At 36.2% G+C, this 144,179-nt stretch overlaps 2 protein-coding genes across 5 annotated transcripts; one reads left to right on the top strand and one right to left on the bottom strand.

Annotated features, from left to right (window-relative positions):
• Nucleotides 1–39,640: 39,640 nt before the first annotated feature.
• On the bottom strand, nt 39,641–94,395 carry FBXO8 (F-box protein 8). 2 transcript variants are annotated; one of them, XM_082726941.1, is made up of 8 exons: nt 94,107–94,368; nt 72,401–72,737; nt 69,309–69,435; nt 67,158–67,230; nt 66,115–66,233; nt 50,023–50,141; nt 48,750–48,946; nt 39,641–47,304 (listed from the first exon to the last, which is right to left on the bottom strand). In XM_082726941.1, exons 2-8 carry the CDS (start codon nt 72,727–72,729, stop codon nt 47,117–47,119), a joined length of 1,152 nt encoding a protein of 383 aa, XP_082583067.1. In that variant the 5' UTR covers nt 72,730–72,737; nt 94,107–94,368; the 3' UTR covers nt 39,641–47,116. The 2 variants fall into 2 exon arrangements, with proteins under 2 accessions (XP_082583067.1, XP_082583066.1); XM_082726940.1 differs by lacking the exons at nt 66,115–66,233; nt 67,158–67,230 and having other exon boundaries at nt 94,107–94,395.
• A 172-nt stretch (nt 94,396–94,567) lies between these two features.
• CEP44 (centrosomal protein 44) lies at nt 94,568–118,211 on the top strand. Of its 3 annotated transcripts, XM_082726938.1 has the most exons (13): nt 94,609–94,938; nt 96,162–96,271; nt 97,160–97,191; nt 101,987–102,125; nt 104,944–105,091; nt 106,215–106,361; nt 106,703–106,825; nt 109,867–110,037; nt 111,031–111,237; nt 112,078–112,153; nt 116,809–116,933; nt 117,187–117,224; nt 117,996–118,211. In XM_082726938.1, exons 4-13 carry the CDS (start codon nt 102,037–102,039, stop codon nt 118,036–118,038), a joined length of 1,167 nt encoding a protein of 388 aa, XP_082583064.1. In that variant the 5' UTR covers nt 94,609–94,938; nt 96,162–96,271; nt 97,160–97,191; nt 101,987–102,036; the 3' UTR covers nt 118,039–118,211. The 3 variants fall into 3 exon arrangements, with proteins under 3 accessions (XP_082583065.1, XP_082583063.1, XP_082583064.1); XM_082726939.1 differs by lacking the exon at nt 96,162–96,271 and having other exon boundaries at nt 94,568–94,938; XM_082726937.1 differs by lacking the exons at nt 96,162–96,271; nt 97,160–97,191 and having other exon boundaries at nt 94,589–94,938.
• The last annotated feature ends 25,968 nt before the right edge of the window (nt 118,212–144,179 follow it).

Genomic DNA, 144,179 nt, shown 5'->3' with positions numbered 1-144,179 from the left:
TCTCCAGGATCTCTTTCCAAGAAAGAGAAGTGTCATGTGGAAAGATCCTTCTCTGTAATCTGAGGGCTTCCTTCTACCGTGAAAGGTCATTTACGATCATCCTGGTGATGCAACTTACCATTTTATGGAAAAAGAAGGAAGTTAATGCCTGGCTTCTATACAATGAATATAGTTCTGAGGGGTCCATGTGGTTTCCCTGGAAAGGAAGTGTCGCTTGCAATTGTTAAAAGTCTCCAAGAGGGGTCTACATGCATGGCACAGGATGAGAGTGCCTCCAGGTCAGCCTTGCACCATGGAGGGCATGTAGATAAAGTGACAGGGAAAGACAGAAGTTGGAATGAAGACCTGAAAAATGTGATGTTGGAAGAAGCTTTGTGGCTATCTGGAGTTGAATCATTCTCCTTTATTCATAAAAAACATAGTGAATAAAACATTACTAAAGAATACCTGACCAAGTAGTAGGAAACTTGAATTAGAAGGCTAGCCTTCCTCCTGACTCTTGTGTAAATAGAGTAAAATCAGCTGGAATTTTCTGTTCTCAATCTTGTCTACAACATCAAGGGTTTAGACCAAGACCTTTCTGCCTTTGTGATTCCATGTTGATCTATACCTCCTGCATGGCGGAGTAAATCTTGTACTTGAGAATCTAGACTCTAAAATCACTCACTAGGAAAAATGGCCAATTCCCACGGCTGCCACCCCATCAAGGGCTATCATCCCACACTGATTTGTTATTTCTCATACTACTTACATCAATCTGAAAAAATATTTTATTTTTTTATTATTTCCCTCAGTAGAGGATAGACTTCATGGGGGCAGAAATTTTGTGTCTATTTCCCTTGCACATTTCTAGCACTGACAATAGTACCACACAGATAGTAGGCTCAAATATGTTGAATATTAGCTTAATTACGAAAATATTTGATATGTCCGCTTTTCTCCTGTGATGCATGCCTACCTACTTAGAATCCATTTTCAAGTCAAGTAGTTTCTAAGAACATTTCTTACTTGTGACTTAAATATCATCCATATCCTGATTTAGAGGCATGTTGCTAAGACAATGCCATTTTAATCACGTTTCTCACGAAGGGAAAAAAGAATAAAATAAATTAGTCAACCTGGTGATTCACAGACCTGTACCCCTGGGGATAAAAATATATGTTTATAAAAAATCAAAAATCAAAAAATAAATAAATAAATTAGTTGTATGATTTTACTGCTCTCATTACTTCAAACTATTTTTAAAGCCTCTTTTTAAAAAAACAAGTTGTATTTACTTGCAGGAAGGAGAGGAGCAGAGGGAGAGACTGTCAAGCAGACTCCCTGCTGAGCGTGAAGCCCAACTCAGGACTCAGTCTCACCACCCTGAGATCATAACCTGAGCAGAAATCAAGAGTCTGATGCTTAACCTACTGAGTTACCCAGGAGACCCTTGAACTTTTTTTTTTTTTTTAATTTGCTATCTTAAAAAAATATATATCTGTTTAAAATGAGTTGACAGGAGGTGGAAAACCAGGTTGAATATCCTTGGTAATGTAGTGAAATAATATATTATTTCTTGGGATGATTAAGATAGTGAATAAGGAATTGTTTTAGCCATCTATTTATATTCACATTTTTCTTCCTCAGGGAAATACCAGTTTATTGATTTTGATAATTAATCTGAATTAACAGATGTCTTCTTCATTAGTTGTAACAACATTACTCATTTTTTAAAATATTTCCTCAGCTGTTTAATATGGTAAGTGGACTAGATTTTTTATTTTTTTATTTTTTTTTAAGATTTTATTTATTTATTTGACAGAGGGAGATCATAGTAGACAGAGAGGCAGGTTCCCTGCTGAGCAGAGGCCAATGCGGGACTCGATCCCAGGACCCTGAGATCATGACCTGAGCTGAAGGCAGCGGCTTAACCCACTGAGCCACCCAGGCACCCCTGGACTAGATTTTTTAAACTGTCCAATATCATGGCCAACAAAACTAAATAGAAGTATACAAACAAAAATAAAAATTGGGGTAGACACTAGAGTTTGTAGTCAAGCATGTAAGTTCTGAACTGTACTATTTGAATCCAGTTTTGACACTCACTCATGATCTTAGACGAGTTATTTAACTGCTAGGAACTTTACTTTTACATTATGTAAAAACTGGGTTAATGGTAGTACCAACCAGTTGGACTGTTAAAAGCTAAAAGAGATAACAGTTGGAAAGAATTTATCACAGTATCTGGCAGGCAGTAAATTTTCACTAAATCTTTGCTATTATTACCATTTTAAACCTCATTGGCTAAACATCTTTATCAAAGTATCTTCTTAAGTCTTTAATTAATATCCCACATGGGTCTACCAAGAATCTACTAAGCTAGCAATATCAGCGTCATAAATATTCACTATGTTACTGATATAGCCTATCTTAGGGTCATTCCCTGAAACAGAGCCCAGGCAAAAGCAGATGTGCTAACGCTTTATTGAGGAATGTTATCCAGAAACATAGGCATGAGGGAAGAAGGGTGAGAGATCAAATACAAGTAAGGCTGGACAGAGTTTCCTGATGAACTGGTTGCTCATTTTCACAAGATATCTTTAGTGTGCATTTATGAAGCTACTTAATCTCTAAACAGGCTTCTTATGATGGAGGAAGAGAGTAGAATGTATCTACCAGTGCTTTCATTGTTTGAAACTTGCCCCAAGGGCATTATTAACACTTGGAGCTTGCACATGCATGGGCTCCTCATGGAAACCTTAGTATCTTGCTTCTCAGATAGGGAAGCCACAGAGCTAGAGCAAGAGGTGTTCAGTGAGGAGGATGAACTGATGTTTTAGGGGCGTGCCCCTCAAGAACATGAGGAAACAGGGAACTCCTAAGCCTATAGGAACAGTAAGCCTATAGAAGCAGGGATGTCTTTCATCAGACCTCAAGGCAAGTGCATGGAATTGGAGTGGTGCATAAACTGACTCTGATTCATGCTCTAGCTCAGAGTTAAGGGAAATAGGACAGAATTCCAAGACAAATCAAATCATATCTCTTTCTCTTCTAAATTAGCTGCGCCTGGGGTATATCAAGTGTCTCTGAATATCTAAAACACTCACAAACAAACTCTATATGAGCATCTCATTAGATTGTAAGAAATCTGGTACCATAATTGATCTTCAGTTTTTTCAAATGCAATTTCATTCTCTGGCAAGTAAATGAGCAAAAAACTCAAACATGAACCAAAAATAAATAAATAAATAAATAACCAAAACAATAACAGTGCAGTTAAAAAACATGCTACACATGAAAAAAGAACCTCATCAATTGTTTAAAAGCTATGCTAAACATTGCTAATATTAAATAATTCATAGATAAAAGTTTATTTAAGGTTCCTGTACAAATTAATATTGGACATATAGTTTATTGAGATGCTATGACCTCAAGATGAAAACCAGAACTATTTGGGGGTACATGACATAACTAAAAATTATTTCCTTTATCTCAAAGAAAATGTAAAATAATGGGAAATCTTTTGAAAAGTATTCTGGTTAACTTTGAATGGAAAAATAATTTGGGGAGAAAAATATGAAGATTTTTAGAAGATGATGGTTAGTCCGGAGGGATTCTGCCTTAATCTGTTAAATCAGTAGATAAGGTGTCACTATAGTAAGGTAAGTTTGATATAAAATGGACAAAAATCACATCAGTTTTAGAAATGAGAAAGACTTGGAGCACCTGGATGGCTCAGTTGTTAAGCATCTAGGCTCAGGTCATGGTCCCAGGGTCCTGGGATCCAGCCCCGCATTGGGGTCCCTGCTGAGTGGGAAGCTTGCTTCTCCCTCTTCCTCTCCCCCTGCTTCTCTTCCCTCTCTCACTGTGTCTCTCTCTGTCAAATAAATAAAGAAAATCTTTAAAAGGAAAAATTTTTTTAAATTAAAAATAAAAGGACATTCAAAAGACATAAAGGGATAGTGGTAGGCTAGGTCGTTTTGGGTAGTTCTCTCTTATGTATTAGAAAAACTGGACTAAAACATCATCTTTAAGGCTTTGGGAGATAACATGTTAGTAAGAATTTGCTAGTTTGAGATTTTGAGGTACAAAAGAGAACCAGAAAAGTGTGCCCAGCTTTGTAACCACTTTTCACTTTTTTTTTTTTCTTAATTTTAAAGAGGAAGAATGGGAGAGTGAGTGGTGGCTTTATAGAGAGAACAGAAATAGTCCAGAGTTTTCCAATAGGAGTTCCGAGTTCAGTCCCTTATCTTCTGTTAGAACTCTGGATATCACACATTTAGATGACAACGGTGAAGGACAAGGATAAGAATGAAATGTAGGGCGCCTGGGTGGCTCAGTGGGTTGGGCCTCTCCCTTCGGCTCGGATCATGGTCTCGAGGTCCTGGATTCGAGACCAGCTTCGGGCTCTCTGCTTGGTGAGGGGAGCCTGCTTCCCCCTCTCTCTGCCTCTCTGCCTACTCGTGATCTCTCTCTGTCAAATAAATAAATAGAATCTTAAAAAAAAAAAAAAAAGAATGAAGTGTATTACACAGCCCTCACCAGAACTATAGTTCAGCTTAAAATCATCTCAATACATGAAGCTGGATTAAGATGATCCCCAATCTAGCTAATGCTCCCACACACAGAAAAGTAATACTACTGAAAAATAGCAAAAACAAAAAATAGAGGGGTGCCTGGGTGGCTCAGTGGGTTAAGCCTCTGCCTTTCGGCTCAGGTCATGATCCTGGTGTCCTGGGATTGAGCCCCGTATCAGGCTCCCTGCTCTGTGGGAAGCCTGCTTCTCCCTCTCCCACTCCCCCTGCTTATATTCCCTCTCTAACTATGTCTCTCTCTGTCAAATAAATAAAATCTTTAAAAACAAAACAAAAAATACAAACAGGAACTCCAATTTGGAGTTAACACTGTTCAAGGACATAAAAGATAAAAGTTTAAACTTTAGCAAAGAACTGAAATCTATTTCTTAAAATAAAAATTTCAGAACAATCAAAAAACTAATTATCAAAATTAAAATCTCAATGAACAGGTCTTGCAATGAATTAAAAACAATTGAAAAGAGAACTAGCGAACAGATAAGGTCAGAAGAAAAGTCTCAACATGAAGCATGTTGAGACCAAAGAATGCAAAATACAGGAAAGAAAACAAGAATTATACAAAGATATAATATAAAGCCTAATATCAGGATGCTTGGGTGGTCCAGTCAGTGAGCGTCTGACTTGATTTCTGCTCAGGTCATGATCTCAGGGTTGTGAGACTGAGCCCTACCTCTGGGCTCTGCACTGAGCATGGAGCCTGCATAAGATTCTGTCTCTCCCTCGCCATCTGTCCCTTTCCCCTTCCCCCACACTGCTCACACATGCACACCTTCTCTCTCTCTCAAAAAAAAAAAAAATTAAAAAAAAAAGGAAAGAAAAAGCCTAACGTAAATATAATGGAGATCCCAAAAGAACAGAAAGAGAATGGACTAGCAGTTATGTTTAAAGAGAAAATGAATAAGGGCCTAAGGGTGACTGGTCAGAACAGTCGGTTAAGTGTCCGACTACTGGTTTCAGCTCAAGTTGTGATCTCAGGTTCCTAAGATCAAATCCCATGCCAAGTTCCACTTAGGGAATCTGCTTAAGAGTCTCTTCTCTTCTGCCCCTCCTCCACCAGCAGTGCATGCTCTCTCTCTCTCTCAAATAAATAAATAAATCTTAAAAAAAAATAAAGAGAAAATGGTTGAGAATGAAACCAAATTGATGGGAAAAAAATAAATTCAAGCCACGTACCCAAGAAGACATACAAAGCTCAAGTAGAAAAGGCTAAAAAGGAAAAAAAAAAAAAAAGAAAAGGCTAAAAAGAATCCACACCTGCTCACATTATGACTACACTGATAATGTTGAAGAACCATGCTGAAAACCAATTCAAAGAGAAAATCAACAACAATTAACAGAAGAAAGAACATAATACCTTCGTACAGACGTTAGACTGACATCTGTCTTCTCAAAACAAACAACATAAAGAAAAATTAAAACAAAACCCAAAAAAGATCCAGAAAGCTATTTTTAAAGCTCTACTGGAAGTATTTGAATAAAATAATGATTTAAGTTAGAATTTTATGCATAGCAAAAATATCCTCCAAGAACAAAGATGAAATTAAGATATTTTTTCAGAGCAACAAAAACAGAAAATTCACCTCCAGCAGACCTGAATCTAAAATATTTTGGGGGCTGAATAAAATTGATCCCTAAGGGAACTCAGAAATTTAAGAAATAGTAAAAAGTAAAGATAAATATGTGGGTGAATCTGAATAAATAAACTGATAAAAAACTTCAACAGTGAAGGTCTTTATGATGTCGCTATCCAAGGACTGAAACGTAAAGGTATAAATCAATTTCAAATGCACCTCCAGGCTAGCAAGCCACAATTATGAGTTCAGCTTTCGCACTTCAGAGCTCTGCTGTATAACATGGTAGCCACTAGCCACATGTGGCTATTGAGCACCGGAAATGGCTAGTCTAAATTGAGGAACGTTGTAAATATGAAGGACACATTGGATTTAAGAAACTTAATTTTTATAAAAATATATAAATATTTTAGTACTTTCTATTGATTAAGTACCAGAACAATATTATGGATGTATTGGGTGAAGTAATATCTTGTTAAAATTAATTTCATCTTTTTTATACTTGTTCTAATGTAGCTATTAAACTATTACAAATTTAAAAATTACATATAGGGATCTCATTCTGTTTTTACGGGACAGTGCGCCCTTAGAGCATGAATTCTATTACCTCAAAATGGACAGTTCCATGTTTGATATCCCCTCTGAAATCACTGAATCACTGGCATCATATATTTTATTAACAGCAGAAACAATAGTAATTCGCCAACACTATGTCTTCTTCTCTTTAAGATTGTTTCTTAAATGTATCGCTTTGAGAGTTATATCTATCCTTCAGACAAAAGTCCTTTAAAAACTAGATTTTTTTTTAAACTAGATTTTTTTAAGGACTTTTTTAAAGGACTTTTACTTTTTAAGGATATAGTTGGATATTAAAATGCAGATTTTCAATGGTAGGAGCAGCCTCTCACTCCACACGTTTTCACCATGGAATCACCTTCCTGAAAAAAGCTCATCGGATCTACACAAGTGGAAGCTCAAGTACCTTTGGAATTATAAAACATTCAATTACTTAACAAGGAAAGCAGTTACTTTGTAGAGATGAGTTCATGTTTGTTATTTATTACTGTATCTCAGTAAATATTTCAAGGTTTTGACCATGCAAACAGCACTGCAAATAGCACACGGGAAATGAAATGACCCACGAAGACCAGCCCATAAATTGTGATTGTGAATGTCCACCCACAGACATACACGATGATACCCCAGAGCACAGAGAGACACCAGGCAGAAAGCATGACGTGCATGTACATGGGTGTATATACTATGCATATGCCGAATTCTCCCCTCTTGAGCTCAAAGGGAAATTTACTGTGCTCTTCCTCCAGAATATTCCATAACCAGATATTTGGAAGATAAAATTTGTTCTGTGACATTACCTTTTATCTTCATTCCAGTTCCTGTTACCTTGGGGGTCAGTGTGCCTGAGATAGGGAAATAATGCTGTAGAAAATTTACCAGCTCTTTAGTGAGAACAAAGTCATGCCAGACTTCTTTCTCCTACCAAACAAGAAGCCAAGAATAGGACCCAGCTGGTACATCACCACCTAAACCTGGCACAGGAAGACGTTGAGCGGGGCATAAACACTTGAGAAAGTGTTTTTAACGTGTCCACAAATTAACCCTTTGAAGGATTCCAGTGTCATTTCTTCACACTATCAGCCTTAGTATTTATGCTTCTATTCTGTGTTTTAAGGTCATTCACAACCTCACTCACGCCAGCCAGCCCAGCTTCATCTCATGTTACTCTCACGCGTGCCCTTTGCACTCCAGAAAGACCAACTTTCTTATATTTTCCTGAGCATGCCGTTTTCTTTCACACTTACACTTCTTCCCACATGCTTTCATTTCTATCTTGAGTGTTCTTCCTCACTTCCTCTAGTGGCTTAAATCTATTTATTCTTTATAACTAAGCTCAGTGAATCTTCACCTCATAAAAAATGATTTTTGAAATCCATTTTAAAACATTTTTAGACTAGTCTGTGAAAAACATGGGAAAATAATGTAACTTAATCTAGAGCAATTTCAAGGATTTCATTAACAATTACTCACATGTAATGGTTTGTGTAAAAACTTAGACTATACACACACCCATGTCTGTGAAGAGATATATAGACTTTTGTAACTGCCATCTGAAGAGGATATGAAGAATTCTATATTTTTGGTACACATGAATGTATGCACATAGAGTATTTATGTTAACCAAAAAGAAAATGTTGCCACTATATTTGCAATGTTTTGGAAGCAAAATCATCTTTTAATAGTATGGAGATACGTGTACTGGCATTTTGTTGTTAGAATCTTTCCTCACCAAAATGACTAAAAAATGTTAGCTTATGATGAAAAAATAAGCTACACGATATGCAAAGGGATATCAAATTAAAATTTCAACTTTAGTCAAGACAACAAAAACATGTTTCTCTTCAAATTTAATTTCCATGAGAAACTATTCTAAATTAAAACCTTCCAGTGCAGTGTCCTTCCATTTTTTTGCATTTTTACTACCTAGAGATCAAACAGTTTGACACAGCAAAAATTCTGGTAAGTTAGGAAGAAATGCTGATTGGTTTGTTGGCTGGTGGCCGGGGGAATGTTATGACCGAGTAATTATGTGTTCTGGACAGATGCATTAACCAGGCTTGGGGCTGGAGCCACTGGATATTATTTTAGTCATAAGGCTAGAGGAACTGAATCATTTTCAAAGCATTGGCTGGCTGACATTGCCTTACTGATGCCTGTTCCAATGACTCTTTGGCAGTAACTTCCAACGCTGCACTTATGACATGGTAAACAAAAACTACATTAAAGGTTTGCTTTTTAATCATGAAGGAGTTCAACATTTCCACTAAGCTCTCTTGCTATTCATCAAGTCACATCGAAGGCTATTGCAGATTTTCATAGTCCTGTCTTCCGACGGGTGAATGTAGCAACGTAACAGGCAGAGAGAAAGGCTTGATTTTTTTTACAGCGATGAAAAGACACATGATCAAAACTCACAATGATAATACATTTTTATAATTCCTCTTAACTAATAAATAAACTGAAAGTGGACAGTGACTCTTCCCTTTTACCAAGGACTTATTTCAACTCACAAAATTCCATGCTTTGTAAAGTATGCCTGTTTAATGATCAGATAAAATACACATAATAATAAAATAACACAGTCAACACGGTGGTTTTGGCTTCCAGGAAGACAGTGAGTCCCATAATAATCAACTAGTTATCTTCAGGTAACTTTTCCTTTTGTGCCATTTGGACCTGAAGTTTTACTTTGACATCCGGTACTAATCATAATTTAATAATAATTTAATTGGAAACATGCTTTGTTATTGCAAATATTTTTATAGTGGTTATTAAAAAGCTTAAATAATCACTTTAATATGGCTTAAAATAAAAGCATCTTTATTCTTGTAATGCTTCTGAATTATGAGACATTATGAGTGTATAGTGCCATTTCTCTCAAATATAGCACTTTAAAGTTAAATGCAAATAATAAAGTCAAGCTTCAGGACATTTGGAAGACTTGAATAGCTTTTTCATAATAGCAAAGGATTGATTTTGATGACTACCAAAGTAGGTGATGGAAAGCTATGAAATTTCTAAGAAAAATAGTTAACGAGATGATTATAAATTAGTAACAAAATACATGAATATGATCATTAAAATCATTACAACTGCCTTACTATTTTTATTAATAAAGCTCACTATTTAAAAAAAATTTTTAAAAGAATTTTTAATGAGCTCTAAATGCTATTTGCTTGTAGTAAACAGTTATCAAAAGTCTGAAGGGTTCAGCTAATTGGAAGGCACTTAATGAACTTGTTAGGAAAAATGTGGAAAAACTACCTCCTAGACCATCAAGCAGCTCCTAAAACAATAGAAACTGACACTTCATGCAATGTCAAAGAAGTAATTTACTGAGAGAAAACCTTAAAATACATCTGAAAAGCAAAAGCCTAATAAATGAGACCACAATGATATAAATGATGGGAAATGTCTTTCCCAGACAATGGGAAATGGAGAAACAGGAAAACATCAGGGAAAAGGATGCAGAGCAAAAATACCAGTTTAATCGTCTCCAGTCAAACTTGTATCATGTTTTAAGAAATAGTTGTTTAGGATCACACAATACAGGCTATATTGAAATTTAATATGTTAAGAATCTAAATAGATCAAAATATTGAAATACATAATAAAATATTATAATACTATATTATAATTATACTGTAATGATATATATTATCCCATTAGCATTTAATGCATAAACTATAATTAACAGAAAGCTTTGACAGGGAAAGAATGTGCTGTATTTCAGCACTGAAGACACACTGTAAAAACCTCTCATTTTAAATTTCTCTTTTTTCCTTTGCACTTGGGACTCAGATATTTTCATAAAATAATTTTTTTACTTTAATCATTTTAATAAACTTACTTTGCTCTAGATCGTTACAAATTCCTAGTAGTGTTCCCTAGTGGAACGAATTTATTGCCATTTACACCAATGGTTAAATGGCTGGAATACAAATTAGTGCTAGTTCATCCTATGTGGTGTATTTAATTTCTTTCTGAAAAGAAGTTACAATAGTTGATAGTGGTGTTGAGGTTGTAAAATTAAAATATCTAATGCAACATCTGCCAATAACATATTTACAAAATATCAGAAATAATTTTTGCCTAAATAAATGGATTTGTTTTTGTTTGCAAATGCTAGCATTCAGTATCCATTGCACTCCTTTATCTACCCTCATGTGCTGTTTTCATTCAGCATTTATTTGAAGATATGTCAGTTACATTAATTCCCTGTTTAAACGTAAGAAACTCTAGGACTCATTTTCCCCAAATGTTTTCATAAGATGCTTTTTCACTTTTGAAAACTCTATTCAATCAGATGTTCCTCTTGCTGAAGTACCAAAAAAAAAAAGGTGGAAGGGAAAAGACTGAAAAAAAATCTTTGAATGAGCAAAGAGTAATATCGAAAGGTATTTTGTTCCTATAAGGTGTAACATTAAATACAGATCAGTGTACAATATTTTCCCTGATGGACCTAATGAGAATACACTTCAAGCAAGCTTAAAAACAAGAGTACAAACAAAAGAATGCATGTTAATGTGAAATGATCCTCCACTAATGATTTTCTTTAAAAAAAAAAAAAACTTTCTATAAAGCCTAAACAAGGCAGAAAAGACACACAGACACACATCTGTCATATGTTTGCTGCTTTATAGTTACTGCTTTAAGAAAGGATGTGAGTTATGAAGTGAGTCCTTTTGTAAACATTCTAATAAAGTCTGGGTAAGATATACAAGACATCAGAGCCCTTTAAGCTGCTGCTCTCTAAATAATACTAAAGAATTATGAGAGTCTCCAAGTTCCTTGTATAAATTGCTACGCCAGCTCAAAACGCTAGGCTGCTTTACCATTTTGTAAGTCCTTTTCGGAAAATCTCTTGTTACTCTTCCACTTTGCAGAGAGGTGAGAACACAGCAGTGAGGAATCTATATTCTGTAAGATGCCTTTTGGTGGAAGGAGCCAGTACATTCAATGGACGAGTCCTGATTTTGTTTTTCCTCCTCAAACTTCAAATCATCAGCTCCATGAGGGTACCAAGAATGGCATGAATATGAGCACATTCTAAGCACATATTCCTAAGAAAGACATAGGTGAAGGGGACGCAGGAAAGGCAATTCACCTCTAATCACTTTGTCAACTGTTATCTTAAAAAGTAAAATGAAGACGGTAGATAAAAGCATAGAACAAGGAGTAGAATGTCTCCTCTTGTTCTCCCCTGTCTTTTCTCCTAAATATTTTTTAATCCAATCATTTAAATATTTTGTGATTAATTTCCACAAAGACTGTTTAAATAACTTAAATTCCTTACTGTCTTCAGACTAGCATTGTTTGACCCTACTTCTAGTGATCTCCTGACTTTTAATAGATTATTTTCATTATTCCATTCTAAACTGAAAGCAACTCCTGAAAAGGGAAATGCTAAAAATCATAGAAATCTATGCCACTGGTTAAAAAATATATATATTTTTTACTTGGTTCCTAAAGATACTTAAATATAAGGAAAGTGTTACTATCCTGAGAAAGTCTGCAGCTAAAGTAAAAAAATAAACCTAACTCAGATTAACAAGTTGCTGTCAGAGTACTGATTGTTACCAAGCTTTAACTGTTTAATGACTATTTGCAGTGTTACCAGTTGGAAGCAACAAAGAAATACAAACAAAATGACAGAAAAAATAAATTAAAATCCAAAAACTAACAGTATAGATTACGTGTATTGGCTCATGTAGAATGTGGAACTATTACCAACTTCTTAAGACTCTCTGACTAGTGTTTACTATTATCTCCTAAGGATTTATGTCCCTTGAATTTATGGTTAAATTTAGTCTGTGAATCTAACATCAAGAATTTATTTTATTTTCTACAGTACGAATCACCTAAGGACAATAGTAGCAGCTGCAAAATCAGATGTGAAAAGAAGAAAAATAGAGCAAAGTGTTTGAGATAATAGAAGTTAAAAAGATATTTTAATTCTTCCTTGCCTCTCTGCTAACGACACCCAGCAACCCTGGGACTCTCACCGTCTTTAACTGATGCTCTGCAATATTTATGCATGCATGACAACAAAATATGTTTCAATAAAAATATATTTGAACTAGCGGAGCAAAATTGCTTGAAGCTTTTGATCTGTCTCATAGCTCACATCTCTGAAAGTCTTTTCCTTTCAACAGTTACATTCAAAAAGTCAAAGATATACAGCTGACGATTCAAGCTGAATGACACCACGATAAACTATGGTTTCTCCTGAAGATAAAATACATCATAAATCGGTGCAACACTTACCTCATTTTAAATATTACTGTCTCCTTTTATCAGGTAACACTAGATGACCTCCCCTTACCTCCCTTCTTCCCATATTTTACATGGGATTTTAATTCTATACAATGATCACAACCAGAATTTTTTTTAATTAAAATAGGATATATGGCTTTAAAGGCTTAGGTTATCTGATAGATTTGATTTAAGAAAAATAATGAGGACAGACTGACTTCTGATGCCCTGTAAAACGTGGCAATAGTGGAATTATATTTATTTTTAAGTTGCAATAACTTTTGATATTTAGCTGCAGTTTATCACATGATATAAAATGGTAGGCAACATGGTTTTATAAAAATGGAAAGGCATTCATAACCAAATGGCAGAGAGATATTTTCCAGGGAGTGTATGACAACATAATATGTAGCTTTTACTCATTAAAATATCTATGCACGAACTAGGGCGGCCCCATCAACACTATTTCCAGTAAACTGCTTGATTTACATCGCCCGGTCTCTAGCCAGAAGTTATCCTTTCTCTGGATACTTAAATCTGGATTACACTCCCCAAACAATTAAATGCGTTAAATGTGCTAGTATAAATCCTGATTACCATCTGCACAGCTTTGGAGGCTTAGCCTTCATCTTCCCTGGCCTGTTGAGAGGCAGGCTTTCTTCTTTGGCTGAAGTAAAGAGGAAGAAGGGGTGCGCTGGTCAGGGGAGAAGATGTGAGGGAAGCGTCCCAGGGCAGCAGGCGGCTGGTCACCTGGCCTCCTGTCTGTCCTTTTCCTTTGAGGGCTGCCCCAGAGTTGACGCTCGTGAGGCCCCTCCAGAGACATCCGTCTTGTCTATCACTGGGGAGCATCCGTCACCAAGGCTTTTTCCCATTTCACAGTTGCCTTTCTCAGAAACTGGGGCTGGAAATAGAAACCTGTGGACTCAGCCCCCTGACTCTGGCCCCCAAATTACTCCGAATTCTGAGTTCTCACCCTTCCAAGGTCCCGTTGCCACCATACTGTGACAGTTACATCGTGAAAATTTGGGGAGGTTCCCAAGCCAGCCGAAAATCTCTTTATGGGCTCAATTCATCTTTTTCAAAAATTACTCCTTTTTACTATAACTGGTCTGCCTACTCTGTGAGAAGTTAACAGGTATAAATAAATAATGGAACCTTTTTCAGATAATATGAGACAAATAAAAGGCCTTTTATACAATTGTATTGGTTTTAAAAGTCCCCACTTAGGACATGTTCTGTGAGGGTTTTCAATTAGTGGTAAAAAAGATTTGGGCGGACATATATCAAACCATTTCACCACCCCGGGCTCTGTGGAAGTACGCCTTCCATTCGCCAGACCACTGCCTTGAGTTGCCATGGGGTTAACAGCGCAGCCTAGAACCTTGAAACAGAATGAACCCAGCTCATCTCAGCATACTCCCACAATGGTGATTCCAAACCCATATTCTTGAAGCTCTAGCTATACTCGAAGGGTGAAGTAACCAAGCTTAAATACTGCCTTTCTTCCTCCCAACCTCTAAACAGCATTCCCTCTATATTACAGTTTTCTTTTCTTTATTCTTGCTGAAAAAAAAAAAAAAAAAAGTCCTTCTTTCACAGGTAAACTTCTCCACCTGGGGTTCATTCTCTCTCCTCTCAACTCCCTAAGGACTTTGCCTCATCAATGACCTGTTCCTCTCCTCATCATGGACTCTTTCCAATCTGCCTTCAAAGACACCTGGATCCAGTTGGGAAAAAAAAAAAAAAAAAACACTTCATGTGTCTCTACCACCTTCTTCAGCTATTTTCCCATTTCTATCCTTCTTTTCATGCTGTAAACTTCCACAGCACTCAGTCCTCTCCTTCTGTGGCACATAAGCCACTCACCTTAATTCCCTGTTTCATGTCTATATTCACAAGGGATTTATAAAATCCATAAAGACAGAGATTAAGTCATCTTGCTCCACACTGTATCCTCACTGCCTAATACTTTTGCTAGCACGTAGTAAATATTCAAACAATACTGATTATACTGGATTATTTAATTTTAATAAATGCTTCCTTTTTTTTCTTACCACTTTCACCATTACTCCTACCCCTCTACTCTCATGAAAATGTACACTCATCGAAGATATATGGTCTATACTTTCTCAATAACTACTTACAAATCAGTAAATAAAATAACTTTTCCTCAGTCCTCATTCTTTTTTTTTTTAAGATTTTATTTATTTATTTGACAGACAGAGATTACAAGTAGGCAGAGAGGCAGGCAGAGAGAGAGAGGGAAGCAGGCTCCCTGCCGAGCAGAGAGCCCCATGCGGAGCTCGATCCCAGGTCCCTGGGATCATGACTTTCGAAGAAGGCAGAGGCTTTAATCCACTGAGCCACCCAGGCGCCCCCCTCAGTCCTCATTCTTAAGAATCAGATGCTGATGAGGATAAGTTCTTTGGGGACCCTCTCTTTCTCTCCTATCTCTTCACACTCCAATCATTGTGACCTTTTCTCAGTCTCTTTGCTCTGACCTTTACAAACTAACCCCAACATCTACACCCCAGCCTCCTTGCCTGGAAGATTATATTAGACTCTGATATCTTCCATCTCAATTAATATGAAACATTAATCAGAGACCAATTTATCCTGTTCAAAAATTTCCAAAGCTTCTTGCTGTTTATTAAGTCTAAGCTCCTTATCTTGGCATTCAAGGACCTTCATAATCTTCCCCTTAATCTCTTGCCATAGTCTTCCTGATCTACTTACTAAGACCACAAGAGTCTTGTATCTTCTTCCTGAGGGCTTCTGCCTAATGGAATCCTTCCTCCTCATTTCAGTCTATTCAAATATTATCACCTATTAATACGCGGGCCAGATTACTATGTCTTCATTAAGGCGCAACAAAAATTTCCAAGTATAGTGGTGTCCACTTGAACCCTTATTTCAGAAACTGACTGTGAGATAATTTATTTTCTTTTATTTTGTTAGTTTGGGTACAGTTTTATGATACATTCTTGGTGTTCAAAAAGCAAGGGGTGCAAAAAGCACATTAAAAAAAAATACGTCTCTCTCTCAACCCTTTCCTTCAACCAGCTAGGTTCCCTCTTGAAAGCAACCACTGTTATCAGCTTCTCATGTATCCTTCTAGAGATATTTTATTAGAAGCAAATAAAATTTACTGCCTTTTAATTTGTTTAGCATTTTGTACCAAGTAAATATGTAGCTATTTATCTCCTTTATAGTTATTTAACATCTTAAATACTTACATATTATCTTCCCACTTATGGAGACTGTGTGCCTTGGCTCCCTTATAGAATTGTCTGTCACACAAACATTCCTTGATTGATTGTGCAATTCTTTCTTTCAAGTTGGGGATAGACTATTCAATGGTAAGACTGAATCTCCATTACCTTCCTCCTCAATTAAAAAGGATAAAAAAGTAAGAAGTGGGTCTTTTCAAACACTTCCTCCCCATACACAGCCATTAAAGGAAAATTAAAGCATGACTAATCACGTATGCAGATGTGCATTGTTTTACTGCAATAGTTTAATGTGTTCCAGACACAAGCACATATTACCATATTTCCTTTGGTTCTGATACATCTGCTGATACAAGATTAACAGAATCACTGATTTGTAATGGATGATTCTGTTTCTTTTTTGAAATCTCCCATTCCTGCAGCTTTCCAAGTTCACTGAAGGCACGTTTGCCCTCATATTTTTGTTTCATCATTGTATCCACCCCATTTCATGTTGCTCATATTAGAAACGACAAGAGAGCCCACCCACCTTGTTACTGCTTTCTAAATGCCCTACAGCTCCTATTCTTTTCAACACATACACCAAACTGTGAAAAAATAAAGCCCCCAAATACTTTTTATTAGTAAAAAGCTATAAAATGATACCTAGGGGTCAAGCCCTGGCATCAGAGTAAGTTTCATTCATAACTAAACACTACACCCAGCACTACTAATTTAAAGCATTACCCAGTACATAATAAAATACATATTTCTTTTTTTTTTTTTTTTTTTGACAGAGAGAGATTACAAGTAGGCAGAGAGAGAGAGAGAGAGAGGAGGAAGCAGGCTCCCTGCTGAGCAGAGAGCCTGATGCGGAACTCGATCCCAGGACCCTGAGATCATGACCTGAGCCGAAGGCAGCGGCTTAATCCACTGAGCCACCCAGGCGCCCAATAAAATACATATTTCTAATCAAATGGATGACTGGGTCAATAGAGAACCAGAACAGATAAGCCAGAACCCTTTGAAATCCATTAAAGGGTCTTAACTGTCAAACTGGCTGGATTAAAGTAACTAGCAGGTGCCAAATGTCTCCTGTAGTTCACACTCTACAAAAAAGAACCTTAATGTGTGCTCCACACATATTCCTTCAATTGGCATATTTCTGACTAATCTTGTACTTAAATCAATGCTCAAGGTTTAAATATTAATTATAAAGGTCCAATTTTTCTCAGGAAATAGTATCTGGAACCAATAAGTAAAATTCTAGTTTTAAAAAGTTTATCTAAATTATTTTATCCATAAGAGCAGTGAAGTTTTTTAAAAATTTGCATTGCTGTCCTCAGATATCTATGGAAAATACTAGTATTTTAGGTTTAAGAATTTTAGTAACTCATTAAATCATCAGAATTGCAATAGAATTCTGGTGTATGCTACTTTTCTCAATGGCATATTTCCTTCCCCACAAAACATACACATACAAAGTTATCATAAGCTCACTTTTGTTTCTATGGCCCTCTCACCTAGAAGAGTCTCGTTAAGTATAAAATTTGTAGCAAGTTACAAAATCTTCAAGAGTGAGTGAGATTAAGTGGGATTCAATAATTCCGATTCATCACAAAGAGGGATTTTATTCTTTATTCTTAATATTGAAAAATTTTGTTTCGGGTTTTATTTCAGACTGTGGGTATATATCATCATCAATGGCTTGAAAATTTACCAGCTAAAAAATTAAATAAAATTTAACAGTTAAGCCTACTGCTCAAGTAAAATGGGAAGACACTGTTAAGGTAGGTTGGAAGCACTTAGTTTTGATAGGCATGATATATAGCTAGGGAAGTAGGTGTACCCAAATAATTACGCTGCCTTTCAAAAAGTGGCCTATTTATAGGTGGGCTAGCCAATGAGACTGAGGTAGGAGTTGTCAAATTTCCTGGAAGTAATTAAAGAAGCAGAGATTCTTTCCTTTTACTGACTGTTTCTGGATTACATAGAGATTATGAGGAAAGACAAGAAAAGTGACAGAGCAGCCTGAACAGCCCGTCAAACTCTTTACTACAAAAATTGTTTTTCTCCATGAATAAACTTCCTTATTAACAAACACTTATTGTTTTCATTCTGTGCTGTGTGATGGCACTTTTGCACACAGAAATATTTGATTTCTACATTTTAGCCAAAACCCAAGGATGTGTATTCCCCAACGGAGTTGTTCCCTGTTTCACTAGCATTTTGTAATCCTCTCCAACCCCAACTCCTCTGGTTGGTTGCCATCTGGCATTGTGCCTTTGATTTTATGAATAAGGTCCCCAATTGTTTCTGCAGCTGTTATCAGTACAGTCTGACCTGTTGCGAATGGGGATAACAGAGAAAAATATCTCCACAACTTTCACAGCGTTTCACTCCTGTGGCTCTCTTCCCAGACCTTGCCTTGTGATTTTCTCATGTATGTTCCTCAACCCAGATGGTGACATTATGAGACCCTTGGTTCAAGGAGATATAAAGTGGACCCTTTCCAGTAATCATTGCTTATAAATACACTTATGAATCTATGTATGAATATGGGATCTATTAATTCTGCACACAATACATACATGTATGTGATGGTCCTCACTCATGGTCACTGATACTTCTTCTGATACAATCACTCTCCACTTCCAACTGGCTATTTCTTCTGTCTACAGTGATGTCTACATCTTCCATATTGGCCTCATGCAAAACAATGATTTTCAAACTTGACTTCCAAGAAGTGAAAGAGATAGAGGTGCTGGCTTCCTACTAGCCTAATTTTTAGGTTACAAGTTCGTCACCATCCTAGCCACCAAGGCAGTTCTTTTTAAATTTCTTTTTTTTTTTAAGATTTTATTTATTTATTTATTTGACAGAGAGAGAGAGAGATATCACAAGTAGGCAGAGAGGTAGGCAGAGAAAGAGGGGGAAGCAGGCTCCCTGCTGAGCAGAAAGCCCAATGCGGGGCTCGATCCCAGGACCCTGAGATCATGACCTGAGCCGAAGGCAGAGACCCAACCCACTGAGCCACCCAGGCGCCCTTCTTTTTAAATTTCCTTCACGTATTGGACTACCAAGTAAAATTCGTTTTGGAAAAGGGGATTTGCTATGAATTTAGAGAGTAACAATTCACTCACTACTAGACCTGACTCCAGGCCAGCAGAACCAAAGATAGATAAGAGACTATTATAGTTGAAAGGGCGTTTATTAGCAACCTCCTCCAAATATCTCTCCTTATGACAAAGCCCACTAGACTGTCCACTTCTGGTCCCACCAGAATTGAAAACATCAATTTTAGAAGAACTGTAGTAGACTGGGCAGGAGAGAACATTAAGCCATCCATTAGCACTTCCATATGAATAAGTTTATCTACCAGCTCTTGGGACCTAATGGGGCCTGGAGAAAACCTAGTACGTTTTGGTGGGGGAGGGGACAGAAGAATGTTACCTAAGTCACCACTTAGGGAACTGTAAGTTACCCTGTGGCTGGAGAGTGGAGAGGACAAGAAGTAAAGGAATGGAATCCTGAGCAACAGAGGTCAGGGAACCCAGGCTCTCAGAGTTGAGGCTCTTGAGTCAAGAGTGTGGAGGGCCTAATGTCTAGTAAAAAGTGGGGGGCAGTTCTCACTTGAACCTCCCCTTGGTCAGCAGAGCTCCTACCTTCAGATCAGCAGAAATTTTCTTTTCTTTTCTATTTTAAAGATTTTATTTATTTGAGAAAGAGCGAGGGAGAGAAAAGGGGCAGGGTGAAGGGCAGAGGGAGAAGCAGACTCCCTGCTGAGCAGGGAGACTGAGAGGGTGGCTTGATCCTGGACTCCCAGAGCATGAACTGAGCTGAAGGCAGATGCTTAACCGAATGAACCTCCCAGGCACCCTGAAATTTTCTTTTCTGATATGAGTGCTTTACTCTTCTGATCATGTCAACGATAAGTATTTTTCTTTTAACTGAATTTTACTCTAAAAGGCTTCTGTCATCACTGATACAGATAATAATACCTAACATATATTCATCCTGAGTTATGTTTCTTTCACAAAACGTGTCCATTCTTCCCCAAATTCAGGTAAGAAAGCCATCAAATCTGCTCACAAAATTCTTTATACACATTAACATTTTGTGCCCCTATTTTTGCATTGGAAGTTGCTGATAAAGACTCTTCTAGGGTAGAAAAGTAAAATGTAATGGCATAAGCTCTCTGACTGTATTCTCCCTTCCTGTGGCAAGGTATAGGCAGAATATTTATTTATTTTCCACAATTTGTAAAGCTAAGGGAGAAAAAAAGCCTACCGGGTCTAGTTTTTTACATTACATTAAAGTGATAAGTAAAATGGAATTATAGCTATGACTCACTTGGTGCAAATTATTATTCCACATCTTCAGGCCTGCACTGGAGGAAATTGCCTTAAAACATACCTGTATACACACAGCAACTTTGCGCTTCTGAATAGAGGGTGATTCTTGGTTAACTCTAAAGCCAAGTTTGCAGGCAGCTTAACTTTACAATGGGAGAAGGCAACAAGACTGTCTATGAGAAATACTGTGTAAGGTTTCCGTACCTGTCAATTTCAGGAGCAAAAGGACGGGTGGCAGAGAACATGAATGAAACGAAACCGGAACTCTGGCAAGGGTTTTCTTACCGATCGTCCCCACATTTGTACATGAAAATTTCAGAGGCACACAGTGACAATGCAACCTAATCCCTTTACAGTTAAAGGGGGGCTTTCCCAGGCATTTTCCCCTCTGCAGGCTGTGATGCTTGAACAGGCTCGCGCACCCACCCAAAAGCCGTCTAGGATTCTATCTGATTCTATCTGATTCTATCTGAGGCTGAAGAATAAGGCTCCCTCCGGACCCCCACGGTCTTCAGGCGCCACCTCTCTGGGAAAGGCCCCCTGGACGGGAGGTCCGAAGTCTGTAGGAAGTTCGCGCAGTGTCTTTACGGTACCCGGCGTGGTCCAGACACGAGGAACAGCTGTGCCTTCCCGCAGGTAAGAGCCTTTGTTTTGCACAGTCTACTGTCTGTCAGAAAAAGTCCCACGGAAATGCAAACACCTTTGTAAAGGTCTCAGCGCTACCTAGCATGCAGACATCAATGCCTTGCTGATTTATCCATTCCTTTGATGATCAAATAAAATTAAGCCCGGCTCCCCCGCCCTTTGATGTGCGGCTCCATCCAGGCTCTCAGGGCTATCTGAGCCTAGTGGAGGGGGTGGGGTGGGGGGCGTCCGCGATGACTCGCTCACTCGCCGCTTCCTAGTCCCCGCGCCTCTGCGAAGGTTCGATGGTCGCTGGTCGCGGCAGGCTTTTCCTGCGCGTTCTGTTCCTTGATCTAAAGCTCTATTTACGCAAATTACCTCTTCCTTTCATTAAGTAACCAGGCTTTATTTTCTTTTCTCTATATCAACATGCACACATTCAGTGCTAGAGAACCAGGCAACGTTTTTTGTTATTTATTTTTTATCTCTGATGAGGCAGATTCAAATCAAACAGCAAAGTCAGAGAAAATAATCAAGCAGGTCGCGGTGCGCTTTTTGCCTTTTCTTTTTTTTCTTTCTCTCTCTCGCCTTTTTTTTTTTTTTTTTTTTTTTTTTTGGTATTCGAGTTTTTCTTCGGGGAGAGTTTTTTAATTCTCTGCTTCATCGGTGGGGTAATTAAATCAATATTCTTGCGCGCAGTGCGAAGGCAGGAGGCCAAGCCAAACCTCTCAGGCCCTGAAAGCTTCCTTGTCCTGGCATTAAAAGGGCAACTTTCCTCCCCACGGAAAAGGAGGTTTTTAGCTAAGAAAGAGCAAGGGGCTAAAAGACCTTCCAGCAAAATCGGTTGCTGTCTGCAGAAACCTGGCCAGTTCTGGCGGCCAATGAGAAGCTGCTAATTCTTCCCGGGGCAACACCTCTGTGCCCTGAGGGCAGGAAGAGAATGAGATCCCAGGTGGGTAGAGGATCCAAACTCAGAGGCTGATGAAGGAAGAAAATCCCCTCTCTCACTGAGGAACCTGGTCTGCTTTTGTTTTGAAGTTGGCCTGGGGTCACTGAAGATTCATGGGACCAAGATTCCTTAGGGGACACTAAAATTATTGAATTGTTGACTTCATTTCTTGAATAATGGCCAACACGAGTTGAGAGTGGCCTGGAGTACCCCTCTCATCAACACATTGCACAGGGAAATGGCTCTGTTGAGGGGAAAGAGGTGGAAAGTGTTATCTGCTATCCAGTGGGTCAGGTACATTGTAGAAAGACTGGAAAGGCAGTGTGACTAAAACACACATAAAACAAACAAACAAACAAACCTTTAGGTGACAAAAAGAGGGGTTTCAACGGCTGGGACTGTGCCTCATGCTTTTATTTAAAACCACATTCTCTTGGGTCCAGCCCAAAGTGAGTTCTAATGTAAACCTAATCTTCCCTGCTTGAGTGGCAGCTCCAGGAAAGGTTTTTGTTGTTGTTGTTGTTGTTGTTTTTTAAATTGCTGTGTCCCCATTGCCTAGACCAGTAGGCATTCAGTAACTACTTGTTAATTGAATGATAGACTATTAGAAGTCCACCCCGCCGGCACACGCCTACACACACCACCACCACCACCACCAAGGAACAAAGGGATTTGTAAACCAAGACTAGTGAAAGAACTGCCCACCCAGGAGAATAAATTCTGACTCAACAACATCTCCACCTTCTCTTTATAATAAAGAGAAGCAAAATCACACGTGGGATGCGGAGGACAGTGAGTGGCTCTAAGGCTCCTTCCTTGGGTTCTTAGAAGAGATCCTGCGAAGGGAGGGGGCGCTCAGACGGAAGGCGACATAAACATTAGCTTTGTAAAATTGGATTTATAAACGCAGAACTGCAGAACTTTCAAACTACTGTCTAAGTAAAAGAAATCTATTCATTCAAAATACAGCTGATAAATGGGTTTTGGAAACGGCTCTCGCGCAGGAATTGTTGAACTTGGACCTTCCGGTTGAGACCCATTGGGCTTCTCTCCTCGGGATGCTTAGGGAAAGGGAGTGCCCCGTGAACATCAGCGTTCTCTGGGTCACTCACAGACCAAACTCGACAGTTGGCTCTCTCGCCGCAACCCAGCAGGAGATGCCCGAGTTTGGTGCTGGGACCCCGCCCCCCCCCATCGTCATCACACCCCCTGCCCTGGCTACTGACGGAGACCATGTGCAGCTGCCATAATGTGTATAAAAGAATCTCTGCCAGACGTTGGTTTCCTCTGTTCTTGGAATGCTTTCGGCAGATCCTCCACGTTTGCCAGGTCTCTTGGGAGGATAAACATGCATTTTCTTTATTTCAGACTAGATTCCGAAGTGTTAACTAGACTGTGAACTTCCTACTACCTTTGGTCCTCCCAGCCGCGAGTTCGTCCTTTTCAGCCGTCGGGGAGCAGGAGCGTGCGCTCTGGCAAACGTCCGCCTTTCCCGCGGTCCGCGGGCCCATCTTCCTTCAGAACCAGGGCGGTTCAAACTCCCGCCAGGCTGCCTGACACTGGAGGCTGAGCTGGACACATGAAGCGCCGCCACGGACACCAGCTTTGGGAGGGCCGGGTCCTTGGGGGCGCGCTCATGTCGCGGGGCGTCCAGGTTTCCAGACCCCGGTCTCGCTTTTTTAGAGCCAACAAAAGCGACCAAAGCATCCCTTCATTGGATTTCATCCCTTGCACCGGTGGGGAGAAGAGAGGGGGAAGTAGGGCCCGAGCGGAGGGTGGGGAGATTGGGGGAGAGGAGTTGGAAAATGAGAAAACGCGGTCTGCTGACTTTGGGATATTCGCCTTCGATATGAATCTGGAGAGAAGTTGGGTGGTTTCGGTCCCGCAACTCAGAACTCACTGGATCAAATTGATCCTGGAGCTAGTTACGGGTGTTAAACTGGTACGCGGGTGGTGCACTTCATTAGGCAAGAAATGGATTAGTTGTTTATTATCTATAAACATTCCAACCACAGCAACCAATCATAAAACCGCGGAAGGGCCTATAAAGTCAAGCGGCAGCGAAGCCTCCATGTGGGCAGTGAGGGTTTAGCAATTGTTCTCGGTGGTAAAGGGTCGGTTAGAGAAGGAGAGAAAGAAGAAGAGGGTGAGAGTCAACCATAAAGCGATTTGTCGAGGAAATAATTTCCCAGATTGAGAATCAGGCTCTCTCCAAGTTTAACGGGGGTGGGGGGACACTGGGCTGCCTTGGAAGCGATGATGAGAGAAAGGAAGAAATGAGGAGTAGAGGGGGCAAGAGTGGGCCATTAGTGAGGTTGATGCCAGCAATAAAAGCCATTGATTAAGTGGGGACAGCAATTTAGTCTTTGGTTCTTGGTGAAATACTTAATCACCAGCCATGAAAGCAGCCTAATAATATTTTATGGAGGGAAAACAAGTTAAAACTGACATATTTCTAGCAAGAATTCACTTTTGAGTATGGGTGAAGTGCTTTTTAAATTCTTGTTTGGGATAAAACATTTTCTAACAGGACTTAGTCTCAAACAGTTAAATACTATTTTAAAACACGATGTCTGGTTGTCGTTGTTAACCAAATAGCTATTTTATTTCTTTAGGTATTTCTTAAAACAAGGCCTAAACTCTCATTGTTTCTTTGATATTTTAATATATTAGCAACAATAATCCAATATTTATACTGGCTGCCAAATAGCCAATTAAATACTGTTGTCAATTTGATTCAGAACCTATTCTGTTTAGAAATCAAATTTTTGGTTAATATATTCCTTTGAAAACTTTTTAGGAATAAGTTTTAGAAGAATAAGTTTCATTCCTAAAACTTATTTTAGGAATAAATTTTAGAGTTTTAAGGACACATACACACATCAAAGGTTTCCTATTTCTCAGATTATAAAAACATTTTTATGGAAGTATAACAATCCCCAAAGGGACACAAGTCATAAGTAACAAGCTTGGAAAATATACATATTTTTAAATACTTCTCATGTAACTACCTAAACAAAAAGGGGGGAGGGGAATTACCAGTACCTCAGAGGTCCCCTTCATTTAAAAATAAATCAATTTATCAGATTTTTATTTGGAGTATGTTGTTTTTAAATTGTTGCTTATCAAATGGTCAGATTTCTTTTCAGTTCCAGTATTGTGGATTTTTTTTTTTTCTGGGGATTATCTTCTGGAAAATAAAAATAAAATTCTTCAAGCTTTCCTGTATTGAGGAGAGAGCAAAAACAGGCTCTAAATTCATTTTCCCCCCTCTGGCAACAGGCACCCCTTCCCCCAGCTTTTCTTATTCCACGCTGAGAGACATAACAAACAAACGATTACATGTTGAAAAACACATCTGAAAACAGAAAGGTCACGTTACTACCGAGTCCTGGGGAACATTAATCTGGTGTTTGGAAAACAGTTGACAGTTGAAGGCTGAGGTTTCTCTCTTTCTACTCTTGCACTGGGAGGCAGAGAGGCAGGGAAGAGAGAATTTGACTGAAAAGAACAAGGAAGAGACCACTACCTTCGTGGCCTCTTCAGAAATAAATGCTTTGGGTACTCTCAACATTCTAACAGAGATTTTAAAAAAATAAACAAATAAAGGAAACTTGACAAAGAATTCGAAATGACTCGTGTTCTCCATTACTCAAAGCGTGGAGGTGTGTGTGTGTGTGTGTGTGTGTGTGTGTGTTTTCCTAAAATAATTAATGTGAATAGTGAGAAATAATCACGATAAAGTCAGGCCCTGAACGCCTGAGGGTACCGTTGGCTGGACGAAAACCAGTCCCTTTTCAAATTGCTAGGAGAAGGTGAAAGTTGATTGCCTGCCCACTTGCCTCACTACAGGATTTCTCTAAGCCCAAGCCCACCCTCCTCGACCCTCCTCGCCCCTAGTCCTCTGGCTGTGCGCGGAATTCCTTCCCAGACAGAGATGGGTGCCGGTAACACTTTGCCCAGAGGCCCAAGAGACGGGGAGGTGCCCTGGGTGTCTAACACCCAGATATCTGTCTGAGTTGCCTGACAGTCCATTTGTCTGTATTTGTGAGTAGAGTAAGAAAAGATCTCAAGTACATTCCTGGGACAAGAACTGGACACATCGCACTGAAAATAAGGCTGATAATTTGCCATGACAGTAAATAGTGAATCCTTCTTTAAGAGCATCCTTAGATCTGTCATCTCTAAAACAATGAATTGGAGAGGCGGAATGGTGGAGGAGGTCAGGCAGGAGAGCGGGAATCAAGAGATTTTGGATCAAGCCGCAGTTTTATGACAGCTTCGTGTGTCTTTGAGACCGTGACTTTAACCTCGCCCAAAATGAGACCTGACGATGTGCTCTTGCGTGCTCTGATTGTGGAACGAAAATCAGGCCATCGCGAGCAGACGCGATCTATTGCTAGAACCTTCTCCCCCAGCGTCTTTGGCGTGTCTGTGTGAAGAGCCTATTTGAAGAGCCAAGGCGACAAGGTTGGAAAGATTTGGGGTAAATACTCCGGGTCCGGAAATTTCGTGCGGAGCCCCCTGCAGTTAACCTGCCTCGGGCCAGAGTAGCCAGGGCATGCGGGAACGCTCTGCACCCTCTATCCGGGCTGACAGTGATTTATGCGCTGGTGACACAAGTCGGCCGTAAACCTGAATCGTTAGACTGTATTTGGGAGCTGCGGCAGAGTTAACACAAGACTGCTCTGCCCAGGGGAAGGATCCTTCAACCTACACACCTTTCCCTAACCTCTCCACCCGGTGCTCTACAGCTCCGGGGCGAAGAGATTGCAGTTTTTCCTGCTGGTAGGATTCAATTTCAAACCCCTCGGTTAACTCAAAGTATATGCATTCTTTGACCTGTCTGGCCCGTGGGCCTCTAGGGACTCTAGGCCGGAGGCTGGTAGGGGGTCCTGGAGGCCGCGCGCCCGCAGAGCTCCTGCGCAGGCGGCTGAGAAGCCACCACGCGTCCAAGTCCAAGTCCCGCACGCGGTCGGTGGGAACAAACGCCCTAGAGTCCAACGTGCATTTTTTGATAGCGGGGTTGGGAGACGGGCCGCTTGCCTTGGGAAAGAGTTATCCTTGGTCATTTATTTTAAGATGTGAACTTCTCCAGAACCCACCAGCGACTGCGCCTAAAGCCCCCAGCGCCAGGCAAGCGGCCAAACTGCGCTCTCGAAGGAGAGAAACTGGTTCCATCCGGTTACAAATAGATTTTTTTTTTTTTTTAAAGCAATCAGATCCCAAAGCCCTTCTCTCGCCCTTCAGTTTTCCGCAGGCCGTCTCCCCGAAGCTTGAGCCACTCAAACAGACGCCTCCGCTGGGCAGGCCTCCGGAAAGGCCACGAGAACACTAACATGGACAGTGACCGCTGACTTGATCTTTCCAGGTTCCTTCCCCTTTGTTTCTCGGTTCAAAAATTCATTTCATAACTCTTTCCAAACAAAAACAACTAAGGAAGATGCTACAGAATTAAACTGGCACCAGTGTTCTGGATTTTCCTTTGGAGACGGCCACGGGGGTACTCTCCCTCCCCCACTGCAGTTCGCGCTACTCCTTCCAACTTTCTGATTGTCTTGGTTCCGGAAGGCTACGCTGACCTGGCCTTGAAACGGATTGGGACGGAACAGGTTTCTGTCATGCCCTTTAGTGTTAAGGGCCCGAACCCCATCTCCACCCCCACACCCACCATGGGAGCAGCACGGGAAAAGCTGCCAGACTCTGGGCACCAGGCCCTGCAGTAGGAAGACCGTGAGATAAGGGAGGCTGTAAGTGCTCCTCGGAGATAAGGTCCCAGAATCCTGGAAGAATTTAGCCCCGCTTCCCCTCCCTACTTGCCTCTTGTTTCCACCGCCCGGTTCCCGCCCACTTCTCCTACCCCCACCCCCCTGCAGGTAGAACCAGGGGCTGGGAGAGGTAGTTGCCCAAGACATGCATCTCCCCAACTCCCACCACCAAAATCTTCTAAGGCCACACAATCCACTTAGGTCTGGTGGAAGTCAATTAAGAGGCTAAGAAAATCTATCAACGGTTCAGCGAAAAAAAAAAAAAAAAAAAAAAAAAAAAAAAAAAGATCTAAAGGCGACAACCGATTTTTTATTCCATTTGGAATCTCCGGTGGTACATGTAAGATGCAGGAAAAGATTGGGTATGGTTTGTGCTAGTCACACGCCAACACACCGTTAAAGGGAAAGGAAAAAGGAACTGAAAGTTTTTAGAAGGACACATATAATATTTAAGGTAACTATGTACAAAACGCTCACATAATTTTTATGGGTTATATGAATAGTTACAATGAAATTAAATTTGCAATTTAATAAAATTTATTTCAGTCGTTTGCACAGATTTCCTATATCGACGACGCTTGGTTATAAAACTTTATTTTGCAGGAAAATTGCTTCCCTATCAAATTATAACACCATGAGAGCAAATAGTATATTGGACTTTTAAATATATCCGGCTATTTTGAAATGAAATGTTTTAACTGCCTGGCACATACACAAATCACTAAAAACTTGGTTATATTTTAGAAATTATTATAATACATTCTCCTCAATGAAATCAGAATTTACCCCACATAAACCAAGAAATAACAACTAACTCTTCAGGTTAAGCAAACTCCTCTTCTTATTCCTAGAGATAGATTGGCAAGTAACAAAGGAGTATTTGTCAGAAAACACTAAAAATCAAGATTAAAATGCTATATAATCTTCCTTGTAAAACATAATTTTCATACATTCCATATACGGCCATATGAAACTGTCACTTGTAAATTTTACACTTTTATGAAATATAATTTACTTGTGTTATATTTATTTTGCAGCAGAAAGGATGCCTTATTTTTTAGTCTAAGCTAATATTGTAATATCACTTCTGTTGGTTTACTTTTACTTTTAAAAGCTTCCCTCCCAAAAGAGGAATGCTTTTGTTGAAAGAGCAAATTTTATGAAAACATAAAATCTAAAGATCGATTATTTGAAAGTACTTTAAAAACTCCAGAGATTATATTTGTCGAGTTATCTCTTCTCTCTGTCTCTCTCTTTCATAATTTACAAGTGTGAATAATTGACCTTCACTATCTTTTCCCTTGACCTTTCCGGGTTCCTCCTTATTTGTTTCTCAACCCAGCAGGTCAAAAATTCATTTTATAACTATCTCCAAACAAAAAACACACAACTAAGAAATGTTACATTTAGTTGGGAATCCTGCACATTAGGCAAGAAAATTAATTCTGAAACCCCTACTTATTTTAAAAATGTTACACATCATCCCTGTGAGTAAACTAAAAGTAAAATTTCATTTCAGTCACAATGACAGAGCAAATATACATGGTACTATATTGTTGATGTTAAAAGGCAAAACCTCTCAGCCTGTGAAAATCACCTACCTGCCTTCTCTTGATGTTTACAAAAATGTCCATTGAATTCTTTGAACAGGCTGTCTGTACAATCTGTGTTTGCACTAGCTTTTATTATAAATGTTAATATTGAAATCCTAGAGGTAGCTTTATTCCAATTAAGGAGAGCTTGTGAGCAGCACAACCCTAAAAAGAAAAGACATCTTTCCTATATACTCACACCCTAAACCTCCTATCCCCAGTGTAGCAGGAATAATCCTTTTATTCCATTAAAATGGTCACTAACCTTATAACGATGAAAGAATGTTTTAGTCTTTTACCTGCAGGAGGCTTTTCAATGTAACAGGAACTGAAATAGGGCCCTGGCCATGTTGTCTGTTACAGTCCCGGGCTCTGTACTGTTTTGCCTTGGTGAAGGCTGAAGTAACGATGTCTGACTATTGCCTCCTGAGACTCCTATGAAAATAAGATAGATAGCTGGTTCAAATACATGCTATAGATCTTGACCTGGGATATAGCTGAGAAAAAGCAAACGATTTCACATACACTAAAAAAATTAAAATGTTATTCTAAACTTTTTCTTGTGTGTGTTATTTTGTATGTGCATATGAATGTTATACTCAGTTATACAGATATGTAAAAAATGATTATACTTATAAAAATGTTACTTAAGCCTTTTTTTTTTTTTCTCAGAAGAGCAAAAATACCTTAGGAAGCAATTGCATTGTAACTTCCATTTTCAAAGTCTTTGAAACTTGAGTATTTTAATTCATAAGTTCTATTTTATCATTTCAAAAAAATTGTGCTTTATCAGAGCTGTTATTCTAACATGTCTTCTGTACTAGGCTATGTATGTGAGGTTACATTTCCTATTGACTGGGTCAAAGTAAAGTTATTGCTTTGGAATAATATTTATTTGAATGTGTGTGCATATTTGTTTAAAACTATAAGCCCTTGAGAGAGTTTTAATTCTATGCAATATAAATGAGTTTTACATAAGGAATATAGAATTTCAGCCAAAAAAAAGATTTGTAACCTATTATTGTGTTAGGATATTATCAATCTAAGATTAGCTTGATTTGAAAAAAAATGATTAAGGTCTTTTAATGAACTACTAACATACTGCCATATGTTATGTGTATACATATTTTGCTGTTTTAGAATGGAATATAATCCTTCTGAGAAAAAAATATGAGGTAGATTACTTAATGAATTTTTTCCTGCCCAAATTTTAAGATGCTAAAACATAGGGGTATGTTTTACTCTTTAAAATATTTCCAAAAGAGGGGTGCCTGGGTGGCTCAGTGAGTTAAGCCTCTGCCTTTGGCTCAGGTCATGATCCCAGGATCCTGGGATCAAGCTCAGGCTCTCTGCTGGGTGGGGGGCCTGCTTCTCCCTCTCTCTCTGCCTGCCTATGTACTCTTTTTGAGTAGACAGCTAGAAGGGCTTCATAATTTGGGGCAGCAGAAAAATGGAATAGCAAACATCACAGCCCAAAGCAAGAAGAAAGCCAGCCATGGTTTTTAGACAAATAAGAAAGGGCATTTTCCAGCTAGATTTAATTTTATCTGGAGCTGCTGGGGTGAAAGAGAAGTAGGTTCTCAGCATCTAAATTAAACTATCTGGATTCAGTGATGACACTTCCTGTTCCTAATGAGCTATGTAGATATATCTCTAACCCAGCAACATAGAACCCACCATTTACTTTGGAAATTTGGAACTTTCCATTTAGTTAGGAAACACTTTTAGCCAATATCACACTGTAAATGTACGTTCAATTACATTCTCCATAAGGATAGTCTTTAATGAAGTTACCTCCAATTATTTATTGACCATCCATCAAGTACCAGGCACTATTCTTGGAGCACCAATGAACAAAACAAGCAAAATCCTAGCCCAAGGTATCTGGGCAATTCTTTCTGAAGAGTTTGGGTATCAATAGTTGGGGCGGGGGCGGGGGTGGGGGGGTAAATCCTGTAGTTTTCACGTTGTCCACTAGATGGCAAAATGTGCAAAACTGACCACTAGGACTAAAATTCGGTACAAAGAAGAGCCTATTTCTATGAAACTTTCCACCATATTTTGCTTCAAATGTCTCTTTTTGAGCATTACAGCTAACAGCTAATGGTAAGAATACATTTTGTTTTCAGTTTACATAGCATTCCAATGCCGGCTACATTCCACAGAAGTCTGTCTACAAGATCCCCTAGCTTATTTTAAGAAATTTTGCTTTTCTCTTTTGCATATTTCTCTTATTCTCGGATGTGTGGATTATAGGAAGATACCCAAGGGTCTGAAAAACTTGGTTTGCATAAGGTCCCACAATGCCTAGGATCAATTTTATTCAAATTGTACAGAGATAAATTTAGGTATCACACAGCGATTTCAAATTTAGGGAGTTATCGTCCAAAACATTAACATATTGGAATAACATCCATGTTAATAAGTAGTCAAACACATATGCCAATATATACATACATGCAATCATGCATGTTTTGTTTTCAGAGACCCCTTAAATGAGACTCACACTTACCATGAAGAAACAAAATAATTTCATTTAATCAAATCTCTTCTTTAGGATAAATTAAGATATTATTCCCAAGTGAAATTGGAATTTTATTCATCTTTATATCTCCTAAGGAGATAAAAATAATTTTCTTATTAGAAAAAATGGTTTATACACCATGAAAAATACTTCTAGTGTTGTTTAAACATAAAGTTGGAGGTTTTCCTCTGCTTTTTTACTATATGAAGTCAGGGTCTTTGTTTCCAGATGAATGTTCTTTAAATATGAAAGTTGGATGTTAAAGTATTTGCCTATATGAAGATGCTCTCTCCAACACACAAGGAAAGTCTCTGTGTTCTTTTCCTTTTTAAATTTTATTTATTTATTTATTTATTTGACAGACAGAGAGAGAGAGATCACAAGTAGACAGAGAGAGGGGAAGCAGGCTCCCTGCTCAGCAGGGAGCCTGATGCAGGACTCGATCCCAGGACCAGATCTAAGCAGACGCTTAACAGATTGAGACATCCACGGCCCCACAATGTATTTTTAATATAATTTTAATTGTAAGAGAATTTCTCTGTATGAACATAGAAGGGGACACTTCCGAGTGGTTCAGGTATGTAAAGTGCTCCAAACTGAAGATGGCAGCTAGTTATCCCTACTGACAGTGACACAAGAAAAAGCCTCAAAGTTAAGCACAGAGAGACTTGAACTTACATTAGAAAGAGGTGGAAAACTTTTACAGAAATTAGAGTTATGAGTAATGGCCTGGATTATAATGGGAGCTCATGGAATCTCCTTCTCTTCAAGTCTTTACCAGTAGAATTTTCTATCAATAATCTGAGTTCGATTTTATTTTTAAAAATTTTTTTTTTATTGGTCTCTACCTCTATTCCTTCTCCCTTGACCCCTCATTACTTCTGCTCTGGATTTCCAGACCTGGGAATACAGCCTTTAGTGGTTTTAAAGTAATCCCATTATAAAATTCTTTAATGAATTTATTGTAATGAAATTATATTCTGGACGGCATTCATATTAGGTTCTTCTTATGGACTTACTGTTTGTTTTTTTCTTTTTAACCAGAATTTTACTTTTCTAATATTATAATAAGCAGAGTAAAACTTTAAACTAAAATTTTTAAAAACCACAAAGTCTTCAACAAATCAAAGCTTTCATTCAATCGTATTTTCTACTCATTTTTTCAGTACATGAACATATTCTTTCAGAGTTGTAATTACTGTATACAATTAGTATGGGTTTCTTTTACTCAACATTTATAATAAAGTTTCCTAATTCTTAGCTAGTTTTTATATTTTCCTAATGGATAAATTCCCCTAGATCTTCTCTAAACATAGTCCTTCCCAATGTTCCTCAACTCAAGTGAGTGGCACCATCACCTACCTAGTTTTTAAAGCCAAAACCCTAGCAGCATCCAGTTCTTGGGATCCCTCCAGGGGTTTCCTGGGTTAAGCATCTGCCGTTGGCTCAGGTCATGATTCCAGGGTCTTGGGATCGAGTCCCGTATCTGGCTCCCTGCACCATGGGAAGCCTGCTTCTCCCTCTCCCACTCCCCCGGCTTGTGTTCCCTCTCTCGCTGTCTCTCTCTGTGTCAAACAAATAAATAAAAATCTTTAAAAATAAATAAATAAATAAAAAAGATCCCTCTGGCCACCATCCTTTTCCAAGCCTTCCAGGCTTTCATCTGTCCAACCTCAGAAGCCTGAAGACAACTGCTCCCCTTACTTTCATTCTTGCTCCAGCCGATGATCCATCCCTCACACAGCAGTCACAGTATCATTTCAAAAACATAAATCGCACCACATCACTCCTCTATTTAAATCCTTCTGTAACTATTCATGGTACTTGGATAAGATCCAAATGCCTTACTACCCACCTACCAGGCCAGGCAAGATGGGGCTTCTGCCTTCTTCTCAAAACCTGCCTTCCTTCCTGAATGAATTTATCCCTTCATTCATTCGTTCCTGTATTCTCCAAATATTTAGTGATGTATTTTTATGTTTCAGTGATTTTTTAAGGTGCTTGGAATCAAGACATGAATGAAACAGCATCTTGTTTCCTGACGCTTACATTCGATTGTATGTGAATGTTTCTGTCTCACAGCTTTGGCATTTGCTGCTCCCTCTGCTTTGGAATATTCTTCCCCCGATCTTCTCAGGGATGGTTGTCTTTAGACAGATAAAGGGAGGCACGTACATCTATGTCACTATAGCCAATATATGGTGACCTCTAAAGTCACGTGTATCTTCTGAGTGTACTTGTGAAAGCAAATAACTTAATACAAAGCCATTAGCAGAGTAGTCATGATAGGGCAGTAAGATAAAAGTTCTCTGTAATTTTGATTTTATCATCAGTATTGTCAATTAAATATTTGCTCAGTCATCCCAGAGATTTCTCAGACTCCATTCCTTAGAGTGCTGACCAAACTACAAAATGAGCTTTTTTCAACAAGAATCCTAAGTCACAAAATACATTTCCAAGATGCTGAAAGGTGATTTCCTCCCAGAGCTGGAGCTCTGCTGGGAAGCATGGCACAAGCCCAATGGTATGGTTTTTATCGTGGATGCCAACTGGGAAATAATTTAGGGATGTTCTTGATTGGAAACAAATTTTGACCCTTTGGCGCATTACATTCACAATATTTCCACTGAAAAGCGTTTAAAGTTTTATTATTGTATTTATCACATTGTATTATAGTCATGGGTAGGGTGACCATACTTCCTAGTTTATGCCTGTTGTCTTGAAGTACCATCTGGTTTAGCATTTTAGCACTCTCCAAAGTGTCCTGGCTTAGACAATAAACTCTGTAGTCCCCCAAGTTATGAGGCAGGTGCCTGGCTGGAGAGGCTGAGGAACACTGGGGTGGTCCTGAGCCGAGTGTGGGCCAGCTGGAGAAATTGGTGAGGCTGGTGACTCAGAGATGTCTGGCTGATCTGCACGCTGAGAAGGGCTTTGGGAGGAAAAGTTAGCCACTGGTGGCTGAGGGAGAAGCAGTGGAGGAGTCGGGAGGGCCTCAAAGACTGTGGCTAAGCCCTGTGAGGAGGGGGCTCCTCTTCCTCCCCACTCCCTCTTTCTGCTAAGAAGACCCCTATTCTAAGACAGTGAGGTGAGGACTGCAGAGAACAGAACCATTTTGGCTCTGTGACAGCTTGTATAAATGTATTAGCGGGCAGTATCCTGGTGAAGAAATGAAAGCAATGAGCCGTAACCTAGGAGAAGCTTTGTAACCCTTAGCCCCAGCGAGGTGTGAAAACAATTAATCAGAGTTTCTAGGCCTTCTGAGAAATACTCAGGTGGGGGGTAGGGGCAGATTTGCATGGGTCTTATTCACCAGGGCAAGATTTAATTTTGCTCTAGGATAATTTTAGTTTTGAGTATTCCAATTATAGGTTCAATGACAGTCTATCAATGTACAATGAATTGTTGAATAGTGGAACACATCATGTCCAAGAGGAATATTTTCTGAGCAGACAGTACCTTGGTTATTTAGTTTTAAAATTGTACTGGGAAAGATTTTTACATTGAAACAGGTTGAATGTTTTATGTCTAAGGCATGGTATTGAAGTGCTTAGAGATTTTTAGATATGTGGTTTGAGAACACTTATCAGTATCGTGTTCATTCAACAACTGCTTCTTTAGACCCTGCAATTTTTTTTAAGATTGTATTTATTTGACATTGGGAGAGACAACGAAGAAAGGGAACATAAGCAGGGGAGTGGGAGAGGGAGAAGCAGGCTTCCCGTGGAGCAGGGAGCCTGATGCAGGGCTGAATCCCAGAAGCCTGGGATCATGACCTGAGCCGAAGTCAGACACTTAACCGACTAAGCCATCCAGGTGTCTGCAGACCCTACAATTCTTCACACACTGTGCTAACTGATCATGACAATATATGTGCCTCCTCTGCTACTTCTTCTACATTTTTATGCTAAGTACTCTCCCAAAATGTTATCTCAGCATTCTTCTCTAACCTTTGCACTAAACTAAACTGCTAAAAAATAATTCACATAATTGTACTATTCCTACTTTACATCTGGCTGAGAAAAGAGAGATCATTCTCTCCTTCTAATCACCACCTTACTTACACTCAAGCCAAGCAAACTTGCCCTTCAACTTTGCCCCTCTATCTGTAATGGCAACACCTCCTTCAGACCATTTGGAGTACTTTTTAATTTCTTCCTCTTTTTATCCAACAGCCCCTAGTAGCCAAGATGGTTTACTTCCAAAATGTCTCCCAAAACTTTCCCCCATTTCCATGTCCAGTATGGATGCTGAAGGTCAGCTTTCCATATTTCACTCATTTAAGTAAAAGGACCTCTTCACTGATTTCCTTGAATGCTCTACATTCTGTTGCATTTCAACTTCATGTTTTAAACTGGCTTTGGAAGAATCCTCCTAAATCACAGATCGGACATGACACCATTCTTCAGGAAACTTTCCAATTGCCTACAAAACTAAAGTACTAACTCTCTATTTCAGCTTACTCTCTTCAGTGTGTGTTTTCTGGTCATCTCTTCCACTAACTCATTGCTCACACCTTATCCTCCAGTTCTAGCAGATTACTGGCCATTCCACACTCCTCCTCGGCAGTGTTGCCATGGCTTGGATCAGGCTGTTTCCCCGGAACCAGTAACACACCTATTGAAGTAACATTCCTTCTTCACACTCAATTAGTTGAGTGGTTTTTTTTTTTCTTTTTTTTTTTTTTTAAAGATTTTATGTATTTATTTGTCAGAGACAGAGAGAGAAAGAGAGTGAGCACAAGTAGGACGAGCAGGAGACAAGAGGGAGAAGCAGGCTCCCCACTGAGCAAGGAGCAAGATGCAGGACTCGATCCCAGGACCCTGGGATCATGACCTTAGCTGAAGGCAGATGCTTAACCCACTGAGCCACCCTGACATCTCTGAGCTAGTGAGTGTTAATTATTCACTCTTTCTAAAGTGCTGGTTGTCTTTTACTCTTCTACGATATTTTAGCACATTTTTCTCCTACTGTTCGTTAAGGTTAATAATGTACAAAATGTACTTAAGAGTTGGCCTCTCTTGATCCCTGTAAATGTTCATGTGAACCTCCAAAAGTCACATAACTTCTTCAGACCACTGCAGAACTGTGGCGTTATATATAAAATATTATAGAACTGTATGAATTAAGATTGCCTTTGCCCCACTGAAGCCTTTGATGGTAAGGGACAGTGTTCTTCATTTTTGTCTCTTTCATAGCACCTGGCTAATACCTTCCTCACAAAAAATGAGCTATCTATAAATGCTTATTTGGACATTTAAATTAAAACATCACTATAATGTAAAACAATGTCCTAAATTTATACCACGTTATAGGTACTTGGGGGGAGGTATAGTGAACTTGAATACGTGAGGAATGAGATTTCCCTTAAAGAGTGAGAAAAGCACAAAATGAATGAGAATGGCTTTTAGGAAGTAGGCCATGCCTGTAATAAGGTTTTAAAGAAATTAATGTAATAACAATTCAAAGTCTTAGAAACTAAATTCTACACCTGAAACTAATATATACACTGTGTTAACTAGCTGAAATTTAAATAAAAATTTGGAAAAAAAAAAGTATTAGAAACACTTTGAGTCCATGAAAAGGGAAACCAGTGAAGAGGGAAAAGTTAAAGCATTATTACACTTAATGGTTTAAAATAAAATAAATATGGGGAGCCTGGGTGGCTCAGTTGGTTAAAAGTCTGCCTTCGGCTCTGGTCATGATCCCAGGGTCCCGGGATCAACCTCTTGTTGGGCTCCCTGCTCAGCAGGGAGTCTGCTTCTCCTTCTGCCCTTCCCCCGCTCATGAGCTTGCTCATGCTCTCTCTCTCTCTCAAAAATAAATAAATACATATTAAAAAAAAAAAAGAAAGATGGCATTACCTAGTGCAAAGTCACTTCAGCTGTCAAACTCTAAATGTGCAAAAGTCATCTCTATTGAGAGTGTGATACATTCAGAGTGTTTTTTGTTACAAAACATGTAGTGTTTGATTCTGGTAACTTTCCTTGCTCTGACTCCATGATCCTCAACCAACTTTCTGGAGGCTGGTAAAGAGAAAAAATGTACTGATCACGCTCAGTAAGTTGTCTTTGTAACATTTCCTTCAGTTCTAGATTTAAAAATCAATGCCATGAAAAATACACTGCTTGAGGTCTGTTGATAAAATCAGATTTTGAGGCTGAGAACCCAGAACCAACCAACTCATCATGATGATAAATGCTACTCAGGGAACGCTGTTACAAGAGCACTGATTTCTCCTCATCTAATCTGAGCTTGGCCTCACTCAAGGGTTTTTCATTTCTCTGGCTTATTATTGACAAGGCCCATAATGTTTTTTGGGTGGCATTTCGGAAAATACTATGCATTATTTTCTTTGTCCCAAGATTAACTAAGGGAAGGAGAAAATATGTATATTTGAGTTATGCAATAAAAACAAGTATCTCCAAAGTAAAATAAAATAACTGAATGCCTTCATAAACATGATTACCTACATTGGATACTGCAATCCACTTATGGGGGGAAAACACACACAATGAAGCAGCTAGATTGCAACACTAAAATTGATACTTATTAAAAACAGTGCATATAATTTTTGAGTGTTTTAGAGATACAATAAACGATCCGATGGCTTCAGAATTGAAAATGACATTTGCCCTAACAGCCACTCACTATGAGGCAATGTGATGGGTGACAATGTGCTGGTATATAGCCAGAGCTACTCTGTTTTGGTCCTTTTATTGTCTTCTCAGTAAGAGCAGTGGCCTTGATCAACATTTCTAGAAGTTTCCACCCCTCTGTGCTTTTCTCAGGCTGCCTCCAGCAGAAGTGCAAGCAGATTCCTTGGCAGTCTGGCACTGATAGAGGGTCTGTCTCCTCTGGTTGCATACATTCATAGTTAGAAGACAGGACTCCTGGGACGCCTGGGTGGCTCAGTTGGTTAAGCAGCTGCCTTCGGCTCAGGTCATGATCCCGGCGTCCTGGGATCGAGTCCCATCGGGCTCCTTGCTCCGCAGGGAGCCTGCTTCTCCCTCTGACTCTGCCTTCCACTCTGTCTGCTTGTGCTCGCTCTCCGTCTCTCTCTCTCTGACAAATAAATAAATCTTTAAAAAAAAAAAAGAAGACAGGACTCCTCTGAAACTTTTAACATGAAAGCATTATTTGTTCATGTTTTGTTTGGATAAAAATGGGCGAATATTCATTATGTTAAACTTCTACAAAGGTAAACTTCAAATGTCTATCAGATCCTCAAACCTTCACTACGATTTTGTTGGAAGAAATTCCTTTTGCCTGAAGTCTTTCAGACAGGCTTTTAGAGAAGATCATCAACACTGGTATTGCTTTCTTTTGCAGTTTAACACCAAATCAAAAATATGTATTGCTTTAACCATCCATAACTAACCAGATGCAGTAATTTGGCTTTAGCTAATCATATTGATTAGTTTTAAACTTAAGTACACAAATAAGCATAAAAGGGAGTGTTAAGTCAGATCACAACCTTTCAGGTTAATTTAAAAACTTGATAATAAAACTGGGTCATGCTGAAGGCTAAGACGTGTTTTCAAAAGTGAAAAATGATTTCGCTTTCTAAGAATGCTTCACCATAATTCTTAAAAAAAAAAGAAAGAAAGAAAGAAAGAAAAGCAGAAAATATCCTGAGATCATTGAATCCTCGTTTATTTTAATTTTTCAAATAAATTGGGGAGGAGAGACATTAGTGAAGGGCTGGGCTTTACAGTTTCCTTTGGAAAGCATCAACAACTTAAATTTTTCTTTTTTTTTCCCCTACTGAAATATTTATGAGTGAACACATTATCTTAGGTATGTGTATCTCCCAAACTTACACATTTCTGATTCAGACTTTTAAACTGTCGATACCCAGGAGACAAGGCCATTGACGTGTACCTGGCACTACTTCTGCCAGTTAATTTTCTCCCTGGAGAGTGGTTTTGGGCGACAGAGTGGCGTCCGGGCTCCCCGGGTTGTTGCACTGACGAACTGCAGTGGTGGTAAAGTCAAGGAGCCTGACAAAATCTCATTAATCATTTTAAATTAAATCCAACCTTCCTGTCCAACCGCACCAAGAAGAAAGCCATTTTTTTTTTTTAAACAAATGAAAATTTCCTCAGTAAAGATTTGGTATCTTTCTCTTGTTGGCCTTTAATTCGAGGAGACAAAAATAATATAAAACAATCCACTTTTTGAAGCTTGAAAACAAAACATTTGTCCAGAAATCATTTAACAGATCAACCAAGTGTCTTTTAAAAAATAAAACACATTTTGAATAAAAATACAGGGAAACATTCTGGGGGAAACTATATTGGTTAATTGGGGGACACCATTTATCTTTATTTTCTGAATAGTTCAGGGAATTTATTTAGTTCTATTGAAAATATATGATCCTTAATAATATTTGAAAGAGGAAATGAGATCATTATCCATATCTTGGTATATTTTACTCTAGTGTCTGTTTTCCAATCAAAGTTTTGTGGCATTTTACATAGTAATTGTAATGTGTGGTGTGCACACATACACATACATACATATGTGCATAATTTCATATCCTTTTGGTATTCATCATGATTTGTAACTGCTTTCTACATTATTTATAAACATCATAGCTTCAGGATTATATATGATGAGGATGTATTTTGGTCTACTTGACCAGTGCCTAGCATAGTGTCTCATACATAGCATGTTCTCAAATATCTGCTAGTTATTTCCTTGAACAGCCCCAAGTTTTGGGCATTCCAGTTGTTGTTGTTGTTGTTTTTTTTCCCCCTTAAATTAAAAACAATTGCAGAACTAATGATGTAAGTCTTGCCTTTTGCCTTTTGCTTATTTTGAATTATTTCCTTAGGATGGCTTCTCACAATAGACATATTCAGTTATGAATGCTTAAAAAAGAACTAGGAAGTTAACAGTATGACATGTAAGGAGTTCACTTTAAACAGAGGAAAACAGACTCAAATTACAATAAACAAGTTGTTATCTTAAATGTTAAGACTTCTGAATAGGCTTACTGTCATCAAGCACCATATTAATCATACTGTAAAAAATGTAAAAGATCAATTTAGAGAAGTACAAAGATCAATGGCTTAAACTCTTGAAATTAAAAAAAAGACAGTCCTAAAGTAGTGATTCATCCAAATATTTAAGATCAGAAGTTCTCTAGAGATGAATTTATATCAAGAATAAAATAGAGGTTGAATGAGTTTTTAAATATTTTTAAGAAGTTAACTCTAATATGTTCCAATTTATAAGTTGTGTACAACTGAAAGCTCCAAATATATTTTTAAAAAGTGGACATAGTAAAACCATCTCCCTATGTGCTCATGTACAAACTAAACCAGATCTAAAATAATTCAGTTGTCCAAGGTCTATGCTAGGTACTGAGGCAGATAAAAGAATAAAATTTCCACCTGAAAGAACTGGAACAGTTACCCTGGAGAGTAAAGAATCTAAGAGGACTTTGAAGGGCAAATAACATTTTAACAGGTAAATGTGAGGGAGCGGTTACAATTATTAAAAAAAAAAAAAGCAAATATAATGGAAGAATGAAAATGCAGGGTTCATTGAGATTAGAGAGTATTTGTTTTAAAAAATGTACTTGGGAAAAACCCTAATGATAAATCTGGAGAACTCAAAAGTTTTTGAGCACTTTTTTCTTTGCCTTCTTTTCTTAAAAAAAACAAAACCAAAAACAAACAAACAACAAAAACCAAAAGAACCCCACAAATTAACCTGTATATTAGAAAACAGAACTGGTAATCATGCATAGGAAAAATGCACTAGCAGCAGTTGGTATGGTATGTTCTGGCCTTGAAACAGCACAGCCCTTAGTGGGGAGGGAAGGTGTAGACAGGCCTGAGTTGCGGAGGACCATAAGTACTCTTGTGGGTTTCAGCAGAGCTCAGATTTCGTGTTGGGTAAGAGAATATTTGGTCAGAGACAATATAAAAGCCATTAGCACTACTGTAATGAAAGAACTCAGCCTTAAGTGGAAAAGGTAGACAAAAGAAGCTTGAGTGTAGATGGGAAAAAAAACTACTTGGTTGAGCAGCACCAAATGCAAACTCAGCATCCTTCTTGAAACTCGGCTTCCCTAGCTCTCAGGCCACCATTCTTCTCTGGTCCTTCTATAGTCTTCACAAACCCTCATTTTCTCTACCAAAACCTAAAATGTTGTGTTTCCCAAACATTTCTTTTTACTCAACAAACCTTCTAGAGGAGCTTTCTCCAGTGCTTCACTTAACAAAATACCTTTTAAATACCAGTAAGACCTCCAAACTTACATTATCCAGCCCTGATTTTTTTCCTAGCCTTATTCTCTAGCTGCAACCAAAATTCCATTGTTACTTTCAAATTCAAAATAACTGGGGATCACATCTGTTCCATATCACTCCACTGGTTGCTTCTCTTAGTAGCTACCTTTGATAGTAGGAAAACTAGACCCTTTTATCAAACTTGGTTCCTTCAAAATCACTAAACACCATCAATTTTCAGTTTTTGTTTTTTATTCGTTCCTCCTAAGTCCTCTGCCACTTACCTAATTTAGCCCTTATAATAGAAAGCCGGTCTTTGAAAGCTTTGCTGAATAAGCTATATTTGAGGTGGATCTTGGATGATGAGTAGGGGAACTTTAGATACAGAAGGGAGAGCAAGACATCACAGAAAGACCAGCTTGTAAAAGACAAAGATCAGATCACATCACATTTGAGGAATGTTGGAGACAAGGCTTGAAAGAAAGATAAGCCAAGGCCAGATTGTATAGCCTTTTTTGTTTGTTTTTAAAGATTTATTTATTTCAGAGAGAGAGTGTGTGTGTGTGGATGGGTAGGGAGGGGCAGAGGGACAGGAGAAGCAAGCTCCCTGCTGAGCAGGGAGCCTGACTCTTGGCTCAATTCCAGGACTCTGAGATCACAACCTGAGCCAAAATCAAGAGTCAGATGCTCAACCAACTGAGCCACCCTCGTGCCCCCAGATCATACAACCCTTTATGCCATGCTGAGGAGGCTTAATTTTGTAGAAAGGAGTACTTGAAATTTTGTAGAAATTGAGTACTTGAAACAGAAGTGTCAAAAGGAGCTTGTGTTTTAGAAAGATAAGTTTGTTATATCAGAAGGAAGGTCCACTAGTTCCAAACTTTAGGCACTTGGAAACATGTGGGGACATTATTTGTATGTCACAATAACTGAGGGATGCTACTGGCATCTAGCAGGCAAAATCCAGGCATGTTGATGTTCTCTGCTGTAGGGAGCGGTCTCCCATAATGAACATCCTTCTCCAAAAGCCAGTGGGACCTCACCGGAAAATACTGAACTAAGTTAAGCATTCAGTAAATGTTTATTATGATGGGGTTTTAAAAAATAAACATGTAAACTTATACTCACCTAGTTTTTAAGATGCCAGGAATAAATCCCTATTCAGTAAGTATAGAAAGTAGTAAAAAGAATACTGCCCAATTCAGGAGAGGTCTACTTCAACCGATGGCTCTTTCAGACAAGCCCTTGAAGAGATAAAACCACAAACTCTGGACAAAGTATAGAAATGAAAAGCAATCCAATAAAGGCTGATCAGTAATATTTTTTTTTTTCAGGCTGACACTGAAGAGAGTACTTGGAAGAAGAAGATAGGAGATGAATTTCCCATTTTATAGTTTTTGCCTGAAGGCAGCCCTCCGGCTGAATCATTGGAGCCTTTAGTTTTACAGACTTGAAGAACCCTGGGGCAGAGTTTGGGGCAACAGTAGCTGCAAGAAAAGGAAGAAATAGAAATAGAAATAATGGAAAGAAAAGAAGAGTGAGCTCCCTAATTTCTGTGTATGAACTGTGCCACACACTCTGGCTTCTCTCTAAACTGTGGACACACACAAAAGATTCCAGGTTAAAGAAGGGAACGGACATTTGAAGTACTTCAGGGGAGCAAGAGCTTGCAACTGAGTTCTGCCAGTTAACTTCCAGCTTTAAAAAAAGAGTCTTTGGAGAAATATATTATAACATAGATTTCTACATATTTTATTAGCCGTGTCTAGGACAAAGTCTAAATTACTAACAATGAAGAAACAGGAAAATATAGTCTATTCTCAAAAGAAGAGGCAATTGAAGAAGATGAAATGAGCAGATAAAGATTTAAAGCAGCTATTTAACTATGTTCAAGGTTGTAAGGGAAAATGTGCTTGCAGTAAATGAAGATAGGAAATCGCAGCAGCACAGACATATAAATTATAAAAACGTGAAGGAATTTCTAGAATTAAGAAGTATAGTAGTTAAAAAAAGTTCACTGAATGAGCTTAAAAGGGATTACAGAAAAGTCAGTGACCTAGAACAGTGATCAACAGATATAATCCAACTGAAGAGGAAAAAAAGATGAAAAAAAAATCTATGAGATGATATCAAAAGTTCTAGCACATATGTAAAAGGGGAGGAAAGAAAAATGAGATTGAGAAATATATGACAAAATTTTCACTTTCAGAGGTAAGTAGTTTTTTTTTTTTTTTTTATACACAAAGGGAGAAAACAATTTCAATATACTGACTTCTTACCGGAAACAATGGAGGCCAGAAGACAGTGGAGGACTATCTTTAAAGTATGAAAGGGGGGTGGGAATAAACTGTCAATTCAGAATTATATATGCAGCAAAGCACTCTTCATAAAGGAAAACAAAGTAAAGACATTTTCATGTATAAGGAAACTAGGATAATTCATTGCCAGCATACCTGAACAGTCATATAGGTGGTGATATTTTTCAGGAGGACATGAATGATGTTACAAGGAAACTTGGATTTTCAAAAGGAAAAAAGTGTTGGAAATGACAATGTGGGTCAATATAAATGAGGATATTTTCCCCTTGTTTAAAGTGTACACGACTACTCAAAGTAAATTATTATGGTGTGGAGTCTGTACTGTATGCTATCTGCAATTCATAGAACAACTCTAAGATAACAAATGGAAGAAGTGGGTAAACACCCTGTATGGTTACGAGGTTTCTATATTTTATGTGAAGTGGTACAAATATTAACTGTAAATAGGTTGTGTCAAGTTGTATATCTTGATACGGGCTTGGTTTATTCAAGTGTATGCATTTATTAAGATTCATGGATTAGTACACTTCACATTTATGTATTTCATGGAATGCAAATTTTACCTATAAAAAACTTTTTTTAAAAAAGTAGATCTTTAGCTAACAATATACAAGTTGAATTCTAAAGGAAGAAAGAGTACTGTGATGTCCGAAACTTGTATTACCTGTATTTAAACAGTAAGATAGGTGGATTGGTGGATAGAGGGATGGATAAATACGTGCTAAAGTGAATGCAGTAATATTTTAATTGTAGAACCTACATAGTGGTTATATATACATTCTCTGTAAAATATATCTTAACTTTTATATGTTTAAAAATTTTCGTGAGAAAGTGTTAAAAAAAGAATACTGCCCATCTACGTTTGTAATCAGGTCAGGGTGGAGAAAATAAAACACGAAAAAGGGGGAAAACTGTGAAATGGAGGATACAAAAAACTATAAAGAAGGAAAGATAAGAGAGTAAAATTAAAACAGAGGTAGAAAGAACCAAATGGTAAGGGAGAGATAGGGATGGGGTGGGGGGAGAGAGAAAGAAAAGGAGATTAATGGGAAAATGGAAATGATAAAATGTTATTATTATTGTTGGTCTTCTGAAACTTTCCAATAAATTAATTTTGAAGTTAAAAATTACAAAGAAGTATCTTGTTATGGAATTCAATATTATGCACATGTGAAAATTTAGGTATTTTCCTCAAGATCTGAAAACTTGTTTACTTCCGTTCTAATAGTCCCCTTGACGTCCAGAATTGTTTGACTACCTTATGTCTTGCCATTGAAAATTCTATAGGACATCACTTGCAGTTGTAATAATATCAACCACTATTTACTTAGGACCAGATATGGAAAGAAGCTTGGACTGTACACATTCAGTAAAAAGTTTCTAATCTTCCAAGTTCCACCCCCTAAACTAGCAGCTCTACTCATCATCACATAGTGTCTCATTTCAAATCTGATGCTTTTCACTTAGCAATATTTCCAGGAAACTTTTGACTTATCATATAAATATATTCTTCTTTATCATTTCAATGCTAAGCGTTTCATAATTAAATAATTGTTAATTAAGCTATGCTTCATACATATGCTCTCCAAGAAGCAGTATTTTTCCTTATCAATCATATAACATCGATGAAGGCAAGGCCCATGTCTAGGTATTGCTGCTACCTAGCACAGTGTTTAGTACACAGAAGGTCCTTGGTAAATATTATTGGATGACTGACTCACAATACCCCTTTCTCAACTGATTGTAAACAGAAATTATCAAGTTAAGAGAATGGCAAATTTTGAATAATTACAAGAGATATAAGTTTTAATAGCGTTCTGTTCCTATGTATGGGAATCCTATATTTCAACATATTTTGCTATCTCAAATAGTTTAAAGGACTTACTGAGAAATGACTAACTCAGAACTTTTAAAAATGGAAAGTCGAGTGACGAATTTATATTATAAAAATAAGTGCCTGTTTTGCTTATTACTAGTAATAAATCTATATTCTTATAAAGTTCAAAGGAAAGAGAAACTGGTATTTGTCTTTATCCAAGTCAGATTCAACTTTTATGAAGACAGTAATAAGCTCATATCAGAATCAAATAAATTTCAGAACTCAGTTTGAGAGAAAAAGGAAGGGCTTTAGTTAAAATCTTTACAATAAAATAATTATGATTATAAATCTCTTCAGTTAAATATGTACACATTACATGGTATTTTAAAAAAGAATGAAAATGAGTAGTTTTTCAAGCAATCTAATGCACAAATATACCATCTTTTAGAGTATAATGTCAGTTGAACATTCTTAAACAGCTGTGTCAGGCAATGGCTCTGCTTTGTGCAAAACATGATAAGCAAAATTAAGAAAAATTCTGCAAAATTCTTTAGTTCCCCAAGGAAATTACTAAAAAAGAAAATAGTAAAAGGGAAAAAAAAAAGATGTACTCTCGAGCTTGATTGTATACAGAGGCTAGAATGACCAGCACTAATGTAACCCCCATATCTGCTAAATAAGTCCTTGGGTAACTTTAGTTTGAAGTTAATAGTTGAAGTCCTAGCAATTGTGCTTTTATGCAGCCACATGGCCAATAAGGTAGATGTTGTCATAAAGGTGCCCTACAAAATCTTCACTAATGTTCTGAGCAGCACGACGGGTATTTCGAATAAATTCTCTTTTTGACATTTTATTCTTCACATGAGGGCTAGTGAGGTCAATGGAAAGTAGAATCAAAGAGTAGCACAGTACATAGACAGCATCTGGAATTAAAAAGAAACACCTCAAATTATTAGGTGGTTTGAAAAATGTGGTCCCAAAGGAATTACCTAATGCAAAATTTTTCATAATATAAATAAATTGAGATTGGCTCATAACTAAACATAGAATGGCTAACTCATCTCAGTTTGTCTGGGCCTTTTCCAATTTTAGCATTGAAAATCCTGTGTCATGGGAAATTCTTCAATTCCAGACAAACAGGGATAGTTGATCATCCTAACTGACCACCAATTAATGACTATTTCCTTCAACTCCCAAAGCATTTTAGAATAGTTTGGGAATTTATAATAAAAGCTCATTCCAAATTTAAAAATTTCAGAATTGGCTTTATTTTCATCTTTGCTTTCAAATGTGATACTCCCATTCAATGACCCATAAAATACATTTGTACTTTTTTACTGTTACAAGTATAGTAGTTAAAAAACTACTTCCTATTAAAAAAAAAACCCACATATTTATTTACATAGAATGTTTTTATAAAAATCTAACTGGAAAATATTTAATGACAAAGACATGCATTAACAGTCCTTCAAAATAAAATGTAAACAATTTATAAGATTGTTAAATTAATATCCACCTTTGAGATATGTATTTTTAAGGTCCATGGAATTTAAGTACTAATTTCAAAAGTAAATTTTTAGGGACAAGATTGTTAAACCTGAGCAGTATGCAACAACAACAACAAAATGTCTTTATATCTACACAAGGCAGTATCTGATGTTTACTATCAAAATAGTAACAAACCTCAAGATACTTGTATTATTATTTGTGACAACTACTTGCTAGTATTATGGGGTTTTTATTTCAGAATCCTGCAGTCTTAATAAAGCAAAGTTAAATATTATGTTTATAAAAACATTTTCAACCGATTTCATATGATGGGTAAATGTTTTTGTAATCTCCACTTAATAAGCACAATAAAATTTTTGAGATGAAGAGAAAAGTGAAGCTCTATCAAATGAAAAAAATACACAGGGTACTCAGGTTATATTGCACATACGTAGATATATACTCATTCACACATTATGAAAATTAGTTGTATTAAAAATAAATTTTAGTAGAAAAATTATAGGTGTTAACCTATGTAATATATAAACTATGAAAAGCTTTAAAAATAATTTCTCAAGTTTTTATTTAAATTAGTAATACCCAATTCTCAATCAAGAATAATATTAATGCATCTATAGCTAAATCTTTCTTCCTAAAACAGTGTGTTTACTACATATAAATGACAGCCATGACAAACTATTCTAAACTCACATAAATGTTGTAGTCTATAGAATTACTCATTGCTACAAGTAGTAAAAGAAATACTTGTAATGACTGAAAGCATGTTTCCCCATGGTGAGAAAAAAAAAGTCTCATATACTACTATTTTTACCTACAGGTGGGAAGGGGAATGGAAGGAATTCACTATACATATTCTTACCAGGACTAAGGCCAAGTTCTCGCATTAAATCGGGGTTACAAGCACAGAATCTATGTGAGAACTTTGTTATGAGAGTTTCAAGATACTCCCCACGCTCTTCAGGGGCATGGATATGACGAAAAAATTCTCTCAGTGCATTAGGCAAAAACTGATTTCTAAAATTATGCAACGTTACAAGGTCATCCAAGACATCTCTCCTAGTGGAAAAAGAAAAAGATATAGCTTTAGTCAACAGTTCTCTACTAAAAAAATGATAAGGACTCATAAATTATATTTTTGGATGAAAATACTTTATTATTGATTCTCAGATCAGCTAATCCTACAAAGTATATATAATCCTTAAAATTAAAAAATCCAACTCTGATTATTTGAGACATTAAATAATTTTTAGATTTTCTATGAATAGGTTATAACAAAGTAAGGTGAAACTAGTAATTCTAATTATAAAATGAAGAAAAAATTTTTGCAATATTAAAAGGGGCGGCTTCTTTTCGTGTGTGTGTGTGTGTGTGTGTGTGTGTGTATTTTGGCTAAATTCAAACAGCAACAGAATTCTTGATGTTCTTTAACTATGAAAATAATAACAGTTTTCACTTTTCACAGCAATCCACACCATCAGAGTTAACAACTATTTATGTAGACTTTAAAAAATGTCAACATATAGTATATATTTTTCTAGTATTTGCTTTTCTCATTTCATCCGGTATATTGTGAACAGCTTTCTATATCTTTACACACAGATCTAAGTCATTCTTTTTAATGATTCATCAGTACCTCATCTTATGGAGGTAACAATTCTACTTATATACATTTGGGTTATTTACAATTATATAAATATTTTTGTAAGTGTATGTGTGTACATGTGTGTATAAATATTTGTATATGTGTACACGTTTTTTTTATCCATGACAATCTAATATATAGTCATCCTTTGTTTACGCTTCAATTCTTGCTGAGCTCAACCATGATTATATGATCATAATCTTTAATTTCTACCAATTGTTTATGGCAGGGATAGACAAATTATAGCTAGTGAGCCAAATACGGCCCACTACCTATTTTTGTAAATAAAATTTTATTAGAACACAGCCATACTTTGTTTACATACTGTTTGTCTGCTTTCAGACTACAATGGCAGTTAAAAATAGCTGTGAGAAAAATTTTTCAACTAGATGACCACTATATGGTATAGTTTTAAAAGTAAAGCTTAACTCATTAAAAGCACTATCTAACTCATTTCTGATGAAAACTCAAATTTTTTTTTTCTTTTTACCTTTCATCAAGATAGATTCTCAGTTTTTTCCAATTTAGTGTTCTTGTACAGAAGATAAACTTTGCTATTTCCTTTGGTGAATCATCTAGGATACCCTTGGACATAAAGTAGTTCACTCCCTAAGGCAGAAAGACAAGTCTACATAAATAAAGTCAGTCTTTATTTATAAATTTTATCAATTAGGTGATAGCGGAACAATAGCCATAAATTCTTTCCAGCATAAATAGACTTTTTATAGCTTTAACATGCAAAATACAAGCTAGAACTTGAGCTGAAACTATTACATGTGGTTGAGAGTTTACATGCAATGAAAAGTAGGAAATTCAAAGTTAAGACTCCTAAAGTCACCCTAATTCAATTTTCTGGCTCATGTCAGTTAAAACTAAGTATACAGAAATATGGCTTATATGGTGATAGTGGTTGGGGGCCAGGGGAAACTACTATGCAGACTTTAAAATAAGCCTTGAAACAAACACTTCCACTGCCTAATAGAAAACAAGATTTCTTAGACATATTCTAATACACTATTCAAGGAAAAAGCTTCTTGAGAAAAAACGATTCTCCAAATCAAAGATCAACAATTTTATTCTGTAAAGAAAGATAATTAAATTATTTGACTTAAAGTAGGCACAGTTCCAGGTGGGTTTATTGTCTGTACACACTTTGGCTTTAACGTGTAGCATTGCTATGTTACACAAGAATTTAGCTTCAACATATAGTGAGGCAAAATATAAGACAAAACAATTGCAATGTTTTATAATAGGATTTATCTTTGAATTTCCTTTTCCCTGCATGCAAAGTTTTCCAGAGAAGCATTATCCACAGTTTGTACCTATTTCCAGATTTAAATCAACAACAACAAAACATCAACAAAAAAATTGAACAATGAAACCAATGTTTTCTCATGTATATGGAGGTCACATTCAAATAAATACCTTATGTGGATTTGAATGTGCAGTTATTGAAATAAAAGGCAGGTGTGTTTATTTCAACTCGTAGTTATCCAGATACATGCGTTCCCATGAATACTTATGTCTGGATAATAGCACACTGTGTGCAGTTAATTAGTAGAGAAAATGATGTATTATATACACGCAACGTAGTGTTTTCACACATAAATTCCTTCAGCATTTCTTCCCTTTTACAAACACATATAGTATTCAGAAATATTGCAACCATTAAGAATTAAAAAAGTTGGGAGAATTTTTATGACACACTCTTCAGATAAAAAAGTGTCATAAAATTTTTGTATTAAAAAATTAAAAAGCAGTTTGGTACCATGAGGTAATGCCTTTGAAAGGTTATAATTATCTGTAAATTGTAATTCAAAGATAAGATTTTTTAATATAAAACTAATTTTATGAGCCATGAGGAAAATATCCTAATGACAATGTTATCAGTTTCTCATGTGAATTTTAATAGCACAAAAGCAGTGCTAAAGCACTGGATTAAAAAAATGTGTCTAAGAAGAACAGAATGTGAAAACATGAAACTTTCTGGTCAACTCAAATGTAAGCGGCATTTCAGACTGCATCCTGGATACAAGGCTAGGAAATACAACATGGTCAAGATGGAAAGCCAAAGAATTTGTCTGGAATAAGGCTCTCAGCAATTGTCTGAGGGGGTAGGAACTAAAGAAATAGTAATGCTTGTTCCATCCTTTCCTCCATTAGTTTGAATAATCGAGAGTTGACTGTATGTTTTAATTCATCTACTTAGTAAAAACTGTCTTTTGATTTTTTCCAAAATTCCTCCATTTGAGAGAATAACAAAATTTCAGAAGTATTTGCAGTGCTTAATTTGAATCTAAGCTAGTCAAACCACAAGGAATGTCAACTAATTATTTAATAAGTTCTTTATTTATGCTTACCTATAAGTCAATACTTAAGAGATGCAAAACTAATTATAATCAATTTTTAGAATTATACAAAATATTAAAAAACCTAAATGATCCATTAAATAGTACATAATTCCCTAATCATGATATATATCTTTTAATATCATTTGATGCTCCTTAGTTACAAAATAGCATTGGTATTTGCCTCATGTAAGCATCCTAAAAATATGTTGTTGATAATTTTCATTTTTAAGGAATACAAGTTTTAAAAATTTAATCTCTCACCTAACTCGAAGTCTCCAAAATCAATCATATACAGAGGTGTAAGCAAGAACACAAACAGCTTTAAACCCAATCCTGAAAATGAGGGACATAGTTTGAAATAAGCCAACTCTGTTGGCTTTATGAGAAAAGGAGGTATCAGTTTTCAAGCCTGGGATTTCTCTGGAAAGGAAGATTACTTCAGAAGGGCTATCAAAGTGACGGGTCAAGGGGTATGAAATAGGAAAAGGCATGAGATCAGATTATAATTTTCTTCAATAACCAAGCTGCAACCATCCAAATTCTTATCTTGTTATGTAACTGATGAACTACAAAAGAAAACACAATATGAGATTGACTAAATAACTACATTTGTTTACTATATGGTATACATATTTTTACAAAATTTTAATATAGTGGTTTTTTTTTTTTTAAGATTTTATTTGACAGAGAGACACAGCGAGAGAGGGAACATAAGCAGAGGGAGTGAGAGAGAGAGAAATAGGCTTCCCACCGAGCAGAGAGCTGGATGCAGGGCTTGATCCCAGGACCCCAGGATCATGACCCGAGGCGAAGGCAGACTCTTAATGATTGAGCCACCCAGGTGCCCCAAATATAATTTTAAAAGAATGGTACAGAGAGATCGCTACATCACAAAGCATGTTACTAATCAGGACTAGAGCTCTCAGCAGAGTGAGAGTATGCATGTGGTGTCTCATAGACAAAGGAAATCATGAACATTAGTATTAGTCTATACTAACATAGTTTCCAGAAAAAAAAAACAGAAGGCAGTAGCTCACTATTGGTCACATAATTCACTACAAAAGTGTCAGATTATGGATGTCACATTTTGTGGGGTATATTGACAAACTAGAATTTATCTGGATAAAGGAAATCAGGACCTCATAAAATTGTTGAAGGGTATAGAATCCCTGTTAGATAAAGAAGAGTTGAAGGATGTACTGATATTAGGCCTAAAGAAGATACTTCAGAAGTTTAAGATTTTGAGACATCTGAAAGCTTTTATCATAAGGAAAAAGAACATTGTATGTGGTTTTAGTGAAGATCTTAAGCTGATGAAATGTAAAGAACTTATTTCCAGAATAATGCACATACACATTTTTAAAATATACATTAAATGCCTGAAGCCCATCTAAGGACTCCAAGTTGGGAATCCCTATTCTAGATGATGCAGGAGTATGGCTACTGAGTGTCCGTAATACAAAGGGAGGTTAGTGCTATATAAGGAAGACCACACTTGGAATTATAGCTGAGCTGTTCAGGGCCAGTGGTTTGTCATTTGCTTGATTCAATTTTTTTTTTTTTTTTACATTCCAAAATAAGCTTAAGCTTCAAATTATTACTACTTAGTTTAGTTTGATTGCTTAATCTGTATACATTTTAACTTCATTATGCAAACTCTACACTGTTCAACTTGTAGAATTATCTGGATTCTTAGTTATGGTGTAGTTCCTCCTCTTTCACATGGCAATAATTCTATGACATTTTTGTCATATAACTTATAAACTTATATAACATATAAATCATGATGGTGCCAGTCCTATAATGAATTGGCTCCATAGCATAAAGGGAAGCTTTGTCATCTGGAAGAAGACAATTGACCAAAATGGATTTTATAAAAAAAAAAAAAGTTTTATTTATTTATTTAAGATTTTATTTATTTATCTAGAGAGAGAGAGAGGGAGCACAAGCAGGGGGAGTGGCAGATGGAGGAAGGAGCAGGCGTCCCACTGAGCAAGGAGCCCCACTGAGCAAGGAGCCCCGGGTGGACTTGATCCTACTGGGATCATGACCCGAGTCAAAGGCAGACACCTAATCAACTAAGCCACCAAGGCATCCCTATAAAAAAAGTTTTATTTTTATTTTTAATTTTTTTCAATAGTTTTAAAGGAAAGTTACAGTGGGATAAATGAAAGTCATATCATGAAAATAGATTGGCTATAAACATTAAGATTCTTATTTCTCTGGAAAATCATAAAAGTAAATAATATTCATATTACAAATTCAAAATTCCTTACTAATGTGAGAGAGAGAGTGAGAGAGCATTTGCCTGAGCAGGGGTGGGGCAGAGAGAAAATCTTAAGCAAGCTCTATGCTCAGTGCATACTAGGGGCTTGATCTCACAGCTCTGAGATCATGACCTGAGCCAAAATCAAGAGTCAGATGCTTAACCAACTGAGTCAGAGAAAAGAGAAAAGAGATATTTTTATAACCATAAATATTAATTTGGAAAAAAATCCAAAAATTTAAAATCTACTCTATAACTTGACAAATGTGTCAATCTTTCTTGCTGCTAACAGGATTGGTGCTCCAGTAATGTAATTTTTTTTTCAGATTTTTTTTTGCTATTAATTATTTTTATTAACATGTAATGTATTATTTGCCCCAGAGATACAGGTCTGTGAATTGTCAGGCTTACACATTTCACAGCACTCACCATATCACATTACCTCCCCAATGTCCATAACCCAACCACTCTCTCAAAACCCCCTCTCCCCCGAGCAACCCTCAGTTTGTTTTGTGAGATCAAGAGCCTCTTATGGTTTTTCTCCCTCCCGATCCCATCTTGTTTCATTTTTTCCTTCTTTACCCTCCAACCCCCACACCCTGCCTCTCAAATTCCTCATATCAGGGAGATCATATGATAATTGTCTTTCTCTGATTCACTTATTTTGCTAGGAGCTGGTTCTTTGAAAGAATTAATAAGGTTGATAAACCCCTGGCCAGACTTCTCAAAAAGAAAACAGAAAGGACCCAAATAAACAAAATCATGAATGAAAGAGGAGAGATGACAACCAACACCAAAGAAATACAAATTAAGAACACATTATGAGCAACTATACACCAGAAAATCTGACAATCTGGAAGAAATGGATGGATTCCTCAAGATATATAAACAAACCGAACCAGGAAGAAATGGAAAACCTGAACAGACCCATAACCAGTAAGGAGATTGAAGCAATCACCAAAAATCAAGAGCCCAGGACCAGACAGCTTCCCAGGGGAATTCTACCAAATATTTAAAGAAGAATTAATACCTATTCTCCTGAAACTGTTCCAAAAAATAGAAACAGAAGGAAAACTTCCAAACTCATTTTATAAGGTCAGCATTACCTTGGTGCCCAAACCAGACAAAGACCCCACCAAAAAGGAGAATTACAGACCAATATCTCTGATGAACACAGATGCAAAAATTCTCACCAAAATACTAGCCAATAGGATCCAACAATACATTAAAAGGATTATTCACCATGACCAAGTGGGATTTATTCCTGGGCTGCACGGTCAGTTCAACATCCACAAATCAGTCAATGTTAAACAATACATTAATAAAAGAAAGAACAAGAACCATATGATACTCTCAATAGATGCTGAAAAAGCATTTGACAAAGTACAGCATCCTTTCCTGATCAAAACTCTTCGAAGTGTAGGGATAGAGGGTATATACCTCAATATCATCAAAGCCATCTATGAAAAGCCCACAACGAATATCATTCCCAATGGTGAAAAACTGAGAGTTTTTCCCCTAAGATCAGGAACATGGTAAGGATGTCCACTATCATTACTGCTACTCAACACAGTACTAGAAGTCCTAGCTTTAGCAATCAGACAAAAAGAAATTAAAGACATCCAGATTGGCAAAGAAGAAGTCAAACTATCACTCTTTGCAGATGATATGATACTATATGTGGAAAACCCAAAAGACTCCACTTCAAGTCTGCTAGAACTTGTACAGGAATTCAGTAAAGTGTCAGGATATGAAATCAATGCACAGAAATCAGTTGCATTTCAAGTATTTCAGTAGTTCATTGGAAGGAAAAAATCACTGTGGGACAGGGCATTTAGATAAGTTTTCCTGGAATACCTACTTTGATGGAGTGGTTTAAATAGCTCAAAATGAGGGGAACACTGGAGATGAAAATTTTAGTCAATGTTATATTATATGAGCAAAAGCATTATAAGATTAAAAAATCAGGCCATTTTCAGGAAAATAGGGGAACTATCTTGGGTTTGAGAGCCAAGTCTGGAAGTAGACTGTAGCAGAAATAGCACTGAATTTTAAGGTAAGGAGTTTATCTTCTCCCTCATATGTAACTGAAAGCCTTATATGATGAAGCAATGGCCTGCAATATAAATTTGACAGTATTATAAAGAGAAATAATAAAAGGGAAACTAGACAGTAAGCTACTTCAGCTGTTTGGGCTTAAAGCAACACAAATGCAAAGGAAATAATCTATCCTAAAAACATATGAAAAAACCCACATATGCTATGTATGTATATGAAAATATGATGTGAGAGCATATATTATTATCATGGTGGTTATCAAGTCAAGGAATAATGAAAAGTGAAAGATAAGGTTAACTGATGTTTCTGGCTTAGACAAAAAGGGAAATGACTGATGGAAGAAAACTCAGGTTAAGAGGGTGTTGATTTAAACAAAACAGTAATGAGCTTGGACTTCAAAATGTTACCTTCGGATGATGACAGGTAAAACTACAAAGGCGAAATAGGCATCTGATAGTGTAATAAGACATAAAGAAAAAAGTGAGAGTTGAAAGTACAAACTAAGGATACTGAATAATAAGAATCAGTAAAGGAGGAGGCAAAGATGGAAGAAAGCAGAGACAGAATAATGTTCCAGAGGCTAAAAGTCTTTGAAATGTAAAGAAAAGGGTATACAATGCAATTCCTAGTATAATTGAAAGTATAATTACCTAGTATAATTAGAAGAGGGACCAAATCATGGTTCTGTGATTTTGTGAATATAATTTACTCAAACTTTCCAAACCTTATTAGTTTCTTAATCAGTAAAAATCTTATTTAAGTGGCTACTGTGAAGATATGAGAGTGTCTAGCATAGAACATGGCTAATATCCTTTTTCCTTTAGGTAGCTCAAGGAGATGAAAATGAGAAATAAGGCAGTAGATTTGGTGACTGGGAGAAAAGAAAATAGTGCCTTTCAAGGGGTCTCTTTCCACAGAGTGATGGGGGCTCAAGGCTAAGAAGAAAGCTAAGGAATGAGCTCATGGTAAGGAAACTGATAGCCCAGTTACTTGAAAAATTTATTAGTACAAAGGAGGAAAAAAAATATTAAAGAACACTGAAGGTCAAAGAGAGAAACAACTGTTTTTTCAAGACAATTCTGACCCATGCATATCAGAAGATGCAAAAAAGAGAATCAACAGGGAGAGGAAAAGATTGGCAAAGAAACAATAAGAGATAATGAAAGCGGCAAGGTAGAGAAAAGGGGAGCAGGAGAAAGACTGAAAATACAAGTGGAACCAAAACTCACCATGCTCTGGCCTAGGTCCAAACACTTCCCACTGTAGGCAAGGAGAGAGCCTCCAGAGGACTGACCTGAGGGACAGAGCAGCCCATAAGACTGTAGCAGAGTACACTAGTACTCACCAAAGATATTTCCTGAAGCACCAGATCCTGGAGAGTATATGACTTCCTTTTCATAGTCATTACTCTCAGGAGCAAGAAACATAAATGGCCTTCCAAAAACAAAGACAGAGACCTAGACAAAATGCTAAGATGGAGAAATTCATCCCAAAAGAAAGAACAAGAAAAAGTCATGGCCAGAGATCTAAGTGAATAAGACAAGTAATATGCCTGATCCAGACTTTAAAGCAATAATCATAAGCTGGGCTTGAGAAACACATAGAAGACACCAAGGGAGTCTCTTGATGCAGGGATAAAAGAGCTTAAAACCAATCAGACCAAAATGAAAAATGCAATAACCGAGATTTGAAACTGATTGGATGCAATGGCCATAAGGATGGAAGAAGCAGAGTAACCAATTAAGTGATAGAGAAGATAGAATTATTAGAAAGTAATGAAACCAATCAAGAGAGGGAAGGAAAAATCTTGGATCATGAATGTAGACTTAAGGAGTTGGTAATGCTTTCTGAGACCGGAGGAGAGGACATTAGAGCTGGTTCAGAGACAGGCATATTAAGAAACTGATAAAGGCAGAAAACAGAACATATTGGTTTTCTTCTTAGGGTGCATAAACCATCTAGAAATAGTTGGAAAAGAGCTGAACTGGATCCCACGTGAAGTGGTAAAGATTTCTATCAACAATGGGAATCTACTAGGAATAAATTCCTCTTCCCTGTTCTTTAATTTCACATATGTTACACTGGGAATCTACTAGGAATAAACTCCTACTAGAAGGAGTGCCAAGCAAGTAGGGTGATGTTAATATAATTCATCCCATCTCATTTTTTTTTTGTTTGATTTGATAGAACAGATGTTTACAATAATTAAAAAATTAAGAAATTTTGTACAGTAGACTCCATAGAGTGTGTTATTAAAAACTTAGGCAAATGACAGCCTCAAGACTTACAGAATCAAATTACAGTGGTGAACTGTTTTGATGTAATTTGTTTAGGAGGCAAACAAATAATTCAAGAAATCATGAACAGATAGTTTACACCAATATTAAGAAGGAATTTAGAATCAAGAAAAAAAATGTGTTGGATAAAGAAGATGTGGTGTGTATATACACAATGGAATATTATTCAGCTGTCAAAAAAATGGAATCTTACCATCTGCAAGGACATGGATGGACCTAGAGGGTATTATGCTAAGCGAAGTAAGTAATTTGGAGGAAGACAATTATCATATGATTTCACTCATATGTGGAATTCAAGAAACAGAATAGAGGATCATAAGGGAAGGGTGGAAAAAATAAAGTAAGAAGAAATCAGAGAGGGAGACAAACCATAAGAGATACTTAACTACAGGAAACAAATTGAGGGCTTCTGGAGGTGAGGGGATATTGGGTGATGGACATTAAGGAGGGCACGTGACATAATGAGAATTGGGTGTTATATACAACTTATGAATCACTAAATTACCTCTGAAACTAATAATACACTGTATGTTACTTAATTGAACTTAAAAAATAAAAAGAAAAATATGTTAGGTATTAGTCATCTTTTTTTTTATTATTTTAAGAACAGCTCTTTGCACACAATTCATGTTTTAAGATCCTTCTATGTTTCATTCCTTCTATTACATCAATACCCACATTTTCTCTCCCCTTTTAATAAAGTCTTGTTTTTTTTTAAATTCAAATCATTATTATCCATTATTATCTGGTGTGGTTCAGAAGCAAAAGTCTACCATACATATATTCAGGATCAGAAATTATACAGGTAACGGAGTGAATTCTACAAAAACAGCTATGCAAAACCAAATAAAAAAGAACCAGCTGTTGTTGCAAACCTAAAACTGACTTTAAAAATATACATTCTTTTTTTTTTTTAATTAAAAAACAAAACAAAACAAACACTGACCACTTGTACTGAAAGTATTGGCTACTGGCACAGAGAGTTGGTAGAAACATTATGTAGCAGTTTGTATCAATAACAGAAATCACTCCAAAAACAAAACTGGTGATATCTTTGTTTTCCTAGAGAACAGCATAATATAGATATTTAGAAAAAAACTCACTTTAACTAAATTTGTTCCAATTTGCTTTTGTATACAATGTAAAATCCAGAACCACGATCACTATTTTTCAGGTAACAAACATATCATTAGAGCATTACATAATAGAAAGCAAACTGGACACCACATTTTTAAAGGACATTTGAGGACTTTTAAAATAACAATCTTTAAATTTTAACAATAAATATTTGTAAAATAAAATATATATATGAAATAACATAGTTATTTTATATATAAATACATAGTTCAATCTAGATTTCTTTTCTTTCAATGAGAAGAGATATAATAATATTCAAATATGTATTGCAGCCACAGTGAAATGAACAATTGAAATGTCATCTTTTCACATTAAAAATAATGTAAAAATTAAGAGACACAAAAAATGTTACGGATATTTATTTTAGTAAAAAATAGCACAATAGAGAGAAGTCAGCCTTTTATAGGTTAAATGGAGTAATCCTATTGTCTTGTTTGAAAATAGTACTGATAGTGATATTATTTCTTCTTTTTTATAGTGCTTTCAGAATCACTTAAGCAAGATGCAAAATCTATTAATTTTTGTTCAGTTGGCAGTTCTCACTCTCCCTATTTAATCAGAGAATATGTATTCTATAGTTAAGGGAAAAAAACACATAGAACTTGAACAGGTGAAATCCATATGGGGATATATATATATATATATATATATATATATATATATATATATATTGCAAAATTAAATTAAATTAAATTAAATTAACACCTTGCTTTTTAGTTGCAGCAAAGTAAATGCAGAAGATTACTTAACAAGCAAGTTAAGACTAAGCATGGAAGTTTTTGTTCTGTCATTCCATTTCATTCTACCCACAAACTTTTGCAGGGTTTTCATCTGTAAGTTTTCATACCACTTTCCTCTGCTGTAACAATGACCTTCAGCATAAACTTTAGAAAGAACACATATTGCTTTTTTCATGTTAATTTAAGCTGTTCATGCATAGTGCAACTGTTATTCCTAACCTAGTCACTAGAGTCCAAGACTAAAGTAAAAACTGTGCCAAGGTTTTTAAAGTCGTTCTATATAGAGAGACTACACAATTGACAAGAAAAGTGTTCCTCTTATTGAGGTGCCTACAGGTAGGCTATTTATTCAGTGGAAGCCTCTGTGTGACTTAGTTATAATTAAGGGAAAGGACATCATGACAATTGGGACAGAAATGTTAAGATGATTTTGATGTCAGTTTGAAATATGAACAGCAGATTCCAGTCTTGTCTGTTCCCTAGGAAGAACAGAGAGCACACACCGTCCATCCATGCTTATGTGGGAGAAGTGACAGTTGAGACGAGACAGTGCTGATATACTGCAGTCAATTCTTTCTTCTTCTTTTTTTTTTTTTTTTTTTTGTGAAATTAATAGATTATATTTGTTAGAGCAGTTTCAGTTTTGCAATGTGAACAAAAGTATAGACAGTTCCCATCTTGGCTCCACCCTTCAATTTGCCCACCCCATCCAGTTTCCCCTAGTATAAGCATCTTGCATTGGTGCATTGGTCACCCAATTCCTTCTTATACCATTACTGAAAGTGGTCAGAATGAGACATTCTCGAGGATAATGAAGAATCATATTGTTCAGTTTTAAGTATGAAATATGGAATAAAATCAACTTATTTACAGACCCTGTTTGAAGTGGCAAGGATTTCAGCTTTCCAAAACAATTTATGGGTGTTTTTTTTTCCCATACATCAGAGTGTACAATGTTGATGAACTGCTAAGAATAATCATACATACACCCTAAATTATTTCTAGCCAGAAGATGTTAATGGGAAATCTCACACAAAGGAGGTATAGTTCAAAAATCTAAAGAAAAATGAAAATTCTTCTAATGGAATCCAGGGGAAATGGAGAAATGTAAGACAGATTATTGTGCTTCTTTTTTCATAGGCAAGAAAGCAATGACATCAGACAAAAATCACATGAAAGTCATATCTAGGTTTTAAATAACAAATAAAAGTTAGTTCCTATTAATTAGTTTTAATAGACTCAATCAGAAAAAGCATCACACTTTGAGTTCTAATAGTCCCCAAAAGTGTCACTCTGCTGACTGAGATAGATTAATAAGATGAAGAACATGATGTTAATTTTTAATGATAAATTACTACTATTAATATTATTGATAAGTTGCTGGTAGCTAAAGTAAGTTACTTGGAAAGGCCCCTACTTCTCTAAACTGTCTATAATTTGGAAAAAGAAAGCATTCTAGTCAAAATCTGGAAATAAAACTCTATGAGGTGGAGGTACAATTAATAATTCAAACTAATGAGAAAGTGACCTATTTGAATACAATACTGGCTAATTTAGAATTCCTGCTTAATAAAAATCACATGCAAATAGATTTAAGTGACCAACTTCACTTTGATAAATAAAAATTTTCTCATATTACCTAGATTCTAATATGTACATTTATAAATATAGTTTGACATCCCTGAAACAATTTTGAAATAAACAACATTAAGAAAAAAACTCCAAGTCTTCAAGGAAGACAAAGAGAGAAGCAAGCTGGAATTTAAACAGTAGTTTAAATAACTGCCAGCACATGTGTACACTTCTTCACGTAATTACAGTATCTGTTCATCCTACCTATATTCAGACACGACGCAGGTTTTAATCTGAATGTAATTTTGGACGCCTAATTACTGTTTAAAATGTCCTTAAAAAGATTAAACTAAGCATCACCACTAACACAAAAAGTTACTGTATATGCAAAACAGTGCTCATCACATGCTAGAAAATGAAATTAAAGGTAAAGGGTATCATCATTCAAAGCTAGCAGATGTTGGTGTGACTGATACATACATTATGAAGGAACATTACTCAGGTGTCAAATATATTTATCTACTAGGATCCGAAAGTTAAGGGAGGATGAACCCCAAGGCCTACAGCAATGTTTGGCTCTTCATAGTTTAAGTTGTCATAGTTGTACCTCTAGTATAAATATAAAACTACATTTTGGGAAGCACTTAGAGGCACTAACCATTTAGCATACACTATTTAATATTCACAGTAACATACTGTATATCACAAATATTATTGTCTTCATTTTATCGATGGGGAAACTGAAGCCCAGAGGTTAAATAATTTACATGGTCTAAGTCATATAATTAGTAAGTGGAGGATACTTAATAAATATTTGCTGAATGAATGCTTGAATCTGTATAAAGCCTCCAGGTGGCTTTCAAGAGAAGCTATCGACTTTTAAGAATTTATAATTAAACTAAGGGGTTAAAAAAGAACAGAACATAACCACAACAAAAACTTATGAGTTGGGTCAAAACTCCAGCATACTTTGAAATGCCTCAAATTATAAACTGTCAAAACTTGGGAGTCCCTAGTACAAATAATAAAAAGCAAGAGGTCATGATATCTTTACTTGCTAAAGGCCAAAGTGGTTCACAAAGATATTAACATTTTTATTATAAAGAAGGCATCTTCAAAATATTTATGACATGAAAGAAAATGTTATATAATATTAGGAATAAATGTATACTAGTTAATTGGTAATACATTTGCATTAATGCAGTTTTTCCTTTATATTTTCATATTTCAAAGGCTGCAGTTAGGAGCACCTGGATGGCTCAGTCATTAAGCATCTGCCTTTGGCTCGGGTCATGATCCCAGAGTCTTTGGATCTAGCCCTGAAGACCCTGGGATTGAGTCCCACATTGGGCTCCCTGCTCAGCGGGAAGCCTGCTTCTCCCTCGCTCACTCCCCCTTGGTTGTGTACTCTCTCTCAATGTCTCTCTCTGTCAAATTAATAAATAAAGTATTTTTTAAAAAGTTGCAATTAATTTGATGGATGCAGTACAACTGATGACATCCAAGAACTGAGGAAATATTATTTTTTAGATTTCTGATAAAGAATTCATCTTTTAGAGTGAGATTCACTGTGGTATCGGTATTCACAATTGCTACATTCAGACAAGATGTGTAGGACAAGATGTGTTCTACACAAAATGACTGGACACAAGATGGGTCCAATTTTGGACATTAAAATTGAGAACTTAGGTCTAGAAAGTGTCAAGTTTCACTGAAACTGGTCACAGCAGGTAACAAAGAATATGGATGTATTAAGATGGTCAGGATACTGCAAGGAAATAAAAGGTAAACAAATTTTTATTTGAACTGTACTTAAAATATTAATACAATATTGTAAATTCACCAGGCACAGGCATCCAAATTTGCAACAAAAGAAAAATTCAAGCAAAAAAAATTTTTTTGCTCATTTCAGCACTGCACATTTTAAAATTTGTAGCATGGTTGCTGTGGTGCTAAAATATTTTACCTTTATTCTTTCTTCTAGTTGAAAGTCCTAGATTAATACATTGTCTACTAATTTCTGTTTATATTTACCCTAGATAATTCACACTAAATGAGGTAACAGTATCTCCTATGACGTACTAGGGGAAAAACAAAAGCAAAATGCATCAGCTGGTTTGACTGATGAATAAGCTATAGAATATTCTAGGTCTGAATCTCTTGTTCAATTATATTAAGATGAAAGAGGGCCTGGGAAATTTGCTTCCCTTTGAAGCTTCTAAAGGGTTTACCCTAAGTCCACATACTTCTGTGGACTCATCGTATACCACATACTGGAATGATTCAGTGACAAGCAAAGGGGAGGGTAGTCAAGATCTATTATGGTCAGGGCAGTGTGTAAAATAAAGTTGACCTGAAAGACACAGGATAAAGTTACCTACTGAAATGTAAAATTAACACATGATGGATCAGATTAAAAAGAGATAAGATATATCCATCTATACATACCATATACATGCATGTTGCCCTCAAAAAAAGTGAATGGCCTCCAGTTTAGTATGACCTGACTCATCATAACCAGACTGAAAATATTAAATTATGTAGCCAGAGGGTAATATTCAGTGTTTGAGAGGCACAGTTTTTCACTTTGACTCTAACACAAATCAAGAGAAAGGGTTTTGCCAATTAACTTGAGTATTTTAGCTTTCTCGGGTAAATAATTCCAATAGAGAAAGCTTTTCAAGCTATATACAGTGACGGACTCCTCTCCGTGTCAACTAGTTCCCTTGCTCTGACTAGATTCTCATCAGCAAATTGGGGATAAAATTAATTTGCTAATAAAAATTAGCACTGTTTATTCTTATAAAAATAATTTGTGTTCAGGATTACGTATCAAATTCTTAATGAGTCCATGTAATGATGATGATGATGATGCATTAGGATGCTCTTGATTGCAAACAACAGGAACCCCTATTCAAAAGAGTAAAGGGATTTACTTTCCTATACAATAAGAAATTTCAAAGTATTTTGGCTCCAAGGTTGTTAGGCTCATGGACCCAATTCTTTCTTCCTATTTGCCTATGTTAATAGCGCTCATGGCTGCAAAATGGCTGCATCTGTTCCTATCATTATACACTCATACATTAGTCCCAGAAGTATACACATGTACAGGTATGTACACATATACACAGATATGGTATTACCTTCTTCTGTCTCCTTTTGGAAACTTAAAATTTTCTTTGCACATGTTTCTTCCAATCTTAAGGTCAGAATTAGACAGCATGGATGCCAAGCCAAGAGGCTTGGTAATCATATTATCATGATTACCCTGAGTTCCTTTTAAAAATGGAAAACTACAAATTTCTCATTTACATTTTAGCTGGTCCAACAACAAAAAGAATACATTATTATGAAAATAAATTACATATGCATTTCCACCTAAAATATATACACAGGTTCAATTTAAAATATTTCTTGTAACAGATTCTAACCCACATCAATCTAATAATTATGCAGAAAATTATATGCATGCATGTGGGTCTTCCTCTATGAAGGCAAGAAAACTGTGTTTATATAATAGTTAAGACTGTTTTTAACTGATCCCAATGGGAATATTATTATTATTATTATTTTTAAAGATTTATTTATTTATTTGAGAGAAACAGAGTACGTGAGTGTGGTTGGTGGTAGGGCAGAGGAAGATTCTCCAGAAGACTCCCGTTGAGGGGCTCGATCCCACAGAGCCTGAGATCGTGACCTGAGCTAAAACCAAGAGTCCAATGCTCAACTGACTTAGCCACCCAGGTCTCCTGAGAATATTATTTAAAAAAAAATTTTAAACATATTTACATAAACAAAAGTACAACCTATAATGTATTGAAATTAAACCATGTTTGCTCCTCAATTTTTTTGACTCGAAATTTAAAAATAACTAGATCAAGAAAAATGTTTCATACCAAATGGAGCTCAAGGAATATAGCTAATTGGTTGAGAGGATAAATTATTTTATTATAATACTGCTAGCAAAATAAAATCAACACACGTAACTTGTACATGCAGGGGAAATACAGCCTAATGTAAACAGATGGTTTTTAGCACATTCCTCTACTAGAATGTGGTCACCTGCCACAAAGTACACAAGCTCATGCACAAGATCAAGACTTTACATACAGCTGAGATCACAGGTCATGCAGATAACAACAGCGTGCTAGATAATCGTACCACAAACTGGGCGGATGTTCTCCCCCACCCCATGAGCCACTGCCAGCAGTTGCTGTGGAGTTTGGTTACCCATATCCGTGACATGAACGATGTCCTTTGGAGAATCTTGTTCCCTGTGGCTGTAAGTATTCTTATTTTTATAATACTTTAATGATGCTTGCTATCAAAATGATAAGTACAGAACTAGAGATTATGGAAAAGTAGACTTTTTATAATACTGAACAATTAAACACATCTTACATCAGGTGCTTACAATAAACACTTATATTTACACATATCATCAAAACTAATTTACTTCTCAGGCTTAAATGAACCCAAAACAACACATCTGACGATACTGCTCCAATTAGAGGGGAAAAATATTAACCTCCAAATAAAAAGTACTTCCTGATTTCTAACACTCAAAAAACTTGACAAGAGTCATTCTAAGACCTGGCTAAAGTAAGACTCATACAGATTTAGTTTTATATAAAAACATCTATTAGGATAACTCTTTTAATTACATGATTTTAATTCTGAAGGCTTGACTTGGATAAACAACCAAGTGACACTATTTATGTTAGTCAACAAAATATAGAATATAGTCGTTGAAAGTACTTTCCCTCATTTCTCTGCATCTACAAGTGTATTTATCTCAATGTCCTTCTTTGCCTATTTATAACCTAGGTGCATTCTGCTAAAGATAGGATTCTATTTTGTTATCAGGTAACACCTGCTAAGCTACTGATGTTCATAAAAGGATAGAATCAGAATTCTGGAACCACAAGTCAAAGGTTCAGCTCTATCCCTCTTGAGAGCTCCTTTCAGAGACTGAATTCAACTTTCTGGAATGCTCCAGAATATCTTTAAGTCAAGCAAGGGAGTGAAGAAAAAGAAAATACAGCCAACTCTCAATAACAATGGAAGGTAGGATGGTTAAGTAAAATTTGAAGATCTAAAAATCTTATTTTAGTTAATAACTTCAATCCCCTCTCTTAGCAAACATTTGACTTAAAAAAACTTTAAAAAGTTTTGTTAGATAAAAAGAGGTCTTTTAATTTTACCTTTCTTCTCTGTCCACTCCTCCAAACACAGTAGAGGAGGTTTAACAAGAATTCTATAATCTGATATGTGTAGCTGCAAAGATGGAAACACATTTTGACATCTAGCTTTTTCAACTTAGAGATTTAAAACTATCCATATCATATTCTAGTAAATGAGGGTCTATCTATGGTTTCATCTTTGCATAAAAATGATGGCTTTATAATCTGTTTTAAAAATTGGTACTGCTTTAGCAAGGAATGACTACTTACCATAATTAATACCAGCAGTTACATCCAACTTTTCTGACTTTGTAAATATACCAGTACTTACCAAGTTATACTTTCCTTAGAATGTACCAAGTTATTACTTTCCTTAAATGTAACATTGCAAGTGATATGAATTAAAGATGACAGTTCTACTCATTATCAGTAGAATTCATGACAGGAACCAGAATGCCTTAATAAATTGGGCATAATAAGACTGAAGCTTGCAACAGCTGCCTTTCCTTACATATCTAAAGTAAAATACTGTACTATTCTGCCAAGATTCTCCAGTAAGCATCATTTCACTAACTTAAGAGAGTGATACGATATATGTATCTTACTATAAAGTTTGTCATATGAACTGTTTTAACTAGCTGCAAGTAATGTCAAATGCTAGCAAACAGAATAATGAAGTCTTTGAAATCATATCATTCTTCAAATATGTTAAGTAGAAGAACATCTTGTACAGAGTAGCTATGCCATAGTGCAAAATCAAAAAGTGACATGCTCACTGTTGCTACATATTTAGAAGGAACAGAACTTGGATTTGACAAAAAATAAAGTAAAAACAAGTGTCTTTTATGATAAAATGCAGCAGAAAAAAATTTACAATCAAGGGATAAGTTATAAAACCTAAATTTATGACAGTTTATCTATTCATCTGCCTTCCAAATTAACTATCAGTACTCTATTCAATCTGAATGTCAAAACTCTTATTAAACAGTAGTGAGATAACAGATTTCTTAATTTAAATATGTATATTAGGCTCTATAATATATAGATTTTGTTATATTTGTGGTGCTAAGACTTAACTGATAATGGATGGTGTTTCAGTAAAGCTTTGCAATGGTGTTATATTTTTTATTTGTATACAAGGAGAATTTAAGAAATCGTATTTAATAAGTAAAAATCAATTTTTAAAATGTCATTTGTATTATATGCATATTTATAAAATCAGTATTTGTACAATATTCAAATATTTTACATGGGAGAAACAGGTTTTTTTATTATAATATAGCTAAAGTTAAGATATTCTAAAGAACTTGATATATTTTGCATATATATGCATACATTTGTATATACATGCATATATTTGATATATTTGCATAATTTACATAGTCCTTTAATACCTCTACAACAAATAAAAAAAAGTTGGTTTTTGAAAATTAAATCAAAATAATTGCCAGTTAAATTTTTCCACAGAAAAATATTCAACTATAAGTAGTAGTTCTGAGGGCTGTATAAGTTGTTAGATTTCTAAAAATAAGCCTAGTAGACATTTATACATTTCTGAGGAAAAAAGAAAAAAACAGCATTTCTGAGAATCTGTACTTTCCAGGATATATATTAAAGCAAGAATGGGGGGAAAATCAGTGAAAGCATGGTCTTCATATTTTGATATTTTGATAACATTATTCAATTTTATGCCAATCTATAAGCAGTTTCTATGGCAACAGGGACTGTTAAAGGCATTAAGAAGACAACATTTTGATGTGTCACAAATGAACAATGTCCTTTGTGATTGTCTCTGATAAAAATAGCCTCACTACTAAATAGAAAAATAAAACAGGAAGAAAATGCTGCAGATAAAATCTGATGAACATTCTGTGCTCTCCACATATAATGCAGTCATATTGTAATCAGGTCCAGCAGAGGACTGCATATATGTCACGGAAGCTGCCACACAACATGAGCAGGTAGAAAGATTTAAAATGTGAGTTGATAAGGTAAAGAGAAATGACTATGTTACATAGCATTAACTTTACTTAGTAGACTTCTCAGTCATTTCCTCATTGAACAGGAATATTCAATGACCTGTTACTTTACTTGCAAGTTTATTATATTGGAAAGCTGCAGTAAGATCATAATAAAGTTCAACTCTTCCAAATACTCAAGTTTTTCACTTACCTCCTCTGGGTTAGCATTAAAGGTAAGGCTGCCTTCATCCAACTGCATATACAATTTTCTGAAAGAAAATCCTAGAGGTGGGTTCTTATTATAAATGGAACAGTGACCCCAAGTGGATTTACACAACCTGTAAAAGATAAAATCAGACAAGAAGACATTACTATATTTAATTTCCTAAGTTAAATATGTATACTCATGATAAAATAGTAACATGAAATTTATAGCTCAAAAGCTGAAAATGTTTAATGCTGTACTTGTTTTTTATTTGTTTACTAGAGTATGATTGACAAATGCCTTCAAATTAGCAATTCTGATAGTACTTAATAAACATGAGTTAAAGATTAATAATACTCATGAGCACTATTTGAAATTAAATAGAAACTACTACTAATAATAGCAATGATAGCTATTTATTTAAAACATTTACCCAGTGCTTATTAGATGTCAGGCACTATTTAAAACATTATACGAGTATTAACTTGCTTAATTTTTACAGCAATGTTATGTTGGTTCTAAAGATAAAGAAACACAGACACAATAAAAGATAAAAAAGTTGACTTGAACCCAAGAAGTCTTACTCCAGAGCTAGAAATCTTAATCAAGAAGCTAAATAGGATTAAGTTACTATGATCTATTGCAAAGTAAAGTTGAATGAGGGTAAAGATTGTTAGGTTGGGGGGAAAACTTTGTTGTTGTTGTTTTTTTTTTAACAATATATATATTGATAACAGGCAAAATAAACATAGAAAGTACAATGCTATTAACTTTAGTACATACATCAAAAGCTGGGTATGACATTAAGCATACCTGCTTTTAAGATGCTGCTTCAGAACACTTTTTTGTTTGTTTGTTTATTTTAACATCACAGTGATACATGATTGTTTAAAAATTCTAGGAAACCTAAAATGCTAATAGTTTATAGCAAAACATACTATTTTTGCAGTTTGGGATAGTCATGTCCAACTCTTGTACAAAGGCTTTAGCTACTGGTTATTATTTGAATGCTTAAGTTTTATCTTATTACAATGCCTAGAAATTCTGGATCATTAGACTATAGATCATTAAATTTAAAAGTACATTACTCTAGAGATATAGAATACTGCAATTCTATTTTAGTGCACTTTTAATGACACTATCTCAAAATTTTCTGATTTTTGTGTGTTCAAAACACCTACTTACAGTGATAGATATTAAAATAGTTATCATTTTCTGATAGTCATTCTTGATTTTTGACTCAAATTTCATGTTACACACATACAATGTGTAGGGCAACAAGAAAAAGTTACTGTCTCAGCCTGTAACATCAAAAATATGTAATTTAATGAGTAAAATATGTAATTTAATGACAATATCTTAATAGTTAATTATGTCCTTGCATTATTTTTACCAACCAAATGAAATCCATGATTTCGAGTTTAGTGAGTTTTAGTGAGTTTAGGAGCTTGTTTAGAAAATTGTCAATATTTTAGCAGAAGCTTTAGTCCTATAGGTTTTGACTTTTATTACTGAGTGATGTGAAAATAGAACCTGTCAACATTAATAAATGTTTCACACATCTAAAGCTAAAATAAAAACTAAGCTGGCCTTAAATTTAAAATAGAAACACTTTACCACTAAGAAAAAAAAAACAAGTGTCATAAAAATAGGCATAATTATGTGGTAAAAATAAAGGAAGCATTTCTTTCAGAAATGAACATCCAGATTTAAATCTCAGGTAAAGAGGACATTCTGATTGGGTTCAGATAAGCTTAGAAATAAACTTTCTTAAGAGTTCAAATATAGGATTACAAATTAAGTTTACTGGAAATACTAAAACGCAGAAATTTTAAATAATTAATGAGCCAGTTTTAAAGTTTTAAAGTATTTTTATTTCTTCTTTTACTGAGTAAGAAATTAATAACCATAAACACTACTAATAGTAGTACTTTCACAGTACCTTCACTATAACAAGACAATGAGAGTAACAGGATGACATTTATGATTTTTATCTATTTAGAGGTTGAGAAATTAACTATATAATTAATACTGTAATTCTGTAGCATCAGAAAGCCCAGAGTTAGAGATGTCATTATCGGTAATACATTTTTACTAAAGTTTGGTTATTTGGATAATTTACTAATTCTTTCAATTAGATTTTCATTTGGAAATTATTTAAAGTCACAAAAAGACCTTTGTTTTTAGACATGTTTTAAATAACTAGAAATAATGAGATATCAATAAACCTTAGACACCAGAAGTTGAAGATCCCAACGATTCTTCTAAATTTGGTAACATATTTATGACTCAAGTATATGACGCTATTTAAGGAGTCATTGGAGACTGAAGTTATACATAAAACAGATTCTATTTCAAACATTCTTAAATTTATAGATTAAATTTAAACTGATATAATCGCTGCTATAATTTCTATAGTCCACTTTCACTTCAGCAAGCAGAGTATCTCCTTGTATTCTACTATTTTCCTACTTCATTGATGAAATGTTGGTTAGAAAAAATAAAAACTAGATAAAATAGTTACCACAGTTTATATTAACAAGCACCTCTGTGACAGAAAGAAGTATATAAATGAGTCAACACACAATCTTCATATGGGAAGCACAAACTCTATCAGGGGTGTGAACACTAAATTTTGGATTACAAATTCTCACTAAATTTGTATTCTTTTTTAGATATTTTATTATTTTTTTAAGTAATCTCTACATCCAGTGTGGGGCTAGAACTTACAGCCCTGAGATCAAGAGTTAGTTGCATGCTCTACTGACTGAGGCAGGCAGGCACCCCAACAACTTGTATTTTTAGAATAAACTGACATCTCTTCACTTGTAACTTCTAACTGTAGAGTCATTTACCTTTATACTGTCTTTCTTTTACCAATATCAAATTTGACTGTGATGATGCCTCATTATCTTTCTGGGTTTTAATAAAAAGAAAGTTAAAATACAAACCAAGATAAAAAAGAAATAGATCATAATACACGTGTGTGTGTGTGTGTGTGTGTGCGTGTGTGTGTGTGTGTGTGTAATAGTAATAAAAACATTTAAGCATGATTGTGTTTAGAGATATCTGAATCAAACATGTTAGGCTGAACTTACCCTTGCCAGAGAAGTTCATCATTCGCAAGGTCCTGCCAAACACATGAAGCTAAGCAGAGGTCAGTTGCGTTCAGGTAGGACAAGATGGTAAAGCTTAGCTCAGGGGGCAACATTTCCAAATTAATGAATCCTTCCTGTTCTTTAGATTTCCGTGCTTTCAAAAGATGATATATATCAATGCCTCCTTGGACTTGTTTACGATGACTGGTGTTAGAAATGTTGTTGGCAGCCATCCTCCTGCTCTGCTCTCTGCTGAGGTAGCCTTGCTCACTATAACCTTCTTGCTGTAGCTGCTGGTTTCTGGCCACTCTCCACAGCCCCTGACCCATCTGCAAGCCTGGGAGAAAGCCAGAATGTAGTACGGTTAACTGTGACACGAAGCATTAATTTACCAGAATTAACATTCCTCATTAAAGCACCTTAAAAGGAGCGATATGTTACAAAGTATAGCTGGAACATCATTAAGTATGAAACTTGGACAGAGAAAGTTGCAGAAATATTTGATTTGATCATCACTTTTATCCTAGTTTGCTAACTACTTTTAAAGTCCACAGGTGACATAATCATTTTTCACATGGTAAGATTTAAAAGTTACTGATGTCCTAAAGACTCTTACAAATTATAATTATGTGGACTTATGGGCCCGTATTAAATACAGCTCTGATCAGAGCACAGGACTTTAGTTAAAAGGCCTCTAGACCCTGCTTTTTATCACAACTCAGGCTAAGCTAAGCTAGACCCTTTTAAACAAACTCCCAGATGCATAACAGCTGTGAAACAGGCTTTTCCTTTAATTCTTGCCAGTCTACACTTAAGTTGTAGACTGTAATAAAATGTAACATAGGCCCTGAAGTCTAATTCAGAAACCTTATAAATTAGACACCTAGAACTCCATGATAAATAGCTTAGTAATGACTATTTGGTTTTGTTGTTACTTTAAATAAAAATCGTAATTTAGTCTAATTTTCCAGTTCTTCTCCATATAGCCCTGTAGATTCCTTAGAGGTACCTGGGAAAAGGTTGAAGAGAGTGTACTCCAGCCTCCTCTACCTTCATTTGACCTCCAACCAGAGTGGCTCTACATTTATCTGTTAAGAAATACTGGACTAGCTAGTTTACAAATGTTAGGAAACTAGTGGCCTAGACTTTCTATTTGATCTTCGCTTTAAAATAAGTTAATTTTCCCTAGGCAAATAAATTAATAGAGAAACATAAAACCAGGAAGAGATTTTAACTAATATAGGTACTTCCATGATCCCTTTTCCAAACAAAATATTCTTGTTTTATAAATCTGAGTTGGCTACTAATATGTGTGTGTGTAATTTAAAAATTGGGAAGGGGACTGATTTTCATAGAAAATCATAAAATAAATTTCATAGCATGGCCTATCTATAAAACAGTTTTAATTAACTGTTTATAATGAGAACTAACAAAAAAAGAAAGAAAATAAAAAACACCCAGGGTGACTAGGAATTTTAAAAATTAGGAATTTCAGAGATTGTCAAAGATATTATTTTTTCAGTATTTAAAAAGCCATGCTTCACATGTATGTTTACTGAGTTATTGGCTATTATTCGGATAATGACTACTGTAATGGGTTACTTGTTGATCAGAACAGGAAGACAGTCCAGGATAATTTTTCACTCTTCTTCACAGTGAACTGCTTGGAATCCCAAGAATTTAAGGTATAAAGGGATAGGGGGTTCAAAGAAAAGGAACATAGTTCCATAGTAGTTTTTAAATGTGGGGAAATTTATTTTTACAAAGAAATCATAAAAAATAATCTTTTATCCCTAACATACATACTACAATAACGGTAGCAGTTCTTAAATTAGTGATTAGGCTATAATAATTAAATTTGCATTTTAATATAGGATATTAAAAGACTGAAAAGACAAGACACAGAGCCAGAGAAAGTATCTGCAAAACACTTATCTGACAAAGGACTGGTATCTAAAATATACAAAGAACTCTTAAAATTCAACAATAAGAGAACAACCTACTTAAAAATTTGGAAAAGATCAACAGATGTCTCACCAAAAAAGATATATAGGTAGTAAATAAGCTTATAAAAACACACTCTACATCATGTGTTACTCTACAATCTCAAATCAAAACAATGAGATAATCAATGCTATACATATATTTGAATGCTTGAAATCCAAAACACTGATAATACCAAATACAGGCAAAGGTATGGGAATGCAAAATGGTACACTCATTTTGGAAAACAGTTTGGCAGTTTCTTTACCATATGACCCGACATTTGTGATCCTTAGTATTTACCCGAATAAGTTGAAAACTTTTGTCCACATAAAAATTTGTAAACAAATGTCTGTAACATCTTTAATCTAACTACCAAAACTTGTAAGCAACCAAGATTTTTTTCAATAGGCCAACTGATAAACCTTGGTACATCCATACAATGAAATATTTAGAACTAAAAGAAATGAGCTTAGGAAGTCCTGAAAAGACATGGAGGAAACAAATGGATATTACTGAGAGAAAGAAAATGATCTGGAAAGGCTACATAATGTATGAATCCAATTATTTGACATTCTGGATGGAAAAGGCAAATTACAGAGAGAGTAAAAATGATTAACAAAAAATAAAGAATATCAACAAAAATTTGTAAGGAATTTTAAGTTTGCTAAGTGTTTAAACAATGCCATGTCATATTACAACATAAGTATAATTTAATTGACACAAATGTAACTTTTAATATTCAAAATCATAAAGAAAGGTATGTTATTTCTATCATGGCTATTTCCCTGTTTATCATAGCAAGAAAATATCTAGAATCACCTTGCTTGCTAAGGTCATTCAGCATATCTTGTCCTTTTTTTTGATGATCACATTTAGTTTTCTCTTTTGTTTTTTTATCACTAAAGGTAAATAATACAACATGGTAACTATAATGTTTGAAGTCTCAAGATTTAAAGCATTTAATATCAATTTCTGTATATTTCCCCTGCAGCATCTTTCTGGTTAAGCAGCTGTTAAGCAGCTGTTGTTATTCTCAGAGATGTTGCTAGGGAACACAGAATCAGGGTGATATCCCTAGGCTCTAGACTTTAATGGGGATCACTTAAGTTGAGCACTGGATAATGTGATTCAGAAAGCATCCGGCAGGTAGAAAGGTAAAGCTAGCAGCTGGCTCTTGGTGGGTGGGGGGGACAACAAAACCTTGATGGGGAGGATGGAAGTTTGAGGTTCATATACACATAATTTAGACAAAGGAAACTGCATTTTCTATTTTCCTACTAATGAATAACACCACAAATTGCCTTTTTGGAATATCCTTTTCCCTTTAAAGCAGTTCTTCATACTGGGCAAAAACAAAGTATGATAAACCACTTGAGGAAGATTAATATTAAAAAATTATGCTCTGGGGAAAGGAAAGGGTGTTTAAAGAGTTCCATCCCCATTCTCCTTACAGTAACAGGGATGTGGAATGTGGGTGGAACTGTCAGAAAAGTGATAAAATTCTTAAAATGACATGCCATCCACTGCAGAAGCTGTATAGGAAGTCATGGAAAGAGAACAATGTTGTGGACTCTGAAATCAAACAGACTTGAGTTTAAATCCTGACTCCAGTGGTTATTATTTACAGGATCTTGGGGAATTCGACTTTTCTAAGATTTAGTTTCTTCATATGTAATGGGATCATTTGCATATTACATAATAATAATACCTACAGTTCAAAAGGTTGTTGAATTGAATGAGATAATGCATATAAAGTTCATCTCACAGCTATGACAATATTGGCTATTTGTTGTGACAAGATCATATTTTTATAAAATGAAAATGAGAAGAACTTTGGTAAAATTTAATGATACTTCAGTTATCTAGATGTTATGCCTGCTGAATAAATTCATTTGTTCATATTGATACTTGATCAGCCATGGTTATTCTTTCACTCATAAATCCCATTCTTTCGTACTGATGACCAAATCAACCAATCAACCAGATAAACCCAAACCTGAAAACCCAAAAAGCCTGTATTATGTTCCACAGAATTTTAAAACTGCAGCATGTCTTATGCCAATAAGAATGGCATGAAGATCCTTATGTTATTATTAGTAATGAGTCAGCATCTGTCTCTAAGAGATATAAAATATGATAGAGTTTCATGCTGGGGTCTTACATGATTTCAAAATTCTTGAAAATGGGTTTTTGAACTGAATCAATAAAAATCTGACTTCAAAGTATAAAATCTTCAGATTTCTATTAAAGTTTTAATAAAAATCTTAGTATAAAGATTTTCAGCATTAAAACATAACATCATAAAACATACAGTACTCTCTGTGATTTGTGCCAGGAATTCAGTCCAATAAATATCAAGCTGCATAGTGGAATCATTGAATATACAGAGTTTCAAACTGAAAAAAAATACTAAACTCAAAAGAATTTTTTTTTGTATTTGAAATAAATACTTTGTTGTAAGTACGGATTTTTGTGATAAAATCAATGCTGATAATCTGTTCACTCAAAACAAATTGAGGAATATAGATACTTCTAGGAAACTGTACTCTTTAGAGCATAGTCTGTTTAGTGTACAAATAAAAGAAATATGGTTAATCCTTGTAATTCCTGGTAGTTATGTTCTATAAAGTCACTACAGTGAATTAGCCAATACTGAACCATTATTCCCAGGAGATACATGGGGTTAGGTTCCTGCAAGGTTCTGGCCACATTTTTGCCAACTCATTAATACATAATTTTATTTTATGCATATTTATGTTTAAAGATATCTTGTTCAATATACATTGTAGATTCATTATCACTGAACTCAGCAAACCTGATCAGAGCTCATCTGACACAGGTATTTTCTCTCTAAAGAACCATCACAGCCTTCTTGCACTTAGGACGCTAGACAACACTTCAGCAGTAAGCGTGGGGCCATTTAAAACGGTGAAATCATCAACAAAAAATGCACAAAAATGTAAAAAATGTGCCACTAAATAGATTACAAAAAGGACACTTGTTCACAATATGAGATCTAAGACAAGAGAGCAGAGCCATCGCCTTATTTGACCTTATGCAAGAACAGCACATCAGAGACACAAATTTTCTGCAGGTCTGTCTGTGTATGTCAGAGAATGACTGTGAAAATGCTAAAAGTATTGATTTGGGGTATAAAAACAAATTTTAGTGAGTACAAGACTTCACAAATACAAAATCTGCAAATAAGGAAGATCGACTGTAATGAATACAATTTAAAATATCTGATGCCTTTTCCTCCAAATTTGAATTTATTTTATTTAAAGTTTATCGTGTTCGGAGGATTTATAAAATGCTAAGGACCTTCAAAATGAAACCAAAGATATTTTCTCTTGGTCTCCAAAGTTAGAAACCGTGCTTCATTATTTCTCAGCTGATGGAAATAAATTAAAATTTCATAATTATGTAGATTACAGAGAAGAAATGATTCTAACAAAAGTTCCACACAAGATTTTAAAGTTGAAATTCTTCCTTCCAGAGAAAAGAAAAAATTATCAGAAAAAGAAACAAGGCAATTAAGATGCTATATTTTCTTATTTTGCAGAATGATAAACGAAGATTTAGATACTATTTAGTAAGTTTAAATTTCTGTTTTTCCAGAGAATGAGTAATGCAAATAAACAAATAAACAAACAAGCAAATAAATACATAAATATCTCAGAACGCCTTTTTAAATTGGATGAAGAATCTCAAATAAAACAATGGCCAAACATGCAAATGAATGTTATGCAAGAATTTCTATTTTCCTGGAATTATATGAATATGTCTTTCAATTTAATTAATTTTCATTTTCAATGGTAGTCAAGTAATGCTCCCTATGTCTCAGAGCTACTACATTCTGTTTTTGTGCAAGGGCCAAATATTTATATTCAATTCTGTACTACTTGCACAACTACTCATGTATATAAGTACATGTATATGCAAATGTCTCACATGGATAGAAGACTCAAAAGACTTGGAACTACTGGTTATGGGATGGGTAATGTGACTGAACAGCTTTGAAAACTCAGCAGCAGTGTGTATAAATATGTCACATTAGCTGAAAGAGACAGCTACTTTATTAATTTGATCCCATGCATAAGGAATTTATTATTTTTGTTTATTATCTTACATTTCAAATTTAACTTTGTGTTCCTAAACTCTTATGCTACCATGGCACAGTAGCTGGGATAACATAAATGGAAATTAACATGACGTTAGGAGGATTCCAGCATTTTTCAAAAATAAACAGTCTTTGAAAAATATTATCAATAAAAGTGAATAAATCTTCTTGCTTAGCTAAAGGTCCATTTATGGAGCAAACAGGCACTATCACCTCTAATGATGTGCCTCACCTCTACCTGACAATATTTTAGGCATGTTACATCCAGGTTATGATGTATATATGGTGCTTTTGCTTTTGAGAAAGCTCTTTCAGTATTACATAGCTTGATTTTAATAGTCTCAAGCCATAAAATTATTTTGATCCATGCTAATGTGATTTCAGGAATAAGTCTTAAGCCAGGACCAGGATAAAAATAAATGGTAGCATACCATCTCATTAACATGATTTATGAGCTACCTATTAGACAATAGTAGATAAAAAAAAATATTCTAACTCGGTTTTAGAAAAATCTTTTACAGTCAATTCCTAGCTTCTTGTTAAAATTTTAAGATTGAGCACATATATTTAATCACTTTTTCTTCCTATTAAGATGAGAGAAAAGAAATTTTTAAAAAGGGAAAATTTAAGCCTAAAAGAGAGGGGAAAATAGGCTGCTGAGTGGACAAAACATTCCAATAGATTTCTGTAATATGAAAGTGGAAGGAGTAGTGGTTACTAAAGAAGCCTTGAAGAAAAAGCAGAAAGAGTATGGAATAGTGCAGAAAGTTAAGCAGAAGCTTATGTACCTTAGAGGATCCTCAAAAGGCTTTTGGGGTCCAAAGAGTATAAGTATGGAAATAAATGAGACTAAAATGAGAAACAAAAATCAAGGGATTTCTGGGTCACTATTTCCATCTTTACAATCTTTATGAAAATTAAATGAAATAATATGGGATGACAAAACAAAAGAATAAAGTGTCCAAAATTATTAGACATATCCTCTAACCCCTTTCCCTTATCCAGGTTGAATGAAAAAGGGTTTCCTCTAAAGAAATTGAACCCTAATCCCATCTTGTTTCTCTGCTTGACTTATTTTGCTAAGCATGATACGCGCTAGTTCCATCCATGTTGTCGCAAATGGCAAGATTTCATTTCTTTTGACGGCTGCATAGTATTCCATTGTGTATATAGAACCCTAGAGAAAAGACTCCCCTTCTTTTCTAACATTTATAGTGTGGCCCAGCATAATGGCTATCAAACCAATCATCCTAAAGCAAGGGCTACCAGCTCTATACAGGTGTACCTACAATTCAACATGTTACTGTCTTAAAGATGCAAAGTTCAATCATTAAAGTGTGCCTGAAGCATTTGCACAAGGATTGCTTGGCTTATTTTTTGCTGATTTCATCCAGTGATTCTTTGACAAAAGCTAACAAGTTAATTTTAATCTTAATCTAACAAACAAAATCATAAACTCTACATATTACATTTTTCTTAAAGATTTTATTTATGTATTTGACACAGAAAGAGAGAGAGATTACAAGTAGGCAGGCGGAGAGAGAGGGGGAAGGAGGCTCCCTGATGAGCAGAGAGCCTGATGTGGGGCTCAATCCCAGGTCCCTGAGATCATGACCTGAGCCGAAGGAAGAGGTTTAACCCATTGAGCCATCCAGGCACCCCAATATTATACATTTTCGAGAGTTTGCTTAACAAGGAACCAACTGAAGCTCTGTAACATATAAATATGGCAAAAAGATACATCTTTCTCCCAACGTTAACCTTTCTAGTCTACTTGGGACCCCCTCAAGGGCTACCAAAAAATCCTAAAGGCAGTGTTTCTTAAGTGCAGATTAAGAATGTCCAGTGAAGAGGTAAAAGATCTGTACTCAAGGAACTACAGAACACTCATGAAAGAAGTTGAAGAAGACACATAAAGTTGGTAGACCATTCCAAGCTCTTGGATCGGAAGAATAAATATTGTTAAAATGTCTATACTGCCTAGAGCAATCTATACTTTTAATGCCAGTCCAATCAAAATTCCACCGGTATTCTTCAAAGAGCTGGAGCAAATAATCCAAAAATTTGTATGGAACCATAAGAGACCCCGAATCACTAAGGAAATGTTGAAAAACAAAAATAAAACTGGGGGCATCATGTTACCTGATTTCAAGCTTTCCTACAAAGCTGTGATCACCAAGACAGCATGGTATTGGCATAAAAACAGAAACATAGACCAGTGGAGCAGAGTAGAGAGCCCAGATATGGACCCTCAACTCCATGGGCAAATAATCTTCGACAAAACAGGAAAAAATATACAGTGGAAAAAAGACAGTCTCTTCAATAAATGGTGCTGGGAAAACTGGGCAGCTATATGTAGAAGAATGAAACGCGACCATTCTCTTACACCGTACACAAAGATAAACTCAAAATGGATAAAAGACCTCAACGTGAGACAGGAATCCATCAGAATCCTAGAGGAGAACATAGGTAGTAACCTCTTTGATATCAGCCACAGCAAATTCTTTCAAGATAGCTTTCAAGACAGCAACTTCTTTCAACTTCTTTCCTTGGCAAAGGAAACAAAAGCCAAAATAAACTTTTGGGACTTCATCAAAATCAAAAGCTTCTGCACAGCAAAGGAAACAGTCAAGAAAACAAAGAGGCCACCCACAGAATGGGAGAAGATATTTGCAAATGACAGTACAGACAAAAGTTTGATATCCAGGATCTATAAAGAACTCCTCAAACTCAACACACACAAAACAGATAATCATATCAAAAAATGGGCAGAAGATATGAACAGACACTTCTCCAATGAAGACATACAAATGGCTATCAGACACATGAAAAAATGTTCATCATCACTAGCCATCAGGGAGATTCAAATTAAAACCACATTGAGATATCACCTTACACCAATTAGAACGGCCAAAATTAGCAAGACAGGAAACAACATGTGTTGGAGGGGATGTGGAGAAAGGGGAACCGTCTTCCACTGTTGGTGGGAATGCAAGTTGGTGCAGCCTCTTTGGAGAACAGTGTGGAGATTCCTCAAGAAATTAAAAACAGAACTTCCCTATGACCCTGCCATTGCACTCCTGGGTATTTACCCCAAAGATACAGATGTCGTGAAAAGAAGGGCCATCTGTACCCCAATGTTTATAGCAGCAATGGCCATGGTCGCCAAACTGTGGAAAGAACCGAAATGCCCTTCAATGGACGAATGGATAAGGAAAATGTGGTCCATATACACTATGGAGTATTACGTCTCCATCAGAAAGGATGAATACCCAACTTTTGTAGCAACATGGATGGGACTGGAAGAGATTATGCTGAGTGAAATAAGTCAAGCAGAGAGAGTCAATTATCATATGGTTTCACTTATTTGTGGAGCATAACAAGTAGCATGGAGGACATGGGGAATTAGGAGAAGGGAGTTGGGGGAAATTGGAAGGGGAGGTGAACCATGAGAGACTATGGACTCTGAAAAACAATCTGAGGGGTTTGAAGTGGTGGGGGGTGGGAGGAAGGGGGAACCAGGTGGTGGGTATTCGAGAGGGCTCGGATTGCATGGAGCACTGGGTGTGGTACAAAAACAATGAATACTGTTATGCTGAAAATAAATTTTAAAAATTCTTAAAAATAATAATAAAATAAATAAAATTAAGAAAAAAAAAAAAAGAATGTCCAGTGAAAACAACCTGAGGGTTTTGAAGGGGAGGGGTGGGTGAGTGGGTGGGAGGTTCAGGGAACCAGGTGGTAGGTATTAGGGAGGGCACGTATTGCATGGAGCACTGGGTGTGGTGCAAAAACAATGAATACTGTTATGCTGAAAAGAAATTAAAAAAAAAAGAAAAGAAAAGAAAACATAAAAAAAAAAAGAATGTCCAGTGAGCTAAAAAAAATCAAATCAAAACAAAACCAAAACAGAACAAAACAAAACAAAAGCAATTAGAGAATGATAAAGGGGATGTTAGGCGCCATTATGAAAAAGCTTCTATTGGTCAAACCCAGGACAATTTGAGCATCAAAATAAAATAAGGACAGTAATAGATTAAAATCCATCACATAAAAGAAAAGGATCCAAGAGTTTACACTGATGATCAATAAATACATAAATAAAGGAGAAAAGAAAGGTCTCCTTTACAGGAAAATGTCAACTAATAAAGATAAAAGGAATAATGGGTTGGAAGAATCATTTTCTAATCATTCTGGGAAAAATAATTCTGGCAAAAATTATGAGTGGATGCTGGATCTGGAATCTGGTCAAGAATGGAATACTTAGGGCGCCTGAGTGGCTCAGTGGATTAAGCCGCTGCCTTCGGCTCGGGTTGTGATCTCGGGGTCCTGGGATCAAGTCCCACGTCGGGCTCTCTGCTCAGCAGGGAGCCTGCTTCCCTCTATCTCCCTCTCTGCCTGCCTCTCCATCTGCTTGTGATCTCTCTCTGTCAAATAAATAAATAAAATCTTTATAAAATATATTTTAAAAAAAAGAATGGAATACTTACAGCATCTCCAAGTATCAAGTATCTTCTCACATATTACTCATTAATTACCAGAATTATGAAGATAGTTTTTAACCAAACAATCAAAATGAATATTTATCAGTAAGAGACAAATGGACTACATGTGCTTCTGGCCATAATACCCTGAGAAGGGCAAATCATCCATTATGCAGTATTCCAGCCAAACATGGATATGTAAGCTGACTCTAAACATGAGGCATATCAGAGGAATGAACCCAAATGGATTTTTAATCTTCAATTTTTTATCTTCAAAAATGCTGTGAGGCCAAAGAAAAGCTGAGGAATAGTTTAAGGACATTTTCGGGATAACTGAAAAACTAGGCATATGGGCTGAAGACTGGATAAAATATTCTATCAATGTTAAATTTCCTGAATTTGGTAACTGTACAGTGGCTGTATCACAGTATATTCTCGTTCTTAGGAAACACACTGAAGTATTAAGGCATAATATATGCAACCTAGTCTCAAATGGTGCAGAACAGTAATATCTATCTCTACACAGAGAGAGTGATAGAATAATTTTGGAAAAATTTTCAAATTGATGAATATCGGTAAAGAGTATATACTAGTTATTTTTTTTTTATTCTTACAACTTTTCTGTAAAGAAAAATTTGGTGTGGAATCCAGGCATGTGAATTTGAAAAAAGTTCTTGTTAGGTGTACATGCAGTTTAAAAATTACCCCTGGAGGGTTTAGTGTAATACACACTGAAAATCATCACCAAGAAATAAATGCCTGGCATTATGGCTTAAGAGAAGTAGGAGACTCTATCAAAGAAAATACCAAAATAGCAAGAATTATTTTTGCCATTTTTGGTCGAAAATTTTAAAGGATGGAGGACATTTTTTTAAATAAAGTTGGAAAAAATACCCTTTTTAACTTTTTTAGTTCATATTTAAGGCTTGGAATTCCTGGCTATGTTCCCTCCTTCTGTACATATTATGTATATAATACCTAATAAAAATATTAAACAATAATAATGTTTTTGTACTAAAAAACACCATTTAATACTTTCTCGGTGCTAAGCACTCTGTTAAAGCTTTTATATATGATCTCATTTTAATCCTCACAATAATCCCAATAGGTAGAAATTATTATTCTAATTTTATACCTGAGGAAACTGTGACCCAGAGAGGTTAAGCAACTTTACCTGAGATATCCTAGCTGACAAATGTAAAATTTAGTATTCAAACTTAGGTCTGAGTCCAAAGACTTTAATCTTAACCACCAAACCTTATGCCCAGAACTGTTTGAGCCCACAGATGGCAAAGGCAATCTACCATCTGTTTCTTCATCACTGGCTCTCATCTCTTTTTTCTCTGTCACTGCTTATTACCTCCATTGTTGTTCCCAGCTGCAGCTCTCTTCTCATAGGCTTTGATGTGAAAAAAGATCTGGCTCAAACTCCGACACAGAATCTGATTTACCTATAGTCTGCGGTCTTCATTTTCCTCATCAGTAAAATAATGGATAAATTTTTTTAAAGATTTATTTATGGGGGATGGGAGACAAAGGGAGAGAGAGAATCTCATGCCTAGCACAGAGCCCATATGGGGCTGGACTCATGACCTGAGCCAAAATCAAGACGGACGCTTAACCTACTGAGCTACCCACGTGTCCCAATAACAGACAATTCTTACCCCATGGGATTTAGAGGGGATAATGTTTAGAAAACCTAGCCCACAGCAGGTAATTTACAATAACAGGTAGTTTTGTATTCATCTCTCAACCCTCTTTAAATAATAATCTCATGTTGCTTTTTTCATTTCTGAGTACATCCAATTATTTTGGATTTAATTACCTGAGTCGTTATAGTCTGGCTTCTAATTTTCATTAATTTAGGATCTGTGAAATTTGGAGAGATGACATTTACCTTTGCTAGGAGAAAAAAACTAGTAAATACATTAAGTAAGAAGCATTGACTAACTTGGCCTCGATATATATATATATATATATATATATAAACAAAGTTTGGCAAATAAGGCAAATACTTAGTCATCAATCAGTTATATTATAAGAGAGATAACTTTTTGGCACTTAAGTACTACTACCATCTTTAATCATGACCAATGTTTCTAGAAATGAAAACTTTAAGACTTCACGGAAAGATTCAACATGTCAAAGTTCCTTTGGCAGTATCACAAAATAAATCTGTCAATTAATAAGGGGAAATTTCTACTACAGATATTTAGAAGACCAGTAATTAAAATTTTAAAGTAGTTTGTGAATAGTATGTTAATTTTTTAGATCTTTAAAATCAATGCTGCAATTGTTGAGATTCATATTTTAAGCATATTAATTACAGAATACTAATATATATATTTTTTAAAGATTTTATTTATTTATTTGACAGAGAGAGATGACAAGCAGGCAGAGAGGCAGGCAGAGAGAGAGGAGGAAGCAGGCTCCCTGCTGAGCAGAGAGCCTGATTTGGGGCTTGATCCCAGGACCCTGAGATCATGACCTGAGCCGAAGACAGTGGCTTAACCCACTGAGCCACCCAGGCGTCCCCAGAATACTAATATTTACTCAAATATGTTCACTAAGACAATACTTTAAAACTCACCTATCTATTGTGATTTTTAAAGTTTATTATTTATTTATTTATTTTTAAGATTTTATTTATTTATTTGTCAGCAAGATAGAATACAGGCAGGCAGAGTGGCAGGCAGAGGCAGAGGGAGAAGCAGGCTCCTTGTAGAGCAAGGAGCCCAATGTGGGACTCGATCCCAGGACGCTGCGATCATGACCTAAGCCGAAGGCAGCCCCTTAACTGAATGAGCCACCCAGGAATCCCTAAAGTTTATTATTTAGTTTATTAAAAGAAATACAAATTTTAAAAAATGTATATACACACAGACCTTGTTTTACTGTGTTTTGCTTTATTACACTTCACAGATAGTGAGTTTAAGAAATTGAAGGTTTCAGGCAACCCTGCAACAAGCAAGTGTATCAGTACCATTTTCCCAACAGTGTTTGTTCACTTTGAGTCTATGTCACATTTTGGTAATTCTCTCAATATAAACTTTTCCATTATTGTATTTGTGATGGTGGTCTGTGATCAGTGATCATGACTCACCAAAAGCTCAGATGATGGTTAGTATCTTTTAGCCATAAAGTATTTTCTAATTAAGGTATGTATGTGTTTTAGATATAATACTATTGCACACTTAATATATTACAGTATAGAGTAAACAACTTTTATATGCATTGGGAAACCAAAAAATTCATCTGATTTGCTTTATTGTGATGTTCAATTTATTGTGATGGTCTGGAAGCAAACAATATCTCCTAGGTATGCCTGTATAGAGGCAGTCCTTGCTTTGTACAGTATTGGGGTAGTGATTAATAGTAACCATGGGACCATGTAAAGTGAGGCCACATCTCTAATATGCTCATTTCAATTAACATGGTACCATGCAAAGTAAGAACTGACTGTAAGTACTAAGATGAGGAATTGATTCCACACAATAGGCTACATGGATAAATCCAGTACTTAGATCTATAAAGTGCTCAGTAAATATTTGTTGAACAAATGGATGAATGGTAAGCAATGATAAAAATAAAAACCAATTTAGATGAAGATTAAAAAAAGCTATGTACAGGGCGCCTGGGTGGCTCAGTGGGTTAAGCCGCTGCCTTTGGCTCAGGTTATGATCTCAGGATCCTGGGATCAAGTCCCGCATCGGGCTCTATGCTCAGCAGGGAGCCTGCTTCCTCCTCTCTCTCTGCCTGCCTCTCTGCCTGCTTGTAATCTCTCTCTGTCAAATAAATAAATAAAATCTTTAAAAAAAAAAAAAAGCTATGTACAGACTGATAAAAAATATTTGAAAACCTCATATCTGAAAAAGGACTAGTATCTAGAATACATAAACAACCCTCAAAACTCAACAGTAAAGAAATAAAAAATTCCAATTAAAAAGGGGAAAAAAGACATGAACAGATATTTCACCAAAGAAGATATAACAAATGGCACATAAGCATATGGTGACATGCTCACCATCATTACCCAGGAGGAAAGTGGTTATAATCATAAAGGGGTAGTATGAGGGATCCCTGTGGTATCTAAGCTGTTCAGTACCTTGACTGTGATGCCAGATACGTGAACCTGTGCAGAATTTCATATACTCATTTACACATGGGAGTAAAAATACAACAGGGGGAGGGGCGCCTGGGTGGCTCAGTGGGTTGAGCCACTACCGTCGGCTCGGGTCATGATCTCTGAGTCCTGAGATCGAGCCCCGCTTCGGACTCTCTGCTCAGCGGGGAGCCTGCTTCTTCCTCTCTCTCTGCCTGCCTCTCTGCCTGCTTGTGATCTCTCTCTGTCAAATAAATAAATTAAATATTTAAAAAAAATACAACTGGGGGAATATAAATAAAAAAGATAGACTATTAATATCAATGTCTGAGTTGTGATAGTATATTATAGTTTTGTACATTGTTAGCATCCATGGTAATTAGGTAAAGAGTACAAGAAATCTACCTGTGTATTTCTTGAAACTGCATGTTCATCCACAATTACCTCAAAAAAGGAGAGGAAAAAATTATATACTTAAAATGGTTGAATTTTATGGTATGTGACTCATACCTCAATAAACGGCTTTAAAAAAAGAATCAGGGGTGCCTGGGTGGCTCAGGTGGTTGAGCACTGATTCTCGATTTTGGCTCAGGTCGTGATCTCAGGGTCCTGAGAGCCACCTAGAGCTCTGCGGCTCAGCAGGGAGTCTACTTGAAGTTCTCTCTCCCTTTGCCCCTCCCCTAGCCTGTGTACTCTCTCTCTCTAATAAATAAATCTTTAAAAAAAAAATTTTAAAAATTAAAAAAAATAAAGACACCCTAGGAATCCTCTCTGATTTCATGGAATTTACCATATAGGTCAAAAGAAGACTTGATCAAGGATACAAATCCTTAAAGATACGAACACTATGTTTTAACTATTTACATAGGCTGTATCATAATTGGGTAAATGTATAAATGCTAAAGGATTGATGTTTGTGTGCCTCCTCCTTGATCTAATAAACATGTAAATGCAAAATACATTAAAGAGAAAACTTTGATTTTTATTGAGGTAATTATACATCAAAGTACATAAACTAATATAAATTTGGATTGCTTCAACTGATATCATTTCTAAGGTATAGACATAATTTTATCAAAACTTTTAAAAATCAGAGTAAGTTTTGTTTAAACCTCCTAAATTCTTACATATCCTGGTTTCCATTAAAATAACAGCAACATTAATAATAATACTTTCATTGTGCATTGATGTAATAATTATTTGGAAGAGCTTATTTTTTTAAAAAATAAGTATTCAGGCCTTTTTGACTTTTTGAAGTTTATTTCTAGTTTTATTATGCTGAGTTTAGAGAATGCAGGCTATATGATGTCTGCTTGAGAAAAATGTGTAAGATTTCTTGACACTGCTACTCTTGGAGGGTGAATTTAAAGTTACAGCTCCAATTATACCATATTCTGTGTGATCTTAGATATTTCAAACAAGGTTTGTGAGCATCTGTTTCCTATAAAATGGGGGAAATCACTCCTGCCTATTTTACAGGATTGCTGTGTGTCTCAATTGAGATAACATATAAAGACATCTTTTATCTATTTATTTTTTAAAGATTTTATTTATTTATTTGACAGACAGAGATCACAAGTAGGCAGAGAGGCAGGTGGAGAGAGAGGAGGAAGCAGGCTCCCTGCTGAGCAGAGAGCCTGAAGTGGGGCTCAATCCCAGGACCCTGAGATCATGACCTGAGCCGAAAGCAGAGGCTTTAACCCACTGAGCTACCCAGGCGCCCCTAAAGACATCTTTTAATTGGTAAAACAGTATGTAGGTCCTGACTCACTTTTTTTTCTAATGCAAAAATCCAAGAAAGAATAATACTTTTCTGACATGATTTTAGAGGTAGTTTTCTCATTTTTAAAAAGTGAAATACAGTTTTAGACAACATGAATCTGGTATAACATTACACAATGACACTTCTATCTAAAGGCAGTGTAAATTAATCACCAATGTATATTAGCCACCAATTTATTAAAGTTTCTAAGAACCATAACACTTTCTATGCAGTGGATGGCTATGTTTCTAAAATAGATAGTATTTTTTACTGTATTTGTAATGTCTTGCTACTTTTTTCAAGAGTAGAGTATTTTCAAAAAAGCATAATATAGGATTTATTAATAGCCCTTAAATATCTAATACAAAGCTTATCTACAAAATGGTATGCAACTTTCATCAAAATGTGTCTAGGTAACAAATTAAACATCAAATAAAATGCTATTCTATAAGAAAAGGGTAATTGCACTAGTGCTTTTAGTAATTCCATAGCACCAAGCATTCAAATAGCACATGCTGTGGAGATGACTCTATGTAATAAAGAATGGCTTACCCACCATTTAAGTAGAAAATACATGTGGAAGATGGGAAGAATAGAAATGAGTCTGGGGGATCAAAAAAGCAATCGTGTTTAAATACTTTTGTTTGAAGCAAACCAATTGCATCAGTCTCTTCCTGAGCAAACACTGTTAAAACATGGTGTGGGAGGATTGACATACAAATAAACTAATTAAAATAATTCATTATCAAAGTTAGTTTTATTCAGTAATTCTTAAACATCTGAACAGTGGAATTTGGAAATAAGACATTTCTTATCTTAGATAAAGATCTAAAATGTGTGCCAGAAATGTTATCTCTAAAATGTTAATTTTATAAAGACTTAAAGACAAGGAGATTCACTTACTTCTATCTTTTTAGAGATTTTCAATTAGAAAGTAACAATCAGATTTTGATTACTATTTAGGTTTTAAAAATATTTGTGATGTGATATTATTCTACAGAATAAGAATATGAGAAATGCTCTGATGAACTATTCTCTACAATACATTTAGAATCAAGTGGGTAGCCCAGTATTTATTTCTCTATTTCCAAAAGAACAGACCACCAAAGTAGTTTAGAACACAATAGGTGGAGAAATTAAAAAAAGAAGAAGAAGAAGAAGAAGAAGAAGAAGAAAAAACCATGATAACAAATCACACCCCTAAAACTGAATGGCAACCACTGTAGAGAAAGAAGAAAGGGTAAGCCCACAAGGAGGTCTGCCTAAGGAGAAAAAGGGAAATAGCTAAGTACTAAGAGGTCACAAGGTATGTTAAACACATAAAAAAAAAAAAAAACCCACTCATTAAATTTAAAGATCTGGTTCTGCAAGAGCAGTTTGTGTTACTAAAAGGCATACCATTTGTAGGATTTTTTTTTAATTCAAAAAGATTTATAACATTACTTTCTGAAGCTTTTTTCCAGTTTCTGTAATTTGATTCTAAAATGAGTGTTTACCAAATGGCATTTAAACAAATGCAAAAATCAAAATGTGTCATTTAAATGTAATCCAAAAGCTGAGAATTTTAGCCTTATTTAAATTTTTTTGGCAAGTTCACCCCACTGTTTTAATCTTTAAATAAAATAAATTTATCATACTTCTCACTTGTTTTAACTTTTAAAGCAAAAACAATTATTCTTCTCACCAGCATTACTGGTTCTTACTTAACTGCACTATTTACTCAAACTCCCTTGTAATCAGCAACTGCCACAGCACCATATCCCAACCCACCTCCCTGGGGCACAGCACACTCCAAGCTCACTAATCAAAATGGTCATTTCTATGGAGGTTGAGGAATTAAAAAAACAAAGCAAAACAAAAACCGTAATTCTCACGGAACAGCTTTTAGACAAATAAAACAAGATACTAAAATATTGAGGACAGCCTAAGTATAATGAAAGTCAGAAATGAGATGAGAAAATATCTAGTAATGAAGAGACATAAAACCTAGATTTGATTCAGGCTCCTCCTCTTTACCAACTGTATCGGGAAAGTCACTTAAATTTCTATGTCTCAGTTTCCTCACCTGTAAAACAAAGGTTTTGAACCTGATGATCAATCCCTAAGGTCTCTTTCAGCTATAAAATTCTATGATTCTATAAAAATTAAGTGAAAAAAAATCCTAAAAATAAATAAATAAAATGAAGAGGTGATGGAAGGGCGAATGTGTGTGTGTAAGCATCTGTTCTTTTCATCTCTTTTCCCCTATGTTCATGACTAAACCCAATGCCTAACATTGAAACCACAGTTATGTTTTATCATCTCTATGTCACTAAAGTTATTTGTCCCAAATACAATGTAAAATTTAATCAAGTCAGGGTGCTTTAGTTTTATTATAGAATTTACATCAATAAACTTGTCAGAAAAACACTTGTCAGAAAAACAAAATAAGAAAATAAAAGAGAAATAAAAAATAAAAATAAGAAAATAAAAGAGAAAATAAGAGGGAATACAAATTCCTTGAAGTGGATATATTTAATTAAAGTTGTTTTAAAATAGTAAAATAATTCAATGAGAAAGCAACGAGTTAGATGTGTATTTCACAGACAATGATTTTGATGCATTAATCACAGGCCAGCCAAAGGATTCGCCTCAGTTTCCAAATTTGAATCAAAATGTAGAATAGCTGAACATAGCACTTGGATAAGTAGTAAACCGTAAAATCATTAAGGTTGCATGACTAACTTCAATGCGCTGTGATCAAAAAAGATAATCTCTTGGTAAATCAATGGTTTTATATTATGAAAAGAGGAAAATGACTCAATCTACACAAAAGCACAGTAAACACACAAACATTCCCTATTAATTTGATCACATAATAAATTACAATGTATGTTTTCACTTATTTAGCCATTAGTACCATAAGGTATTTCGTGGCTGGAAGCATCTCAACTGTGTTATTTTCTCAAGCAAATGTTGAAAATTTTGCAAATATATAAGGGCCCCAAATCACATTCATTAATTGGCTGTAACCTACTATAAATAAAATACGTAAACCTGACAGGGAATCTCAACTTAAAAGTCAAACTTATACTTTGAGAATTGACACATTTAGGCTGGTGTTAAGCACTTAAGTTATAAAAGATAAACCTAATACTTTACTAACCGGTAAGGCTTTACATCATCTTTCAAACCTGGAAGAAGTGTATGCGGTTTTACCATAGATCATCCTCCAGTGTCACAACAAGCCCTGAAAGCCTATAAGTACGAATAATTTGTAAGAAGGTTATGTGATTCACTGACAGAAGCTGTGCTGGTGATGGACAGCCAGGTAATGCTGATAGAAGGTGGTACCTGCCACCGAATAATAATGCTGAAAACAGACATCAAAAACACACTTCTGTTCTAAGATACACCTTTCCCATCCTTATTTGATCTCACACCAACAAAAAGACAGTCAATGACTTGCATTCTTTCTATACTAGAAAAGCATTACCTCTAGCTTTTCTAACCTCTCTCCTCAAGACCTACCTATGGTCATGTTTATTTTGGTACAGTGTCAACCATATAAAATGACAACGAGTAAGAAATACACAATCTCCAGTTGTGATATGCTTTGCTCATGTAGACCCTAAAAATACAAACATTCCTCTCACGCACATCATCCCTCATGAGGCATAATTTCCCAAGAAAAATAGTAAATGCTTCTTCGATAATCAGTAGGGGAAAAAAAGACAAAAAACAAAAACAACTTTTTTTCCAAGAGAGATAATGCTTGCACAAATTTGTTTTTTTACAAATTGACGTTGCTCCTTGTCTGACTACACTTCTCTTGGATGCATTTTTGCTCAGTTATCCCTATCTAGTAACTCCTAAATGTTATCAGCCAGGCTGGGTTAGGCAATCTAGAGGATAGCCCCCAAAACTTCTGGTTGGATTTACTACTCACTTCTAATACAATGGCAGTAGTGGTGAGATACCACTGCTGAGATTAGGTCATAGGAGAGTATGGGCAGTCTTGTGCACTCTTTATTGCTCACCCTAGGGGAGCAATTCATTGTGTGAAAAGCCCATGTGGTGGAGAACCTAGGCCTACCAACAACCATGTGCATGCATTTGGAAGTAGATCCTCCTATCCCTCAGTAAGCCTTCAGATGGGATCATAGTCTGCACCTGCAGCTAAACAACAAATTCATGAAAGACCTTGGGTCAGAGGCTCTTTGCTAAGCTGTAACCAAATCTCCACCCCACAGAAAATATGAGATAATAAACATTTGTTGTTTTAAGCTGCTAAATTTTGGAGTAATTTTTTACCCTCAATAGATAACTAATACAGATTCTCAGACAAATTATCAAATTAACTGGCTAAAAATGGGAAGTTTCCTACTCAACTTGAAAAACAGAATAAAATTTTCCTTCATTCTCAGATCTGGTCAATTTTGTAAGCCATTAGGGAAGTAAAAACCGTCCTATGCCATAAATATGGTCACCATACTCCAAATATTAAAAGGAGAAAGCAAGCAGAAATGAAAAACATAAATTAGCTTCACTTTGCAGTAGCAAAGATCATGATATATCGATTTGGAGAGAAACATCTAGGATCCTTGAAAATAAAAGTTCAATTTGTTAAAATAAGTAGCCTCAGTCATTAAACCACTAATTACATACAGAACCTAAAAATAAAAACAAAAAACTTGAATGGTGATTGGAATTTATGTATAATACTTAACTGGAAAACCCGACATAGAAGAGAGTAGAGACCAGTTACAAAGAAACAAACAAGAGATAAATTAATAATCTGTCAAATTTGTAACTCAAGTTTGACGGCTGAAGTACCCGGCGAAGCCATCACGATCTTAAGTAAAAGTGTCTGCATTCACATAACTGAAAAGTAAGTATAGAACCGAAAACTGCCTATGCATCAAGAAAACAATCTACTTGAAAAGGAACACTTGGGCTAGAAAAGAGTAATCTTTACTATTGTCGGCTTTACTTCCTAAAGAGGCCGGGACACCACCTTGGGTCCCAAGTTAACCTATACTCCAGTGGCCTAGAAACACAAGGAACACACCTACTCCCGCCTCCTGATACTGAGTCTACATTTTAACACGCCACTACAGCTGTCACTCAAAGTGCTCTGCACTGCCATTGGTCCCAAAGTCTTGCTGGTTGGCAAGTTTCTGCCAACTGGCAAACACCGGTTGTCTTTATTTCCAAGAAGAAAAGCAAGGGTATGTAGAGAAAAGACGCAAGAGTTCTGAAATATCTTGTACCTGAGCGACCTGCGATCCCCACCGCCGCCGCGACGAATCGGCCTCTGGGCGGGGGCTTTTAGTCAAAAAGAAAATGGCTCAGCCGGGAACTGGTGCCCAGGCCATGGAGATGCCGGTTCAAACTTTACTTGTCCACGCCGGTGGAGGTATCAGCAGCGAGAATAGCAGAAGAAGCACAGAATCCCTCTGAACTCAGCGCACCTCAAGCTGCAACATCCAGAGCGACCGACGGTCCGACTTTTGACGTTTCCTATTGTTGCCGGAAGTGACGTTAGGGTTCTGAGCCTTAGAGAAGAAGCATTTTTATTCCCGGTCTTTACGATTCGCTATAGATTCTCCGTTTCTCACATCGCATCCCGAGCCACTTTAAGCATCAACACTAGATAAACTTTTAATATGAAATTTGCGGTCGGACTGGCTGTTGAAAATCCTCTCCGCAGAGTCAAGTTTCCTCAGCGGTCTGGACCAAGGTGGTGTGGAATCTGCAGCGAGCAATCGTGAAGCACCGAGGAGCTGGCTGCTTTGAAGGTCTTCCCGCGGCGCGTGGCGGGCTTTGACCCACTGTTTAAATACCAACGGTCGACTCGAGGGGTGCGCGGAGGTGCAGGTGTCCGGCTGCAGCGAGTAGCTGCTGGAGGCTGGGCTCCGGTGGCTATCTCTGGTCGCATATGCTACCTCCCTCTTTCCCGGCTGTGAGGGGCCAGAGGCCTTCGGGGCCCTCTTTGCTTGGCGGCTGCTGGGGAAGCTGGCGAGAGTGCGCCCCAGGTTAAGCAGGGGAAGAAGCCTGTCTCTGTAGCCCTTACCGAAACCACGGAAGGGAGCAAATGACCAGGTCTGCCTTTTCATCCTTTTAAATCAAATGGAGGGAGGGGAGCCCTAGATAAGCCTTGCCTATAAACCCAACTGGTATAGCGTAATGATAAACAGCGAAATAGGAAGAATCGTGGCATCTAATTTTCTTAGTTTAGGGTAGAGTTGGGAAATTACTGACCGATTCCTTCAGTTGGAACCTATGAACTGAGGAAAGGACCCTACTCCGAAACGCTGAGTAGAAGAGGTCGAATTAGTGAGTTTTTCTTGCCTGCATTTCTTTGAGTTTCCTTATATCTCTGCCTTCTAGACAACTTAACAGTTTTTCCCTCTCGCTGCGAAGAAAATCCATCTTGGCATTTTGATTCCGAAATTATGGGTACACAAGACTATTTTTCTAAAATTATCCACAAATATTTTGTATTTTGAGCAGTTTTATATGTGAACACAGCAATACTATTGAGCTATATTCTTGTCCCGGACCCCCATTGTTTTTCGCCCAATCTTTTGTGTTTTTCCTTTTCCAGACCTTTCTACGTAACTCTTAGAACAGTATTTCCCCTACTGCATTTTGAGCAAATTTCATAAACTGAACTTTACCCCTATCTACTCTATTTTTGATACACGGTTTTTAGATAATACGTAGTGTTGTAAGATACGTCACAAACTCTTAGCCATGGACTATAATAATTAAAGTCAGTGTACTTGCTTTGTTCTGAAGAAAAAAATCACTCTGAGTTCAATGGCATTCCATTGGGAGGAATGATTTAAGACTTATAATCACAATGAGATTGAGCTAGATTAAAAATCGTAAACTGCTATTGTATACCCTTTTCACTATATCTCCCCAATAAGTATAGTTGAGCAGGTCTGACCTGCAGAGAAAATTCTCTGGAGGATGCTGGGAAGCAATATTGAATCCATCTTAATGGCTGAAACTATGCTACAAGCAGAGTAATGGCTCTTTCCCCTTAACTTTTTTTAATAAGGGCTATAAAGTGAAAATATTAGTCCTTTTTAAAAAAGTAAGTTATTTTTCATTTCTGAAAGTACTGTGCTAAAATGTGCATGACTTGTAGATTGTCTTAATATCTTGGTTTTAGTGTTTTTCAGTTTCATAGTAGATTTAGCAAAGTCTCATGAAAATGTAGAATAGTGGCTATCATTTTTTTGTATAATACTCACTTCTTTTTAATCCCTTTATTTTTTCTATCCTGTTCTATTATTTACCTCCTTCACCTACAGATCCAACCTGTACTTGTATCTTACTCTTCTTCAAAAATATTTATTCTGCTGATACTGAAGAGGATGTGTTCCAAGGACATACTTTGTTGTCAGAAAGTCCATTCTCAGAGGTAGAAATAATATGAGACATTGATCTATGTTCCAGGACTTCAGAGAAGGGAAAGACACCATAAAGTGCTAAGTAAAACAAAATTACATGTACTAAAAACATGGAATATATATTTGGAAGAATTAAAGTCTACAGAGGGAGATACAATTTATATTAAAGTTACAGAATGTCTTAGGAAAAGGTACCCCTAGAAGAGTCATATTAAGATAGGTGGGTCTGGAACTTAATACAATAATTACTATATTGGCCAGTGGCAGTACCTAAGAATACATATATTTTGCAGTTACAACCAGATTAATTCCCATTTCATCTTTCCCAGGAAAGTAAAGGCTGGTCTCGGGAAGTCCTTTCTTACTGCTTTCTTATGTCCATCTATCCCCTAGTCATCTTAAAAGATATTTAATAAGGCTTATTTTCTTGGCTAATGTTTTGTATAATGTGATTTCAGGATCACTTCTTTTTCCTGTTATCTCCCATTTGGCAGACATTCCCTCTACCTAAAAATGTGAATATTTAGTAGTAATTGATTAACTGAAAAATACTGACTAGAATCCGTGCATGAACATATAAATTATACTCAATAACCTGTTCTTTACTATGTTGCTAAAGGAGAGGAGTCTTGGAACAGGAAGGTACTGTGTTCCTAAAGAGGTGGGGAAGCAGAATTTGGTGGCCATGGGCTTAAAATAGAAAGCCTACTAAATTTGGGATTTGCAAATTGCTGACCTTATTACCTCTAGTTATACATAAATACAGAGTAAGTGTGTAAGGGAATATTTTGTATCCTGTGCAACTGCTAGAATCTTGACTGGGGAAAAAGATTATACTAACTCTACCTGATTTATGAATTGTTCTGTTTGTTTTTAATGTCAATGACTTCATTGTAAAGGAGCTTCATTCCCAGAGGATTCATTATTCAAGGTATTGTTATATATTTTCCTGCTATGGAGTGTCCATGGACAGTTACAAATAGATCTTTTTAAGTGTGTTATTGGGCACTGCCTTACTGATTGACTAAACTTAGTTTAGAAGCCTTTTAGCTCTTTCTAGCAGATTCTTAACCATTTAATTACCTATCAATATTTATTTATTATATGAACCTCTTTTGAGAATAATCTTCGAGAATCTAATGAAAGCCCTACACCATGCAATGAGTCATTTAAAAATATAATTTTATGGAGTTTTCTTTGGAATTTAAAAAACTATTTTATTTAAAATCTCAAATATTGTTTCTGTCTTTTGGTGCATATATACATACCATACTGTTTCATACATATGTTCTCTGGAGTTGTATTCCATTCCTGTTTCATAGGCCCTTTATATGTCAGCTTTAGTAGATAGCACCATAAAGTTTTCTAAAGTAATTATACTAATTTACCCTTCCAGAGCATTGTATGAGTTTCATATGTTCTGTAGTTTCACATTTTGGATTTAGTTTGGAATTTCCTAATGATAAATAAGATTGCATATCTTTTCACATATTTACTCTTGTGAAGTTCTTGTTCAGGTCTCTTTCCCGTTTTCCATTATTCTCTTTCCTTTTCTTATTGCTTTGAAGGGAATTCTTTACATATTCTAGATATGAATTTCTTTTGTTGGTTTTATAGTTCTATAGAAACATTTTCTCTCAGTGGCTTATCTTTCTACTCTCTTGAAGGTGTCTTTTGATGAACAGTGTTGCTAATTTTAATGTGATTCATCTTAACAGTTATAAGATAAGAAATCTTTCTCTACCTAAAGATCAAAGATAGTCTTCTCTATGATCTCCAGCAAGCCTGGTTGTCTTACATTTTATATTTAGATCTTCAACAAACCTGGAATTAATTTGGTAAAAGATATGAGGTGCCATTTACATCAAGGGGTCAAGATTTATTTATTCTATCTGGGTATTAAGTTGATCCAGTACCATTTATTGAAAAAGACCATCTTTTCCAGGGCTACTCAGCATCAACTTTGTTATAAATCTAGTGTCAATATAAGCATTGTCTTTTTCTGGACTCTTCTGTTCCATTGTTTTATTTGTACATTTTCACTAATTCCAAATGTAACTTTATAATGAGGCTTGATATCCAGTGGTTAAGTCCTCCAATTTTGATTTTTATCAAGATTGATAGTTATCCTTTATCTTTTGCATTTCTGGATACATTTTCAAATCAGCTTGTCAATTTCCATTAAAAAAAAGAAAACCTTGAGAGTTTTTGGGGAAATTCATTGAATCTGTGGATCAATTTTTTGAGTCTTCCAATCCTTAAAGAGGTTGTATATTTTTTCTATTTACTCCTTCTTTAATTCATCTCAGTAAAGTTAGGGTTTTTTGTTTTGAGGTCTTATACATCTTTTCTAGATTTATTCACATGTTTGTGATACTTTTGAGGATACTTGATTTATACATAGAAAATCTGTTTTTAAAATTATACAATTACTTGAGGGATACAGAGAAGTACAACTAGTTTTTATGTATTGGCCTTCTACCCAACAGTCTTGCTAAATTCACTTATTTCTTTTGGACTCTTTTATTATATACAGTTATGTCATCTGTGAATTAGGACAATATTATTTCTTCCTTTTTAGCATTTATTCCTTTTATATATTCTTCTTGCATTTTTGTACTATCTGTAACCTCTAGTACAAGGTTAAAGAGAAATGATGAGAGGGAGCAAAATTCATTCTCAGTCTCGGGAAGAAAGTTTCCTTTATTTCACCATAAAGCATGATGTTTGCAGTAGGTTTTTGTTTGTTTGTTTGTTTGTTTGTTTTTTGGTAGATATCCTTTATCAAATGCACACAATTCCTTCTTTTCTAATGTCCTAAGAATTATATTATGTGTGAATGTTGAATTTTATGAAATGTATTGGTAGGATAACACTTTCTCTTTTACTTGTTAATGCACTGACATTATAGTAATTCATTTTTTGTTTTGCTTATACTTTGGATTATAGTCCAATAGTATTCAATTCATTTTGTCCTTCAGATAGTTTTACTTTTGACCATTGGGAACTGTTTCATTTGTCTCCTGTGCCCTGTTGACATACCCCATCACATTGGGATTGGTTTATTTTGTGTATACTTTCTCACTTTCTGGAACTATGTATTACTTTAGACTCATCTTATATATGTTCTGTCCCAGCCTTAGAATTTACCATTTCTACAGGGAGTCCTGGTTCCTTTTATTGGAGAACATTATACACACTAAGATTTGAATGTGAGGTGTGTGTTCTTTACTGCTGGGGTGTTGTTGCTTTTAATCACTTTCAGCTGGAAGAGGAAGGCAATACGTATATATACTAGCTGTCTATATACACTTATGGAGAAATACTTCAGTATATAACTGTTTGTATCTATATTAAGCTGAACATGAGTTCATACTGGAATTTTCTAACTAATGCTTTAGGCAGTCATGGCTCATTCTAGTCTCTTCTGATCTATAAATTCCTACTCTAGCAATAAGAAACATTACTTCTGTTCTGCCTTGTTTTACTTAATTTTTCAGTTCCCAGTGTGTGTTACTGGGATTGTAGTAACTCATGCACAGATGTATCAGAATTAATGTATAAGTAAATGGGAAACAACTTTCTAAACTTACATATAGTTTATAAACCAGCATACAGCGTTTATATGCAAGTGGTTTTGTCTTTAGCCTTGCACTCATTTCCAAAGTTACTTAGTTAACATCTTTTCCATGCATCCTCTTCTATGAGGTTTTCTCCCAGCTTCTAAATGGTTTTTTAAAGGTTGCATACATTAGGGTTCTCTTTGTGCTATCCTGTTTCATAGGTTTTGACAAATGCATACTGTTGTGTATATACCACTGCAGTATCATACAGAATACTTTCACTACTCTAAAAAATTTTCCTACGTTTACTTATTCAGCCCTCTCTTCTCCTTCCCTCTGAGTCCTTGGGGGGGTATATTGTTTTCACTTTAACTACAGGTTTGCCTTTTCCAGAATGTCATATAATTAAGATCGTACAGTATATAATCTTTTCAGACTGGTTTCTTTCACTTAGGAAGATGCACTAAGGTCCATCCATGTCTTTTTGTCGCTGCTCATTTCCTCATTGCTGACTTAATATCCTGTTGTATGGATGTACCATGATTCTTTTCATCGATTCACCAATTGGAGGACATTTTGGTTGCTTTCACTTTTTGGTGATTATGAATAGAGCTGCTATAAACATTCGTGTGCAGGATGTTATAGGTACATACTTTTTAAGTTTGATTTGGTTAATACCTTGTTTACCTGATTGCTGATTGTATTGGTTAGACTATTTAGCTTTGTATCTGCTAAACTGCCCTCCAAAATGACTATACCATTTACATTTATTCCAGCAATAAGTGAAAGTTTCTGTTGTTCCATATCCCATATGCATTTGGTATCATCAGTTTTTTGGATTCTAGCCATTATAATAGGTCTCTCTCTTTCTTCTTTTAAATTTGCAATCACCTGATGATATGTAAGACTGAGCATCTTATATGATTATTGTTATCTGTATGTCTTCTTTGGTGAGATGAATGTTCAGATGTTTTGCCTATTTCTTAATTGGTTGGGTTTTTTTTTTTTTCCTTGCTCCTATAGGAGTTATTTGTATATTTTGGAAACAAGTCTTTTATTCAATATGTATTTTTGTAAATATTCTCTCCCAGTCTGTGAACTATCTTTTCATTCTCTTGACAATGTCTTTTTTAGGAAAGAATTTTTAAAATTTAGTGAAATACAACTTATTTTTTAAAAATTTGATAATGATCTGATATTATCTAAAAACTCATTGGTAATCCTGGGGAAGCAGAGAGATAGTTGCCTAGCTGAACCACGTATGTGGGATGGGGTATGGGGGGAGAGAAAATAAAAATCTAGGGTTTAGCAGCTCCTACCTGGACTTTCAAGTAATCATCCTTATTTCAACCCCCTTGGCCTTACCCCTTAGCCTTTCATAAGCATTAGAGGCCCTTCATTTCTGGACTTATCTTGCGGCTGTTTGTTTCCTCTTAAATGGACAGATAAAATTAGCCTGTCTCTACTTTGCTAGGTTGGTTTTCACTTAATCATCTGCTTTCCATCTTCCAAAACTTTGTTGATACTTTCTGTCATGTGGAATCCCCTCTAATTCATTTTGCCCTGTTGAGTGTATATGGTTTTTAATCATTTACTTTCATTTTAGTGATGTTAAACAAAAGAAATAAAGATAACATGCATTTAATCTGCCATATTTTACAAGCATTTCTAATTTTTTTTTTTTACTAATCTATTTTTATTTTTTAAACAAAACATCTTATTGGCAACTATATGAGATCAAAGCCCTGGGAATAATGACTAAATCTGTAATAAATTCCTTTGTCTTCATTTTTTACTGATCTTATTATGTAACGATTATAAGCATCTAAGATAGTCATTGATGGAGATTATTTTAGGCTGATTTCTCTCCCCAAATGGTACTTTGTTAAAAATAAACTATTAGGGAGACTATCATGAGACACATTGTAAGAATATGAACATAAGGCAAACTTTCTTTTTTTGTAAGGAAAAAGTATTTGGGGAAAATGCATTATCTTACATTTGGGAATATACTGTAGATAGACGATAGCACTGGACCAGTAGGGAAGATGTTAGTGGAGAAATAGCTAAGATAAGTATAGTAAGTGCGTGTAAGAGATGTGAACAAAATATAAAAGATTCAGAAATAGACTTAACCAGTGTTTTATGGATTTTTATTTTTAGGTGAAATATTAGAGTATTTCAAAAGCTGGAGCCGAATGTAATGTTAAATAATGGCAACAGGTGACTTAAAAAGAAGCTTACGGAACCTAGAACAAGTTCTTCGTTCACTAAATTATCCTCAAGAGGTGGATTGTGTTGGGTGAGCTATATATCAAACTTAATTTGTGTTCTTTTTGATAATGATTTGAATTAAGATTGAACATTGAGGGTGTATCTAAGTGGAGACAGGTTTTACTGGGTTGTTTAAAACATTTTCCTTGAAATGATTAAAATGTTTTAGAAGGCAGGGAATTATAGGATTTTTTTGCTAAGTATGAGTCAGTGAAAAATTATAACTCAAGAGGTTTAAAACACCTTTTAGAAGTAGAACCACGAAATACAGCTGTACAAGGTATGGTTTCTGTACAACTTGTAAACTCATTAAAGTATAATGGATCTCAATAATTAAATAATTTTCTATCCTCTCACATTCAGTTAGATGGTATTTTTGATTTGGAAGATTCTAGTTGATGGGTTTCTTTTGACAACTTACACCACATGCTAAGACTGTTAATAAGCTAACTCATTTAATAGACCCCACTTGAACCTTTTGCTGTAGTTTTCACTTTCCAAATATGACTTACTTGCTTTTATAGTATGTAGCAACTTGCATTTCTTCTATGTTCATGCTGATCTAAATATGGTACTCTCATCATCTACCCCTTCATATTTTTTTCTCTTCTTACCTGGGATTATTGATTAAAAGTATTCCCCACTATGGGGCGCCTGGGTGGCTCACTCGTTAAGCATCTGCCTTTGGCTCAGGTCATGATCCTAGGGTCCTGGAATTAAGCCCCACGTCTGTCCAGCTCCCTGCTGAGCGGGAAGCCTTCTTCTCCCTCTCCCAATCCCCCTCCTTGTGTTCCCTCTCTTGCTGTGTCTCCCTCTGTCAAATAAAGTATTCCCCACTAGAGTATAAGCTGAAGACTGGGACTTTGTTTTGTTCACTGCAGTATCCCCACATTTAGAATTGTGCCTTTAGAGCTAACTAGACATTCAATGAATAAGTGTCAAGTGACAAGTCCAGATTAACTATATGTTCAAGTAGTAGAGTAAAATTAGTTAAAACAGTAAAAAAAAAAAGAGAATCTTAGAATAATGTGCTTTACATGTAAGGGTGGATGTTCTAGGGGTGTGCTTTACGTATGCATGTGGATGGACCATAGGGAGAGCTAACCCCAAGAGATGGCAAAATGAAAGGATAATGAAGACCATGGGAGAAAGTTGAGCTCTAAAGACCGATTCCAGGCCTTCTGTGTGAGAATCAGAAGTTGCTCCACAGCATGTACCGATCAGATCCTGCTTCCTTAACACAGGGACATGCTATGTTGTTGTCTCGCTGAGACTTAACCAGTTTGAATAGCCACATTTTCTTCTTCCTATTTGAAGCATAATTTTAAAATACATTCTGGATAGGAATACTTGGAAAATGAACCAATTATTCCCCTATCTTTTGAGTTTGGAATTTAATATTTGATTTTCTAGCTGACTCAGGAGTATCATTAAGAATAATAATTTTTAGACTGTTTCACAACATAGTACTCTGCAGGGTCTTTTGAAATAAGTCACACTACTTGCAGCTGCTTATTCAGGGTGCCCCCCCTCACCCACATACACACTCCACCACACGTGTTTTGATTCTTATATTTCTTACTCATTTTTAACCTTTTTCTCAGCATCTCCTGTTTGTTAGTCTACTAGTTTATAATAACTAGTTTATAATAACTGTTTATAATAACTGTTGTTATTTCTAATCAAATTCCCTAGAAACTAGATAATCAAGATTTTTGAATTAAAACAAGTGGTATTAAATGTAGACCCTGGCTGTCTTCTAGTCATAATGTGCATAAAATGGACAGATTTTGCTGTTCAAAAGTATTATTTTCATTTCCTATTTTCCAAGGTTGCTAGAATAGTTTTCTCATTGGGTAGAGTATTATCATATGCATAAATGTAAAAGAAACAATTATATTTGTCCTGAAAAATAAAATGTTATTTTATCATTGTATACTTGTTCTCTGCCTTTTAAAAAAGTTTCAGGTGAGGATGGGGAAATTTATGTATGTCTTGAATTTTGTGGAAAACGAATGTTTTCTATAAGTGCATTTTTACTTCAGTCGAACACATATAACTGGCTAATTGAAGAAATACCTCCTTGCTTTGTTGTGGGAGAATCAGTGAAGGTACTTCACATTGAGAAAATAAGGTCCACATGTAGACAAGTAGAAAAGAGTACAAGACAGAGCATAAGGCATCAGACACTGAATGCCCTGGGACTCATTCTGTGAGATATCAGTGTGGATCAGAAAATTGAGGGTGGCTCTCTGGGAGGCTTGAGATCTGCCAAATAGTTCATAAGAGGGAATAACAGGCCAAGAAGGATGGGATACCTTTCTAGGCTGGAGAAATTAGCATACTCTACCAAGGCACAGATTTCTGCTGAGCTTGATACAAGTGGAGGATTGCAAACTAATTGGCCGAGTTACAGTAGATGCTTTTTCCAGCCCTGTTTCCCCTCTGTAACGTAGAATTCATAATATTTTACCCTTGCAGGTTTATTATAAAGAGCAAATGAGGTAATATAACAAGTGTTTGCAAGTATATTCAAGTGGTATATTTGTTTAATTAGAGAAAATGGACTGATCAAGTAAGGCTAAGCTTTGGAAACTCAAATACTGTGGTATATAGACTATACTATTACTAAAGAGTTAACTGTTTAAGTAAATGAACTTATTTCATAGTAACTTGGCTATAGTGAGTTAGAGTAGGAGATGGAATCTAAAGGGTTTTGTGTATCTCCTAATTATTTGGCTGTAGTGTTAATTTACAAATTATTGACACCATATTTTATATTCCCTTTCTTATCTGAGTTTGTGGTATTATGCTCATTAAATATCTTTCCCGTTTCTCCTGAACAGTTTGGTAAAGGGAGATACAGCAGCATCTTTGCCCATCATCAGCTATTCCCTTACCTCATATTCACCTTATGTAGCAGAACTTCTGATGGAATCCAATATAGAGCTCATAGCGAAGAATGACTTGCGCTTTATAGATACCGTCTATAAGGTATTTTTTAGTTTATGAAATAATTCTTTCAGAAGTCATTGAATGATTTTTTTTAAGAGTAATGTTTTATAACCCCTTAATTATATGTGAACCACATCTATTTGACAGTATTTTGATATGTATTTCTCATTTAGACGCAGTCCCTATTATAATCAGGATAATTTAAGTTCCCATTATGTTTTATAATCTAATAAGTGGCAGTTGGTAAAAACTTGTCATTGGTTACCATTTGCTCTTTTTATATCAGAATTTTAGTAAAATTTGGCATATCGGCAGAATTTAGAAATGTGACTTTATTGAGTAAAATTTGTAGTTTATAGAATTGTAATTACCATAATTAGTAAGAGGAAACTACAGCTTTGAGATTTTATGTTCACTGATGTCTGGGACTATGTCTTATACCTAGTCCAGTATCTATATTTATACTGTATGTACACTGAACTTAATCTCACGATTAAAAAATACCTCCATATTATCATTAATTTTTACTCAAGCACTGGTTTTCTCACTTCTGTTAAAATAATAAAACCCATTTATCAAATCTAATTTTTTATAAATAACGAATTGCATTTGATGAAATGGTACCTTTTATGTGTAGAGTCTCTTTTTAGTCTTCCCTGTCTTTGACTCTAACCCCAGCAAGCTTCCATGGAAACCTAAGAGGCACTTCTAAGAAATCCTAGGGTTCTACAATGTAGGCTTTGAAAAATGTTGGTCTAGTCTATTTCTTTTACTTTACAAACGAAACATTGAAACACAGAGACCCACTGACCATGTTGTGGACGAATTAAATTATGATTTTTGTGACATCTGGTATGATATTATTCTTTATTATCTAGTAAGTTAAGGAGTTTTCTAGTACCAATGAGGCTATTTGAACTTTTTGATCATTGTCTATATTTTTTCATCTGCCTAGACAGTCATCTATTCTCTGCTACTTCCTAACTAGCTGTTTCCTATGTAAATACCTATCTCCTACCTATGACTCATATCACCCCTATGAATCTCTTTAATACCCTTAATCTAATGGCTTGGTCCTTGTTTTCCTCTCAAAGGTGTTATTACATTCCTGACTGGGTGGCCATTTATGATTTTTGGATTTTGGTCTATTCCCTCTTTACAGCTTCTTCGTGATCAATTTAATTATAAACCAATCTTGACAAAAAAGCAGTTTCTCCAGTGTGGATTTGCAGAATGGAAAATTCAGATTGTTTGTGATATTCTGAATTGCGTAATGAAAAAGCACAAGGAATTGAGTAGTCTTGAGAAGGTAATTTTGTTAATTGATTTTAACTTACTCCAAGTAGCCCAGTATTTTAATGTATGAAGTCAGTATCCTAGATAGCAAACTAACAGTTACTGGATAACCGTACACCTGAATGTTTGCTTTAAATACTGGTTACTTGTTTTTACACATTTGTGACTTTGAGCTACTAGTCCTAAGCTAACTGTTCTGACAACACATTTTCTTCACATCTTAGTTTTCAAAAGACATGTATGTCTCATTAGTTTCTTATCATTTGGCAGCTGTATTTCATATATGAAAATTTAAATAATATAATTTAAATATATGTCAGCTTTCACATAAAGTCTTTAATATTTTATTTTAAGATTCCCTCACAACAGAGAAAGAAAGTCAGTTCTGTTAAGTCAGAACCTTCTTCAAGCACTGAGAAGACATCTACAGAACCTGTTGGCATTGACATCACTGGCAGGTTTATGACTTCAGGAAAGGTAGGAAAATAGAAAATGTGTCAGTGCTAAGAATTATCTACCTAATTAATCAGTGTACGAGTTTCACTTTTCTGACTAGTAGCTAGCCTAGTAAAACATTTTAGTCAGGGGCGCCTGGGTGGCTCTGTGGGTTAAACCTTTGCCTTCACTTAGGTCATGGTCTCAGGGTCCTGGGATCAAGCCCCTCATTGGGCTCTCTGCTCAGTGGGGGCCTGGTTCTCCCTCCCTCTCTCTGCCTGCCTCTCTGCCTACTTGTGATCTCTCTCTCTGTCAAACAGATAAATAAAATCTTTAAAAAATAATCAGATATAGTAAAAGATTTTTAACAACGTATACCATATTATCCAGAGGACAGTCCTCACATTTTAAGAGATTAGAGTTGTAAAATTGACGAATGTTTCTCTTTATGTTTCGAATGCTTACTTCTGTCTCATTGCCCAGGTAGAATAACAGTGATTTGGGAAGGCTATGTTATGTGGTCTTGACATGTACTCTTAATTATGTATCTAGTTTTTTGAAAACATGGGAATGTTTAAAGAGCATACCATTACTTATAGTGATAGGTTATGATGATTCATTTGCATATGTTCATATTTTTATACCAGGGGTATATATTATCCAGTGATTGATAGTCCCTACACATATTATCTGTTTTTTTGTTGTTGTTGTTAATAAATAACCTACTCTTGTCTCCTTCGAGCACTAGTGGATGAATGAATCTAATGCCTTTAGAGATAGCTTTTCTATCTCCAAGAGACACTGAGGCCAAAATATTACTTTATAACAATTAGTATATTTTCAGCTGTCTTTCACTTTGGGCAAACCATTTCTGAAATTGAAGGATAGAATATTAAATAATCAAGGTGTAATTAGGTCAAAAATATGAATAGTTTCTGGCTGAGATAAAATATAACCATTTTGCAACATGTAAAAGAGCAATAAGAAAAGGAATTAAAAGACACATTGTTTCTGAATAAGTGCCCATACTTCTTGTAAACTTGAATCTCTAACTTATATAACTCTAGTTAGTTTTATATGATTTTATTTTCTAATTTCTAAATGGTTTATATACATAGTGTCCCTCCCCAACTAGAATTTATATGAACAGGAATTTTATTATACAGCTTTTTTTGTAACCTTCCTGTGCTTAGCACAGACATTGTAAGCACTTACTAAGTATGAGCTGATCAAACTAAATATATTTTTCAATCTTCTATTTCAGTTTTGGGGCTGAGTAATGATCTAAATTGCCCCAATAAGGTGCAAAACTTAAAGGCATTAAGTTTATTTTAGTTTTCTTAGAACAAAGTATTTTTTGTCATTAATAAAAATCATTTATTTATTTAATTATTTAGAAAGATTATTTATTTATTTATTTGTCAGAGGTGGGGATGCACAAGAAGGCAGAGTGGCAGGCAGAGGCAGAGGGAGAAGCAGGCTCCCTGACGAGCAGGGAACCCGATGCAGGGCTCGATCCCAGCACCCTGGGATCATGACCTGAGCCAAAGGCAGCCGCTTAACCAAGCCACCCAGGTCTCCCTATTAATCAAAATTTAATCAGTGCCCCAGATCTTTAATTAACAGTAATTTGAGTAAATTTTAAAAGTATTCCAACATAGAAAAGTTGGAAATAAATAATCTTTCCAACTTAGAAAAGTTTGAGTCACTACTTTATGGGTAGAGATTGAGTCAGTACTAAAGCAAATGGTTTCTTTTCCCAGTATCTTCTCTGTAGAGTATGATTTGTGAATTCTATCGTACATTATATGACATCTTTGTGGTGCATATGCAGTCTGTCTGTAGTAGAGGAAGTAGGCAGAAAAGGCTTGTGTGAGTGCGCAGTTTGACCTCATGCCTTATTCTTAGGACTTTCTCTTTGTCATTATTAAGTTTGAATTATTAGATGAAGGTCTAATATTTTCTGGCTTGTTTATTAGAAAAAAAATTGCAATGGTCCCCTTCACGGAGCCAGTTCTTGATTATTTATATGTAAATTATGTGGCAACCTATTATGGGATGTTCCAAACATTCATAAAAGTACTCATTCCCAGGGAGCCTAGGTAGGTCAGTTGGTTAAGCATCTGCCTTGGGCTTGGGTCATGATTCCAAGTCCTGGGATTGAGCCCCACATCCGGCTTCTGCTTAGCAGAAAGCCTGCTTCTCTTTCTCCCTCTGCTTGCTACTCACCCTGCTTGCTCTCTTTCTCTCTCTGTCAAATAAATGAATAAATAATCTTTTAAAAATTACCTATTCCCACTATTAGAAGTTGATCAACCCCTCCTTAATTTTTTTTTTTTTAAAGATTTTATTTATTTGTTAGAGAGCAGGAACAGGGGGAGTAGCAGGCAGAGGGGGAAATAGGCTCCCTGCTGAGCAAGGAGCCTGTTGTGAGACTTGATCCCAGGACCCTGGGATCATGACCCGAGCTGAAGGCAGACTCTATTTTTTTTTTTTTTTAAGGATTTTATTTATTTATTTGACAGACAGAGATCACAAGTAGGCAGAAAGGCAGGCAGAATGAGAGAGAGGAGGAAGCAGGCTTCCTGCTAAGCTGAGAGCCCCATGTGGGGCTCAATCCCAGGACCCTAGGATCATAACCTGAGCCGAAGGCAGAGGTTTTAACCCACTGAGCCACCCAGGTGCCCCAAAAGGCAGACTCTTAACTACCTGAACTACCGAGGGGGTCCCAGCCCGTCCTTAATCTTGTTTCATCTTTATTGTAACCACTTTTCTAGCATCTTTCCCCCCAAATCTGAAACAATATGAGTCAAATCCCAGGCATCATTGAATAGGTATTTCAGTTTTTCTGGTCTGTAAGAATGCTTTAAAAATCAGGACCACAATTTCATCACACAAAATATTAGTAATAGTAATAACAGTTTAATCAATAGTGTTTGATATATACCTTAATATGTTATTTAAACTTTGGTAAATCTTAAAGGGAAGAAAGATATTTCTTCTGAAAAGTTATTATGTCTATGTTTAAAATAACTTTATGAGGAAACCATTGAAGCAGCTCTGACGTATTTTCCTTTATGCAGAAAAAAGCTGTGGTGATCCGTCACCTGTATAACGAAGATGGTGTTAACATTCCTGAAGATACGATAAGTACAGTAACAGATGTTAGTGAAACATTTGATGTATGTAACTTAAAGACTACTGAAATAGAGATTCCTGAAGTAAAGTTCCCTGAAATCAAATCTGAACAACAAGTAAGAATTTTGTTCTTCTTTAACAGATGCAAGGATTTCTTACTTTGATGTACATGATAACTTCAGCATCTAAACTTTGGAATGCCTCTAACCTTTTGAGTCACGAATCATAATATAACACCTTTTACCATTATTTAAGAAAAATAAGTGTACTGTATAGGATCAACAGATACTATTTGCTGCTTATGTTTAGGGTACTGGACCAGGTGTTACGGGTAAGAATTTACTGATTCAGGGAATTTACAGTCTGGTGAGAGACTGTAATATACTACTTTGTACAGTGAGGGTTCTCTGTTTATCTAAGCCTGTCCTTAATGAATGGAGAAACTAGTATACTCATGCCATTTCATTTTCCTTTTTGGGCCCTCACCATCCCTCTCTCACTCTAAGAATACCTTTCCTATTACTTTATTGTCACAGACTCTATTATAGTGTCTGTGTGTGTGTCTATTATAGTGTCTAATCTGCACTGCTCCTGCTTAAACTTTTCTTCTCTTTTTTATAACTTCTCTACATCACAGTAGACAGTTGTCCCTTATAAAAATTAACACAGGGTCATGAAGCTTAATTCCTTTTTGTAGCAAACTAAATACTTAATACACTGTCATTTCTTTGTCATTCCCTCTTAGCTTTGTGCTAGGGGCTATTACAAAAAAGTTTGTGACAGTTTTCTCATACCACCAGGTATTGTTCTAAGAGCTTCATGCAAATTAATTTAATCCTCACAGGAACCCATAAAGTAGGTACTGGGTTGTTTTTTGTTTGTTTGTTTGTTTCAACATATATAAGGAAATTGAGACCCCAAGGTCATACACCTCAGATGAGGTAGTTTCAGTGTCCGAGCATTCTGTCTCTCCAGATAGCACTCAATTCTCACACTATACTGCCTGTTGTAACTACTGAGATAACACAGTGCACTGAAAAATGGGATACATTGAATTTTAAGGGAATTTTAGTTGGTGTAGTATAATTTTTAACCTCTATTCATTTTAGGATGTTCAAATCAATCCTGAGATTACTGCACTACAGACTATGCTTGTTGAATGCCAAGAAAAGCTTCAGAAACTGACTTTGGTAGAGAGTAGATTAGACTCTTTAGAAGAAAAAATGAAAGGAAAAGTGATGGTAAATGAAAAAACGTGGACTAATCTTCTAAGTCGTATCACTCTTCTTGAAACAGAAATGCTTCTGTCTAAAAAGGTATTTTCTTTCCTTAACATTTCTAGGATCTCAGATACAATTAAGTTTTCATTCATTGTAAAGTGTGTATTCTTTTTAGAAAAGCTAATTATGATAATATTAAGGTAGTGGATACTTAGTTGAAATGAGGCTCTGTTTAGATACAGCCTATTTTGTTGCTGTTGTGGTTATTGTTTTTCTCTTTATCAACTAAGATAACTTAGCAAGACTCTCTAGCTTCTGCTTTCAGAGCTGTTAATACTTGAACAGCTCTAAGCATTTAAAATAAGGTAGGATAATGTTTGATTTTCTTTTTAAAGATTTTATTTATTTATTTGACACACAGAGAGAGAAATTACAAGTAGGCAGAGAAGCAGGCAGAGAGAGAGCGGGGAAGCAGGCTCTCCTCCGAGCAGAGAGCCCGATATGGGACTCGATCCCAGGACCCTGAGACCATGACCTGAGCCGAAGGCAGAGCCTTAACCCATTGAGCCATCCAGGCGCCCTAATGTTTGATTTTTATGAGAAGCTTGAGATTATATTCTTTAATAGCCTAAATGGCCTATTTTTATGGGGAAAAGAAAAAATGGACAGGAAAAATTAAAATCATGACTTCCTGTTTTTATTCATTTACTCTGATCAAATTATAAATTTCATAGAAACGGTTAACCAAATTTGCCATGGTCTTATCAAATCTAAGAAATTTGTTTTTTTATTTACTTAGGATTTCAATTTCTGGTTCAGTTAAAAATGTTTAAACATTCATCATGTCATCTTTATATCTATGCTTAACAGCAAGAATATAAAACGAGTACATTTTTCTCTCCATTTTATTCTAAATACTAATCTTTATTATTCTAGAATAATGAATATATAGACTTCAGTGAAATGAATGAAGACTACGAATCCAGTAACGACGTGGATATTCTGAGTCCTGGTAAGTTCTAATGCTATGACAGTGTATTGGTGGTATGGCAAGGAGTTTTCAGGAGGATGATTTACATAGGTGTTTGATAATTTTTATATTCCCAAGCCTTATTTTTTAGAAACTGTGGCACCCCTAGAACAAAAACAGTATTGAACTTACAGACTACTGAAGCCAAGCACTGCTAAAAAAAGCCAGCTTACATATCTTATATGACATAGTGGTTTGGGCACTAAATTTATTAGACTACACATTTCAGATTTGGTAAAATGTTTCCTCTTTGCATTTGTCATTCATTTATTCAAAAAATTCCAAAGCTGGGCGCCTGGGTGGCTCAGTGGGTTAAGCCACTGCCTTCGGCTCAGGTCATGATCTCAAGATCCTGGGATCGAGTCCCACATTGGGCTCTCTGCTCAGCAGGGAGCCTGCTTCCCTCTCTCTCTCTCTCTCCCTGCCTGCCTCTCTGCCTACTGTGATCTTGCTCTGTCAAATAAATAAATAAAATCTTTAAAAAAAAAAAATTCCAAAGCTTAACTGTGAGGTCCTTGAAATGAAGATCTTAACCTTGTATTCTGTCTAGCAGGCAGAAAATAGGCCCATATTTCTATCTCCAATATCTGTATATAATAGAGCTCAATTTTTTATATAGTGAAAGAATCCTGAATGCCTGCTATTTGCAAAACCTTGCCTTTTCCTGGCATGGTAACTTAGTTGGTTAAGCAGCTCAGGTTGTGATCCCAGGTTGCTGGGATCAAATCCTGCATGGGTCTCCTTGCTCAGCGAGGAAGGAACCTGCTTCTCCCTCTATCTGCTGCTGCTCCTGCTTGTGCTTTCTGACAAATAAATAAAATCTTAAAAAAAGACAAACCTTGCCTTTTCTGATTTTGCTTTTGCATTTTCATGTTATAATTTTATTAATGTTATTACAGAACATAGCTTTAGCCCATTTAGTTAAAATATATACAAGTTTAAGCCACTGTGCTGTGACTTAGACTGATGGGCAGACAGGCCACATCTGAAATGGGTTATAGATTATGAACAAGGTAAATGTGTGGTCTCAAAGCTTATAATCCAAATGTGATCAATTAAAATAGTCAAACTTATATATAAATTCTTATACTTTGCGCCTTACATATATATGCTACATGGAAGCATATCTCAGAAGTTGAGAGCAATAATTCACTAAGCTGATTTTAGTATTAGGTTGGGAATGGTTTTGTGAAATTCCTGATTTGTTTCCCTTTTATCAGAAATAGTGTGTCCATGGCTGTAGGCATCTCTCTGTCTTGGTAAAAATCAGTGAGAAGAGGTTTTTATTATGGATTGGGCTTATGTGGGGTGATTTTGGAGACAGTTTAAAGAAGCCAAGGGTTCTTCTAGTTTGGGTGTTGTCAGGAAACAGGAACAGTTTGATGACTGATAATTATCAAAGAATGAAAAAAAGAGCTGAAATTTTCAGTGGGAGAGCACTATAGCTGGTCATTTGTGTGTTTACTTACATTCTGTCCTTCTCTATATTCATACGTGACAGCAGTCTTATTTTGTTTCATCACGGTAATGAAGTAACCTCAGATGATGTTCATTTTCTGTGAAATATTTTATGTTCAGGAGGGGATGCAGTGATCTAGTTGTTAATTACTAGATAGGCCATGACACTGAGGCTCTTTCTGTTTTTCCTTTGGGGTTTTTTTTGTGTGTGTGTGTGCCTTTTTCCTCCCAAGAAAATAAAGTTATGATATCACAAGAGTGTGGTTCCAGTATGACTAGAAGGAAGGGTATATGTGGGTATATGAAGGAAACTGAAGCAGAAGAGTAGAAAGACAAAATCATGTTTATGTGTAGATTTTTAACAAAGCTAATAAGGATCAGATTTGTTTCAGGGAAAAATCATCTTAAAACAGAATAGTGATTCATTACAGGAAAGTAACACTGGGAAGGAGAGTAATTTGAAGGGTCTTTCAGTTATCTTTATTTCAGAATAATGGGGGTGTCTACCAAGGCTATGATAGAATAAAGAGGAAGTAATTTATTTAGCTGTTAGAATTGATAGGCCTTGATTGCTGATTGAAGTAGAAGTGGTGAAGGAGGAGGAAAAAGTCAAGACTGATCACTTATGTTTGACTTGTATGGCTGGTTATACAAGTAACTATCAAAGTAACTAATTGTTACTTTAATAAAGTAGAGCATTATTAATAATAAAATAATAAAAATCAATTTATAATACAATTTATTGAATTAATGATTAATATTAAATAATATGATTTAATATAATTTATTAAATTAATAATAAAATCCTTAATAAAATAGAGAATTAAAGAGAAGGCTTGGGAAAAAATAATGAGTTCACTTTTGAAAATATTAAATTGTGTATGATATACTTAAGACAAAATATCCAGAAATCAGTTGGACATAATTTTTTTCCGTGATTGGGAAGTACTAGTTTATAAATTACAGGTTTCCCTGCTATCAGAAGAGCATTACTGTGAAAACTTTCATAAGCCTAAATGGCATAAAACAAAGAAACAGTTACCACTAATTTATATAAAAATTCTTTAACCATTCCCAGACCCCAAAATGACTTCTCTTAGACTTTTCTGATACCTAAGGACACATCTTGCTAACGGAAGCACAATTAAATTGTAATAAAGCACAGTTGCTCACAGGAGCAGTTCAGAGCTGTGGAGGCCTGGTGCTGAGCCGCTGAGTGTAGCTCCCAGGGAAGCCGCTTGGCGGGGCCACTCTCGCTGCTCAGGATGTGAGGCCGCTGTAATGACTTGCTGCAAAACAAATGCTGAACACTATTTTCATTTTTCACCTTTATTCATAAAAGTCAACATCTTCCTTGATTTCTTTTGGTTAGCAAATAGATACTAATATGGGTCTTTTGTTAAAAGCAAAGTGCATAATTTGAAAACTGACAAAGTGGGAGATACCTGTATAGTTAAATGGCAAAGGACCTAACTAGTTCTCTTAATGCAGTCAGGTCATAATTCTCCAAAGTTGGCAGTGAAAGCTTAATGGTCATGTGGCGAGAGTTGGCTAGAAAATCTAGATCTTAGAGTTCAGCTTTCTTCACGGAAGTCTATTAGTGGTGACTCTGAAACTCCCCTTTGGGGCCACTACTCTCCCCTTTGCTTTCTAGCCTGAGCTTAGTTACCAGTCTTTTCTCTAATCTCCCATAGCACAGCTAAGAAACCATTACCTTTGTACAAGGAAGACTCTACTAGAGGCTCAGGAACGCAATAGGAAAAATCGTCACAGAAAGTAATACACACTTAGCTGATCTGGCTATCACATATGGCTGGTGTTCAGTATATGCCCTTGTAATCTCTGGAGTGCTGTATATGGCTCTCTGAATAGCCCCCTAGCCTGCCTAATACCATGTTTCTCTCATCATGAGGTACACCCTTGAAGGCTAGATAGATACCTGCAAGGCTAGGCCCCAGAAAACAGAGCAGACAGAGCCATTCCTTCACCTTCTACTCTGTCTTCCCACTCTTTATTTCCTGTCCTTGGACTCAAAACCCACCTATTTTTGAACAGCTTAATTCAGAAGTGCCCTTTCAAGGACACTTCTCTCTATTCATAGAAAATAACCCAAGAGTAGGGAGTGGTAGATAGAGTTCCTGCCTAGTGTCAAGTTATTACTTGAAATTACCTATTGCCAGCAGCCCCTGCTAAAAGACCTGGGGGTAGCTAATCTACCATGTGATTTCGACCCAACTGGATCAAAAGTAGACACCCAACCCAGGGAATACTAATCCAAAAGGTGTTGAGCCAGATCATTTTCTCTCCCTTGGGAATTTAGAATTAGGATACTAAGTCAGTCAAATGATGTTGAGCCTGGAATGGGGTGGCCATTTTGTTCAAATTCATGTTGATAAACAAGCAGAGGAATGGAGTAAGTAAGTAATAGAAGTAGACAAAAGAGCCTTTCTCCCTTTGAGATGAAAGTAAAAGTCTAGTTGTTTCTGTCCTCAGGTGGTAAAACTTTTTCCTAAGTGAGGTTGTCTGTGTAGGCTTATAGTAAACTGTCCTATGTATACTAGCTTAAATGGGTGTCTTTTTTTTTTTTTTTTGCCTTGATTTTGGAGCCATATGTATCTTGACTAAAACATAGGGCTGGATTTAATATTAATAGCAGCCTGTCTTATTTATGATATTTTATAATTGATTGAGTTGTAGGAAAACTTGACCATCGTTTATTGAATGAATGGTATCGGCATACTGGAACTGGAAAGTTGTTCAGTTCTTTAGGAAAAAAAAAATCTGTAAACCCCCCCTTTTTTTCCATGCATATTTAGGATACAATGTTTCTTGATTTTCAAAAAGTACAGTCAGTGTTAGTAATAGTTACCACCACTTAAAGAAAACTATATACCTGAGTCAGTAGCTTATACTTAAAAATTGTGAACTTGCTTATTTATTCAATTGATTGCTGTGATAAAGGTAATAATACCTTTTGGTCATTTTTATTGGCCTGTTTTGAACATCTAGATCTCTATGTCTAAGTCATTATCTTAAAAGAATAATAGAAATTTATCTGGGTCTACACCAATAGTCATTTCATATTAAAATGTCTGTTTCTCTTCAATATATACATGAAATTTTTAGATATGACTCCACGGTGAAAGGAAAAGGTAACCTAAAAATAAATTTCTCCACAGATGGAAAAAGCAAAAAGGAGAGGCAAACAAGTATTCCTTTATCCTCTGGCTATAATACAGTGTCATCAGATTCAACTCCCAGAACCTCAGCTGGTAGTTACTGTGGTTTGAAAGAGAATTCAGAGGTAAGAAAACTGGCAACTGCTTAGATGATTTCCTTTCTAAGGTCAGAACAAGTAAGCATTAGATTTAGTTGTAGATGCCATTGGCAAGAAAAAATAGTGGAACTGTAAATCTTAATCTCTCGTAAAAATTCTTTATGATAAGTAAATAGTACTTAATGCAATGTTTTAGAATGTGTTTTATATGTTCATGGTCCATCTTTGATGATGGTTTACTTTGAGAAATTGCCTAAATTTGTTGCTTTTTAAATTAAAGGAAACAACAATCCAGAAAATGGAAAGGATGAAAAAAATGTAAGTAACAGAAAGGGGCAACAGAAATTCATTTCTCTATAGGGAATTGTATAGGATTACAGTATATATGGAAAGTGCATGTGTGTTTCAAACCTTAAAGGTCTCTCAATCAGGTGTGGGATTCCCTTCAGGACTCCAGTGGGTAATAAATCCACCTACAGTTACGTGTTTGTGAGATGAGTCACTGTTTTGGTTTCCAACAAGTGATGTAAAACATTGTTAATGGAATTAATTGTGGGATTAAGCAGTGCAAAGATATTTGTGGTTGAAAGTTAATCAAGGGTATTATGTACTTTTGATAACTAATGTAGCAAAATATTTAATATATGTCGGTGGTTGGTTTGGAGACATTTAAATATTATTAGAGTATTGCCAGTCTTTCAGACAGTTATTGGTAAAACAATACTAAAAATGATACTTGTTTCTTGTACAAATGTGAAACTACCAATGGGTATTAAAGAGCAATTAAAAGGAAATATGAAATGAACTTGTGTAAGATTATTATGAAGTCTACTACTTTAATGAACTATATCATTTTTGAAATTTGATAAGTATTAAAATAACTTGGGCTTAAGAATTAAAGACTCATAATTCACTTTGGTTGCTATTTCTCCCCTCTGGCCATAGTATATACTTAATTACTGCTTATACCTTTAAATAAGAAAAATACTGAAATTTATTTTAGGTTAAAAGCCTAATTTCAGCCACTTAAACCTATGCCTCATTATGAATTTTTTTTTTACTTAGTATGATTTATTTGTTGTATTGCAGGTTTGAAGAAACCGCAGAGTTACTGAAATGTCCAAATCACTAATTATAGAATTTTCTGCATCAACTTCTCTAGGACTTTGGCTACTGTACATATTGTATATTTTAAGAATCTCTATAAATTTTAATATGCTACAATGTTTTTATGAAGAATTTGAATTTCATTTGGTATATGAGTTTTTTCAATATTGAATAAATACTTTCTATGCTATGATTACACTTCTTTACTCGGTTTTACTTTTTTAAGAAAAACTTATGTGCCAGTACATTTCTTTTAGAGAGTGAAGTCATTACACCACTGTATTTTTGTGTTGACATTTGTTGGCAGTGTGCTAAGTAATATGTTTTTTAAAGTACAGCCTTGTGGACCATGGTTTACATCCTGTTGGAAACATTCCAACTGGGATTTGCGTATTGTACCCAGGAGGCTCTCATGCATACCATCTTGCCATCTGTACTGACTAATATGTTGTAATGAAAAGTTAAAAATGCTCATTGACAATGAAATGAAAATACAATTTTAGGCTAATCAAAAAGCAGTAATACATTTTTAGTTAACATTGAAAAAGTGAGAGTCTGATTCTCTTTTTGTATTTGGCAACAGGTCAGAAAGTTCACCACGAAAAGTGTGTTGAGTATTTTAGTGCTCTATTCCATAACACATTTTAAGACCAGCAGTACAGACACAGATGGTGGCCATCCAATATTACAAGATACACAGTATGGTTTTTTGTTTTCTTTTAAGCGACGGGAAGTTACATATTTTTCTAGAGAGAATAAAAGTCTTAGATGAAGTTAAATCAAGAGAAAAATGAAATTCACTTTAAATTACTAGCTACATTACTAGACAAATGATCTTTTTAAAAATGTTATACGTAAAAAATGTAATAATGGCCCTGAGAAATTTTTAAGAAAATTGATTCCATTATTTGGAAGGAAAAAAGGAGGGTTTTTTTTCCCCCTTTTTTATTATTATTTAGATCATCTGATTGCATTTTACTTATTTATTATCTGTTCATATTCTGTGTGTAATTTGATATTGTCACATGAGACTAACATTAAAAGTTAATATTAACATTAAATTCACTGTAGAAATAAAGCATTTTTAGTATTCTAATGTGTTTAGTCATTAAAATTTATGTATTTTAAAAGTTAGCATACACACTTAAATTTAGTAGAATTTCAGCAAATATTTCTAGGATTAATGAACCCACTTAGATTTTTCCATTATAAAAAAAATTACAGAAATCAAGATTAAAAGATTTTCTTGTAAAAGAAAAATCTATTAACTTCTAAACTATCAGTACCAGCATGGAATTATAGCTCCACCTTGTGGTTCATGTGTCAATATTTTTACCTTCTATTAAAACAGCTGGTTTCCCGTAAAAGCTTATTTTATATTTTCTCTTTTGAAAAACTCAATTTAGGAAAGAAATATTTTAAGTTTTCTTGTGCAACACAGAAGAAGAAGTTTTCTTTTCTCTTTGTCTTTTTCTTGCCTCCCTGTCCGTTTTATATAGCATACATACACAGTTGTCCCTTCTGCAACACAGGTGTGAATGGCCCAGAACTGCACAAGTCCACTTGTACATGGATTGTTTTTGCAACACAGTACTGTAAATGTATTTTCTCGTCTGTATGATTCTTTTTCTTTCTTTTTTTTAAAAAGATTTTATTTATTTGAGAGAGAGAAAGCTCTGAGAGGGTGAGAGGGAGAAGCAGACTCCCTGCTAAGCAGGGAGCCCGATGAAAGACTCAATCCCAGGACCCTGGGACCATGACCAAAGCCAAAGGGTTTGGTTCTTAATAATGTTGTTGTTGTTTTCTCTAGCTTACTTCATTGTAATAATACCATGTATGGGATGCCTTGGTGACTCAGTCGGTTGCCTACAGTTTAGGTCATAATCCTGGGATCCTGGGTTGGAGGCCCACATGGGGCTCCCTGCTCAGTGGAGGATCTGCTTCTCCCTCTCTCTCTGCCTCCTTCCCCTGCTCATGCTCTGTGTCTCTATCTCTGTCTTTCAAATAAATAAATAAATCTTTAAAAAAAAAAAGAATACAGTATGTGGTACATATAACAAAAACTGTGTTACATCAACATTATGTCATTGGAAAAGATTCTGGTCAACAGTAGGCTATTAGTAGTTAGGTTTTTGGCTATTAGAGTTAAATGCAGATTTGACTGCATGGACAGTAGGCTCCCCAGCACCTGTGTTGTTCAAGGGTCAACTGTATATACAATTAGATTATTTGAAACTTCTTTAATTTGAACTTACATACAGTATGCAAAATATAAATAGCTATTGAAAATATAGTGAAAGATGTCTTATATTATCAAGTGGAAATTTGGAATCCAATTAAAAAATATTTTTATATAACAACTCAAAACAAAAAGGAATAAATCAACTCATATTAACACTATACATCTACACTTACAAAGAATCTCAGTACTACCCTGACAACATAATCTTTGCAGAAAACAAAGCTATTTTAACTTTGTTGAAGTTATTGAAGAAAAAGTCAAATAATTTCTTAGCTCTTCTAGAAATAGTAGAAAAGTTTTTTCTCATAATTTGGTAAGTGGCTTGTAACCTTAAACCCTTTTTGATTAACTTGAGGGACTTGAGAAAGTGAGAGAAGAGAATCCTGGAGAGATTATTTGGAGCTACGTTATTAAAGTCTTAATTGGAATTTTCACTAACTCCATTCCCTTAATTCTCCCATAACCTGGGTAAAATGTATTTATTATACTACCAACAAAAACATCTGCAGCGTGTGCTGCTCTATGTGTACTATACTTTGTGAATAGGTCTGGATAAAGATTATATAGGAACAGTTACATAAAGAATATGTTGAGGTAAAATACTAGTTAGAACAGATTAAAGAAAAGTAACATCAACAATGTGAAAATCCTGGGGGCGCCTGGGTGGCTCAGTGAGTTAAGCCTCTACATTTGGCTCAGGACATGGTCTCAGGGTCCTGGGATCAAGCCCACTCTCTGCTCAGCAGAGAGCCTGCTTCCCCCTCTTTCCCTGCCTGCCTCTCTGCTTACTTGTGATCTCTGTCTGTCAAATAAATATATAAAACCTTAAAAAAATTTTTAAACAGTGTGAAAATCCTAGACAAAGATAAGGATTAAAACGTTGGAAAAAGTAGCTCTCTCTCTCTCTCTTTTTTTTTTTTTTAATTCTAGTATTATTAACATAATGTATGTGGACTAAATATATTCACTGAAAAATAAAACTTAAAGACTTTGGAACAGTATTTTATAACATTCATTACATACAGCTTTATATAATTGACAGGCACTTAGGGAAGCATTAAAAATTAAAGGACCTTGTCAATTTTACAAACTACAACACTTTTGGAACTTAAGTAACAACATTATAGATTTAATTTTTACTTTTTAACAATCCCCAAGTTCATCTGTCCTTTCTTTCAAGCTGAAAGTTATAGAAAGGGTAAAGAGGTGGAGTAGTGTAAAACTTTAAAGTTAAACTACAAAATTAAATCTTTAATTGCTGTGTCACTTGAGTTTTAATGTTTCTAGTGAAAACTGCAAGTTTCTTATACTATTCACAGAGAGGAGGAAGCTGGAAAACCGGTACTGACAACAGTAGCACACTGAGAACCTGCAAATTTATTTGGGATGATGGTGGTGAAAGTTTATATTAATTTTATAATGGTTTTCATTATAGCTAATAGTTGTAGGAATGGAGACTCTATATCATATATGCCTTATTTTTCTCTCTGAAGCCAACTAAATCAACTAATAGAAAATTTTCATTTGATTTTTGTGAAAAGGGTTTTAGATGCAAAATGCTCAACGCAACATTTCAAATTAAGAACAGAAGACTTAAGTATCCCCAACGTGTACATTATTTGAATTTTATATTATGGATAGGTGGTAAGAAAAAGCAGAGAATCAGTACTAATTACCCAAGAAAGTTGAACTGTGGGACTAGAGACATGGGAAAGCTGAATGTCGTGGCCTAAGTCCTAATTTGTAAACCCAATCATTCAGTTTCCTAAAGTTGATTTGTACTACTTGGACAGCAATCAATTTATGAAATTATTGGGTATAGCTCTCCAGTTTCTTTGGTGTTGAAATCCTGAAAGACATGCGCTAGAATTATAAAGACATGCACATGGATATGCACTAGAATTATTCTATACCTGTTATTTAAATGTCTTTTGATCATCCCAATGGATGGAACCATAGGGCTCTCCATCTACTACCGCTTTTCACTTTTGTGGTGTATGAGTAAAATTTACCCGCCCAAGTTCCTTCTTTCTGGGTCCTCACTAGACAGTGCTTCTACTTCTTTAGTTATTTTTCTTGCCTTTGAAACTAACTTCTGAGATTCTTTAAGAATGTATCCTTGTTAGGATATTTATGAAAAAGTTTTAAAATAAAATATTGACTGGTTAGTGATTATTATAAAAGTGTAAAACTCATTCAAATTAAAATGGTGCTATGATTGATCACTTTTAGGCACATTACTTCTGACTCACTTTCTATACTTTGGTAAAGAAATATGTATTAGTAAAAAAAAAGCAATATGTATGAGCTTCTCTAAATCCTAATTCAGGTGGTTTGTCTTTTGCTTGCTTTACAAAGTGACAGTTGCTATCAACACAATACAGAATCTCACTCAGCCAGATGACTACTCCTAATCCCACTGCAAATCCTACCCTTTATACTATTTTACCCCTCAAACTCCTTTCCCATTGCCACTGCATTCCCACTTCTATTCTTTGTTTGCACTGTTCACTTATCTCTCTGCTTATAGTCTTGCCTCCTTTAATGTAGCCACACTGCTAGGAAAGTGTGTTTTTTGAAGTTTTTCTTTGATTATGCTACGCTGCTCCTTAACATGTTCTTTAAATTTCTCTTATTCCTGCTAAGCAAATCCCAAACTTCTTACCCTGGACAGTGTCTTCACTTTCTTTAAAGTCTTATCTACATTTCTAGAGTCATCATCTACACATCTACTGTCTGTATACTTAGGACTCTTTAGCTGTGCTTTTGCACACTATTTCTTTTTGTTTGTTTTGTTTTTTAATCTTTTTTTTTTTAAGACTTTATTTATTTATTTGGCAGACAGAGATTACAAGTAGGCAGAGAGGCAGGCAGGGAGAGGGGGTGGGGGAAGCAGGCTCCCTGCTGAGCAGAGAACCCGACTGGGGGGTGGTGGTGTCCCAGGACCTGGAGGTCATGACCTGAGCTGAAGGCAGAGCTCTAACCCACTGAGCCACGAGGCGCCCCTTTTGCACACTTTTTGCAGAGAATGCTTTTCCCTCCATTTGGCTTATCTTCTAAGACACTGTACCTTCCTTAAAAGGCTTTTTTCTCTGTACCTTCCTTTAAAAGCTTTTCTCAACTACAGAAGCCAAATTATATGCTCCTATCTCTTTATGGTTTTAGTGTCATGTTTATACTTTTGATTTTTATTCCAATTCCATAGTTATTGTTTGTTTATGACTACTCTTTATTGGCTCTGTCAGTTTTCAGGTTTTTTCCACGAAGTTTATTTCCCCCTAGTGCCTAGCATTTGAGTATTTGTTTGTTTATTCATTACAAACTAAGTAGTACTTAGTCATCATTTGTTGACTGAATGAATATCAAATTATAATGCAATTATAATCAAGGTTTGCAGATAAGTAAGATTTTATTAAGTTGAAAGTTGCCTGGCCACTGTGCTATATCCTTTCAATGGAAGGAGGGTATTGAGGGAGGAAAGATCTAATCAGCATATGTTCTAGAAAAGGGTCATCATACTTTGCTGATATGTTAATGAATGATATAGACTCAGAGTTGATAGAAGTGTTTACTGGGTCCCAATCGGTGAGCCTAGGCACTGGCCCCAGGCAGAGAACAAGATAAACATGGTTCCTGTTCTCACAGAACTAAAAACTGAGCAGGAAATGACAGTTAAGTAAGTAATAATGTCTAATAAGTACTTAAAAGGAAGTATGATACATCTGACTAATGGGGGGGGTGGGGGGGTGGCAGGGAGAAGGTTTCTAAGAAGTGCTGTTAATCTGTGCTGTTACTGTAAATCCTAACAGGCGAATGAGGGATAGCCAGGGAAGGTTTAAGCAAAAGGGCTAGTGTAAACCAGGTCCTTGAGAGGAAAGTCATTTGAAGGAAATTCACTGAAACTAGCCTGCATCCTGTGGAGGTGGGAGGAGAGTGGTGAGCGGTCCCTTCATACAGGCCCCAGGGCAGTTTGAATTTAGTGGAAAAATTAAGGAGCAAAATATCTAACCAGATTGAGTTTTTGAAGCATTTATTCTAGTGCTATATTCTGAAGAATGAGTAAGAGGTGGCAAATCTAAAGGGGGAAAAACTGTTTAGAAGGCCATTACAGTCATCTACCAAAGAGATAGTAAGGCTGACTCAGTTTATCCTAACAGTGGAGATGGAGGGAAATAATGGGATTGAGAATGTACAGTTCTTCTCATTTAAGACTCTTAAATTGGATTTAAATTGATCTTGTTTAAGGACTATCTTCAAGGGGCGCCTGGGTGGCTCAGTGGGTTAAGCCTCTGCCTTCGGCTCAGGTCATGGTCTCAGGGTCCTGGGATCGAGCCCCGCATCCGGCGCTCTGCTCAGCAGGGAGCCTGCTTCTCCGTCTCTCTCTGCCTGCCTCTCTGCCTACTTGTGATCTCTGTCTGTCAAATTAATAAATAAAATGTTTAAAAAAAGGACTATCTTCAATTAATATCTGCATGGGGGTGATATTATATTAATAATTCGTCTGCTATTTTACTAATTGGTCCTGAACTGGAATCTTAATGAAATACACAAAGTCTTCAGCCATTCAACACCATCTATGAATCAGATTTGCACTGCACTAAGACCCCAAAATAATTTGTAGGTAACTTGAATTTGAGGAGCACCAGTTTCCCCTTACATACCTCTTGTTTTGTTATCATAATCATCATTTGAATCTAAGCTTTCAAATTCTGATTCTTTTGAATTGCTTTCATCTACATGCAACTTTTTATAACCCATGTTTAATACCTTGGGTTCTTAACCCTTTCAAATGGATAGTTTAGGGTTTTGAATGCACTTTTCTTTTTCTTTATTCAGTTGAATTATGTGTGAGTGTTAAAACCTTCTTTTTCCAAAATTAGGCGTAAACTGTACAAATTAGTGTTTGGTGTCTCATCAGAAATGATTCTTCACTAAACATGCATAGGTCATACCAGTATCTTCTGTCTTTAAAATACCTGTGTTTCTGCTGAGAAGTTTCCCAATTTTTTAACCTTAATTATATTGCCCAAAGTGTAATGATCAATCCTCTGAAAGACCCGCGGATCCCCTTACCCAAGAATCCAACACTGCCACTGGATGCAATCAGCAAGAGGTTCTTTATTGTTACGCAGGCGCCTGCGGGTGGTCAGCGCGCACCTGCGGGTGGTCAGCAGCTCCTGCTAGCTGAGCACACCTGGCTGGGGTGGTGCAGGATTTTTATAGACAGGTGCAAACAAGTTTTGGGTGGGACGCAACTGATTGGTTGACAGTTAGAACTTTTGAAAAAGGCATAAGTGGAGTTTGCTGATTGGCTTTGGGGACCCGCTCGCGGGGAAGAGAGAGGCGGGAAGGGGGAACAAGCTGACTGGTTCTGAGGGCCCGCGCGTGGGAGGAGAGAGGCAGGGAGGGGGAACAAGAAGGGGGAAGGTAGGAATGCCATCATGGCGTCTTCTATTATTTCTATAAGCGAAACAGTTACAGAAGGGCAAAAGAGCAATTAGTCACGCAATTAATAACCTAATCTACGCCTAAAAGCCAGCGGTTCACAGAAAAGCAAACAAGCGGTTAGTTATCCTATCTATCTTCCAGGGGAGGGGACTTTTCAGGGCAGGGGTCTTTCATTCCCCCCTTTTTCTTTATCATGGATAGAATCTTCTATCCATTCGTCTTGTTCCTGCTCTAAGTGGGGTGCAAGGCGCCAGCTTCTGTTTTCTCCTCAGCCAGCCTCCTGCTCCTTCATTTCCCCCTGAACAATCTTGACCCTGAAATCTTTAAGGGGGTTGAAGGTGGAAGGTCTCATCTTCTGTAACTTCTTCGTGCTGAATAGGGGCGTAGAGCTGTCCCTACCTGCTCGGGTCAATATTGATCAGGGTAGGAACATAAGGGAGTTACAAAGGTGGAGGCAGCTGAATCCAGCGCTGACAGTGGAGAGGCGTCCTTGCGCGACAAGGATCGTCTGTCGTGGCGAAGTCATTGTAGCAATGGAGTCTCGGCACCAAGTAGAGAAACATGGAACAAAGCAACATATTAAGATTAATAAGGCGATAAGAATGAAAAGCCCGAAAAAGAGATTCGGCCATAGTCCTCCTTCAAATTAGGAACTTAACCATTTACTGAGAGAGAAGGATCTTGTAGGGCCTTAATCTGGGTGTTCATATCCTTTATTAGTCCTGTGACATTTTTGTGATAGTCTGGAATGTACACACAACATTCTGTCTTGATAATTGCACATGTGCCACCCTGTGCTGCTGTCAGGACATCTAAGGCCATCCTATTCTGTAGGACTGCCTTGCGTATTTGTGACACTTCAGTATTAAGTAGGGTGATGCTATTTAGTGAATCATTGAGTGCCTTTGTAGTATATTTATTAAGGGCTTCTATATGCCACATGACATCCTCTAGTCCCGCAGATGGAACAAAAATGGATGCTAAGTGATCATACCATTTAAAAACAGATTGTGTCCATCTTTGTTTCAAGTTGGGGAGATTAGCTGGAGTTGTGATGGTTTTAGTAATGCGCCCATGAATCCAGGCAAATCCTAAAGTACAGCGACCTATCCACCCGGGAGGAAGCCAGGGCCGCAGGTTGGTTCCACATATCCAGTGGGTTCCGTTTGGAGCTGGCCATCTGATGCCAGGTCACCTTGCCCAATCAGTAGCAAACCAGTCAGTAGCCTGGAGTACTATTACTTGGGAACACATTTCTAGTGAGCCATCCTAGACATCATGTGTTATTTGCCCAAGTACCACTCGTATGATTCCTGTTCCCAGCATAAAACTGCCTTCTGACTGAACTGTCCAATCATGGGTGTAAGACACAGATGTGTATCCCAGATTTGATATATGCCATCCTTAGTATAGCGATGAGGAGGGTTTGGGAACTTAGGCCCATATTGGATTGGGGAGTTATGGCTTGATAGCAATCCCCTTTCTTTCCAAATAGCTCCATGGACATGTAGTACCAGGAAAGCATATTTGGAGTCAGTATAAATGTTAATTCTTAGGCTTTGGCAATTGCAAAGTGCTAGTGAGCACTATGGCACACCTAGCTTTTCTTATTTTTTCTATGAAAACTACTGTCATCAGAAAACCAACTGTCATTCGTATTTTTAACAGGGGCATCTTAAATCTGGACAAATAGAGTAAGCAAGATCAATAACCTTTGAACATTTTTGCTCTATAGAGAAAGAAGTACAGTGGTCAGGCATACAGGTAACTAGGTTTAAAGTTTGACAAGTTTTATTTCTGGCATATCTGTTAATGTAGCCCAGTATTTAATAAGTTGGTCTCCATCATCCATTGGTGGCCTTTGGCTTCTAAGACAAATCTGGACCTGATGTGAAGTCATTACAGTCAAGGACTGTCCCATAGTGAGCTTTGAGGCTCTTTTATAGGAGGGCTGTTCCATGCTTAGCTAAAGCATCTGTTTGCAATTGCACCTCAACAGAGGTAGCCTCTAGGATAAATATGACTAAGGGATGAAACCAATAAGACAACCTTTGAGTGGTCCAGCCTTAACAATATCCTGATTACAGAGGATCATTGTCAAGTGGGAGAAAACTTGTCAAGAGATAAGGGGAGTCCCCCATGAATCATCCAATCCACTCATAAAGAAAGAAAGTAGGGTCATCCATTATCTCCACAAGTCCATAGTTAATCCTATGGAGTGCGGTATGCTGGCTTTTAGACAATTTCATTATTCCAGTTATTTCATCATGTGCCGTGGGGTCTGCTAATATCCCCACAAAACAGTAAGATTGACTAAAGAAGTGATTGTACAACTTCTCTGAAGTTTATCTCAAATTGTTTAGCTTAGGTAAACATTTAAAGACAATCAAATCTAGAATTTAACATTCATAAAGGTGTGTTACTAAAACAATTTTTCTCTCTAAAATAACCCTCATTTCCAGAGATAGCCAAATCAGGACTAATTCACTTGTGAAACAAGTCCAGTTTTAACAAACTTGGCCTAATTATTTACATAAGCTCAGCAAGAACAGTGACTGTGATCAATAGATCTTTTAGAATCTGCTTTGCTGAAACTTTGTATAAGGAATCTCTAGGTTGAACTTTTAGTAGCCTCTCCAGGCCAGAAGCCAAGCCCTGTACTTGCCATGAGGCATGCCTGCAATGCCTTTGGGCGAATTCCTATTCCCGAGACTGCACCTACCAAGGAGTGACATTCTTTACTCACCTGGTGGGGCTGCTGGGAACTCTGTAAGCAAGGTATCAGGCCAACAGTCCCAAGGGGCTTTACGGCTCCAGGTTTCATAAAGTCAACCTTAGTTCCTTAAAGCTGTCTGGTCATATCTGAGTCTATGCATGTCTTTCTCAAATATGACATTCCAGTCAAAGCCTTGGTAAAATAACCAGTTTCCAATTCTTTCCTGTTACAAGGAGAACAGATTCTTATTGAACTTATGCAAATGACTGATTGTCATGAAGAAAGAATACTTACTAAGACCTTTTGGTTTCAGAGGGTTCAGATAGAGAGAGAAGGTGAATGCTTTGAGCACTTTTACAAATGAGCACTTTTACATCTCTATAAGTTACAGATAACTAGGAGGGAGTATCCCTAGTCTGTAAGAGCAAACAGTAGAGAGAACCAGCAATGTTTAAAGACAAAACATTAAGGGACACAACACTATAATCTTTTAGTTCATTTAGTCCCATGTTACTAATTCTGGTGAATGCGGCTTTAGTCAGTTTTGGAAATTCTTACCCATTTCAGTTTTAGGATTTTCAAGCATATCAAATATCTGTAAAAGTCCTTTATAGGAATCTCCTTGAAGATAAAACTCATTTTACCAGAGAATTAAAACAATTATAAATGACGAAAACTCAGAATGGATATGGTTAGAGCTAAAGAGACACGGGAGTTTACAATTTAGCTGCAAGGAAATCAGGTTATTTCTGTGATACATAACATTTCCATAATTACAGTATCAAGCGATGATCTCTCAAAACGTTAAAACTTTAGGAAGTGCGTAGAATCTCTAGAATAGTTATAGCATTTTCCCAAATGTAACCCAAGGTTTATCATTGGTTCAGTAGTACTTCATGAGCAACTTCACATACCAAGGAAAAGCCTGAGTTAAATAGATTTACAATTTAAATCTTGTCAACATTTGCTAAAATCTTAGAAAGTTTTAAAGCACATGCCTAAATATAATTAGGGATGTTAAACACCTGATAAAACTGAACATAGAAACTCGTTTTTCTGGGCAGGCAAAGAAAAAACCATTTACATTTTCTTAACAGCAGATAGATTGATCTAAGAAAACATTGTCCTTTTGAACAGAGAATTTCAGTCTTGTACCAATGTACCTTTAAAACCCATTCATTTCAATCTTAATCCATTCTTGACCATAGATAAAATTCCTTTTCTGAAGATTTCCCTTCACAAACCTTCTACAACTTTCCTTTGCATTCAGGTTTTGTCCCAAGCCACTTCCTTCTAAACAACCATTTCATTTAGGACAAAATTATCTTTCTTTACCTTCAACAAAATGTATTCCCATTCCTTAAATCTTTCCTACATATCTCCTATTTTCCTACATACAGAGTTTCCTTTTATTTCCATGAATCTTAGTTACACTAAGCAGAACTTTGTATTCTTAGAAACACCTTTAGTTATTAACCAATTGTGAACTGCTACAACAGAATTCTTCAGGTGGCAAATTTATGAATCAGTTAAGTGGAAAACAAGCTTACCAACAGATTTAAATACTCTTAGTTTCTTTGCAGTAAGAAGTCAAAAGCACAAACCTACATCCAGTAATTAACAACTTAGCATTTTATCCTGTTAGGTTAAGACAATTCAATTCCATTTGTCATCCAAGTGAGACTTTAAAACTTTCAGATTACCAAAAACTTTGAAAGCTACTTCAGCAATTACCCATTAGAACTTTCAGATAGACAATTAACCATCAGTTTAGTCATTTCTTTGCTAACAAATTTTAACAAGTAACACGAGCTTATTTGACCTTCAGTAAATTTTGAAGTTTCACATTTACTGCTGATAACTTAAAAGACACGTCTTTCTTAATTAAACCAACAAACTTAACTTAGTTCCAATACTGATTTACGTTCCACCTGGGCCCACTCCACTTTGAATGTTTACCTGAGACATGCGTGGGAAGATCTGGAGTGGGGGTGTTAGGTTCAGGGGTGCTCTTCTTGCTCCTTGACAGTGAAGAGAGAAGGAGCTGTGGTGCATGATCTAGAGGCCAGTCATGCAGGCTGCACACACGTTGGTACAGAAACACGTAAGGGGGAAACAGAAGAAACAAAGCGCCGCCAGGAGGCAGAGAAAGAATTCCCAGTTTTGGAGCTCCTAAGCCCCAACAGAGGAGCAGACGCCATGCTTTCCCACCAGCAAGGGGGGAGGGGTTAGGCAGTCCAAGTCAGGCCAGAGAACACAAGGAAACTTCCCCGAAACAAAAAGAGTTTCGGCAGCTGCTTGGGAATATTCCTTATGGTCTCTGTCTCGAGTTAGACCAACCCCAGTTGGCTCCAGTCATAGCCATTTACATGGGAACTGAGTGAGGGAGAAGCCCCCCACATCTATTAGGAGAAACAGAGAGAAATAAAGCCAGAGTCCCCTTAAACAGAATGTAACCTTCATGACCAGTACAAGGAACATATATCCACATTTAAAGACATAACATGGAGACATGCATGAAGACATACATTGTTGGCCTCCATTCGGAGTCAAAGAAAACACCAAGGACAATAAGCAAGACACACAAAACAATTAACAAGAAGGACGCTGCGCGATTTCGGTACAAAACCGAAAATACAAATTCAACCGGCCCAGGGGAACCACGAGGTCTCCCTTTGGCGGACAGAACCAGCCCAGGGGAACCAAAAGGCTCCTCTGCGGCGGACAGAACCAGCCCAGGGGAACCAAAAGGCTCCTCTGCGGCGGACAGAACCAGCCCAGGGGAACCAAAAGGCTCCTCTGCGGCGGACAGAACCAGCCCAGGGGAACCAAAAGGCTCCTCTGCGGCGGACAGATCCCTGGGGCGTCCCCCAGGGTGGCAGGGGAGAAGTCCGAGTTCGTCAACTCCTTCTCAAGCTGCCTACAGAATACAGAGCAACAACGCGCGCTGTTGTACAGTCCTATTCTGCTACCCGCAGAACAGGCAGAACAGAGGCCTCACAAGACGAGAGACAAACAAGAGCACGAGACAGGAGACAAAAACACATAGTTATTAAAATTTAAATGCTGGCCAGCTTACCTCCCAGTGGGAGTCGGTTGGATCCTTGGGAAGGAGTCCGATGATCTCGGTGGGACCTCCAAATGAAAGACCCGCGGATCCCCTTACCCAAGAATCCAACACTGCCACTGGATGCAATCAGCAAGAGGTTCTTTATTGTTACGCAGGCGCCTGCGGGTGGTCAGCGCGCACCTGCGGGTGGTCAGCAGCTCCTGCTAGCTGAGCACACCTGGCTGGGGTGGTGCAGGATTTTTATAGACAGGTGCAAACAAGTTTTGGGTGGGACGCAACTGATTGGTTGACAGTTAGAACTTTTGAAAAAGGCATAAGTGGAGTTTGCTGATTGGCTTTGGGGACCCGCTCGCGGGGAAGAGAGAGGCGGGAAGGGGGAACAAGCTGACTGGTTCTGAGGGCCCGCGCGTGGGAGGAGAGAGGCAGGGAGGGGGAACAAGAAGGGGGAAGGTAGGAATGCCATCATGGCGTCTTCTATTATTTCTATAAGCGAAACAGTTACAGAAGGGCAAAAGAGCAATTAGTCACGCAATTAATAACCTAATCTACGCCTAAAAGCCAGCGGTTCACAGAAAAGCAAACAAGCGGTTAGTTATCCTATCTATCTTCCAGGGGAGGGGACTTTTCAGGGCAGGGGTCTTTCACCTCCTCTGCATAACATATTAACTTTTCAGTATTATGTCCCAGAGTCATCTTTTTGAATATATGGAAAGTAACTTTGGGAGTCCATATTTTACATTTAAATTAAAATTTAGTGATAAATGGTCTTACTAACTTTCAAAAAAAAATAAAAACATCTGTTTTGTACAATCCAATTTGAGAAGTGTTAAAATGAGAGAGGAAAAAAAATGCACCTTATATTTAAGAAAATATATTTAAGAAGCAGTATCGATAGACTGGGTTTGAGTAGAGAGGAAAGGAAGGCAGAAGCCATTAAGCATTCATCAACTTACCCCGTCAGTATGTCATCTTCTCAGTAAGCAATTAATACTAGTTTAGAATCACTTGTGTTTTCAATTTCTGATTATTGTTAATCTGTTGACATTCAAACTAGAAAACTAACAATGCCACAGTTGAAGACTTGAATGAAGGTTAAGAAAAAAAAAAATAAAGGGTTAAAATTTAAAAGCATTTCAGTATTCCATTTATCTGTTTTTCAATTTTGCAACATTTTCTTGAATCATTATGTCCTATTCCTTATTCCCTTACCCTTTGGGTTAGGATTCATTTTTGCCCTTTATATACTCTGCTTTTTCAGTTTTTGAATGTGCTGGACTTTCCATGATCTTACACTATTTCATCTACCTGAAATGCTCCTTAATCCCCAGTCTGTCTCTCTGTCTTCCTTCCTTTTTTTTCTTTTTTTCTTTAAGATTTTATTTGAGAGAGAGAAGGAGGGAAGGAAAGCACAAGTGGGAAGGGGGACAGAGAGAGGCAGAGGGACAGGCACTCCCCCTGCTGAGAAGGGAGCCTGATGAGGGACTCAGTCCCAGGATCCTGAGATCATGACCTGAGCTGAAGTCAGAAGCTGAACTGACCCGAGCCACCCAGGCATCACAACCCAAGTCTTTGTTTCCTATTCTCTCTACCTTGTCAAGGGAACTTTTACTCACCCCGTGGTTTCAGATGAAACATAAATTCCTCTAGGTAACATTCCCTAAGTCCCTAGCATGCTTTAAGCTTCCCATTACATACTATTAAAGCACCCTGTGATTTTTCTTCATTTTAGTTTGTACATTATTAAAGCCATTATTCACAATTGTTTCATAAGGTCTGCCCTCCCTGCTATACTGTAAGCTCTGTGTGAGAAACATCCTGAGTTTTGTTTACTGATGTATCCACCACACTTAGCACATGCCTGCTTGGTAGGGCATTCTCAGTTCATTTTGTGGTTTGATAAATGAACACTTAGACCCCCTCTAACCCCCATGTTACTATATGGTTCAAATTTTGTAGACAACTTTTACTGATTTCTAAATTCAACATCTTAAAATAATTTCAATTTAAAATCAACCTTTTATTTAGCTATTAAATTTCTATATCTGGTAATGTATTTAAATGTGAGATACAGTATGTAGCATTAATTTCTAAGTTGGCAACTTTTAAAAACATTCTCCATATTTTAAGTATTAATTTTCTTATTTTTTTTAGCCCTAGTTGGAATTTCTCCCATTAAAAAAGGTGAGGAAATTTTGCACAAAAGTACATAGGTCTCATTTAAAGCACTAAAAGCCAATGAATTTGAGAAAATGAGATTTCTGCTTGCAGCAATATAGTAGACAAGATATTTTAGAAATTTTAAAAACTCCTGCAACCCATCATCAAATATTCAACAGAAAAGATCACAATAAATATCACAGGAAATAAGAAGAAATTCCATGGGACAAGAGAAAAAAATTTAGAGTCTCAAATTTGACTAAAACAGCACCCGCCCTGAGGTAATTTGTTGATTAGAATCCTAAGGACTTGAGGGTTTTTTCCCCCATGTGTTCTTCTCAGTCTTACCATGGAATAATTTAAATACAATCACATTCACCAGCTTAGGCCTTGAGAAATGTGTACATTCTTATAGCCATCACCCTAATCAACATGTGTCTTTGTAATTACTCCTCTCCCTCCGTCCTTGGTCCCTAGCAACCACTAATTTGCATTTTGTCATTTTAATTTTGCCATTACTAGAATTTCATGTAAATGCAACCCTATAGTGTTTGGCTTTTGAGAATCATCCATATTATGTGTATTAGCAGTTCATTCCTTTAATATTGCTGATAGTTATTTTACTATGTGGAAATACCCCAATTTCTGTGTTGTGCCATTAGTTGATGGTTATTTCCAGTTTGGGGATATTATGAATAAGGCTATTTGAACATTTGAATACAAATCTTTGAATACACATTTTCATTTCTCTTGGATAAATACCGAAGAATGATAGCTGAGTTCCATGATAACGTTATGTTTAACTTTCTGAGAAACTGCTAAACTCTTTTCCAAAATGACTCTATCATTTTACTTTCCCCACCAGCAATTTAGGAGTTGCATTTCTCCGCATCCTCACCAACACTCGGTTTCATCAACCTTGTAGTGGGTGCATGTGATGAAAGACTGAATGCAAGGCTGTAATCATGTGCGGTCCTGACATCTGGTAAAATGCGGAGGGCCTCACATGGCCTTGTCATTAGTTGCCCTCCCCACTTTGCTGCCCTGGCTGAGGTTCCCCCGCCAAACCACCCTCCTTCCCAGGGGGACCAGGCACAGTTCCTGCTTGTCCCTGAGTAGCAGGTTCCAGTTTCGTGCCAGACAGTTATTCAGAGAAGCCAGTCGTACCCTTAGGTGGTAACCAGGGGGCACCTCGTAATGCTAAGAAGCTTACCTCCCACAGCCCCTAATTTTTCCGTTTTCAGGAGTTACTCATGTGTGGCCCTGCCGGTGGCACGCAGTGTCCAGGCTGTGTGTACATGTAACTTACACTGATGTTGATCTCATCTATCCTGTACTAGGTGTCCTATGCTGGGCCATCCCCATGATGTTAGGGTGGTAATCTTTCCCTCAACAGCGCAGTGAAAAGGACCCGATTAAAGCTGTGCATAATGGTGTCTCGGGGTAATTCTAGTTTACATTTCTCTAAGATGTTAATCTTCATATACTTATTTGCTATCTATATATCTTCTTTGGTGAAGTTTGGTTCAGAGCTGTTCCCTTTATTTATTTATTTTTAAAGATTCATTTATTTTAGAGAGAGAGCCCGGAAGAAGGGTCCGTGGGGGCGGAGAGAGAATCTAAACCCAGCTCTGGGCTGAGCATGGAGCCCCACACAAGGCTGGATCTCCCAACCCTGAAATCCCCTACATGAGCCAAAACCAAGAGCTGGACACAATCCGCTGCACCACCCAGGTGCCCCATGTTCCCTATATATATATACGTTTATATATATATATATATATATATATATATATATATATATATATATATATACACACACACACACACACACACACACACACACTCTCTCTCTCTCACACATACATGTGTGTATATATATATTTTTTTTATAAGATTTTATTTATTTATTTGACAGAGATCACAAGTAGGCAGAGAGGCAGGCAGAGAGAGGGGGGAAGCAGGCTCCCTGCGGAGCAGAAAGCTGGATGCGGGGGCTCGATCCCAGGACCCTGAGATCATGACCTGAGCGGAAGGCAGAGGCTTAACCCATTGAGCCCCCCAGGTGCCCCCCATGTTCCCTATATTTTAATTAGTGTCATCTTCCTAGTGAGATTTAAGAGTCCTTTGTCAGGTACATGTTTTGTAAAGATTTCTCCCAATCCTTCTCATTCATTTCCTTAACAATGTATTTTAAAGAGCATTAGTTCTAAATTTTAATAACATCCTGTTGATTTATGTATAAGTTATTGAGAGAAGCATGGTTGAAATCTCCAACTGTAATTATAGTTGGAGGCTACAAAAATTTTTTTAGTTCTCTCATTTATTGGGAATGTGTTATTAGATATATAAACATTTTGACTATTTCCTCATGACAAATTGACTATCATTATGAAATGGCCCTGCTTATCTAGTAATATCCCTCTCTTCTGAAATCAACTTTGACATTAATATAGCCACTCCAGCCTTCTTTTAGAAAGTATTATTACAGTAATTATTTCCCATCTTTTCAAGTATCTGGGATGTATTTAAAGTGAACTTCCTGAAGGTAATAGGCAATTTGGTCTTGCTCTTTCATCTAATGTGAAAATCTCTGGAGTGTTTGGGTCATTTACATTTAATTTGATTATGGATATGGTTGGCTTTAAAATCTACCACCTTATTTGTTTTCTGTTTCCCATTTGGTTTTAGTTCCTTTTTTGTTGTTCTGGCTGCTTTTCCTGAACTTTTTGCACTAATTTAATTTTTTAATGTTTCTATTTTACCTCTTTCATTGGCTTTTTTGTTCTTTTTTTTTTTTTTTTTTTTTTTTTGCTTTGGTGTTGCCCTAAGGTTTGCAGTATAAATCTTTGACTTGTTACAGGCTACCTCCAAATAATAATGCACTAATTCAAGTAATACAACAAGAATATTATAACATACTTTCATTTTCTCTCAAGCTTTTTGTTATGTATTTTACCTCTACATGTGGTATAAACTCCGTAGAACATTGTTATTAATTTTGTTTTAATCCATCCTCCTTTTTTAAAGAGGTTTAGGGGCATCTGGGTGGCTCAGTCAGTTAAGCGTCTACCTTTGGCTCAGGTCATGATCTCAGAGTCCAGGTCGGGCTCCTTGCTTAGCAGGGATCCTGCTTCTAGCTCTCTTTCTGCTGCTTCCCCTGCTTATGTGCTCTGTCTCTCTCTCAAATAAATAAGTAAAATCTTTTTTAAAAAAATAAAATAAAGAGGTTTAATTTTTTTTTAATCATGTATATCCATGTATTTGCCCTTGCTGGTATTTATTCCTTTATGGAGAGCCACATTTTCTCCTGGTATCATTTTCCTTCTGCCTGAAGGGATTTCTTTAACTTATCACTAGTTTGCTAGTGATGAATTCTGAAAAGGGCACTTTCATTTTTAAAAGATGTAAAAAAAAGAAAAGGATGTTTTTGCTGGGTATATAATTTTAGGTGAACAGGTTTGTTATTCTTCCTTTCAGCAATTTAAAGATGCCTCTCTACTGTTGTTTGGTTTTGCATTATTTCTGATGAGAAGTCTGACATTTTTATCTTTGTTCCTTTATGGAATCTTCTTACTCTGCTTCTTTACTTAAGATTTCTCCTGATCACTGATTTTTAGCAATGAGAAAGGCTGTGTAGAAAAACTAAAATCAATTAGACAAAGTTTTATAATTAATAGAATTCGGTGGATTTGGGGTATTATATCTATATACAAAAATCACTTTTATTTCTATAGAACAGCCATGAATGGATAGGTATATATTTATATACCTATGAATGTACATAGGTACAAATGTAATAAAAAGATGCATGAACTTCATGTAGAAAATTATAAAACTTAAGTAAAATAAAAACAAATCCTAAATTAATGGAGAGATCTACCATCTTCATGCTAGGAGTATTCAATAAGGATTGTCCATTCTCACCCAGTTTATAATTTCTGCACAGTTAATTCCAATCAAAACCTTCGGTACTTTCCTCCAGAATTTAAGATAATAGAGTTTAAGAATGAAAAGCTACCAAAGATAACTAAGACAATTTTGAGGAAAAATGGGGTGTGGCTTTTATAAAACTGTAGTAATTATAACAGTGATTAGAATTCTTAAACAACTGTAGTGCAGGGCAGTCAGATTATTAGAGTGGAGAGCCCCCAAATAGACTGTATGTAGAATAAGATATAGAACAACTATTACATTACTGATCAGTGGGGAAAGGATGGATTATTCAGTAAATAGTTGTAGGAATACATGGCTATCAATATAGGCGATAATGCAGGGAAAGCCTCTTTTTACACCATTCACAATCATTTTCAGGTAGATCAAAGATATAAATATAAAAACAGGAAAGTAAGATCTGTAATCAGTATCGACATCACCTTTGAGCTACATCTGCAATTTTTAAAATATGCCTATTAGAGTTGGAGAAGCACTGATATAAAAAATTACATTTATGACATTGGGATAAGGGAATGGTTTTTGAAATGCAAAAATGCACAAGCCATAACAGACAGAGAATAAATTTGACATTAATACTAAGTACTTGAATTACTGTCTGGAAAGATGGGGGCTTCCTGAAGGATTGGCAGTTCACACAGAAGGTAACCCTGAAAATATGTCAGATTGGAAGCTACTTGACCATATTTTCAGCATCCTGGATCTATTGCACAAATAGCTTAACTTATAATGGCTTAAATATAAAAGGGAATTTATTACCTCACTGACTTGATGCGTAAAGGAAATCATAGATGAGCAGAGGCCCAGAAATCTCACCAAGGAAGGGAAAACAGCCAAGTTGTAGCCAAGTGGGAATTCCAATCCTGAAGACTCTGTGAACTGGGCACAGGAGCTAAGGCCAGTGTGTGTGAAGAAGACGCAGCTTGTGACTGTCCCTCCCCAACCCCCACCAAACCAAAGTCCAGGTGTGTATCTGAGGGCCAACTCTCTGGACCCGTGCTGAGAAAATGCCGATGTTAAAGGGGTTTAACCGCTCTAAAACCACCACCTTTGTATCTCTCACATAATTTAGATGTTCCTAAGGACAAAACGTAGGGTTAACAAGAGGCATGTGCTAGAGGTTATGGCGAAGCTGTCCAGCCTGACCAACTCCAGAGAGCTGTTCAACTGCTTCATAAGAAGCAGGAGGGGGTCTCTTTTTCCACATGCCACCTGGAAAGACTTTCAGCCTCAACTGGCAAAAGATTTCAAACTGCCAGTCAGGGAGATGGGCCAGATCATTCCACACCCAAGTTTTCTACACCTCTTTTATCCACCTTTTCTGCTTTGCCAGCAGGGGTTTTCCCTAATAGAGTCACTTAGAAAGTGATGCCAGTCCTCAAATTCCTTCTTCGATGTTATTCATATCCACAGAGAAGCCAGTGAGATTGAGAAGGGGAGCTGGCAGTCTAGATGCCAAGGGTACAAGGTCAGGTGTGATGTCACACTGGCTGAAGACCTCAATTTGCATACCCGTGGGACCAAACTATTGCAGTGGCCTTGTTGGAGGTGGACAAAGCCTGAGATCAAGGCCACCATCTAAGCACCCATCCCACTCCAGCATATTTCCCCATAGTTTCCTTCCTGATGGCATTGATCAAGGGTTCCTGAAGCAAGTAGTTTTAAACCTCTGAGCCTTGGTTTCTTCCCCCAGACAGAGAAATTTACCTCAGCCATAGTTCCCAAACTGGGCACCATGGAACTTCAGGAGATTCCAGAAGTGACTGCAGGGATTTGGTAGAAAACAAAAAGGTTCCAAGAGGAGCCCCAGGGGCTCTGAGCACTGACCCCCATGACTCTCAGCAAATACTTACAGTATTCATAGTAACATTGCATAAAACTGTTTTTGTTTTTGTTTTTAAAGATTTTATTTGTCAGAAAGCAAGCAAGCAAGCACAAGCAGGGAGAGCAACTGGCAGAGTTGGAGTGGGCTCCCAGCTGAGCAGGGAGCCTGATCTGGGACTCGATCCCAGGACTCTGGGATCATGACCTGAGCCGAAGTCAAGTGCTTAACCAACTGAGCCACCCAGGAGTTCCACATTGCATGAAATTGTTAAAAAAAAAAAAAATAAGAAAAATAAAAATGGTAGTAATTACTAGTGAGAAGTGAGACTGGAGAGATAGAATTTTGTATATAAACCTAAGGAGCTTTACCTTGCGAAACAACGGAAAGCCATAGGGACTAGAATTTCATTTTACAAAGATTCCCTGAGGTGAGTTTTAGAAGGGAAATGAGATGACAAAGGTAGAGGTTTCAAGGCCTGCTTAGGGAGCAGTTACACTCTTCAGGAGAGACATGGACCTACAGCAGAGAAATAGTATTGGAGACAAAAGGGAGACAGAAAAGAGAAATAGTGAGGAAATAGAATCAAAGAATGGTTGACTAGCTGGCTTTGGAAAAGAGGAAGTTTCTGTCTTGGATGGATGATATGCACCAAAGAATGTTAATATTAGGCTTCTGGAAAGTTCCTTTTAAAGAGCTATGTCTATAAATGGGTCCAATAGGATAAATAACCTCCCAGCTATAATTCCAGATAATTAAATAAACATATTGATTTGTTGGTCTTGTTTATATAACTGATCTCAATTTAGTGCAATGTCTACCCCAAAGAATGACTCAGTTTCTGCATAAATCCCATTTTCTGGGATTAGTTTCATAAAGTTCTCCTAAGAGATGCAAACACAATGCATTTTCTTAGTACTACCTAAGATGGTTTCTGATATGCCGTTGGACTATCCCTGTCTTCTCTGCTCTTCTAGGCATAGGAAAACACGGGTTTTGTGGATTTGTCCATCTGGGACTTATTTTCAAGTCAAAAACATGGTACATTGTTCATTTTGGTCATGGAGTTAAAGACCATAGAATAAGTTTGGTTTTTTTTGTTGTTGTTTTCTCTGAAAAGTGAGGAAATATAACAATTATTAATATAAAATAATCTATGTAATTTTGATAGATACAGTAGACACTTCGTTGTGTGCTCTCATGCTTCTCTTCCTTTGGGTACTTCACCCATATTTCTTAATGGGCAACAATGCCTTCCCTTTCTGAGGTACGTTGTTTAGGTGACATGTATTCAGGTGCGGGTCCTCTTACATTATAACTCATTCTACTTATTCTCAGATACTTATTGATAGGTGAGCAAGTAACCCAACTGTGGACAAGGAATTTGATTTTTTGGCTTGGTTTTGTTTTTTTTTAAGGATTTTGGTCTTTCTGAGAAAGAGAAACCTCTTTCCTTGTCCATATTAGTTACCAAGAGAGATTCTCCCTTATTCTATTCAATGCAGTATGAGGATTAGAGTCTGGAGCTGATAGTTATTTGTGCCTGAGTGAAAAGCTGCCATGTGAACCCAAAGAAAAAGCCAGTATCTTAAAGGGCACAATGATAAAAGTAGTATTTGAATTGTTAGAGGAAGCTTCCTCCAAAGCCTGATCTACCTTCAGACTTTCCATTTACATGAACCAAAATACCATTATTATTGTTAGAGACTGGATGGGTATCATGATGTATCCAGAAAATTTTGTGTAATTTCTAGGAAAAATCACCTTTCTTTCTTTCTTTTTCTTTATTTTATTTTATTTTATTTTATTTATTTGAGAGAGAGAGAATGAGCACAAGCAGGACAGAGAGAGAGGCAGAGGGAGTGAGAGAAGCAGACTGCTGAGCAGGAAGCCCAAGTCGGGACTTGATCCCAGGACCCAGAGATTATGACCTGAGCTGAAGGCAGACACTTAACTAACTGAGCTACCTAGGTGCCCCAGCACTTCCTGCTTTCTTTTTTCATGGCAAAGAAGAACTATTCAATAACTATGATTTTTAACCATAACACTTTGAAACATGCAAAACTATTGTACTGTGTTATTATTCTACAACTCAAGCCAGTTGAGTTTTATATAGATGGTTATCAATTGCTCCTGACTTCCTTGGACCAAAGTATAATTTAACAGCATATGAAAGTGGCTTTTTAAATCTGAAGTTATGTAGAAAAAGTTATGACAAACCACTATGATTTAAGACTGGAATGTAAAGAGTAATGGCTATTATATACTTTCTGATTTCATTAGGAAGGTGAATCAGATTCAGTAGGAAAATACCCAGGAAAGCACTTGGCTCAAACACACAAAAATTACACATTTTTACAAGAGTTAATCACAAGAATTTTCAAAAAAGTTGTTAAGTTGTTAGCCTTTTCCCTCATGGTACAGTTTTAGTGGATTGTTTAAGTTGTAAAAGCTAAAGTTGAAGGAGACCTATTTTTTAATTGTTTTGGTATATCTTCAAAGTTATGAAATGATCAATGTTGAAATATATTTGGTGACTTAACAATAACATTTTGCTTCCAGGGTAATGTTCTCATACTTTATAGCTTTCAGAATGTACTTTACTCATGGGAACTGAAAACGTAATGCTGTGAGAAACTGAAGGGGAAAAGTTCAAAAGGTATTACATGAGGGTTAGTTGTTGTTGTTGTTTTGGGGGTTTTCTGTTTGTTTTCAGTTCAAAAAAGGGTAAGACTTTGGATTATGTTGTTCTGGTTTTTTTTTTTTTTTTAAAAAGCTTATGAATATATGTTAACCTTCAGGTTATCAACATTCTTGCTTAAGATAGACTTATAGTAAAAACAGACTACTGAACTGTCCTGTTAAATTTTTAAAGATGAGTTTGGAGGAATTACAAATAACATCCTCTAACCTTAGGTCAAAAAGAATATGTAAACTTGAATTTTTTAGATAAGAGTACTTATTTTAGTTTCAACTTTCATATTTTCTATAAAATGGCTACATAAGAATATATAATCTTTTCTGTTCTTGTTCTGAATATATGCCACATGTTCATTTTTCAACATGTCAAGAAGACCATTTTCATTTTGATAATTTTTAGAAGTACAAAGCAAATTTGTACTAAATTCATAACAAAGAAATAACTTGTTAATGTTTTGGTGTATCTACTTTTAAACTTTTTTTCTATCTATGTGTATTTATGTGATTGTATGGGTTATTAAGAATAAATGTTATAATTTAGATGTCATTTTTATTTTCATGAAATACAAAGGGCTAGAATCAGAGTGTGCCTTAGTTTAAAAAGAAAATTATTCAGTTTGAACATATCCATAAATTCTGGCTCAAGCACTCTATTTTTGGAGGAGTAAATGCCATTTTGTTTCTAACTGGAGGGAAATATGCTTAGGATTGAACTACTGCCTTCTTGGAATTGAGATCTAGAACACATGGAGACATTCCTCTCTAAATAATGCATTTGCTAATAGAAACAATCCACCAGGATGTTGAGCCAACACTTCTTGTGGAGGGTAGAGTTCTTGGGAATTTACTGAAAATGGAAAATTGATTACATTGGGCACAGAGGACATTTTTATTTATAGAAACACTTTTTAGATAAGACTTTTAAAAGCCAGGAAAGACATCGCATTTAGGAGTGTTTCAGAAAACACTGTAATCTATTTTCTTATTTTTAATAGGCATAAAAAATGATTGCTATATTGATATTGACAGAAATTAGGTGGTTAATTGAAGATTTAACTTAAAAGGATGAATTGCTTTAACATTGGTTTAGAATTTTTCTTGGCGACATACAGTTTAACTTTGTGGTCTGGCAAATGCCCAATAGCCATTTATCTCGTATGCATACCTTTCCACAGCTGGATTTTCAAATATGCTTATAAAGTTCATATGACAGAACTATCCTAAAAATAAATATGTCAGCAGGCTTTGCTTTATTGTATGCATTTCTTCTGGATGTAGCATAGCGAGATACAAACAGAAGACACTCTTAAGACATTCTGCCAGATGTGGCAACCCGTTGCCGCCATTACAAGATGGCGCCGGAGAGCCTCGTAAACAAGTGGTTGGACGCGTGGCCTTAAGCTTATTCTGCCCAGCAACAAGGCTGACCTACCATAGTGAGCCACGTACCCCAGAATGAGACACGCCCCAGCTAGCCTGTATATATGCGCAGCCCTGGCTCTACCCAGGCGCTTCCTGCTTCCATCACCCTACAAACCTCAACCAAGTGCACTTCAATAAAGCGTGATAGAGAAGAATCCTGTGTCGGTGGTCTTCCTTCCTCGCGGGCGAGCGTTGGCGGACCACAGCTGGTGCCGAAACCCGGGATAGTTCGGCGGACACCGCGGGGAGCCTAGAAAGGATTCAGAACTCTACATGCGAAGTGGTCGGCGCCGGTAAGTATTCCCCGGTATGTTATTTTGGACACTTGAGCCTTGGGTAGCTGCTATAGCTATAATTGTCCTTGCAGTTGTAGCCTTGCCTTTTTGCTTTTGGATACGTGAGTGCAAATATCCAGACTTCGTGAGCCCCATACAGGCACATGCGTGCTTACGGGACGGAAAACACGTAGAGCATCTGAAAAGGGGCAGGCGTGCTTTAGCGGAACATCAGGACAGCCTTTCGGAATCAAGTAGTATAAAGGAAGGGGGAAACAAAAAACAAATGAAGAAGTCAGAAAAGGGATATAAAAGAGGAAGTGAAAAACAAAAGGAAACAGATGATAAAAGTAAGCACAA

The sequence above is a fragment of the Mustela nivalis genome, assembly GCF_964662115.1.
Source record: "Mustela nivalis genome assembly, chromosome: 4".
Lineage (NCBI taxonomy): Eukaryota > Metazoa > Chordata > Mammalia > Carnivora > Mustelidae > Mustela > Mustela nivalis.
Note: the sequence above shows the minus strand (reverse complement) of the source record. Positions and strands in the feature narration are given on the sequence as shown.

Bases quoted from the DNA above. Each gene is read 5' to 3' on its own strand.
- FBXO8 (XM_082726941.1), bottom strand. From the start codon at position 72,729: ATGGGTCAGGGGCTGTGGAGAGTGGCCAGAAACCAGCAGCTACAGCAA. The intron at 66,234-67,157 runs GTAAAATTAAAA...GAATACTTACAG, and splicing joins GGAGTGGACAGAGAAGAAAG to CCACAGGGAACAAGATTCTC. The intron at 47,305-48,749 runs GTAAGAATATGT...TTTTAATTCCAG, and splicing joins AGAACTTGGCCTTAGTCCTG to ATGCTGTCTATGTACTGTGC.
- CEP44 (XM_082726939.1), top strand. From the start codon at position 102,037: ATGGCAACAGGTGACTTAAAAAGAAGCTTACGGAACCTAGAACAAGTT. The intron at 110,038-111,030 runs GTAAGAATTTTG...TATTCATTTTAG, and splicing joins AAATCAAATCTGAACAACAA to GATGTTCAAATCAATCCTGA. The intron at 116,934-117,186 runs GTAAGAAAACTG...TTTAAATTAAAG, and splicing joins GTTTGAAAGAGAATTCAGAG to GAAACAACAATCCAGAAAAT.